The 144,179-nt window shown below is 39.8% G+C and overlaps 7 protein-coding genes across 7 annotated transcripts; 3 read left to right on the top strand and 4 right to left on the bottom strand.

The window, feature by feature from the left end:
• The first annotated feature begins 29,006 nt into the window (after positions 1-29,006).
• slc12a10.1 (solute carrier family 12 member 10, tandem duplicate 1) lies at positions 29,007-44,131 on the top strand. Its single transcript, XM_084404408.1, has 27 exons — positions 29,007-29,039; positions 29,319-29,655; positions 30,872-31,015; positions 31,103-31,178; positions 31,478-31,573; positions 33,150-33,289; positions 33,374-33,484; positions 34,192-34,303; positions 34,806-34,936; positions 35,118-35,202; positions 36,908-37,065; positions 38,210-38,317; positions 38,430-38,553; positions 39,044-39,145; positions 39,267-39,422; positions 39,514-39,613; positions 40,390-40,501; positions 40,628-40,762; positions 40,984-41,090; positions 42,069-42,151; positions 42,233-42,298; positions 42,393-42,497; positions 42,610-42,721; positions 43,315-43,401; positions 43,493-43,628; positions 43,724-43,791; positions 43,971-44,131. The coding sequence occupies exons 2-27, from the start codon at positions 29,347-29,349 to the stop codon at positions 44,107-44,109; spliced, it is 3,102 nt and encodes a 1,033-aa protein (XP_084260534.1). The 5' UTR covers positions 29,007-29,039; positions 29,319-29,346; the 3' UTR covers positions 44,110-44,131.
• Positions 44,132-44,168: 37 nt separating this feature from the next.
• LOC311287520 (solute carrier family 12 member 3-like) lies at positions 44,169-60,571 on the bottom strand. Its single transcript, XM_084404409.1, has 26 exons — positions 60,320-60,571; positions 60,093-60,182; positions 59,605-59,680; positions 59,326-59,421; positions 58,952-59,091; positions 58,536-58,646; positions 58,335-58,446; positions 57,165-57,295; positions 56,979-57,063; positions 56,701-56,861; positions 54,456-54,563; positions 54,252-54,375; positions 54,065-54,166; positions 53,515-53,670; positions 53,310-53,409; positions 53,121-53,232; positions 52,085-52,219; positions 51,898-52,004; positions 51,716-51,798; positions 51,527-51,610; positions 49,968-50,066; positions 47,304-47,415; positions 47,140-47,226; positions 46,920-47,052; positions 46,511-46,578; positions 44,169-46,093 (listed from the first exon to the last, which is right to left on the bottom strand). Exons 1-26 carry the CDS (start codon positions 60,563-60,565, stop codon positions 45,955-45,957), a joined length of 2,997 nt encoding a protein of 998 aa, XP_084260535.1. The 5' UTR covers positions 60,566-60,571; the 3' UTR covers positions 44,169-45,954.
• A 14,851-nt stretch (positions 60,572-75,422) lies between these two features.
• Positions 75,423-90,016, bottom strand: LOC311287517 (solute carrier family 12 member 3-like). The gene is made up of 26 exons (XM_084404406.1): positions 89,636-90,016; positions 89,434-89,523; positions 88,199-88,274; positions 87,979-88,074; positions 87,583-87,722; positions 85,244-85,354; positions 85,043-85,154; positions 84,269-84,399; positions 84,093-84,177; positions 83,809-83,969; positions 83,592-83,699; positions 83,382-83,505; positions 83,193-83,294; positions 82,460-82,615; positions 82,214-82,313; positions 82,025-82,136; positions 80,636-80,770; positions 80,449-80,555; positions 80,273-80,355; positions 80,086-80,172; positions 78,511-78,609; positions 78,194-78,305; positions 78,015-78,101; positions 76,704-76,836; positions 76,554-76,621; positions 75,423-76,310 (listed from the first exon to the last, which is right to left on the bottom strand). Exons 1-26 carry the CDS (start codon positions 89,879-89,881, stop codon positions 76,172-76,174), a joined length of 3,000 nt encoding a protein of 999 aa, XP_084260532.1. The 5' UTR covers positions 89,882-90,016; the 3' UTR covers positions 75,423-76,171.
• A 3,544-nt stretch (positions 90,017-93,560) lies between these two features.
• On the top strand, positions 93,561-98,955 carry LOC311288476 (kelch-like protein 33). The gene is made up of 4 exons (XM_084405897.1): positions 93,561-95,037; positions 95,864-96,812; positions 97,047-97,217; positions 97,582-98,955. The coding sequence occupies exons 1-4, from the start codon at positions 94,311-94,313 to the stop codon at positions 98,099-98,101; spliced, it is 2,367 nt and encodes a 788-aa protein (XP_084262023.1). The 5' UTR covers positions 93,561-94,310; the 3' UTR covers positions 98,102-98,955.
• A 9,914-nt stretch (positions 98,956-108,869) lies between these two features.
• LOC311288334 (kelch-like protein 33) lies at positions 108,870-111,870 on the bottom strand (the record flags this gene model as incomplete). Its single annotated transcript, XM_084405674.1, has 4 exons — positions 108,870-109,429; positions 109,958-110,128; positions 110,217-111,156; positions 111,312-111,870. Coding segments are annotated over 4 exons (2,193 nt in total), but the record flags the coding sequence as incomplete, so codon positions are not given.
• An 8,133-nt stretch (positions 111,871-120,003) lies between these two features.
• Positions 120,004-121,657, top strand: cbln11 (cerebellin 11). Its single transcript, XM_084404556.1, has 3 exons — positions 120,004-120,289; positions 120,417-120,551; positions 120,794-121,657. Exons 1-3 carry the CDS (start codon positions 120,082-120,084, stop codon positions 121,090-121,092), a joined length of 642 nt encoding a protein of 213 aa, XP_084260682.1. The 5' UTR covers positions 120,004-120,081; the 3' UTR covers positions 121,093-121,657.
• A 6,370-nt stretch (positions 121,658-128,027) lies between these two features.
• Positions 128,028-131,754, bottom strand: LOC311288456 (kelch-like protein 33). The gene is made up of 4 exons (XM_084405875.1): positions 130,488-131,754; positions 129,393-130,332; positions 129,134-129,304; positions 128,028-128,571 (listed from the first exon to the last, which is right to left on the bottom strand). The coding sequence occupies exons 1-4, from the start codon at positions 131,395-131,397 to the stop codon at positions 128,049-128,051; spliced, it is 2,544 nt and encodes an 847-aa protein (XP_084262001.1). The 5' UTR covers positions 131,398-131,754; the 3' UTR covers positions 128,028-128,048.
• Between the last annotated feature and the right edge of the window lie 12,425 nt (positions 131,755-144,179).

Here is a 144,179-nt window from a genome sequence, read left to right as displayed (position 1 = left end):
ACGGCACTGAAGTCATTCTTAAAAAAAGGAAGATGTGTTCGTAGTTTTGAGATATGGCAAAAGTTGAATCTATCAACTAGCTCCGCTGTTGGGAAAACGCTCTGGTTGGTTGTAGCGCTATCCTATTGCGTGCTGAGGGAATTTGAAAGACAGCCGTTTATCCCGCCCCTCGGATTGAACCGTGTCTATGGTGAGTTGCCAGACCTAACATCTTGATGTAGGTCTGGCTTGCCAGGCTAGGTGATATTGGTTACTGAGAGCCTTCAAAACCCCTGTTTGAGACTCCAGTCAAAGAGAAAGAAACGTGTGCGAGATGAAGGAGTGAGTTTGACTATTGAGAGAGTTTGTGTTGAGAAGAGGGTTTGAAAACTATTTTTGCTTCTATATTTCTTCTTTTCTTCCTCTTCTGAGAGCCGAGATCACTGGTGTTGAGGAGAAGACACGACAGACATTCACAACAGAGACGAGATAAAGACATTAAAGTGCTCATATCATGCTTTCATTCCCCTGAAGTCCATTTCTGATGTTAGTAAAGGTTGTTGGACTCTCATTATCTCACTGAAATAATATCATCATCTTCTGCTGCTGCTGTTTCAGAATAAATGTGTCTTTATTTCCTCCGTCTAAATACTTGATTGTGATTGGCTGGAATGAAGAGATTAAAACATTGTTTGTTTTTTTTTGTTTTTTTTTTTTTCATCTCTTTGTGAAAATTCTTATTTTGTTTAATTTCATACTCCTTCTGTTTACTGTTTCTTTGTTTGTCTATAAAACATGAACACATTTGAATGTAAACACATCCTCATCACTCATTTGTTTGTCTAGACTTTAAGGCTGGACAATATTTACATCTCTGACGTGAAACAGGAGAAACAGAGTGTTATTGTTCTAAACATATTTCATTACGTTTCATTCAGTCTTATTCATCTGTTAGTTTTATTGAAACAACAGGAAAGTCACACTATAATTGTGTCCCAATTCAGAGCTGAATCCTTCGAAGTCCAGTAAGGTTGATGTGAATGTTGTTAAAAGAGACGCTCTAAAATATGGAGGATTTCCTGATTACATCACCAGCTGTTCCCGCCCACCGCTCCTGTCGCCTAGCAACTGTGACAGATGTGTTTCTGACAGACTTTTAAATACAAAAATGGAGCCAGAAATGTTTCTTTTTTTTTTTTTTTGAAGCCACCCGGCATATCTCAGGCTGAGACAAGACCATAGACAGTTAAAAGAAGTATTGTATATTTATCATGTTTTTTAACTGATATTTCATTTCCTATTTGAAATAAGCAGGGTAGGGTTGCACCAGCCGTTCATAAATTCTTTCTTAAATTGGAACCTAAAGTCCACACTAGAGGCTTAGTAACTACTAGCTAGTTTGTAACTAACTCTGTACTTTATTCCGTTTCACCATTTGTTCGTAATAAGGCAGAACGTTAGCCTGGGTGCCAACCCGAACCCCGCCCACAACATTTTTTGGTCGGGAAGTTCGGTCTGGACTCGATCCGTTGAGGAGTAATTATGCTCGGCTCCCAGAAGGCCGAGCCAATCAAATTGTCAGGGCGGGCTTTCATCGATGATGGACAGATGATCTGCGGTTACGTAATCACCCACGTCACCAAAGAGCGCTTGGGTTGGACTGGTTTTCAACAAAGACGACTGCAGCGGGAGAATTGAGATGTTTAGATTCCGCTATCGCGTCTGTTATAAAAGAAATCGACAGGGCATTAATTTTAAAAGACGAACAGAGAACCGCAATCAAGGCATTTGTCGGAAAGATGTGTTTGCCGTCCTTCCTACGCGATTCGGCAAAAGTTTAATTTATCAGCTGACTCCGATGGTCGCTAAGAAGATGGGACGCAATGAAAACCCTGTGGTCATTGTGGTTTCTCCTTTGGTCGCACTCATGGAGTGCTTTATTATTACTTTACTAATTACTTTACTACTTCTTCCTGCGTGTGTGCAGTTGAGCTCTGTTGACAACTATGCGTCGCTCACTGTGTTGCTCTGATTGGTTGTAGGTCTATCCAATTGAGTGCAGAGTTTTTTTATTTTTTTTCTGGTTCGGTTAAGACACGCCCTTATAATCAAAGCCCAATGGAGTATTATCAGACTCACATTCTGCCTAGAATATGAGTATGACGAAGTCAGGCTAGCAGAATGTAGCTATAGTATGTTGTAAGCTCTTCGTAAAGTAATGCACATAACGACGTTTAGCCTATGATGTTTAGCTTCGATGATCCAATAGCAGCCTTCAAATACGTGAGCAGAAGTTTATCCTTCATTCTAACTTCTTTTGCCTCACGTTACTAACAGTATAAAAAAAAGTTTCCATTAAATGAAAAAAAAAAAAAGTTTTCCATTCAGAAACTGTATTTAAAATTAAATTTATAAGGATCAATAAATAAATATTGATACAAAAAACAAGAAATTACGTTTATTAATTATGACTGATATTTGACATGCATAACATGGACCGATGCACACAGTAGCGTGCTGTTTAGGACGGGTTTGTGTTAAAGGGCGGCTAACAAAGTAATCTTTTCACATAATGTTCTCTCTCTTAAAAAGTAAGCGAGTATAAATGTCAGCATTATCATATATGTCTAAAGAATTGAAGTCTGTCAGGTAAAAGAAGAGCTTATTGATGCAGTTCATTCTCCTGATCGGAGGCTGCCGTAAATATTTAGTTTATACGTAAAGTTACACTTCAACTAAGTTTAATAGTGCAACGCAAAAATATTTTGAAGTGCGTAAGTCGTAACTTAGTGTCCATTTACGTCAAAACTAGGCTAAGTTGTAACTTACGCACAGCTGGTACAACCGGCCCAAGTGGTGGAACACCTCTCTAACAACACCTCATCCATCAGGACGAACCACAGTCCTGTAACAGCAGTGGGTTTACCATTGATTTGCATAATCTGCTATTTTTTTTGGCCATCCCCCCAGAAACGTCCAAAAACAAGAGATAAAGGAAACGGTTATGAAGCATGTTTGCATCTGACACAGCCAGACTGACACCAAATCTCATCGAAATCATATTTAGATGCCTAAATTTGGTTTAAATGTGATCTGACAAAGCTTGGATGACAGCAAAAACACAACAAAGTGAAAAAGTATCACCTCATCTGGGGGTTGACTTATTGTTGTGGTCTTTCTATAGGGTTGCCTTTATCTTCAAGCCACACTCCCTGAATTGGTGAATAATTCAGATTTATAAACTAAGCATCTGCTCTTTGCTCCCTAAAACAAACTGAAATGTTCAAGTATATTTGACCTCAAATCATCTAACAAATGCAGCCGATCAAGTGCAGTGGCTCAAATCTGTAACGTCACAAAACTTAGCCAAATGTAATTGTTTAAATAATTTAGTTGTTTTTTAGTTGTTTTTTTTCCATTGGTCTTTTAACATGTATATGGGTAGCTGTTTGAGTAAGTTAAAACGTACTCGGTTACTATCGTAACCTCGGTTCCCTGAGAGTAAGGGAACGAGTATTGCGTGGCTATACGCAGTGGGGAAACTCCTTTTCCTCGATAATACTGAAGCCTACAATGCAAAACTCATTTGCAGCTGCACAGCTAGCACAGTGAGTGTCTGGCTCACTCATTGGCTGTGCTGCGGCAACTGCGAATGGCAAATTTGGGCTCTAATATAGACTTGCCACGCCCTATTTTGGGGCCGCCAAAATAGGGCGTGGCCAGTCTATATTAGAGCCCGAATTCGCCATTATAGCAGGTTTAAATCGACTGAAGCGACAACTTTGCCATGTTACTATAGTGCGGCTGGCTACGCAATACTCGTTCCCTTACTCTCAGGGAACCGAGGTTACGATAGTTACCGAGTATGTTCCCTTTCAAAAACGGTCACTTCGTATTGCGTAGCTATACACAGTGGGGACGCCATGTAAAACACTGCACTATAAGTAACTGGTTGCCTACTGCAGCTCAGGACTCCTGAGCTCACAGAACAAGCCAGAACCCAAAGTATATATACTGGAAAAGACAGATAAAGATAAGATAAAAGATAAAATATACTTTAATGTCCCCCAGGGGGGGAATTTGTCTTGGGCTGCAGTCACTGCGACACACACTTACAACGTACCACATAAAATATACACCGAGTATAGACAATACAAACTTGCCTCATTACACTGTACCGTGAAGAGAAAAAAAAAAGAAAAAAAAGTGCACAACTGTCACGGTTCATGAATCGGCTGTCTCATGCTGATGTGTCTGCGGGAGTGTATTGTGTGGGTGTGGTTACTCGTTGTGGTGATTAGTGTCACCAGCTGTCATCAATCCCAGTTCCCTTTATATGCTCAGTAATTTCCCTCTCATGTTGTCAGATCGTTGTGGTTGTTCCTCGGTGTGTGTCCTGTGCTCGTGCCTCGTCTGCAAGGTTCCTCGTCTGGATTTCGTCAGTTCTTCGTGTCGTCTGGATTTCGTCAGTTCTTTGTGTCGTCTGGATGTTCCACGGTTCCTGGGTTTTACTCGAGTACGCTGACCACCGCACCACCACCGGATCGCCATCTCGTCCCTGCTTCGTTTGCCACCTGAGTGTTTGTCCCCGATCTGTGTCATACATCTGACCACTTATAATAAACTGAGTTTTACTTGCATCTTGCATCCTCCTGTTATTTCCTCACAACAACACAGTGGGGATAAAAAGTGTACAAGTAGGTAACAGTCATTTGTTACTGTTTAGCATCTTAATGGCAGCTGGGATGAATGAGTTTTTATACCTCTTTAACCTGCAGTTCGGCATTCTAAATCATTTACCTGAGGGTAACAACTCTAGTTCCTTATTGAGAATGTGGGTTGGGTCATCCAGAATCGTATGTGCCTCCCTGAGCACAGATTTTTCGTACAGTGACTGTAGATAGCACTGTTCTTGGTAGCCTACAATTCTAAAAGCTGTATTGATCAGACGCCCCAACTTGGATTTAAACTGAACTGAAAGATTCCCATACCAGGACTGCATGCTATAACGTATCACACTCTCTAAAATCATTTTGAAAAACAGACACAGAAGTTTGCTATTAACACCATACAGTCTTAGCCTTCTTAAAACCCCTTACCCGTCTGGGATCACTGGTGATCCCGGATTTTTGATGTTCAAAATTCATTACTCATAAAAACATCACACTCTTACTTGATCTGGACAAATTCAGCATCATAAGGAAGGTTTAATACTCCAGCTTCGATATTTGACCACTGTTTATGATTTAACTGGTTTGCAGTGACATTAATTTCTTAATTTATGCCAGGAGTGCAAAATAATTCATCTGTAACGATCGTTATTTTGAATAGAAATAATCACTCACAAAACGTTCATTCTCGTCTTCTCCGGTTTATTTGTGCTCAAATACATATAATAAACAGAATCTGCCAGGGCTCTTAGTCCAATGGAGCGCATATTTGGAGAAATAATTATTAATTATCACATGCCAGTAAAATTTTTCGTCATACAGAATAACCATTTCTATTCATTTTCCACTGAATTATTCAATCTGAAGAGCTCAAACAGCGAACACCACGAGATGTGTGTCTCCTCTTCCTGATTTGCGTCAGATTTGACCTCGGAGAAATACATTGGCGTCGAAAAAAAAAAAAAGTGGGTGGGTCCTCCCCCAGAAAAATGTTACTGGAGTAAATACCATTTCATTCTGGTGCCTTTTAATTAAACAAGTAAACTAAACTCCACTTAACGTCGGGCGGTTCTTTGCCTCCACGTCGTGCATTAAATGCACAGCTATCCGTGGATTATCCCCCTAATATGGTAATTTGCCAGCAATGACAAATTAAAGCTGTTATTGATGTTTGCAACGCAATATTTGACTGGAAAGGTACAACGGGCGGTTACTTTCGTCAGTTGCGGCTCGTTGAGAAATATAATGTAGCGATTCAGCGGAAATGGAGTTTAATTTATTAATTTTAATAAAAAAAATTATTTAATTTAATTCCTCAAGTGACGACGCTCTGAAAAGCGAACAGACAAATGCGCTGAATTAGAGACGGTAAAAATGAGTGGGTATAATATCATTGATCTTAAAAAGTGGGTGGGTCCGGTCCCACCCATATACAATGGTTCCGACGCCCATGGAGAAATATGATTAGCTCGTACAGCCGTCAATCATCTCACGTGATTCAGCGTGACTAGTCTCTAGTCCCTCGTCTCAGTGATTGTGTTCAGGACATTCACAGAGAGGTCCCTGGGTCGGGTCGCGGATGCCATATTGTCCCGTTCGCCTGCATGAGGAGATTTTTCCTCAGCGGGACAGGCCAGGGGACTTTGTCCGTCATCTGAACCAGCTCAGGAAACCACAGCCTGGATTTCCAGATGGGGGCCACTAGGAGGTATGGGCATCTGCTCTCCCTGACCCATTTGATGACCTGGGGGATCATTGAAATGGGGGGAAACGCATAAAGTGATGGGCCAACGCGTCCCTGTTCTTCGAGAAGAACACTGCACAGTGAGTGTTGGTTTCCGAGGCAAAAAGGTCAACTTTGGCCTCGTCGAACACACTGACACACACACAGACAGTCTGAGGGTTCAGGGACCACTCACCTTGGGGAGTGTTGCCCCGTGAAAGCATATCCGCACCTAGATTCCGAATGCCAGGGATATGTGCTGCCCTCAGAGAGCTCAGATTGGCTTGCGCCCTGAAGAGGTCTCTTGCCATGGTGTACAGATTGCCTGACCTGACACCACCCTGGCAATTTATGTATGCCATTACTGACGTGTTTTCCATGCGGACTAAGACGTGGTTGTCCTTTGAGGTTTGACAGAAGTGCTTTTGAGGGCCAAACAAACTGCTTTCATTTCCAGGCAGTTGATATGTAAGCTCTGCTCTGTGCTTGACCAGAGGCTGGAGGCAGGCTTGCCCTCGTGCAGCGCTCCCCAACCTAGGCTGGAAGCGTCTGTGAAAACCACTTTCCTCCCAGAAGTCACCCCCATGGTCACGCCCTCGTGGTACAAGTCCTGAGCCCGCCAGGGCATCAGGGTCTGTAAACAATTGTGATTCACAATGATGCGCAGGTTGCCTGACGGCCATGCATGGGCTGGCACACGGCGTTTGAGCCAGTGCTGCAGTGGGCGCATGCGCAGTAATCCCATACGGAGTACTGACGATACGGCTGGCATGAGACCGAGAAGTTTCTGAAACTTCTTAAGGGTGTGCACTTGCCTGCCTTGAAGGAGGCTGCCAGTTGATGTATAGAGAGCGCACGCTCTTGTGTAAGCCACGCTCTCATAGTTGTAGAGTCGATAACTGTGCCCAGAAAGATCACACTCTGGCTGGGGTTCAGTTTGCTCTTTGATAAGTTGATTTTGAGACCCAGGCATTCCAAATGGCTGAGAATCAAAGCTCTGCGTGTCAAAAGTTCGGTTCTCGGCTGCCAGGACCAGCCAGTCGTCAAAATAATTTGCCTCAGAGGAGAAAGCACCGCGTCCATGCACTTCGCAAACGTATGGGGTGCTAGGGACAAACCGAATGGCAGAACGGTGTCCTGATAAGCCTGCCCCTCAAAGGCAAATCTCAAGAATGGCCTGTGACGAGGGGCTATCTGAATGTGAAAGTATGCATCTTTCAGATCCACAGTAAACCAATCCCCCGGGCGAACTTGCGTGATGATATGTTTGGTAGTTAACATTTTGAATGGCCGTCTCACGAGAGCCTTCTTCAAATGTCTCAAATCTAGTATGGGTCTGATGCCGCCGACTTTTTTCGGAACTAGAAAATAACGGCTGTAAAACCCCAAATGTTTTAGCATGGGGGGGGGGACTAATTATATCGGCCCTTTTGTTAACAGATTTGCCAGGCCAAGGCTTGTTTCGCTAGGGTGTGACACATGTTCAGGGATGGGCCGCCTAACACAAGGGGGCCTGATACCCTTATATTGTGATTTGTGCACATATTGAGTGTTGGGCTGACTGTAAAGGCTTTAGCCTGGGGCAGGGTCAGAATGGTTATTTAACATGACTAGCTGGCCATGATTCGTCTGAATTACACTCATGCTGGGTTTAGATGGGGGGTGGGATCAACGTTGAGCCCGACCAACCCCTTCTTCAGATGCAGCCAAAGAGAGTGAGTCACGCGGGGGCAGGGCCGGCGTGAGCTCGTTCGCTTTGGTGAAAAGATTCAGTGCAGCCGAGATTCAAACTCAGGTCTCTAGCGCGAAAGTCTTAGAATCTACCACTGAGCCACAGGGGGGGATTGACAGATAAGAGCACGCTTCTTCCGTTGAGGCTCGACGAGGGAAGAAACGGGGGGAGCGCGAGAGGCGATTTGCCGTCCGAAGGAGAGCTAGCCGCGAGTGCAGGATGTAAATAAGCCGATCCACCGAGGGAGACGAGACCCGCCGCTCGAAGGGAGGGGCACAAGTCTGCCTGAGTGAACAGGACCGGCGAGTGAGACTGAGATGGGGAGAACGAGGCACGCGGGGCCGTGGCCGGCGTGTGCTCGCTCACCTCCATTCTTTCGGGGTGTCGTTGGCTGCGGCGCTTCTTTTTCCTCCAGGAAAAGTAAGAGCAGGAGAAGCGGTGTCGCCATCTTTGCAGAGAGCTAGCCGCGTGCGCAGTCACAGAACAGGCATACTCTCGCAGAGAGAGCAGCCTCTGGCAGAGAGTGCAGCTTCAGCATGGGGGGTTCCCAGCCATGTGACGCACTTTGTGTGCCCGTCGGCCTCGTGCAGACGGCATCCGCATGTGGCGCATGTAGAGCGATACATTTGTAACAACGCTCGCTTGCTCTTTTAGACTTTGTGAACGCAGTGGCGAACATACAGTAGCAATAATACAATGAAAAGGATATGCGTTGTTCGCCGGATGGCCACAGGAGAACGGCGACAGGAGAAAAATGACTTAAGGTGTTGAAGGCGTAGTCTGCTGTAAAACAGCTTGCTCAGGCTGTAAAAGGCTTGTTTCTACGGCGAAGGCTTGCAGAGGAGTCAGAGACGTGAAGTGTGTCACTGAAGGAGATAAATCTGCTATAATTCGGGCTCTAATATAGACTTGCCATGCCCTATTTTGGCGTACAAAATAGGGCGTGGTAAGTCTATATTAGAGCCAGTTACTCACTGTGTTAGCTGTGCTGCTGCAAATGCGTTTTGCATTTTAGGCTTCAGTATTATCGAGGAAAAGGAGTTTCCCCACCGCGTATAGCTACGCAATACGAAATGACCGTTCACGAAAGGGAACACAATATTGACATTTAAACATGAATCATCGGCCACAACCGAAGCACAACCTGCCATTTTCTTTGAAAGTATCCGGTCATCACTACCACACGTTGAATCTTGGGATAGTCTGTGAAGGCTATTCGATTCAACACATATGAGAATGTTTTTGTGTGTGACCAGATGTGAGTACATGTGTGCAACACATCAATGGAATTGACTTTGAACTTTTATAGCCTCGGACAGTGACGTCATCAGAATTGGTTGATAAGGTCCCCAGTTTTGATAGAGCGCAGGTTCACCTGAAGACCACTGCCATTTATCAACACCCATCCTCTTCAGCCCAATCCAGACATACTGAACACCTCCAGGGTTTGGTTTAATGCTTTTCATAACAGGGTCAAACCTGATGAAACTATAAACCATAAATAAAACAACAAACACACTCACCAATGAGAAGAAGAAGCAACTATAGAGTTTGGTCCATTTCTGAGGAAGAAACACAATTCCCAGATTAATTTGAGTAAAATATGACAAGTTCAGTTAGTATATTAACAGCAGCATGAATCCACTGTACATAATCATTCAGACAATATTAACATCAGAAAGTCTAATTGTGTTTGAAGAATGAACATGTTCTTACTTTAGAGGTCGTGTGTTTCTGTCCTGAGTCTGATGTTTCTGTCTGCAGCTTTAAACTATGTGATTATTATATCTGCTCTCTTCCCTCATTCAGCTCATCACATCATTTGTTAATTACTCTAAAAGAAGCCTTTTTAATTTTTCTTCTTCATTCGCTTGTCTATACATATTTTTTCTGTGTTGGTCATTGTTGTTGTAATTCTTTGGAAACATGTTAATTTGAATGTGAGTGAAGGATCTTGTATTTCTATAGCAATTCACAGGAAAAATCCACCTCAGTATTTGCATTTTCTATTCTTATCATTTGTTTTCCATGTTCTTTCATCATCAATACTCCCAGTGACCAATACCTTGTTTCTGCATCCCAAACACAAAATTTAAGACTCAGTCTGTCTCTATCAGCATTATATTTCTTCATATTGGAGCACTGTATGCACACAATTTAATGGCCAACAACGGACGTGCAAAGTAAAAAAGGACAACAGCAGAAACACACATGTAGCATGTATAAGTGCTGCAATGGTAGAAATAGTAGACCAGTATCTGATGAACTAGGTTCAGCTCAAGGAGGAAAAGGCTGGGTTAAATAAAACACAGACACAAGGTTGCGGTGCCAAGTTGTGGAGTGTATTACAGTGAAATAAGATGACAGGTGTAACGACTGAGACAAGTCAGACACAAGTATTTGTTATAGTTTAACAAATTATAATGAACAAATGAAATGAACAAAAGAACTCACTCAGGGGATCTGTGGCCTCATCCCCCAAACAGGGCAAGAAGGTCTTTGTTACCACGACCACGATCAGATACGTGAGTTTTATGACCCTTAGGTATGTGAACAAGACCCCTGCTACAAAACCCACAGATATTAGAGCAGACTCTCCAGCATTAATTTATCGATGAACTGATTAACATGAAATTAACATGCACTCCAGAACATTTTGTGAATGATTTACTGTCTTGTGTTGTGTCTTTTAATACTATTATCTGTTGATACTATTATCTCTTGATACTGTATATCTTATTATAGAACCCACAGTCAAAGTAACCACACGCATAACATGTTTGGTCTCTATAAATTGGTACTTTGAAGATTGAAATGATTGTGTACATGATATGCCGATAGCTGTGCAACATATTAGTATTACAAGAATCTTTCTTAGTTTCGTCTTCAGAAACCAATCCAGCGTGCCATTGCAAATGAGCATGCTTAGAACAGAGACTCATAAATTCTCCCCACAGAGGAAACTCCCGCCAGAAATTCCACCCTTCTCATTGGTCAAACAAACCCGGAGAGGTGGGGCCTTCATTAGGCTTTATTAGAGACAATCTACAGTGACCTCCCTCTCTTAGCTTCTTCGCTTCTAGCCTCAACGGCTGTTCCTTCACGTTGGAAGGAACAGCCAAGGGCCCCAAGGGCCCCAGCAGGCCTGAGCACCGCCTGCCATGCCTTCATGCTCCCAAAGGGAGTCAGACTGCCTTTTCTTCAATCCAGAAAACTGCAACCTTAGAATCACTGAACGGGCAACGATCAACTCTTGGCATTCTCGGCACTTCAGGATGCCGTGCTCTCCAGCGTGGCCTCAGCAGGCCCAGGGCAGAAGGCTTCGACTCACAACAGCCATGTGCTCCCTCGAGAGAGAGAGGACTCTCTCAACCACAACAGCGTCGAAACCACCATGCAAGTTCATCATATCTTCTCCATCCAGCAGAGAAGAAAACAACTGCAACTTGTATAGTGACATTTGACACTCACGGACCCATCGACGAACTCAATTTTCAACCAAGAAGATAATCATTCATAATTACGATGAATTTAAATATGTATTTCAAGCTCGAAACAATACGGTCTCTGCTGCCAAAGCAAGAGAAGACTGTTGGAGAAAGATTGCTGATTGTTAATGTTGTTAATTATCTATATATGTATGTGTAGCCTATACATGTAATATAGCCTATAGCCTATTTTTATAATATATACAAATGTGCATGTACTAAGAAAGATTAATATTCATTGATTTTTAGATGCAACCCCAACTCCAAATGTTCTTGGCAGCAGATAAAGACAAAATATAAAAATATAATTCAAAGTGGTGAGTATTTACCACAACCTTTTATTATTTTTGTGAACATTTTATCACAAACACTTGTTTGCAGCAAACAGAAATAAAGAGTTAAATTCAGAAAACCAGAATACAACCAGGCAATAAGGGACGGACGATTATGGATGTGATTACAGGTGCTGTACAATCTGACCCTGGTGCTGGCTCCTCTAAGCAAGTAACACTGGGTACGTGTGCAATACAATACTACTTTTTTAAGTTTTAAATATGGCTGACTCTATGTTCTGCAGTAGAGGGAAATACAGTGTCCCCGTTGAAGCCAGCACACACACACACAGTCTCCCACACAGAGGTCAGTATGCAGCAGACAGAACACCAAACATAACCTGCTTTACAACAGTTATGCTTTACATTGGCCTATTTTTATTTATTAGGGTGGAGGAAATGATGAAGACACTCTGTCTGTGTGTTCTCAGACAGTTGCTGATGTGAATGCACTGGGCTTTTTTATTATGGCAAACATTTGAATGTGTGGCATAAAAAAGGGACTGGCCCTTACACATCTCTTTTATTGTAGGATTTTTCACAACCTGCCCCAGAAACTGAGGCCTCTACCTCAATGGGCTTCAGAAGAAATGTGTAAGGATTTAAAACCCTTGACATAAATTACAGTCAGTCCTGTGTTTGTAGGAAGTCAAGGAACTTTTTGTGATTTGATGAGCCTCCAGAAAACTTGTAATGATCATGTTTGTGGTGGAATTATGTTTCAGGTGGAAACAGACTCAGTCAGGGCCCTGTACAAAAGGAGTCTTGAACTAGACTGCACACTAAAGGAGTCTTGAACTAGACTGCACACTAAAGGAGTCTTGAACTAGACTGCACACTGAAATTTGCTTTCTGAAAAAAAAAAAAAAAAGTGTTCATGTGATGTCACCCTATCAATATATCTTAAACCGGCAATTTTATAAAAGCCCTCTTTTATGGACATGGTCGATAAATGTCCGGGGAACACTATTAATGAAACTATTCATGTACTCCTGCAGAGTGACCTTGCGAATGGTTTGACAAACCGTGTTTTCCCCTAGCTTCTGTGCGTCACCCACCGTGCAAGTACACTCACCTAAAGGATTATTAGGAACACCATACTAATACTGTGTTTGACCCCCTTTCACCTTCAGAACTGCCTTAATTCTACGTGGCATTGATTCAACAAGGTGCTGAAAGCATTCTTTAGAAATGTTGGCCCATATTGATAGGATAGCATCTTGCAGTTGATGGAGATTTGTGGGATGCACATCCAGGGCACGAAGCTCCCGTTCCACCACATCCCAAAGATGCTCTATTGGGTTGAGATCTGGTGACTGTGGGGGCCATTTTAGTACAGTGAACTCATTGTCATGTTCAAGAAACCAATTTGAAATGATTCGAGCTTTGTGACATGGTGCATTATCCTGCTGGAAGTAGCCATCAGAGAATGGGTACATGGTGGTCATAAAGGGATGGACATGGTCAGAAACAATGCTCAGGTAGGCCGTGGCATTTAAACGATGCCCAATTGGCACTAAGGGGCCTAAAGTGTGCCAAGAAAACATCCCCCACACCATTACACCACCACCACCAGCCTGCACAGTGGCATGATGGATCCATGTTCTCATTCTGTTTACGCCAAATTCTGACTCTACCATCTGAATGTCTCAACAGAAATCGAGACTCATCAGGGGCCTCATTTATAAAACTGTACGTAGGAACCTTACTAAAAGTGTACGTGCGCCCGAAAGCCAAAAATGGCGTACGCAAAAAAATATTCAGACTTATAAAACTGTGCGTACGCCAGAACCTGCGCAGAATTCACTTTATAAATCCCAGTCAGCGGAAGATTGTGCGCACATGCGTCTTCACCCCAAAATAACCATATATGGAGCTTACAACGCCTTGTTTTACCATGCAGATCCTCATCTACATATCATTTGCATATGATTATTCATCCACGTGATAACTTAAACATTATCACGTGGATGAATACTGAAGTTAAATAAACTTCAGTAAATAAAATTCAATCATTAGAAAACGTTTAAGTTATCACGTGGATGAATAATCATATGCAAATGATATAAACGGTACAAGAAACATTACATTAATACAAATCAAGTAGTTGTCTATCCTTGCCTTGTTTTTGAATAGCCTACATAAATCAAAAAGTGAAAAATACATTTCAGAGAAAGTTTTTCTCAATCTTTTCCACTTGCCGAATTGTATTTTTAATTGATTTATATTTTTAATGGAAACGGATAGGCCTTGGGCATTATTTGCACGAAACTATTTTCTCAGACAATCTGGTATTATCATGATAAGCAATTATCTCTGTGGTTAAAACATTAAAGCACGCCACAGGAAAAGTGTTCAAAAACAATCGCATCCACAACAAATATTTCTAATGATTGAATTTAAAAAAATGTTGTAACTTCAGTAATGATTTCATGTTTAAGTGTTTAACTCCATTAATTTGAATGGCATATTTAATATAAATGTTTATATCAGAAGTATTTTATTTATTTAAACTGTTATTTGCGTCAGTTTCACTAAACGGCTCAACACGCTCGCTGCCGCGGACATTTAAGAAGGGATGGATATTTGCTTCAAGTGACAGGCTTGGTGATTGAAATTGTATTTGTATAATCTTTCTGTATATGTTTAATTTTCTTTAGATTTTCTGTATAAAAGTGACCAAAAATACATTTAACTCCAGCTCACCATCGGTGTCGCCAAAGTGCTCCATCTCCAAAACGTTCGTACGCATGGGTCAGAGTTTGCGTGCAGGTGCGCACATTTTCCCGTCAAGTTTTTCTTTATAAATCCCACCTTTTGCGCAGGAACTGGCATGTTTTCAGCCCCGTATTGTGCATACGCAAGCTTTATAAATGAGGCCCCTGATCAGGCAACATTTTTCCAGTCTTCAACTGTCCAATTTTGGTGAGCTCGTGCAAATTGTTTCTTTTTCCTATTTGTAGTGGAGATGAGTGGTACCCGGTGGGGTCTTCTGCTGTTGTAGCCCATCCGCCTCAAGGTTGTGCGTGTTGTGGCTTCACAAATGCTTTGCTGCATACCTCGGTTGTAACGAGTGGTTATTTCAGTCAAAGTTGCTCTTCTATCAGCTTGAATCAGTCGGCCCATTCTCCTCTGACCTCTAGCATCAACAAGGCATTTTCGCCCACAGGACTGCCGCATACTGGATGTTTTTCCCTTTTCACACCATTCTTTGTAAACCCTAGAAATGGTTGTGCGTGAAAATCCCAGTAACTGAGCAGATTGTGAAATACTCAGACCGGCCCGTCTGGCACCAACAACCATGCCACGCTCAAAATTGCTTAAATCACCTTTCTTTCCCATTCTGACATTCAGTTTGGAGTTCAGGAGATTGTCTTGACCAGGACCACACCCCTAAATGCATTGAAGCAACTGCCATGTGATTGGTTGATTAGATAATTTCATTAATGAGAAATTGAACAGGTGTTCCTAATAATCCTTTAGGTGAGTGTAGTTCACAAAGGTCTAAGTGAATGTTGTTAAATGAGACTCTCTAACATTACCTGTTTACATCACCAGCTGTTCCCGCCCACCGCTCCTATCGCCTAGCAACTGTGACAGATGCCATCAGGACACAGCAGAGACGTTTCTGACAGACATTTATATACAAAAATGGAGCCATGTTTAGTTTTTTAGAAGCCACCCGGCATATTTCAGGCTGAGACAAGACCATAGACAGTTAAAATCACGGCCTTTCAGGCCTTTCCTAACTGAGCACGCAACACAACTTCTCGTCCAGGCCCTGGTCATATCTAGGCTTGATTACTGCAATGCTCCTCTGGCTGGACTTGAATTTGTTGTTGAGAAATACCTTTTTGTGCGGCTGTGGTTGCTTCTCCGATACGAAAGGAATGACTTGAAAATGTATTTGCTGCGATACCGGATTGGGTGAGGACTGCTTCAAGATGTTTTTGGAACCAGAATCTCGTGGCTGGATGATTGGAGTCGTCTGCGAAGAGTGGATCGAGTGGGGTTTTGAACATGGAACGTTTATACTGCAGGTTATTTACAAGAGAATGGAACGGTTGAATTGGAGTTGGTAAACGAAGTGACCTTTTTTATCAGTTTTATTTTGTTTAATGAAGAAAGATATGGTTTCGTTATCTACGACCTGTAAATCTGAAATTGTAGGGTGGATATTCGTGTCGAAGTTAGATGTGATTGTTAGTTCGGAGCAGCGGAGAAAACCGAAGAAAGCTAGGATGAACATTGCTTCTAGTGTGCGGGCGGTGTTGGTGGAATGGTGTTGCAACACATTTGGTGAGTATGCCAATTGTAATAGGTTGTCTGGTATCCGGGCGAGTGGGATGAGTTCTTTGAATTTCTTTAATGAGAAGGGACGTTTGAGAGTTATTAATGGTGGGGGCAGGCTTACCGTAGGCTAATTTATGGAAAAATGTAATGCCGCTTAGATAGCTTTTTATGGATCCGGCTTGGAGACATTTAACTCTGTTAAGGTGAGATATGAATGATGTAATGGTTAAAAGAGAAAAATCGGGAAACGGCAGATTGTGAGAGAGGTGAAATGTTTTGAAAGATTTCCATGCGGTGAAATATGTTTGGAGGGTTCTAGGTGAAACTGCTTGGAGGATAGAATTGATAGAGGTGTCCAGAAGGGATTTTAGCGGATGATTTATGGGAAGATCAGCTGAGAATAATGAGGGACTGGGGTTGGAATGGGATCTGCTTCTGGCACCAGCATCCTGATGTAACAATATTAGCTCAAAGGGGAAATATTAATAATAATCCATAATTACCACTAACTTGGGTGGGTTAAATGAGGTCAAATTCCAAGTATTGGGCCTTTTAACTTTCGCTTCTTTTTTTTTTTTCAAAAAGAGAGAGAAAATAGATTGAAGGAAATTTATCATGTTATAATGTTGACTGTGAGTTGGCATCATATCAAGAGTGAGTGATGTCTCCTACGTAGTGAAATAATATGGACGTTCTCTGTGCTGCTGATTCACATGATTAAAGAGTTGTGTGTTGCTGCTGTTGTCTTTTCGTTTCGTTTCTTTGCACATGTCCGTTGTTGGCCATCACATTGTGTAAATATAGCGTTCATGACACAAAATCCAACATGAAGATATTATGCTGATGGAGACAGACTGCATATTAAATAATGTGTTTGGGATGCATAAACAAGGTATCGGTCACTGACAGTACCGATGGTGAAAGAACATGGAAAATAAATGATAAGAATAGAAAATGCAAATACTGAGGTGGATTTTTCCTGTGAATTGCTATAGGAATAGCCTACAATATACAGATCCTTCACTCACATTCAAATGACCATGTTTCCAAAGAATTACAACAATGACCAACACAGAGAAAATATGTAGAGACAAGCAAAGGCTTTTTTTTTTGTAATAAACAAATGATGTTTTGTGATGAGCTGAATGAGGGATGAGAGCAGATATAATAATCACGTAGTTTAAATCTGCAGACAGAAACATCAGACTCAAGACAGAAACACACAACCTCTAAAGTAAGAACATGTTCATTCTTCAAACACAATTACACTTTCTGATGTTAATATTGTTTGAATGATCGTGAATCGTGTTATTGTCACCATTATGTTCAGCCTAGCTTTCATTGTCATGGACTGTTCAGTTTTCCCACTCCTCATCATTAGTTAATATGTGTCAGCTGTGTTCCATTCATCATCCTCATTTGTGTTTGCTTATAAGTTGGTCGCTCATTTCATTCTCCGTCTGATCACCGTTACGTTGTGTTTGCAATTGCCTGCCTGCGATTAAGTAGTGATGGGAAACCGAGGCTATCTGAGGCTTTCATCAAATTGAGCCAAAAAGGTTCATTACTCAAAGCTTTTAACACAATCGCATTAGTGACATCTGGTGGTCAGACTTGTTTTCTCCACCATATCTAACAAACTGCAGAACAGGAAAAGCACGTGACCAAACAAAGCATCGGAAGTCTGTGACATACAAGTGTGGGATCATTACAGTTCTATCTAATCTCATCTAAATTAATTTGTGCCAATGAGACCACAACTCATGTCATGTGTAGCCTAACGGATTCACATATTGATCAATAATATAAAATATACAAGTATGTGATCATAATTATAGGCTTGTAAGTGTAAAACAATATTTTGGGTGTTCTGTTTTAAAAAAATATATAAATGATGTTATAGAGAAGTGTAGTGTTAAATCATTGAAAAAAATTGCCTCTTCCATAATAATTTCCCTTTTTATGCATCCGATGAGGTTGCGATTCTTGCGAAGCGCCAATTTTTTTTAAAGCTGTCCCGACCCTCTGATACTGCATGACTATCAACTTTCCCATCACTAGTGTTAAGATTAAACAGAGTGTTCTGAACTGGATCTGTCTGTCTTTTGTCTTCGTCTTCCTGCCTGAAACACAACGTGACAGATGATCGGACCGCCCAATATGGATGAATGGGACAAGTTTATGGGACAAGTCTCCTGTCTCAGGAGAGCCGTAATTTCTTTTCTTTTTTCAAAGATTATGTTTGTTTGGCCGACACCAGCTCCCTGGACGACGAGACCCTAAATAACCTGTTCTGGATCGAGGCGAACTTCCACAACACCACCAACCTTCCAGACCTTCCAGACCTTCCGTCATGAGGTGTCTTGAGAGCGTCTTGCCCCGATCCAGAGCACTGCCAGATCCAGAGCCCGTTTCACCACCGGTGACCGCAGAGAAGCCCCCTGAGGATAAGATTCCCGCTCCTACTGCTTTCTTTAAAAACTGTGCACCTGTTATATCATTGCCTATTTCACTTCTCATTTCCAAACTACTCAGTACTGGTGCTGTTCCTCCGGAATTAAAAACTACTGCTGTCACCCCTGTCCTAAAGAAACCCGGCCTTGACCCCTCTGACGCGGCCAAGTACAGACCAATCTTGAATCTTCTGTTTCTTTCAAAGCTGCTTGAGAAAGTGAGCGGTGCTCAACTTCAAACGTATTTGTCATCTCATAACCTCTACGGATGTTTCCAATCCGCCTTTTGCACCCTCTACAGCACCGAGACAGCACTTCTTAGGGTTGTCAGTGGGGTTAGGGTTAATCTTAGCTTTCTCTTTCTCCGCCTGGCAAGGCTTACCCGTCCGATGCCATGAGTCTTGTTCTCCCGTCGGATGCTGTGAGAGACCTCCCGGTCGAGCATCTATGTTTTATCTTTCTCCGTCCGGCGAGGCTTTCAGATAATTAACCTAATTAACACAAAAGGAGCACATTCAGTTAATCAACTCAATCAACGATTTAAGAGGTATACATACAGCAGACTTAGTAAGTGAAGTGAATGTTTTATGAGCAGAAGGATTCAACTGCACCGACATGCAGAGCCGAAGCACAACCGAAACAATTTAACCACTAGAGGGCATCTAGTGTACCTTTAAGCCAAGTCAGTTTTAGTTGCACACAGGGTTACACTGAACAAAGGGAAAGCTGCTCGATTGAGAATACTAAAACAATACACTTACAATCAACTTAATACATTTATGTTTGAGACGAGAACGTAATTAAATTATTTATATTTATATTATCATATTACAGTATGTGTAACATATCTGTAAAGTCTAAGTAAAAAATGGGGTTTTAATTAGGTATCAGAGTTCTGGAAATTTTTAAATGATTAAATTGATGCACTGCAGCCACTTATTTACTTATGTATTCATGTATTGTTATTTTAATGAATGGTGTTTATTGTGTGTTTATTGTTTATGTGTATTGATGTGAGACAGTAAACGCTGTGGAATGCGAGGGTATCTTCGAAATAAATTCCAACAATAAAAGGTAACTGAATTGAAATTGAAACAATTCTTTTGAATTTTGGTCTCAACTTAATTGCTGTGTAGACTCCCTAAGTGAATAATATTTGTTGCATCAGTGTATTGATGATATTATTATATATGGTTACAGTAAAGATAACTAAAACTAAACCAAAGCAACATTTCTCATTTTCATTTAACTTGATGTACTAAAATAGCTAAAAAAAAAAAAAATATATATATATATATATATATATATATATAAATATATAAACATGTTTAAAAGCAATAACTACTAATTACAAAAAAACTGTTATTTTAGTATTTAGTCTTAATTTAGTGTTCAGTGTAATTTTAGTATCGATACATACTACTACTACTACTATTATTATTATTATTATTAATACTATTTTGAATTTATATTAGTATTTTGAATTTATTTTCATTTTAACAATATGTATTGTTTATATTTTAGTTATGTTAGTGCATCAAGTTGAACTAAATGAAAATTTGTTTTTTGCTTAGTTTGCTTTGGTAACTTTTCTCTTTTTTTTTTTATTCTGTTAATATATATTTATTTATTTATTTAAGTATTTTTATGCTTTTAGCTAATTATTATAACTCTGTTCTGAGGAAATTTATTTTGCCTTCTTATTGATTATATTTATGTAATCATTTTCTTTGTCAGTAGGTTGTACCTGGTTTGGAGCGTGTGGCTTACAGTCCGCCGTTCTCCCATCATCATGTAGGAGATTATTCACAATTTCCAGAGCACAGTTTTCCCTCCTGAACTCCTGACCAGCAGTTTACAGCCCTGCACCTGAAGACAAGAGGCAAATGTGGTCCTTATGAGGCTGTGAAGAAAGCTGTTGATTGTCAGGACAGACGGTTCGTTCTTCTGGCAACAGTAATGTGAGATAATTTGCAGCTCCTCCAGTCTCAGGAAACCAACACCCTGCATCAGTCGAGAGAGAGAGAGAGAGAGAGAGAGAGAGAGAGAGAGAGAGAGAGAGAGAGAGATAGAGAGAGAGATAGAGAGAGAGAGAGAGAGAGAGAGAGAGAGATAGAGAGAGAGAGAGAGATAGAGAGAGAGAGAGAGAGAGAGAGAGAGAGAGAGAGAGAGAGAGAGAGAGAGAGAGAGAGAGACAGAGAGAGAAAAGAGAGAGAGAGACAGAGACAGAGAGAGAGAGAGTCTGAATATGCTGATGCCGCCCCCTGCTGCAATATGTAATGCAATGTCATACAGTCAAAACATTTTTTTTTGCTAACAGTCTTTCATTTCGGCACATTTGTATGTTTATTCATTTAGTGGATGCTTTTCCTGAAAGGGACAAAATAACATGAAAAATGCAGCAAAGTTCCAGAATTACTCAAAAGCAAAGAGACAGTGAGACAAAAAATATATGGGTTATATAGAATATTATATATTATACATATAGAATATATGGGTTCTTGAGTGCATAGAAAGTGCTTTGTTTGTGTCTTAAATTTGTTTTATTTGTAAATTAATTTGTTTAAATTATTTTTTATTATTCTTTTTTTTTTTACTTCTTTTTTTTTTACTATTATGTCTTGAACTTTCATAAGCAGCACTAATTCCCAGAAATATTTTTAAGTGTTTTTGTTTTATTTATTTTAATTGAGTTTCTGTCTTTATGTCTTGAACAAGCATGCATTCAATTGCACAAATATAGTTCCTTTACTTGTTTAATTTTAGTTTAATTTCTTTACTTATTTATTAGTTCAAATTATTTTAAATACATTTATGTTTGGCATTATTTCATAATCATTATTAATTATTTCCCAGTAACATTTTAGAAATATTTTCATTATTATTAATTAATATAAATAATCATTTTCTTATCCGTCGTTAGTGTCCTTGTTACCGCGCCTGTGTTACTGGTCCTGGTTACTGGTTTTAACAAAATAAGAGGGATCATTTGGTACATTTCTCGAATCAGCCGATTCCTCGACATTTGCAAAACAGTGCATTTCTCAAAACAAATCGTACAAATAGCAAAACACCATGGATTACCTGCAAAAGCCAGTCTCTTGCTCAAAATCCTTAGTTCATCTCTCAAAAGTAAATATCCGTCAATGAACATGTCAGTGCCATCAGAAGGACAAGTCCTTGTGTCATTGTGTACGGATAAGACAGTCGAACTGCTTAGTCATGTTGTCAGTATAACAGTGTACTCTGGAGGGATGTTCTGATGTAAACTATGGCTAAAGTTTTGATGACAATTATAGTAAATTGTAGGTTCCACCTTAGTGTATGTGGGAGTTTGATTGCAAGAGACTGGACAAGATTCACCTTTACGCTTTTACTGTTTGTACTGTAATTTGTTGACAGATCATGTCATTGCGATACAGAAAGGAAAAGAGAGCACTACATGGCACAAAGAAAAACAAAACAAAAGTAGAAATGTGAACATAGGAAACCTGTACATGCAGTGCTGTAGGCAATATGTAGGCATGTATCTCCATGCTGAGAACAATTCCTCAATGGGGTTAAGGATCAGGATGCCCATTCAGCATCAGCATCCTGTTGTGGGCCGCAAACCATTGCCTGATGATGGTGGAGCGATGGAAACTGACATTGTCCCAAACTATCACGTACTTTGGCGGGTCATCTCCAGTCTGACCCCTCATGAGATCCCTGTAGAGAGTGTCTAAAAAGGTGACAAAACGCTCTGTATTGAATGGCCCAGTAATGGGAATATTAGCACCCATGGTTATGTTCCCGCCCCGTTGGCCTGGCACATCAACTGTAGCTCTGTGGCCGATGATAATTCGCCCACGCCTTCCGCATTTCGTTAGGTTGAAGCCAGCCTCATCCATGTAGATGAAGCTGTGCGGTTGTTCACTTGCTTCCAGTTCCATTATACGCTATATCCAGAAGACACTAAATGAGTTTTATGAATTACATGCATTTTCATTTTGGGCAAGATGAAAGACAGTTACATCAAATGTATTCAGCACATATTGCATCTTCTTTTCTACAGCCATAGCAAATGTGTAAAGGTCACACTTACTGTACTGTATTTCACTATACGGTGTTGTACTGTTTACTGTGAGGAACATGCTCATACATGTTTTACCTGTGCATGCTGGTAGCACAGCTCTTTCACTCTTTCACCAATTCTTTCAAGTGGGACAGTGCACAGCTGCTTCATATTCATTTGGTGTGTTCATTTCAGTGGTTGAGATGCTGACTGTTTTCAAAGATGCTGTTGTCCTCTATAATGGCACTCTTTATCTGTCTTAGTCTTATGGCATTGTTTTCTACAACAGTGGTGCAAACAGCCTCGTCCCGTTCAGGTGTGAAGAGAGTCCTCTGTGAAGTTGTCTTGCAGTTCTAAGTGGAAAGAAATATGGTAATGCAAAACACAAAATTGAGTAAGGTAAAATGTCATAGTTTAAAGTATACTTACTGTATATTGTAAAATGCAAGTGGAATACTGTAATATTGCATGAAGCATTACAGAAAGTATACAGTATTACAGTACAGTGCCTATTGTTAGATTGCATACCTGTTCTGTCGACGAAAAGTCTGAATGATTGAGGACACAGTTGTTCTCCCAACATTTGGCTGCACCCTTCGACCAGCCTCGGCCATTGTAAGCCCATGATTGAGAGTGTGGCTCTTGTCTCATCAGGAACGCGCATACGTCCTCGGCCTCTTCTGCCTCTTCCTCTGTTTTGCCTCCCAACTCCTTCGCCACGCAGCCTCAGTCCTCTTCCTCTTCTTCTTCTCTCTGGCTGTTGACCCCGTCCAATTCGTACCTTCGTTAGAGAAAGTCAAGATCCATGACTGTTTTTTTGTTTTTTATGATGGTTGTTCATGAGTCCCTTGTTTGTCCTAACTGAGCAGTTAAACATCCCAATGTTCTTCAGAAAAATCTTCCAGTCCTGAAAATTCTTCAGTTTTACAGCATATTTGACATATTTGAACCCAGTGGTGACTGTATGATTTTGAGATCCATCTTTTCACAATGAGGACAACTGAGGGACTCAAACGCAACTATTAAAAAAGCTTTAAACATTCACTAATGCTCCGGAAGGAAACACATTGCATTAAGAGCCTTGAAAACTTTTGAACAGGATTCTGCAATTGATTCACAAACTTTCAAGCAGCACTGTACACACACACACACACACACACACACACACACACACACACACATACTGTATATATGTATGTGTGTGTCTCTACTGTCTGCTTGATTGATGACATCACAGCCAACATTTCCCTCCCACAGTGTTCGTATGATCTGTAGGCTTCTTTCCTTCTCTCTGCTCCCGTTGACGAGAACGTCTCCACCACACACTCGCTCGAGTCTTTTGGCCCCTAAACCCCTACAGGCTTCCAGCACTTCATCCGTTTCTCCTCTATCCACCTCTCCGCTGTGGCTGAAGTCCAGTACAGTCTTCAGTCCTGCAGGAGTCATCCGTCCTCCATCCAGTTCCACTTCCTTAAGCCCCGCCTCTCCAGATAACAGCCACGCCTCTGCCCTTTGACTGACAGCAGCAAGCACCAGTCACTGAGCTTTGTGGAGGTTGCCTAGGAGCTTTAAACTGCAGTCCAGTAGAAGCCCCTCCTCCTCGAGTCCTCGTAGTGTGTGGAAAACACAAAGGGGCGGGGCTTTGGGTCAATGAGGAGTTCTATAGAAGGAGGTTTTCTAAATGTGGGCAGGGAAAATGTTGAAGTGGGAGGAGTTGTTGAAGTGGGAGGAGTAAGGATGATGGATTTTTTTTTTCTCAAACATTTCTTTTTAGACTTGAGGATGTGATGTGACTTCCAGCTTCTTTTTCTCTTCTTTCTTCACTTGCATGTCTGCCTTTCACAGAAGAACCGCAGTGGAGATGAATGGGCATATTTGCATCCTTTTTCTCTAATTTCCCTCCGGTTTTGTACTGAGACATTAGTAAACTTTTAAAAGAGTGAAATCACTCAGTTAATGAACAACTATCCGAACCAGCTATACAGTATATATATATATATACACTACCGTTCAAAGGTTTGGGGTCAGTAAGATTTTTAATGTTTTTAAAAGAAGTATCTTATGCTCACCAAGGCTGCATTTATTTGATTAAAAATACAAACAAAAACAGTAATATTGTGATATATTATTCCAATTAAAAACCGCTGTTTTCTATGTGAATATACAGTAAAGTGTAATTTATTCCTGTGATCAAAGCTGAATTTACAGCATCATTACTCCAGTCTTCAGTGTCACATGATCCTTCACAAATCATTATAATTTGATGATTTGATGCTCAAGAAACATTATTATTATCAGTGTTGAAAACAGTTATTTACATTTTTATTTCATGATGCTATGATGAATAGAAAGTTCAAAAGAACAGCAGTTATCTGAAATCTAAAGCTTTTGTAACATTACCGTTCAAAAGTTTGGGGTCAGTGAGAATTTTTATTTTATTTTGGGGGGAAAGAAATAAAATAAATCAATACTTTTATTCATCAAGGATGAGTTAAACTGATCAAAAGTTACAGTACAGACTTTTTTAATGTTAGAAAATATTATATTTTAAATAAATGCTGTTCTTTTGAACTTTCTATTCATCAAAGAATTTTGAAAAAAGAAAAGTACACAACTGTTTTCAACATTGAAAATAATAATGAATGTTTCTTGAGCATCAAATCATCATATTAGAGTAATTTCTGAAGGATCAAGTGACACTGAAGACTGGAGTAATGATGCTGAAAATTCAGCTTTGATCACAGGAATACATTACAGTTTCAAATATATTAAAATAGAAAACAGTCATTTTAAATTGTCATAATATTTCACAATATTATTGTTTTTTTATCAAATAAATGCAGCCTTGGTGAGCAGAAGATACTTCTTTTAAAAACATTAAACAATCTTACTGACCCCAACCTTTGAACGGTAGTGTATATATATATATACATTTTGTAAAAGATCATGCAACAAAACACAAAAGGTCATCAAAACACTGACAAAGCACAAAATATATTCTTTTTTGACCAGCCATCACATTTATCATCACAGTTCTTATTTTGTAAGAATGTATTTTTTTCCTAAAACAATTTGATTTTAAGTTACAGTTACACATTTCAGTGTAAGATTAATAGTTCAATCTAATGAACTGGCAAGGGTCAATATGTCTACTTCTTGTATTTACAGTAGCGTACATATTTTTAAGCACATGTGGCCCAACATACTTTATCTTTTACAAAGTTAATAAGTAATGTCTTTTGGCAATACCTTTAAAAAGAAAAGAAAAAACCAGGAGGTTTTCTTCATTGGTTTTGTTATACGAGGCCTGAACTTCCCTCGGTCCTGCTATCACGCTCATTATATCAGAGGTGACCCGCTGAAACACAGGCATGTTGACACTGACTGACACACGAAAGCTCTTAAAAATGAATAATGAATAATGACAATACTCCCTTGATTACAGTTTAACCTACTCCAACTCACCGTTACTTCTGTGGTGAATATCGAGGAAAGTGCTGGAAGCTCTTGTCCTTTAAAACAGCTGCAGTCTGGGAATGTGTTTACGGCTGCTTTCTGTAAATCGGACATAAAGTAAAAGTTATTGTAAAAAAAATGTATAGTTAAGTCTGTTTGTGGTTCTTCACATGATTTGAGCCACTTCAAAATTAGACAGCCGTCTATATGTTTTTATTTGTGGCTTGTAACCAATGGACTAATATAGAATAAAGAAATAAAGAATAAAGAGAAGAGTGGCAATGAATGATGACAAATAGAGTTAATTTCATGAGAACACGTCTGTGTCATATTTGATCCAAAACTCGAAAGAATTTTTTTTTACGATATTTTGCATAAAATAAAGTCTATATAATCATTCACATTAATTTAACGCATGTTTTGCTTTTTAGTTTTATAGTAGTGTAATCCTGATAATTCTCATTTTCATCTTTTCAGACAACAGTTTTTAACAATAAGTATCTACAGTATGTGTAAATGTATGGTTTATAGGCCTAATATTAATCATTCTTTTGTAAATTATAATGTAGCTATGACTACGTTTACATGCAGCCAATATCCGGGTTATGGTCGGGTTAGGGTCACTATTTGGGTTTCTGAAACATTCGGAATAACCCGTTTACATGCGTGAGCAGAGAGAGTTACTCCTGTATACATGGAATTTGTAATCAGTTGGCAATATCCCGATGTAAACGGCGACGCACGGTTAGCGTCAGGACGTACGGACAACCTTAAGACGCAATATGCGTCATTTCGATTCTTCTTCCTGTATCCAAAGACAACAACAACAGCAGCAACACCCGGATAATGAATAGTTCGGGGCAGATAGCGATCGCCTTTGTTTGCACTTTCCTTCTCGCTCCAAAAGTGTGTTGCTGTGCTGCATCTCGCCATGTTTACCTCTACTTCTTGTTTACTTCCGGTATACTGCACGCGGGTTTCTGTATGCGCCGTCTCTACTCAAAAGACCAAGATTCCTTGCGAATAGAACATGCGCAGAACACAAATCAATGTTCCTTTTGATGGGGATATGCCGATACGCGTTTACATGACCAAATATTCGGGTTAGAAAAGGGGTACCCCAGGGGTAATATCCGGGTTTTTAAAAACCGGGTTATGAGCATATCCGGGTTTTTGCCGGTGTTTACATGGCCGTGCGCGACCGGGTTATTGCTAATATCCCGGTTTTGAACGGGTTATTGGCTGCATGTAAACGTAGTCCTTGATTTCACACAAATTATATGTTTTCTTTAGATGTCTTGTCGTTATGTGTTTTGTTTCTTGTGCTTCAGTTTAGTCTTCATTATGTCCTAGTCTCCTTTGTTACTGATTATGTTCAGCTGTCTATTGTTATGTGTCCCCGTGTATTTAAACTCCCTGTTCTGTTCAGCTTATTGTCGATTCTCTTCTTTAGTTTGTGGGTCACTGAAATGATTAGCCGTGTATTAAGCTGTGTATATTCTCCTGGTTAATTAAAGAAGGTATTGTTAGATATTCTGCATCATGTTTACACCATATATGGAAAATTACATGTAAGATTTATTGTATCGTCTTCATAAAGGTTTTTTTTTTTTTCGGAATCAAACGTATTGTTGAAATGTTTTGTTATTAACTTTAATTCATTATGTCCATATCTATCAGGAAAAATAATGTGTTTGCTTAAAAAATGTGTCAGCTATTATTCTGACTATTACGGTATTGAAATCCTGTGGGTTTCTTATACAAATATCCCTAAGGCGAATGAATGTGCGCATCCGAGTTTTACAAAGATAAAATGTGAATAATAATAAAGCATTTATGGTGTGATAAATGACGTTCTCTCATGAAATCTCTGCAAAACATTAATCCTGGACCCTATAATCAGTGCTGTTCTTAATTCCAGGAATTATCTGAACAGTTTTGGCAACTTTACGCCCGTTTACAGTCTTACAGAGTCGCACACCCTCTTTTTAATGCAAAGTTCTGCCAGATGAACCCATGATTACCTCAGTCAGTCAGTAATGAGCGGTTAGTCAACAAATTGTTCTAGATAAAGATTTTATACAAGTGTGTGTGAGTGTGTGTGTGGACAAATCAGGGCCTTTTCCACTCTATAAAGGCGCTTTGAACACCATCATTATTTATTTATTTTTTATTTTATTTTTTTACACAAGTGAACTTGAGACCTCGAGGCCATAAAGTCTACAGAAAGTTTATAAAAGGAGTTTCTGCAAAAAGATCATAAACTCGGTAACAAAGCACACTACTTATGTGTCATTTGGTGTACATTTTGATAAGGACCACTTGTGTATCGAGTGTATATAAAGAACTTCCAATGCAAACGTTTTAATCTCCGTACAATGAAGCCAAAATAGAAAACTTTCAATCATATCACAAAATCAGGAGTCTGACTATTTTTCTAGCTCTTTTAACCACCCATCGCATTTATTGTCGCCTTCTGTGTAATGCAATGTCAGTCTCATATTAGATGTTATTATTTGGGTTAATGATTAATCCGAGCCAGTTGACACAGATACCGTTATCAGGATAATCCGAAGAGGAAACAGAGCGCGCTTGACATCTTTTATGTCATCAGTTACGCAGAAACGCGTCTCAGAAGTAGCGCGCGTCCACGTGGGATGAGAGGAGGTGTAACTTTTGCTATAAATGAAGAAAGCCATGATGATAACAGAAGACAAAACTGCATAACTGCTCATAATAGGATGGAAGCTCTTTAGACTAATACTGTTGGTCGTTTTGTGCTCTGTTCATTTTTTTTTCTACGTTCATTCAGGAAGTAAAGAAGAGGAGATCAGCTGTCAACCTTTAGAAGTACATAAAGTAAGTTATTGAATATTTTGGGGTAAAAATCAAACCTCTTATTTATTTATTTTCTCCCCCTTAAAGCTTAGTTTGCCCAAAGCAAAATCTGTCTGTACAAGGAGTTAGTATGAATGTCACAAGTTTGATTGAAGTAGAAGATTAGAAGTAATGCAGAATCTTAAGGTGTGTTTGATTAGGGTGGGAGATGAACTGTGCAGGACAGTCGATCGGCAGGAGCAGGATTTGGCACCCCTGGTCTAAACCTATTGCTAAAATGCATTATCTTTTACTTTACAGTCAAAGCAGTGTTTCTGAGCGTGCACAAATGGGTCAACGCTTCTCCAAACGCAGGCTGGAGGGGGCAGATATCTTGCCCTCCGGTCGCTTCTCGGTCAGTGAAGATGCTCCGCCGCATTACTCCTCTCACAGCACCGGCGAGGAGACGACCGTCACGGTGGAGACACCGGCACGAAGGACGTCTGAGGTTCTGAACTCGAGGCAGGACAATAGGAGACCTTCCATTTACAGCCCCATGGATGCAATGCCACATCTGGAGTTTTACGCCAACGCCACTGCCACGGGCCGCATCAGGCGCAGCAGACCCTCGCTGGAGACTCTGCGCAAGGCTTGCGATGTGGGTCGTGCCTTAAAACAATAGAAAAGCACCAGAGGCTGCAGTTTCAGGACCGCATTTCTAGGGCCCTTGTTTCATGTGACAGCGCCACCTGACCAAATCCACTCCATCCGATGAGACCGCATAAAACAAGGCGCAAAACGATAGCTACGGAAATGATTAAATTGGTTTAAATCTTTTCATCTTATTTTGAACCACGATTTATTAATTTCTTCCCTCGTTTTAGTAGCCTAAATTGTGGCCACCTTGAACTAATCCGTTCCCTCGTTTTGATTTAACAAAAACAAGGGAACTAATTATTACAACACTCCTTAGCTTACTTCCCAGTTGAAAATCAGGTTTTTCTTTCCAAGATAACTGAATTTATAGCCAGCGGCTAATAAAATTAAACACATTTGTTTAGAAATGTCAAGAGGGTTGTCAGCGGTTATGTTTAGGATTAGGAGTTGAATAGAATAATATATCAATTAAATTTGAATAATTAAGTCAAGTCACCTTTATTTATATAGAGCTTTTTACAGTACAGATTGTATCATAGTGATAACAGGAAAATGATGCAACAAAGTTTGTTTCCAGAAGAAAATAGCGTCACAGTCCAGCTTAAGTAAACTCAGTGATGGTTCATTTTCGCTGTAAAGAAGTTATTAATTTAGTTCATTTATATATATAGCCATTCTGGAGAAAACCTTGATGTCATTGTCCAGCTCAGTTCAGTTCTCATATAATGGTGTCAGTGCAAGCAGATCAATAATATTGTTGAATATTAAGTGTCCCCAAATAAGCAAGCCAAAAGCCAAAGGCGACAAAGGTAAATTAAAAAAAGTAAATCATTGAATTCAGCTGAACAGTAAATGCTATAAAATAGTATAAAGTACGAGCACATAAAAAAAGTTTTTGAAATGCAGTCCCGAAACTGTAACGCCCGGTACTGCAAGATCATCTGCTGTAACATACTTCGAAGGATTTTGTACAATGTAAAAAATGACGTTAAGTATGATCAAAAAGTTATGACAACATATGTTTTTACATTGCTTTAACTCATAGAATTAAGTTAAGCTATTTTCAACTTTTGTAATAAGTTATACAAGATTCAACTCATTTTTTTTAAGTCAGTTTAATATAATTTAAGTTGAAATTACTTAATTTAAGGCAGCAACTTTTTTACATTGTATGCTTAAATTTTGTGATTTAAGAGTGTGTGTGTGTATTGGCTTAGGATGGAGAATCTTGCAGTAACACGTGCGTCTCTAGTACGGGAAGCCTTTCGGCTCTTCAAGAGAGTGGAAACGAGTCTGAGGAAAACGGAAAAGGAGGGAAGACTTACCAACCAGTGCGCTTTGGATGGGTGACTGGGGTTATGGTGAGAAACAGTGAAAAATACACACTCGTGCTTTCAAACGGCCACGCACGCATATCATACTGTACATGCTCTGTTATTGCGTTTCAGATTCGCTGTATGTTGAATATCTGGGGAGTCATTCTGTTCCTGCGTTTGTCCTGGATCACATCTCAAGCAGGAATCCGTGAGTGGATACGTTTTGGTGACTCGGGAAAAGACAGTCTAAGATAAACCGTCTGCGCAATGCAATAAAACAACTTCCTTTAATGAACCACAGGCCAGACGGGCTATTTACTTTAGTAAAGATAATGTTGCTTAAGAAATTCCCTGTGAAAATCTTTTATAGAAGGACTTCCCAGAACTGTGTGTGTAATCTCTGATGGCAACTTATCTTTGATGTGTTTTGTCTATTCTTTGAACTGGAGTTCTGTACAGACATTGTGTCCTATTCGTTTTTTTATTTTTTTATTTCCTCTACTTTAGTTCTTACATGGGTAATTATTCTGATGTCAGTCCTTGTGACGTCCATAACGGCACTGTCTGTATCTGCCATTTCCACCAATGGGAGAGTCTCTTCTGGTGAGTCCATTGACAAGAGCATGACATCACACTGATCAGATTGTACTGATTTTGATTATGGCCGATGATGATGACGCTTAATTTGCTGTGTAACTCGTCCTTCACTGTCTGTGTTATGGGTGTATAATGATGTGGTTTATTGCAGAGAAGTGTGCAGTACAGACAAAAAGTTTAACCAGGATCAATATTTTTCATAGCAACAATTGTGGATTGGATCTATCTGATCCAGATTCAAACTTTTCCAGATGACTGATGAATATATAGTGATTTAAAAAAAAGAGTTGATAGATATTGTCCCCATAAAATAATCAAACCCCAAAAAACTTTACTTTAATGTGCTGAAAGTCTTAACATAATGTGCACTTTTTCTACGTTATCACTGTAATAGTTTAACAAGTCAAATACAAAATATAAATAAATATGCATTCTGCATGATTCAAATACAATTTAGAAGTTTTATTACATTTTTGTTCCTGAAATCCACCCTGAATCACTTCTGCTGGGATCAGGATGAATTGCAAGACAAAAAAAAAAAAAAAATGAAATGAAATGAAAAAAAAAAGAAATGGGTTCGATTTATGTATTCGAAAAGTAATTTCTGATGTTACAATTGATCAAAAGTCAAATTGATAAAAGCTATTAATTGGTGATGTAACCAGCAAGAAACCGATTTTTCATTTGTTTCATATTGATGGTGTGAACTGAGCAAAGAACTGAGCAAAACCTTTTTGAAGAAGAAGAAGAAGAAAAAGAAGAAGAATCCAGTAGCTGAAATCAAATAACTTTTGAACAAAGTTTATTTTTGGCCTCTATTATCTTGACTAGGTGAAAAGAAAAACTCATTTTATCTTAAAGGAAATTTCAATTTTGTGTCTGACGTTTAATTACACATTAATTACACATTAATTACCCACACAAGCAAAATCTGGTCATCAGAAAATATATCTACAGATTCTGAAATTGATGGTAATGAAATAACATTGCTGTTACGTTGCCGATAAATCATGAAATTATCAAAATATTACGAATATAGTACATAACTGGAACGTTCTTGGTTATCCTTATAACCTTTGGAGATCATTCTGGCAACGTTGTGAGGTTTCAATTTGATGGTAATGAAATTACAAGCATGCAACGATGTAGTTACGCTATCAATTATTAAGTCATGAAATTACCAAATAGTACCAATAAATTGCCTATAACTGACACGCCGTGTGTTTTGGGAACTCTAATGGCCAGAACACATTAAGAGTTTTCAGTTAAAACGGTGTCGTGTTAGCGGCTCCTAAGGTAATAACTAAAGATCTTTACAATGGAAGTGAATCAATCAAAACTAACTTTAGCTGGACAATAACTTTATTCTAGAGATGCTGTAAAGCCAAAACTATCTCTGTTACTGTAATCTCCTATTATCACTGTAAAGCTGCTTTGAAACCATCTATATTGTTAAAAGCGCTGTATAAATGAAGGGGACTTGACTTGACTTTTAGACAAACCATCTCTAGAAACCACTGAAGAGACGTTTGCATCCACATAGCAGTCATGGTTGTCCTTCTGTCTCTCCTCCACCCGTCAGGCGGCGCGTACTTCATGATCTCCCGCACACTGGGTCCTGAGCTGGGAGGTCCCATCGGCGTGGTGTTTTCCTTCGCCAACGCTCTCGCTTGCGCGCTCAACACGGTGGGATTCTCCGAGACGGTCAGAGATCTTCTCATTGTAAGAAACGAACACAGACGTTTTGTTGCATGACTTTATGTTGTGTTTGTGCTGATTGTGATATGTTTGTTTATGATCCAACAGGAGTATGACTCCCAAATTGTGGATTCAGTCAATGATGTCCGAATTATAGGATCCATCACAGTCACCATGTTGCTTCTCATCTCATTGGCTGGGATGGAGTGGGAGGCGAAGGTACATTCCTCAAAATAAAGCATTTCACAATACAGTCAATTTTAACATAAGCTGATAAAGACACATATTTGTTATTATTACATAAATGAGCAGGTATGAAAGACGCTAGGTTTTCTACACTCAATAAATCATGCCATAGGTCTTCATTAAGTATTTGCATCTATTTGGTTCATTTAAATTATATATTTCAAAATGCATTTATTCAAATTGCTTATATTGCATGTATTTATATATAAATACATAAACCTGGTTATTGTGTATTTAAAAGCATTCAGTTTATTACAGAAAATTGACCTGTTTCTTATTGAAAATGAACACTTTCTGGTTGGTTTGTCACTTTTTGGGTTCCTGACCCTGTTTTGTCAGCCGAATCTATTTGATCTAATTTATTTATCTGAGATTTCAAGAAAAGCTAACCTTTCACCCTTTAATGCATGATCATCGGTTGAATGTTATTTATTATTATTTTTCTTATTTAAGCACATTAATGAACATTTTATGCATTTCATTCTTTGAAAATTGTAGTTGAATTCAATTTATTTTGATATTGAGCCGTTCTATCCGAATCTCATGAGCCTGCAGTTCCCACAGTCTCCTCTCAAGGCTCTACAAAGCCCTTGTTCTGAAACTCTGAGCATCTTCTCACAAACCATCAGCTCATAGTGTAGTGCTTTCCTTCACAATGTTCTGCTTTCATTCTCTCACAGACTCAGATCCTGTTCTTCTTGGTTCTTATGGTGGCCTTCACCAACTACTTTGTTGGCACCGTGATTCCTGCGACTCCCCAGAAACAGTCGATGGGTTTCTTCAGTTATCGGAGTGAGTGTCGAACGCTCAAGTGTCTGTTTTTGACGCATCCCAAAAATAACTCTCTGTCAAGATCCTAGAAGTTTGATTGGTTTAGAAATGCTTAACTTCTATAAAGTTAATAGCTTCCCAGACAGCAACCGGCCCACGTGTTGAATCCACATGTACCAGATGTGGCCCGGATCTGGGCCGACTATATGTTGCTGTTTGGGTTTAAAGCTTTATGCAATAGTTGCTTGAAAATTTGTGATACAGAAAAGTACAACACTTTGTGACTTAAATACCACACAAAGCTAGAAGACAAGGACTAATTTTATGGTGTCTCTATAAAAATGTTATGGTGTCCCTATAAAAAACTTTCCATGAAAAAACAACACTAAAGTTGGATAGACTGTTCATTAACAGCATACAGGTTTGAAGCAACATGAGAATGTTTAAACTTTTCCTTTAAACTATAACTAATAACTAACACAATATAACTAATGTATTTTGACATCCACGTTGTTTTTGCCAGGCGAGATCTTCATGGAGAACCTCTTCCCGGACTGGAGAGGGCCAGACGGCGACTTCTTCCGGATGTTTGCCATCTTCTTCCCATCTGCCATCGGGATCCTCGCCGGAGCAAACATCTCAGGCGATCTGAAGGTGAAGAACATCTGCAAACATGTCGAAACCAAAGTGACGCAACTGGGCTTTGAGTCATTTATGGTTCTTTACACATGGAGCATAAGTCCATCAATGAATAAATAAACTTTAGGTTTTGTCTCAGTGTTTTTGAAATGACAAATATGGAATTAATCAAATGCTGTGTTTGTGAATGTTTCAGGAGCCTGAGATCGCCATCCCAAGAGGGACATTGATGGCCATATTCTGCACCACCATTAGTTATTTAGCCATATCTTCAACTGTGGGTGAGTATTTCATCAAGCGTCCAACAGAACTTTCTCAGTTCATTACCTCATTGTATTAAATTCATATGCCAGTGAGTATCAGCACTAATGCTCAATAAATCAATGTATTTCTAGCTCATACAGTTAAGACGTTTAATAACAGGCTGCTCATGTTTGCAAAGACATTTTTAAATTTGCAAAAAGCAAATCTGTGCATCAGAAGAACATTTATTAAGAATTTTCTTTATCATTATCTTTCATTGATTTGAATCACGTCTTGGAATAAAGATTTTGATTTAATGTGACACGTGAGTTTTGATGTTGCGTGGTGATATTCTTGGAGAAATAGAATGAGCCTTGATTTTAGCCAAAAGTCGAACAAGCACAACAAGGACGATAACTATAATGATACAATAAAGAGTCCACATCACAACTATATAATGATAAGGACACAGAGGAATTATATAGTTGGAATCACTTTCAGGGGTGCGTTTCCCGAAAGCATCGTTAGCCAACTATGGTCGCAAGTTCCGTCGTTATCAGCATAGTTCAACGATTTGGTGTTTCCCGAAACCATCGTTCTCTCGAGCTGTGGTTAGAAGCAGAGTTTCTAGTTTACATGAGATGTAGACTGAATAAATCCTTATCTTTAGCAAAATAAGCAAGCTGACATTCAGTACAACCCGTGTTATTTATTTAGAATACATACAAATGTAATTTACGTCTCTTAGTTTGTGAAGAGATTTAAAGCACCGTTTTTGAAGACTGCGCATGTGCGAACGTGCTCTACTATGTAAGAACGAGCCAAATATTGAGTCTGGTAATAAAGCAAAATAACTGAGAAAAATTAGAAATGGTCTTCAGATGCCATGTCTGTAACCTATATGACACAATCTAGCGTTAATTTGATCTCAAACAGCTTCATTAAAATAAGTTACATTAGTCCACCATGTGCGAGACGTCATAAACCAACGTGGTTGAACGATGCTTTCGGGAAACGCACCCCTGAACGATTTTTTTTTTTTTCAGCTGTCGATGGATAAAAACATTGACAGCCAATCAGAATCCATCCTGTTTTAAAGAGCTACAGCATTTAAAGTGGCAGACAGCGCTTTTAATAAACAGAACGTTTGCTGTTGTTGACGCTATTATAGTTACCGTTATAGTTATCTTTATTGGTGAGAATGGGCCTTAAGACTTGCAAACACAAGTTAGCTAGGAGTCAATTCACTTCGAATCTAAAAATTAAGCAAACTGACATAATATTAAGTATCTATTTCTGAAAATGTAAATTTGAAATTAAATGAGTTTAAGCTTAAATGAAGGAATAATATCTGCTGATGGGGTCACAAAAATAAACTCAAAGAGAAAACAAGATTTTTTTTTTATTGGCAAATACTTATTCTTGTTTTCAAACAAACTCGCTTTATTTGGATAAAGCAAGACTTGACATCTTAAATGCAAATGTAAATCTATCTCGGTTTAAGAATGTTCAGATATTTGTGCTGGAAAACAAGACAAAACTACTGAGGAAGAACATCATTTTTGCAGTCAATGACAAAATAAAAACGTTACATTTTCGATATTTCTGATCTTTAAACATGTAATTCTGCTCTCTTGTCGATGGGAACCAAACATGGAATATGAAGAATGCGTGCAGTGATAATAATGGCAGCATGAGGATGTCTCAGTTTTGTCCTGAAGTGTGTGTGTGTTTGTCCCACAGGAGCGTGTGTTCTGCGCGACGCCTCCGGGAGCCTGAACGACAGTCTTCCGCTGAACTTCACCGAGGCGTGTGACGGTCTGAGCTGCAGTCTGGGCTGGAACTTCACCGAGTGCCAGCAGAGCGGCTCCTGTGCCTTCGGCCTCTCCAACAACTTCCAGGTGAACAGATCCGCTTCTGACACACTTAGATTGGGGTGTATGGATGTCAGATGGGTTGGTGTGTTGGTTATAGTTGCAAAACACCACTCAACTAGACAGCCAGTGATCACCAGGAATGTGTGTATGGATCGGAACAGAACAGGAAAACAGAGTTTGGAGCGACAGAAGGACGTGTAGATCATAATGTTCAGTGTAAAGCGAGTGATCTGCAAAGATGTGGTCCAACTGGACTGACCAAAAGTAGACGAGGGATTTTTAGATTTTTACATGATTTCTGCCACAGTTCTTTATAGAAATGCTGTTTTAACCTATAATAATCATGCATTATTAAAATTGATTTCAGTATCAATTATTTTATTTTATTTTATTTGTTTATTAGGTTGCTAGAGTTTATTTATATATTTAAATGTATTTATTACTTTGGTTACTAGAGTTAAATATGATTTAATTATTTAATTATTTAAAATTATTATATATACTTATACTTTATATATATATATACTTATACTTAGGTTACTAGACTGAGTTGTCATTTATTTGTGTATATATTTAAATTTATGTATTTTTTTATTATTTTCATTACTAAAGTAAATCATCATTTATTTGTTTATCGTGTATTTAAATGTATTTTTTTATACTTTGGTTACTAAAGTAAATTATTATTTATTTATTTAGTCAGTATTTTTTATGGTTATTCGTTATTTATATTTATTAATGTATTTATGTATTACTTTGGTTCCTCAAGTTAATTTATTTGTTTATATAAATGTATTTATTTGGTCACTATAGTTAATCATAATTATTAATGTATTTTTTAATTTGTTTATTAGAGTTAATTTTCAATTAATTTATTAGTTGGGTTACTAGAGTTAATAATGATATATGTATGCATTTATTTATTTATTTAAATGTATTTATTAACTCAATTACTAGATGTATTTATGTATTTATTTATTGTATTCAAAATCCACTTGCCTCAAAATCTCAGGGGACACATTTTTATGGTTCGCCTTGACAATGTGTGAATTAGTTTCCTTAGAGTAGAGATTAGCTGGTTAAAATGTTGGACACTGTTCTGGATCGCTCTCTCCAACACAGATGAACTGTATTTGACATTCATGTGGTTTCCCGCTCAAATCCGCAGGTTCTGATCCAGGTCTCTGGCTTTGGTCCGTTGATCTACGCGGGCATATTCGCAGCCACCCTGTCGTCCGCCCTTGCGTTCCTCGTCTCCGCACCCAAAGTCTTCCAGGTGAAACACCACACCTCACACAGATAATAGCTAATGTCTAACTTCATACGATCATCAAAGTGAACATGGCTTATAAAATTCAAAGAATTTTGAACATCTCCTCTTGGCACAGTGTCTCTGTAGGGACAATATCTACCCGTACATCGGCTTCTTTGGGAAGGGTTATGGGAAAAACAGCGAGCCACTGCGAGCTTATCTGCTGTGTTACATCATCGCCATGTGCTTCATTCTGATTGGTGAGTCAAAAAGATATCTGATAAAGCTACATATCATTCATCTCATACTGTATATTCTTATATTTTATATGCATATTTGTTGTTTATGCAGTTTCAGGGCATAAAATATTATATATTCAAATATTTATACTTTCAAATTCGCAGGATCATTTCAAAAGAACTAGAGAAGACAAAAGGTGTTTAAATAAGTGACTAGTTACAGATAAACATTCATATACAGTTTAACCCTTAAATATTGATGTGAAATACAATACGTGAACTACTATTCACTCTAAAAAATGCTGGGTTGGTTTAACCCAAGTTTGGGTCAAATATGGTCATTGTAATTAAAAATGTAATTACAATTTTTTACCCAACGGCTGAGTTTGGCCATATTTGACCCAAAGTCGGGTTGAAACAACCCAGCATTTTTTAGAGTGTACCGCACATATTCTGTATGTCATGTATTTTATGGTATAATCACTTTTATGTTCCCCTCTCATCTGGGCAGCTGAGCTGAACGTAATCGCTCCTCTGATCTCCAACTTCTTCCTCTGCTCTTATGCGCTGATCAACTTCAGCTGTTTCCACGCTTCCATCACCAATTCACCCGGTGAGTTCATAATCATGTGAAGTTACATTGAGTTACATTACTTTGGAAGTTTGTTCAGTCTGTTGATCACATTTCTTGTTTCTCCCCTCTGCTTTCTGGTCATTTCTGCTGCTCGTCTCAGGATGGAGGCCATCGTTTCGGTATTACAGCCCCTGGACGGGTTTGTTCGGGGCCGTTATTTCTGTCGTACTGATGTTCTTGCTCACCTGGTGGGCCGCGCTCATCTCTTTAGGTTTAATCATCTTCTTATTCGGCTACGTGGCCTACAAGAAACCAGGTGAGCAGGACCATGATGACCCATCAGAGTAAAGATCGCATTGAAACGGTGTGCTTTTACTGACAGTAATGATGTTTTCGTGTCGTTCAAGAGGTGAACTGGGGTTCGTCTGTCCAGGCCAGTACCTACAACATGGCTCTGTCCTACTCCGTGTCTCTGGCAGGAGTCGAAGATCACGTCAAAAACTACAGGTCAGATTTTACAGGAGGTTGTAATGGGATGTGAATGAGATACTGAAGATGCACTGTCTGTTCTTAACATTATTAACTTCGTCATAATTATGAGATTAAAAGTCATTTTTAGATTAAAAAAATTATTATGAGATAAGAAGCCGAAATAATGACTGTCATAATTATGAGTCAAAAGTAAATTATGAGATAAAAAAGTAATAATGATGGCATAATAAACCAAAATTATGATGACTAACTATAATTATGAGATTAAAAAGTCAATTTTTAGCTAAAAATAATAATTATGAGATAAAAAGACAAAATAATGACTAAGCCATAATTATGAGATTAAAGTCAATTATGAGATAAAAAAGTAAAAATGATGAGACAATAAACCAAAATGACGACTGTCATAATTATGAGATAAAAAGTAATTTTAAGATAAAATAATAATTATGAGATAAACACCAACAATTATGACTTTCTTAAGTAATTGTAATTTAGATTAATTTTTTTCATCATTTTTACTTTTTTATCTCATAATTATGACTTAGTGTGTCATAAATAAGGCCATATTTTTTATTATCTCATAATTATGACAAATTATTATAATCTCATAAATTCTAATTTCAAAACCTTTTAAATAGTGGAGAAAAAAAAAAGTGTTTCTAGTGCCATGATCTACTGCATCACAGCAGTTCAACCCATTGAACAGCCTCATTTTCATTCACAATAAAAGAAATGTTAAATTACATGGTGTTTACCCACACGTTCACTCGTTCGTTTCGTCTCGTCAGGCCTCAGTGTCTGGTTCTGACGGGTCCTCCGAATCTGCGTCCAGCGCTGGTGGACTTTGTGGGCTCTTTCACCAAAAACGTCAGTTTGATGATTTGTGGAGACATTCTCATGGTAAGAACCAGCTGTATCATGTAGAAATGCTATATTTTTCATTTCTTGGTATTTAAAGCACTTCTAAATGAGAACGTGCTGCCCTCAAAAGAGCAGAATATCACGGATCTGTTATTGTCTCTTCAGGAGGACGAGAAGTCGGTTGTGTCCCAGCGCAACAGTAATGACATGATAAAGTGGCTGAATCAGAGGAAGGTTCGTTCCTTCTACACCGTCTTCAAGGCGTCCAGTCTGAGAGACGGAGCCCGGCATCTTCTACAGGTGACAAACCTCGTTCATGAAACATGAGCAGAACGGATCACTGTGCAAATCGTTTTTGACATGAATTAATACAGCGAAACAATTACTGTATGTAAAAGTGATTTTGTTCATTGCACATAATGACTGCTTGTGTTTTATGCATAAAGCCCAGTGATTTTTTTATTCAGTTTTTTGCTGTTTTCAAATTAATGTAGAAAATGTGATCATTTTCCCCTCTTAAGGCCTCTGGTTTGGGAAAGCTGAAGCCGAATATACTGGTGGTGGGATTCAAAATGAACTGGCAGGAGAGCAGCAGTCAAGTCATAGAGGACTACATCAACACCATATAGTGAGAGAAACTACCTCACAAACCCTAGGATCTGTCCAGAAGGAAATATCAAACTATATTTGGCTAAAATAAGCACAATTAATCATAAAAAAAATAATAATAATAATAAATAAAAAAATCATTATCTTTATTGGAATGCAAAAAAAGATAATTTATTTATTTTACTGGTAAAGTAGACACCATTTATGCAGATTTTATTTAAAACCAAAAAACAACATAAATAAGCCTTTTCCAAAGAGAATCTCAGTTGAGAATGAAAATAACAATTTGGAGGGAAATGTGAAATTTGGAGGGAAAATGTGAAAACGTATTATTCATTACAATAAATGGCATAATTTTTTTTTAAGTGGAAAGCGATTGCAAGTCTGCTTGCATATTGAAAATGTACATAAACACATGCCCAGTAATGCAAAAGAACATACAATTCTCTTTACTGTAGTGCAAAAAAAGTCAGCATAAATTAAAATAAAATAACCTTTTCTAAAGAGAATCTCCACTGAGATCGAAAATTACAATTTGGAGGGAAAATTTGTTATATGAAATATCAGAATCAGGAGAGTCATCCCAATTATTGGAACCTGTCAATAAATGAATTAAACGACATAAATCCAAGTTTACAAACAAATGTTAATGTTTAAAACCGAATAGTGATCGTAAGTCTGCTTGTATATTGAAAATGTACAAAATCATGTGCCCAATAATTCATCTTATTGTCTTTATTGTAATAATAAAAAATTAAAAAAAAGATAAATTACACCATGGACATTTTTGTTCTATTAACTTAATTCATGCTGATATTTAATTTTAATAATATAAAACACTGTAAAGTATCCTTTTCTAAAGAGAATCTCCATTTACAATTTTGAAAGGGAGAATGTGCTTAATTCTATTAATGGTCCTAGAAAAGGCTTCATTTCTTTTATGCAAAATGTTATATGTTGTTGTGAGATTCAATGAAGTACGTTTCTTTGGTCTCAGTGATTCTTTCGACTCCAACCACGGAGTGTGTGTTCTGCGCATGATGGACGGACTGGACGTCCGAGACGAGTTACAGACTGAGGGTATGTCCCGTGTGCAAATGTGTGTGTGTTTTTAATGTACATGTGGATTATTGCGGTAATTCTGTCCTGTGTTTCTGACAGTCAATCAGGCCTTTGAGGTGGACGAGGCCATCGAGTCTGATCAGCAGAATTCAGACGCCGATTCAGGTGAATCAACTCAAGCCGATCGATGTGTCTTCTCTTTGTTCTTCAGTCCTTATCTCACGTCTTTGTTCTCTTCTCATCTGTTCCTCCCTCGTAGACGTCGACAACACAAAGAGCACGGTGAACGATCAGATCAAAACTGCGTTCCAGAATAAACAAGGGAAGAAGACCATTGACGTGTACTGGATCTCTGACGATGGAGGTGAGATACGGACTGTAATCATTACCAGGCTTCAGTCGTCATCATTTGGGTTTGATAACCCTTCAGTTAAGTCTAAACCATTGAGTAATGTGATCCTCGCTCTCTGTCTCAGGTTTGACTTTGTTAGTGCCATACCTGTTGACCAGAAGAAAACGCTGGAGGCGATGCAAAGTCAGAGTGTTCATCATTGGAGATCAGCAAACCATGGAGAACGACCGCACAGAGTGAGACTCGTGAATCGTTGATCATCAGAATCATCTGAATCATTATGACAGAGGATATTTGAATATCTCGGTTAATTCTTCTAGACCGCATTTAGGTTAAATAAGTCTCCCGATGTTTCTCCTGAGAAAAAAACGACTCCAATAAGCAGAAGAGATCTCAGTAATGTCTCAAACTGTGCTCAGATTTGACAAGATACCAACGTCTGAGATCAAAAAAGTCAGGCATCTCAATATGAACTCAAGCATTTCTCCATCAAATCCTCCCGAGATCAAATGACCTCTTACTCTATAATCACTGAAATGATCAGATTTAACAAGAACATTAGACCTCGTTATTTCAAATCATGCGGATCATCAGAGTCATTCATGTTAATATTTCACCACAATTGTCATTGCATGACTAATCTCGTTCACTAGAATCTTCAAATCATCAGTTATTTGACACAAAAGAATTAGCAAAGTCACTGAATTATTGGAATCTTTATGGCGAAGAGTGTCTTGTATCGTAAGCCTGCTTGTATATTGAATGACTCTCTATTTTCTCGTATATATTGAGTAACTCATTTATTAATAAAATGTCTTTGTTTGCTCAGAATGATGACTTTGCTCCAGCGTTTCCGACTGGACGTTCATGATGTCATCGTGATGACGGACAGCGAACGGCCACCACTTGCTAAAAAGTAGGTTTACCCCAAACGGGGGTGAATTTAGTGTGAAATATAAGACTTTTAACACCCAAACACAGGAACAGAACTTGTTTGTTGTCATTAGTACTAGGCGCTTCGAGGAAACGCTCGCCCCCTTCAGGCTGAACGAGGCACAGCTGGACGAGAGGACGGCGCAACAGCAGAGGACAGAGTGTCCATGGAAAGTCACGGACAAAGAGATGGATGCACTGAGGTTCAAGGTGTGTGTGTGTGTGTGTGTGTGTTGGACCTCAATGTCCTGCTACTATCATAAATCCCACTTGGCAACTCATTTTTTTTCATCCTCCTATGATAGTCGGAGAAAAAAGTGCATCTGAACGAGATCATACGGAGGAATTCGAAGCACGCCGCGCTGGTTCTAGTGTGAGTATTGACTGTAAGACCATTAACCATTACTGGCTGCTGGTCAAAATGTGATTCATACACAAAGAAAGGACAATCTGATAATACTGGAGCCTCATAAATCATTTATATCTGAAATGTTAAGAATCATAATTGGAGGGTAAACACACCTGTTAATTATTAACACCCCTGTGTTTCAGGTCTCTCCCCGTACCGCAGGCCGACTGTCCCAGATCTCTCTATATGGCCTGGCTGGACACGCTTAGCTGCGGTCTGCACTGTCCCGTCCTGCTCATTCGAGGAAACCAGCAGAACGTCATGACCTTCTACTGCCAGTGAAAGTCTCACGTGATTAACTGGCTTATCCTGGCTCTTTAAGGCAAAGACACTTCAGGCAAAATGCATAGTTTTTTTTTTATAAAATGTGTGAGATTTTTTGGCTAGTTTGCTTTTTATCAAATGTCTTATTTCAGACTTCCAAAAAAAAAAACATTCAAAATACACTTTTAAGTGTTTATTTTATTTTGTCTATTTGCATCTGTAGATTTCATTTACAATGCATATCTTTAAAAGACTTTTTCTCAAAAAGTTTTTTTTCTAGACTTCAGCAGCACTTGCATACACCAAAATTTACAGTTTTATTCTTATCCATATTCTAAAGGTTTTTACTGAGGGGTTTGTTCATATATAATTCATATCATTTTATACAACATTGTATTACTAAAAACATGGTGCAAATTATTTGTGTCTGTCTGTTGAGAGTATTTTCTGATTTATGCGGTGATAAAAAGAGATATCCAAAATCCCCTCTATAAAAACTGTAATCTGTAACAAAATCAAACAATAAGTTTTAACCTGGCTTTATCCAACGTTCAGATTTATGTTCTGGAAATGTATGCAAGTTAGTGCATATTTCATTACATATTTATGAATAACATTTCAGAAAAAAATTTATTACAAAAAAAATTGCAGTTCTTAAATGTAATCAATCAACTATGGTGATAATATCTATTAATCTGTTTTAACCCTTTTTACCTATGGTGTCTTGCCTTAATGTGTCGACTCACTTGGCCATGTGCAGTTCATAGATTTTGCTTGTCGTTTGTTGCAAAAAAAAAAAAAAACCTTTAAAATAAGCTACAGCAGCCTCAAACACTTATCACACTTTAAAATATGTGCATACAATTTATATAACATGTATTATATATAAAATATATTACACTTTATTATTAAATATACTACATGAGTTAATGCATTTGCTTTTTCAGTGTATCAAATGTGTGTTTTGCCTTATTCGTTGTGCTAATTTATCCTCTTGCTTAAGCTCATTATACAGTATGTATTATTGTATTTCTAATTTTTCTTTTTGCTGTGAACTTGAACCCATGTCTGTGTCAAGGTCTTGTATGGTGAAGGGCTGAAGTTACTAGAGTTAAAGTGTAATTTAAATAATTTGTCATTTTAATTATGTGATAAATACTGTAATATCTTAATTTTTTTAATTATAATTTTATTGAAAGGGGGCCATTACACAGAAACAGAAACACTCCATGCAATCTGAGTTTATTTCAGCTGTAGTATAAATTCTGTAAGTTGTGATGCTTAAAATCTTTTATTTCTAAGTGATTGAACAACTTTTATAACATGTTTTTTTTTTTTTTCCTACTTGGTGTAATGAGGCAATCAATGGAAATTGAGATGTTCATCATTGTGCTAAATTATATATTTTTTTCACATTGAAAAGCAGATCAATAACATACTTGTAATTCATAATGATCTAGTATTTATATGCAGTCAAAATGTAAAATTGTCTCAAATTTTCATTATAATATTTTGGTCAATGAAATGTAATTTTACAAAGCAAGAACAAATAAACATTTTAAAATATTATAATTTTGTCTTGTTTAAATTGCATGAAACAAAGTTTCATTGCTTCCCTCCACCAGCATAACTGCACTGTATTTCCACTGTATTCTTTCAAGTCGACTCCTCAGAGATTACACAGCCATATGAACATGTGATATAAATATACATCCGCAGTAATACAATCAATTAAGCAGCTGATTTCAGTTCAACAGGTCTAATTCACAGCAAGTTTAACATCTTCACATGATTGAAACTGACAGCAGCTTCACCTGCAGGAATTATTGTGTTTAATGATGAACTCGCATTAATGTGAGTGTTTTACTGGCAGTAGAAGGTCATGACGTTCTCTTGGTTTCCTCGTATGAGCAGGGCGGGACAGTGGATGCCGTAACTCAGCGCTTCCACCCAGGCCATATAGAGAGAACTGGGACAGTTGACATCAGGGACTGGAAGAGAACTGAAACACACACACACACACACACACACACACACACACACACACACACACACACACACACACACACACACACACACACATTACTGACGAAGAGACATTAAACATACACACTACCAATCAAACACCTACTTAGATGCTTCATAGTTCATTTGAGAGACAAATACAAACTGTGCTTATGAAGAGAGAAAAAAAAAAATCTAAAATCAAAAGTGTTATGTTAACATTAGTTCATTCACTGAAATAATATGAACCGATAATGAACATTTGTATTTTTTATTTCACTAATATTAACAAATGAGAACATTTTGTAAAGTGTTACCAATTTTAGTTAGTTTTAGTGTTTTGGTCATTTTTATTAGTTTTCATTTTATTTTAGTGTTTATTTTACTGTTAATTTTATTTCAAATCTATACTCACATTACAACTAAAGCAGCATGTATGGAGTTCTTCTTGATGATCTCGTTTAGTCTCACCGACCTCTCCAACTGAAAACAAAAGATAGAGGAACTGATGGATGTTAGAACTGAACTTTCTGGCAAGTTATGAACAAACATTTTTCCAGTAACATTAACAGAATGTTCATTCAAAGTAGTGAATAGTTAATAATGTTCTCAAAACATTAGCACAAAATAGCACAAAAACCTTTTATATATCGTTTATGGAATGTTTTTATCTGAAATTTTCAATTGAACATTCGTCTAGTTTCAGAACATTCAGAAAACATTAAAAAGTAATGTTCCCATAATGTTTGAAGCATGAAAAAAACTGAACATTCGCTTAACATTTGTACAACCAAGAAAACACACACACACACACACACACACACCTTGGGTTTTATGGCCTCCAGGTCTTTGTCGGAAACTTTCCATGGACTCAGTCTCTTGAGCTCCTGTACGTCTCCTCCAGCCTGTTCCTCACTCAGCATGAAGGGGGCGATGGTTTCCTCGTACCGCTGCAAACTACAGGAACAGAGAGCAAGCAAACCACAACAGTTTCTACAAACCTGCATGTTTTTGTCTGCATGTTTACTTGTGCACGTTTCTCACTTTTTAGCTAGAGGAGCTTTATCCACGTCTGTTATCACGACAATGTCCTCGATCTCCAGTCGGAATCTCTTCAACAGCATTTTCATGCTGAAATGAGAAACACATTGACTTGTCTGCATATCAAAACTATCTAGTTAAGAAATGATGATCATCTACACTCTTACTCTTTACGGTCTTCCTTCATGGTCTCCTGGTCTCCTAAGACAAACACTCTGATTTTGCACTTTTTCCAGCGGTTTCTTCTGGTCAACAAATACGGGACTAAAAGAGTCAGACCTGAAAGAGAGCAACAGCCTTCAGAATAATAAAATGGGAACGCAAACTGTAGAAAAGTGGGTTCGACTGCCCACCTTCTGGACGAGGAACTGTCCAAGATGTCATACAAAGAAAATGATGGTCCAACTCGCAGCTACACTATGGTGCAATGGTGGTGTGAGTAGCGTGAAAACCACAAAGTGCAAAGTATTTACTGAAGGGATAAAATTACAAAGTAACAAAACAAATACTTCCAACACAAAAGAGAACAAACTCCAAAAATATGTCCACGTATCCACTATATACTTCACAGGTGTTGATTCGTTCGTGGCTCACTCAATCACTCATCCAGCCTACCGAGAGAAAAAGTTCCAGCGTTTGGGTGCTCTTTTAAAGACCAGGCTCCTCCCCTTTAGGAGCCTACCAATAACAGGTGAGTATGGTAAATGTATTCACATATAAATAAACATTTACTACACATATATTACCATATGTGACATACAAACATAAAAATAAGAAAGACAATGATATAAAGCATCCAATACATTCACAAGTGATCACCCTCAACATGCACAAACAATAACGGCCTCCCCCTCGTGAGGCACAAATAGTTTAGTCGGCTTCCGGTGTCGGCGGGAGCTATCTATAGCAGCATAAAGGTGATGCGCACTCAGCGCTTGTTTTCGCCGCCGCCTCCGACTCGTAATTCAACAACACTCAACATGTAACAGGTATGACATACAATACAACACAATCCAGTGACGTACCTCAACATTTACAACAAACTTATCAAATGTTTGAATGTCCGAGTATGTATTATGGCCAGGAAATACTGCGTGAATGAATGTAATGTCTGTGAGCTATATAACGCCATGTGCACCTGTCTCTCTATAGCGAAAGCAAAACGGAGGGAAAAGGAATGTAAGTGGATGTTAAAGTGTGTGCCAGTGTTATTTCACCGCCAGATCAGGTCCCCTTTTTCACACTACCTTCCTCCTCTCCAGGCTGCGCACTGTTCGGATACCGAGACAGGTAGTCAGCGATAACATTCATCCTGCCAGGTATGTAGCGGACCTTGTAGCGGAAGGGCCAAAGTGCCAAATACAGGAGGCTGTCAAGGGACCACTTGACGGCGAGGCACACTTTCTCAATGGTTGAATATCTTGTTTCTCTAGGCAACAGTTTGCAGCTGAGGAACACCACCTGTTTCTCTGCCTCAGTGGTCCCCTGGGCCAGGACAGCTCCTATGCTGGAACAAGGAACCACTGGGTGAAATCAGGAATTTGCAGGGCTGAATGTGAACAGATATTTTCTCAGGGTTCTGAATGCTATCTCACAGTCCTCTGTCCAAGGTACGGGGTTCCTCAGCATTTTAGCCAGTAGGTTGGTCAGTGGAGTGGCGATGGAGGCAAACTCCGGGATGAATCTCCTGTACCATCCCACAAGGCCCACAAAAGGACCTCACTTCTTTCTTTGTCCTAGGCCTCGGGCTGCGGTGAATCACCTCCATTAAGCAGACCTGTGGTGTACCTGTCCCCTGATCTTGAACAGAAGCAAGCACTTAAACTCAAAGACATTGTTGTGCTACACCAGGGCACAGTGACAGAGGTCACAAGTCACACACCAGGTATACCCATCATCCTCCACAGCAGATGAAGAAGAGTGGCTTCGACCAGTCATGCGATTGGATCAGCATGTGATGGTTCATTGGAGTGTGTGGCCAGACAGTTATGACTCACTTAAATCAGCAAATGTGGAGGAACCTCCAGACCCAGACAAGTGCTTGAAGTTTCATGCCAGATGGATTCTTGACACTGACAAATATAATGAGTGGATGTACGAGGAAGATTATGTGATTGACGAGAATGGGAATAGTATGAGTTTCCACAGGCGTATCTAACAAAGCACAGAGAAACCTGTGAAGAAGCGCCGGCACTCCCCCTCTCCACCATACTCTGAGTCTAAAAAGTAGGGAGGAAAGAAAAGCTCAGGGGTGTAAAGAGGCGTGGACAACCAGAAGAGGCCGGAGCCAGAGGAGGATCTCACAAAAGACATGGAGGATCCCACGCCAGTCCCTAACATGGAGGAGGTCATTCTGCCTAAAAATGTGAACCTGAAAAAAAGACAGTGAAAACACTCCAGTTAAAGGAGGGATCATGGCTGATTTAGATGACCAAGAAGAGGACCTGCTCTCTGGTGTCAGAGATGAGGAAGATCAGAGGGAGTTTGGCCGCGGGATGGAGGGGGAGGAGAGTGCCACAAAGCAAACCAATCACATTATTGTGCCCACCTATGCCTCTTGGTTCGACTACAACTGTATTCATCATATAGAGAGACGAGTTCTGCCCGAGTTCTCGAGAGCAAGAGAAGAGGCCACGCCAGAGTTGTTCAGTGCTGAAGGTTTATCAGTCCCCCTTGAGCTTTGACTGCCTTTACCAGACCAAAACCATGTTGGTCCAGCAGCTAGACCAATGCCAACCCAGACTGAACCAGTTTAGAACTTCATGCCGTGTTGTTGTTTTTTTTTTTTTTTCACAGTGAGTTTAAGTATCATTCATGCAGTCGTATCTCACCTCCATCATCAGAGATCCAGTAGATGTCAATGGTCTTCCTGCCCTGTTTCGTCTGAAACACTGACCTGACTTGATCGTTCGAGCCATCATCAGAAATATCTGGATGGGGAGTCAAAAAAGGGGTCATATCCCACCAAATAAAGCTTGATTGAAACAACACGGCTTTCTTGATTATAATGGAAGCATTCTGATTGGCTGACTGAGTGATGACATCAGGGGCCCTATTTTAACGATCTGAAACGCAAGTGTCAAAGCGCAAAGCGCAAGTAACTTTGTGGGCGGGTCTTGGCGCTGTTGCTATTTTCCCGGCGGGATAAATGACTCTTGCGCCTGGCGCAAATCTAAAAGGGGTTGGTCTGAAGTAGCTTCATTATTCATAGGTGTGGTTTGGGCGTAATGTGAAATAAACCAATCAGAGCGACATCTCACATTCCCTTTAAGAGCAGGCGCGCTTGTTCTAAAGCGAATTCCTATTATAACGGCGGATTTGCCAGGCGCACGCGAGGAGCGGTTCACAGCCGAGGAGACCGATTTTCCCATCAGGGACGTTGGGGATGGAGAAACACACCCAAATTAACTTCGGTTAAACAGGCGTATGATAATTTGGGTAAATGTGTAAGCTAGATGTATGCTTTTATAATAAACTGTCTATCTATCTATCTATCTATCTATCTATCTATCTATCTATCTATCTATCTATCTATCTTTCGTAATAATGTATGATTTGCAAAAATGATAACTGCTGCGTCTGTGTGTAGATGAGAGAATCAAAGTGTATGCGCATTGTGCACACGCTACATTGATTAAGGCCAAGCATGCGCCCTTAAAATAGCATATTAATAACATGCGCAACGCGCCACTGACTTTAAACTGGTTTTTTTTTCGGTTAGTGGCGCAATTGTTTTCTAAACCTGTAAAATAGCATGAGGGAACGTTTGCGCCGGAACACGCCTCCTCTTTGCGCTGAACCGCCCCGGGGAGCGCAAGTGTATTTCTTAGTTAACCGACGTGCTTCTGTGGAGGGAAAAGTCCGCTTTGCGCGGGTGCAAAATAGGAATGATACATGCATCCGTGTACAAAGTCAATTGCGCTGGGTGCAAGATAGGGCCCCAGGTCTTGAAGTGTTGATTATAACATTCTATTATTTAATGTTCTATTAGATTATGATTGTTTAAGGCCCGTTCACACCAAGAATAACTGTAAGGATAACTATAACGATAACTATTTTAGCATCCACAACAACGCAAAGTATCATTCTGTTTATTATAAGCGCATGCTACATTTTTGTCGTCTGCCACTTTTTCTGATCAAGCTCTTTAAAGTAAAGTTGAATCTGATTGGCTGTCAGTGTTTTTATCATTTATAGGCAGGAAAAAATTATTCTGAAAATTATTCAAATGATCAATCCTTCCTCTGTGTCATTATTCATTATAGTTGTGTTGTGTTGTGGACTCAATTATTTCACATTTATCATAATCATCATAGTTATTGACCTGGGTGTTAAATGTCCTCAGTGTTTGTCAAATTATATTTATGAGCGCAGAAAAAAGACTGGTTACCTGAATTTCGGTCTGTCTCATCATTTTCGGATTGCTTGACTTCATCTGCGTCGAATGCCGGATTGTCTATTGCTGATGATCGGCCTTCAGCCAAAAACAAAAAAAACACATCAAATGCAGTTTATGCCTCAAACTGCAGTGCCAATCCATTTTCAAGTCATTATACTGTAGAAAACACACAGTACACACCTGAACTCTCCAACGCATCCGTAACGTCCAATCCATCCATCATTCTCAGAATCGCGATGCCGTAGCTGGAGTCAAACGCATCGCTGAACAAAAAACATTAAACAACATCAATATACAAAGAACTGCATGACAAATAAACTGATATTTGTAAACAAAAACAGCATAACAGCATCTGAAGTCACCTGATGGTGTTGACGTAGTCCTGTAAACTCTCAGGTTTACATTCTTTCCAGTTCATCTTGAATCCCAATACAAGAGTGTTCGGCTTCAGTTTACCAAGACCTGAAGCCTAGAAAGATGATTGAGTCTTTGAGAAGGATGTAATGAGGAGAAGAAAAAGGTGTTAGGACAGATTAGCGAAGGTCTTACCTGCATGAGATTGTACGCGCCCTCTTTCAGACTGTCGGCATTGAAGGACGTGTAGAAAGAACGAACCTTCCTCTGATTCAGCCAGTCCACCAGCATATCGGTGCTGTGCTGCGGAAAACTGGACTTCTCGTCCTCCTGAAAGCATGAGAGCGCAATAAACCCATGACACCTTCACATCTTGAGTGCGCACTGAATAAGCCGTTTGATGTTAAAATTCAAGGAGAATCAGCTATACTAAGCAAATGTGTAGCGATCTGGTTTCTGTAAATCATGTATGACCTTTCCCCTATTTTCTCCGAATGAAACATGAAACTCACCGAGTGGTCAGGGGTGTTCACTGATATAGTCACACAAACATCGCTGCAAAAGATGCTTTCCAACAGGTTTTATCGTAGTTTTTGTTCAACTCCATTGACTTGTACTGGATGTCCAATGACTTGTATTGGATGTGCTGTGAGGTACGGTATTACTCCGCCACCAACTGGGCTGGAGTGTCTATTATTCAAGCTCTCAACAGAAGAATGTACGGGTGTGAGGCGTTTGGAAAAATAGGTCAACAGTTTTACAACGAATGGTAAAACACCTGTTGGAAAGCATCTTTTGCAGCGATTTTTGTGTGAGCATATCAGTGAACACCCCTGACCACTCGGTGAGTTTCACGTCTTTGTAAACGAAAGTTTAATGCGTTTTAGGAAGGATTGTTCCAGTGCACATATGCAGCCATTCTGTAGGTGGAGGGGAAAGCGAAAGAAACCTAAAATTCTCGGGACAGCAGCAGCATCCAAATTTTAATCTTACCCGTTCTATTTCATCAGAAACGATCTGTAAACAGGGCTTTAAGTGTAAAATACCGAACTTGTCCTTTAAGGATATCAACCCTGGGCCAGAGTTACTAAGTTTTGCACAAAAGGAAAACATCTTTATATAAGAAATTATAGGAATTTTGTATTTAATTTTGAATTTAACACATACATTATCATGTTCATATTGCCAGTTTAACAGTGTGCATTAAAAATGGCCCAGCTCAAGTTCTTACCATGATAATGTTCCCACAGATCATAAGGCTGATGTTTTTGGTGAAAGTGCCCACAAAGTCCACCAGAGCGGGACGGGTGTTCGGAGGGCCAGTCAGAACGAGACACTGAGGCCTAAGAGAGAGCTTATCATGAGCGGCTGGTGTATTGTGATCAGATCAGATTGGTAATACTTACTTTTACAGTCTCACCTGTAGTTTTTGACATGATCACTCACACCAGTCAGAGACATTGAGAAGGACAAAGCCATATTGTAGAAACTGGCCTGATAAGATGAGCCCCAGTTAATCTCTGGACACACGATCAGACAACAGTCAATGCATTCAAATAACTGAAGATAAATTATGCTTTATTAATCTTAATTGGAAAAAGTCATAATATGCATCATATACACACGAGGCTTGTTATAGGTGACGTAGCCTAAGAGGCAGAGGACGATAGCGGACGTGACAAGAGCGGCCCACCATGTGAACAGAAACATGAGGACAATAGACAAGAAAGCAGCAAACAGAGACGTCCACGGATTGAAGTAACGGAACTGCGGCCGCCAGCCTGTGAGAGACAGACGACAAACACGAATATTAGCCACAGATTGTGGACTAAATCATTGTAAACATATATTTTAACCCCATTTTCAGTCTCTCACAGAGCATGATGAACTTTATATCTTAATTTCCATTCATTTATTAATAATCATATTACAATTAAAAAAAAGTGTCTAAACTTAACCGGAGCATAATTCTGAATGGCTGTTTTATAAAAAATATTGCCTCAAATGGTAACAAAAGATCTAAGATCAAAAGAATACAAATAAATTCTTTTCTTTTTTATTTTTTTATGAAAACATTTTAATATTTATTTATTTGGTTATTTACATATAGTTTGTCTGCTAATCCAGTCTGTAATTTATACAGTTCAAAACTGATGATGATGATGAAGTTCTCACCAGGTGATCTGGTGACCGTCGCATGGAAGCAGCTGAAGTTGATGAGGCCGTAAGAGCAGAGGAAGAAGTTGGAGATCAGAGGAGCGATTGTGTTCAGATCACCTGAAAAGACCAATGACACCAAATGTTAAAGCATCCACAGGGAGAAACACCTCAGTAACTGATCTGGAGGAGATCCAGGATTCACCAATAAGGATGAAAGCCAAAGCGATGGTGAACATGAGCATGTATCCTCGTAAAGGCTCGTTGTTTTTCCCATAACCTTTCCCGAAGAAGCCAATGTAGGGGTAGATGTTATCCTTACACAAACACTGAATGAAAACACACACAATGTCACAATCAACTGTATTCGAGATAAACAACATTATCATTAAACCGTTACATCATCTACCTGAAAAATTTTAGGTGCAGACACTAAGAAACCCAGCGCTGACGACAAGGTGGCGGCAAAGATCCCGATGGTAATCAAATGGCCAGTTCCTGAAACAGTGGTAAGAATCTGGAGAAAAACAGCCTTAGTTATCTATCCAATCATCCATCCATCCAATCATCTATCCATCTATCCATTAAGCCATCCATCTATCTAGACAGTCAGCCATACTTTCATTCATCCATCCATCATCAGTCTATCTATTCATCTATCCATCCATTCAGCCATCAGTCCATTCATCCACCCATCCATCCATCCATTTATACATCCATCCATCTATCCATTCATCACAGTAAAATCCCTGTGTTAAATTAAATGTTTATATGTAAACCACTAGCAGAGTGTTAAATGTTACACTAAAGCAGTGTTAGATAATTAAATGAATCATTGAGTAATGATTGAGCATCACTGAAGACAACTGATGATAGCTTAATAAACAAATTACAGCTGGTCCAAAATGCAGCATCTAGAGTTCTTACCAGAACCAGGAAGTATGACCATATTAGCCCAGTTCTGTCAACACTGCACTGGCTCCCTATTAAACATTGTATACATTTTAAAATATTGTTGATCATTTACAAAGCACTAAATGATTTAGCTCTGCAGTACTTGAGTGAGCTCTTAACGCATTATAGTCTTTCACATCTATTGCGATCTCAAAATTCCGTCCAGTTGACAATAGAATATCAAAATCGACTGCTGGCGGTAGATCCTTTTCCTATTTAGCACCTAAACTTTGGAACAGTCTTCCTAACATTGTCCGGGAAGCAGACACACTCTTGTCAGTTCAAATCTAGACTAAAAACACATCTCTTTGACCTAGCATACACATAACACATTATAGACTTCTATAATTCAATGTTAGGCTGCATAGATTAGGTCAGCCGGAACCGGGAACACTTCCCATAAATCCTGATGTACTCGTTACATCATAAGAAGGATGGCGTCTATGCTAATATTAGTCTCTCTGTTTATCCGAGGTTTACCGCAGTCCACCGGATCCAGATATGGTGAAGGACCTGCGCCTGGACACGATGACAATGCAGTCCTGAAGTGTCAACCAGTCCCTCCTCTGTTCACTGAAGTCAGCCGGATACCGGCCGTATCCAGATCAGATGGGGGACCTGCACCTGGACCCATCCATGACGTATCCCTGAAGGTCCAGCCTCATCAGCCCCTGTGAAGGCCTCATCGACACGACAGCCATCGGCACTGATCCTCAACAAACTCGTCTCCATACCGGCGTGATGACTCCAACTTCCAACCAGATGGAACTGGATAAATATTCTGTATGTTCTGATCCAATCTGACTTCTGACCTGTAATGCTGCCTGGATCATAATCACACACTATTCGCTTGTTGGCCAGAGGAGAACTGGCCCCCGACTGAGCCTGGGTTCTCCCAATTTTTTTTCTCCTTTCTGTCACCTGATGGAGTTTTGGTTCCTTGCCACTGTTGCCTTGGCTTTTGGCTTGCTTGGTTGGGGACATTTAATATTCAACAAAATTATTGATCTGCCTTACTTAAGGTGGACGATGACGCAATTTTCTTCTTGAGACAAACTTTGTTGTATTATTCTCATGTTTTCACTGTGAAGCTGCTTTGATACAATATGTATTGTAAAAAGCGCTATATAAATAAAGGTGACTTGACTTGATAGCAAGCAGAATCCCTGAAGAATAGAGAAACACAAGAACTACAACTGACTTCCAGCCACAGCCTTACATCAAATCAACTGAAGATAAAATATTTCAAGATCTCAGCAGAGGAGGATTGAACAACTCCACAGACAGCATCACCAGCTTCACTTATTACTAACCAATTAAGAATTATTGAGAGATAACAGAGGTTTAGATGTTGATAATAGTTTTGTCATCATTATGGTGATCAGTGTTTGCTTTCGTTGGTCAGTTTGACTCTTTATATTTTAACGTTAGTTGTTCTCTGTCTGCTGTAAATGTGTTTGTTGTGGCAAGAACAAAATACGTTTTTAATAGTTTTACTTAACAGTAACAGCATAGCAACAGCAATGCCAAGGTCATGGGCTTGATTCCCAAAGAATATATGTACTGATAAAACCCCTTTAAAAATGTAGTGTCACTTCTCATTTTGTTAAATGCATTAGTGTGAATGTAAAATCTACTCCACCTTCCAGCATTCAGTTCACCAAACGTAAAATTTTTGCTAACAGGGTCGGAAGGCTCACTTGGAAGTTGTTTGCCAGTCCAGAGCTACATGTGTAGTTCTGTTCACACCGGTCAAAGTTCCAGCCAAATTTACAGCCCAGACCGCTGCAGTGAATCGAAGAGTTCGATAGCGCTAAACTATCGTTCAGAATGCCAGAAGCGTCTCTTACAACAGTTGAAGCTGAGGAGGAAGAGAGGAAGTGATTCAGTGAGGAGAACAGATCACCAATAAGACACACATTTCACTAATTGCATGAGTTTAAGATACAAAACAGAGCAGAAAAATGTCTAATCTCACCACATGTGATTGCGATAAATAAATAGCTCACGGTGGTCCAGAATATGGCCAGCAGAGTCCCTTTAGGAATCCCACCTGATGGATCCTGGAAAAACAAGGACAAACACACATAATTTCTTTAGCGTTTTAAAGGCACACTGACTTTCCTTTTATACATGCTCTACTCCTGAAAAATAATACGATTACCTTGAGATCTCCACAGATGTTGACACCAGACAGAATTCCTGTGGCAGAAGGGAAGAAGATGGAAAACATCCTGAAGAAAGAACCATCTTTACCCCGGAAGGAAGGCAGTAGGTTGGACATGAAAATTTCAGCTGGAAGAATAAAAACTGTGGTTAGGTTTAGCTGTACCTTCATCAAACGCTCTGGCTGTGATATTAACAATAACTTTTACAGTCTTGTGCTCTGTGGGACTTTTATGTTGTAGTTTCTCTGTGTCTAGTTTCTGTGTTCATTCATGTGTCCTTTTTTCTGTGGCCAGGTTGAAGGTTTTGTAGTCTTTTCCACTTTCATTAGTCTGTTCCAGGTGTATCAGTTTCCCTTGTTAAGCTTGTTTACCCCTCTGTTTAAATAGCCCTTGTATTCTCTGGTTCTCTGTCAGTCATTGTTTGATGTCATGCAGGTGTCTCCAGTTCCCTGTGGTTTCTTTGTTTTTCTCAGTGTTATATTGTTCCTGACTTATGTTATGATTGTTTATTTTCATTAAAATCTCCCTGCATTTGGGTCCCTCATCTCTGTCTGCCGTCTTTGATTCCCCGTCCCGTGACAACCTTCAAGATACAAGGATGAGTCTCTAATTTTTGGATAATCAGTGCCATAACTGCTTTAAAGAGGTCATATTATGACCTTTTACAAAGACTTGATTTCGGTTTTGGTCTCTAATGGAATAGGTTTTTATGCTTGAATGGTCAAAAACATTATTTTCCCCAAATTTGACAAACAGCTATTTAAAAAAAAACAAAAAAAAAAAAACATAATAGGTCCTCTTTGAAAACCAGAGCAGACAAGCATGATGTATCATGCTGCTTGAGGTTAGTTTATGCTGGTCTAGCTGATATACCACCATCATTTGATTATGTAAGTCATAATTCTGGGATAAAATGTAAAAGAAAATAATTATAATATCAAATGTCAAAATTATGACATGCCTATAATTCAGAATTATGTCATACTGTAGTTTTGACTTAGCTTATAATTATGATTTATCAAAGCATGATTTTTTGCATATGATGGAAATGGGCGTCCATTTCTTTCTTTATTGTCTTAGGACAAAATATCGACTCCCCAAATTATAAACAAAAGTTTACTGTATGCACTTAATGCCTGCATTAGATCTGGATCTTGTTTACTCACCCTGGTAGCCGAAAAATCCCACAGCCTGCTTCTCTGTGCTGGGGGGAAGGATCGTCCCAACAAAGTAATTAGCCAAGGAGAGCAAGAGTGCAATGAAGAACAGGATCTGAGCCTGTGGTAGAGCGAAAACCAAGAAGAACAAATGGCAGTCATGCCATCAAGTATTGGGAAACGAGCAAAGACAGGAGCAGGGGACCGTACCTTTGCCTCCCAGCTCATACCAGCAAATGTGATGCAGAGCAGGATGACGACAGTAATTGTCCCAATGATCCTCACGTCATTGACATCATCCACCATCTGAGCTTTATTGTCCTGAGAAAAGAGAAAACGATTGTGAGGGAGATAAAAACAGCGGTACTGAGAATTATATATATATATATATATATATATATATATAAATATATATATATATATATATTTTTTTTTTTATGTCAAAATTACTTGCTTTTCTTCATGCAAAATGTAATTTCTTCATTTTATTACATAACATTTTCTTCACAGAAAATATGGACAGTGTTTGGTAAAATGTTGAACTTTTTACTGCTTTTTCTTTCAAGCAGCTCTCTGAATTTCCTGAAACCCAACAATAAATACATTAATTTGTAAGTGTGTCTCACTTTCATAACATCTCTGACAGTCTCTGCAAAGCCCACTGTGTTGAGCGAACAGGCGAGAGCGTTGGCGAAGGCGAAGAGCAATCCGATGGGCGCTCCGAGCTCCGGACCCAGACTCCGAGAGATCATGAAGTACGTGCCACCTGGAGAAAAGATCATGGTTTGCTTAAAATAAAATTTAAATCTCCCTACATTTGTTTAAAACAAATAAAAATTATGCATTTCTTCCACATTTTTATTCTCAGGTGAAAAAACACAATGTCATGACAATTCGTAACTATTTTATATTTTGACGAATTGGTGGCTTATTCGTATGAATTCATTCGATCTCTTTAAAACATGTTGCTTTCTCATGGTAAACAATTCATTTGACTCACCAGAGTAGATCTTCCCGTTGGTGGAGATTGCAGACACTGATGTCGCCGTGATCGTTGTGATGGTGACAGACATAAGGATAATGACGTAGGTCAGAACTACAAGCAAAAAGGCAAAATTTAAGGCATTCCTGGGGCACATATGTAAAATGTCTGTGCAACTATAGATCCCTGAGAGAGGAAAAATGTTACTGTTTAAATGGCATTTAAGAAAGAAAGGTGACTTTGACTGAAGTTTGGGTATGAACTAAATAAAATAAACCAGATGAAGGATTGACTCACTGATTCCGGCTTGAGACGTGATCCACGGCAGCCGGAGGAACATAATGACTCCCCAGATGTTTAACATACAGCGAATCTGAAATGAATAGCAAAAAATTACAAACAAAAAAACCTCAAAACCATTCATATGCATTATGACCATTTGGGAGAGATTTACTTTATTATTTTGTTTGACAATGGGGTGAAAAGTGACCTGAAATTCACCCATATCTAGTCAGTTTAGAGGTATAAAACGGACAAATGGACAAATATGAACAGTTTAAGACATTTTGGGGCTTGTTGCCTTTTTTATTTGATAGGACAATGTGAGAGGAGACATTGGGAGAGTTTTGAATGACCCTAAGCACAAGGTTACAGCTCTAACATTGAGATGTCTTGAAACTTACTTCAGAGAAGTGGGAGACCTAAACATTAGCTCGCTATTTAACTTCTAGGAGAAACTTCTTGCGATGTTAAAGAGATCAAATATATGATTCATGGTTTCTCACCATGACTCCCAGAACCCATCCAAAGCGAACAAGCTTTACTTTGGGCCGTTCATCATCCTCTGGTTGTGGAGAAAGATCATCAGGATCCGGCTGTTGACAGAAACACACAGAAAATCAACACCAAATTTCAAAATGCTGCCATCCAAACTATATTATGTACAGTATTAATTTAGATTCAATTAGATGTTTTTTTTCTTTTTTCTTTTTTTCTTCAAATAACCACTTACTGGTTTGCGCAGAACATCCAGTGACGGTCTGGTGCTTTTTATACGTCCTGTCCACGTGTCTTTAGCGTAATATTCATATTTTGGCACGGGGTCAAGCGGATTGTAGAATGACATTTTTCTCTTGTCCTGCTCCTTCCCATAATCAAACTCTCCCATATCCACGGTAACACCTTGAGGCGGGATATTGTTGTCCGGGCGGCGCAGACCCGGGATTAAGTTTCTGATGCGATCAATATTTTTGACCATCGTGGATTCTGTGGTACTTTTGCCTGTGATTTTCCTGCCCCCTTCTGCCTAAATCCTTGTGAAGATCATAAAATGATCCTTCAGATCCACAGAAATCACACCAGACGATCACTGTGCTGAGTCATTCCACGCATCCAGCGAGCCGAGTGGACTTGAACTGACCTTCATCTGCTGTCAGAAAAAGTAGTTGCATTTTCTTTTATACCTTAATTGCATACAACTTGCATACACCCCCACAAACATACATTATGCATACACAGTCATTGTTGCAGAACCATGATTGGTGGTTATATTGTTTTCTCTAGCAATCTTTGAAATCTTGTTTGGAAAATGATCAACAGGCTGGTTTCACATAGATATTTCAAATAGAGACTGCCAAAAGCTAAACTCTTACTCAGTCAAGTAGAAAAAAAGTTGATTAATATAAAACTAGCCAACATTACAAGCAAGAAGCAAAACAAACACTGAAGTTTGGACATCTGAAGATCAGATCTCCTTCAGCCAAAGTCACCATCATAAATGAAATGATTCAGAATCAGAATCAGAATCAGAATCAGAAAGAGCTTTATTGCCAAGTGTGCTTGCACCCACAAGGAATTTTTCTTGGTACTGAAGCTTCCAGTGCACATATACAAATACAAATACAACAAGAACATAGTAATACAAATTCTAAGAATGAAAATATATAAAAAATAAATAAAAATAGTATAAAAGTAAAAAAGTAGGGTCACAGTTGGGTTTAGTCTGAATAAACATTTACAGATTATGAACATATTTACAGTATTTTGAGTAGTATGAATAATATAAATATCACCTGAATTAGAGAATATTACACTAGACAGTGGGAGTCTAGCGCATGTTACAGATTATAAACATATTTACAGTATTTTGAGTAGTATGAATAATATAGATATAAATATCACCTGAGTTTATTGCACTAGACAGTGGGAGTATTGCACTTACAGGCATATGCTTTGGGGGGCATGTTAAGTGTTCAGAAGGGAAATGGCCTGTGGAAAGAAACTGTTCCTGTGCCTGGAAGTTCTTGTGGCCAGTGATCTGTGTCGCCGTCCTGACGGTAACAGTTCAAACAGGGGATGTCCAGGGTGAGTGGAGTCTGTGATGATTTTACCTGCTCTCTTCCTCACTCTGGAAGAGTACAGGTCCTGGAGGGTTGGCAGGGGGGCACCAATAATCCTCTCTGCAGTCCGGACTGTCCGTTGTAGTCTCCTGATGTCCGATTTGGTAGCTGAACCAAACCAGACAGTGATGGAAGTGCTTAAGACAGACTCAATGACGGCTGAGTAGAACTGGATCAGCAGCTCCTGTGGCAGATTGAACTTCTTCAGCTGGCGAAGGAAGTACAGTCTCTGCTGGGCCTTTTTCACAATGGAGTCAATGTGATTTGCCCACTTCAGGTCCTGGGAGATGGTAGAGCCCAGGAACCTGAATGACTCCACTGCTTCCACAGTGCTGTTCATGATGGTGAGAGGAGGGAGTGCTGGGGGTTTTCTCCTGAAGTCCACGATCATCTCCACTGTTTTGAGTGTGTTCAGCTCAAGGTTGTTATAGCTGCACCAGACAGCCAGCTGTTCAACCCCCAGTCTGTAAGCAGACTCGTCACCATTTTGGATGAGACCAATGACAGTGATGTCGTCTGCAAATTTCAGGAGCTTGACAGAGGGGTCTTTAGAAGTGCAGTCATTAGTGTACAGGGAGAAGAGCAGTGGGGAGAGAACGCACCCTTGGGGGGCGCCAGTGCTGATGGTGAGGGTCCTGGATGTGAGTTTCCCCAGTCTCACTAGCTGCTGCCGGTCCGTCAGGAAGCTGGAGATCCACTGACAGAATGTGGATGGCATGGAGAGCTGAGTCAGTTTGGCTGTGAGAAGATCAGGGATGATGGTATTGAAGGCCGAACTGAAGTCCACAAATAAGATCCGTGCATAAGTCCCAGGTCTGTCAAGATGTTGCAGGATATAGTGCAGTCCCATGTTGACTGCATCATCCACAGACCTGTTTGCTCTGTAAGCAAACTGAAGGGGATCCATCAGGGGTCCGGTGATGTCCTTCAGATAGGCCAACACCAGTCTTTCAAACGACTTCATGACCACAGACGTGAGAGCGACAGGTCTGTAGTCATTAAGTCCAGTGATTTTAGTTTTTTTGGGAACCGGAATGATAGTGGATCGTTTGAAGCAGCAGGGAACTTCACACTGCTCCAATGATCTGTTGAAGATCTGCGTGAAGACTGGGGCCAGTTGGTCAGCACAGGCTTTTAGACAAGCAGATGAGATGCCGTCTGGGCCTGAAGCTTTCCTAGTCTTCTGTTTTTTGAAGACTCTGCTCACGTCCTCCACACAGACCTTAAGCTCAGGTTGGATGGCAGAAGGGGGGAGGAGTTGCAGGAGGTGATGGTGGATGTGTGAATTGCACATCAGGGCGGGTGTGAGGTGTGAGTATGGGCTTCTCAAACCTGCAATAGAATGCATTGAGAGTGTCAGCCAGTTGTTGATTCTCCACAGATGGGGGGGATGGTGATTTGTAGTTGGTGATGTTCCTCAGGCCTCTCCAGACTGATGCCGGGTCGTTGGCTGAAAACTGTTTTTTCAGCTTTTCAGAGTAGCTTCTTTTAGCAACTCTGATCTCCTTTGTCAGTTTGTTTCTGGCCTGGTTATACAAGATTTTATCCCCACTTCTGTAAGCATCCTCTTTGGCATGACGAAGCTGTTTGAGTTTCCCAGTAAACCATGGTTTATCATTAGTGAATGATAAGAATGTCCTGGTAGGAATGCATGTATCCTCACAGAAACTGATATATGATGTTACAGTATCTGTGAGCTCATCCAGATCGGTGGCTGCAGCTTCAAAAACAGTCCAATCAGTGCAATCGAAGCAGGCCTGTAGATCCTGTGGCATACAAGATGTAATCATGTTGATACAATCATCAACATGATTACAGATCATGTTGATGTGCAGACTGACACTTGATTAAGTTTACTGGTCTGAATGACTTGCATGTAGGCCTGGAAACTTGTCAATAACCTGGGATTTCCCAAGTTTATCCATCTGTTATCAGAGCAGCGTGCAACACCTCAAACCTGCTCACAAACCTCAAAGGAAAGAAAAAGACATAGATTATATTTTTAATACATCAGTTGACAATGATTAAATGGAAATAAATGGGTATGGGACTCTTGCTCAGACAATTCTAATTCATAGCTCATCAACTTTGTCTCAAATGTAGAAAAAACAGACCCAAATGAATCGATAGTTGTCCAACAGTAAGTGTCTAGTGCTATAAAATGAATGATTATATGGGAAATGTTTGAGTTCATATTCATATTGAGATCTCTGATCTTTGATGGCAGACTTTGGCAGATCTGAACACAATCTGAGAATTTGTTGAGATCGCTTTTGAAACGCTTGAGACATGTAAGATTGCTGTGAATAAAGATTACTAACTCAAAACAATAAAGGATGTATTGTGTTTTTTTTTTTCTGTTTGTAAATGAAGACTAAAATGTCATCTTTTAATATAATTTCATCATTTAATATTATGTATCTGTATTGTTTTATTTTGTATTATTATTCATAATCAGTTGTATTATCTTATTAAGTTAAAAATGCATGAGCTAGACTATAGATTGCATGAACCCATGTGTGCAAGGATCATATGTAAGGTCAGACACAGGGAGGGGACCTGGGAGGGAGATGAACATAGGAGTATGTGTGCAATGTAACATGTTCCAATGATAATGTACAGTTGGCATATTCTTTACAAGGAAAGGAATGTTTTCCACTGATGCAAATGTACCACAAATGTATACACTGAAGGACAGTTTACTAATATGGAAAGTGGATTGTACCATGTGCAAGCATGAGGTATATGTTACATTTTATACATAAGCAACATGTTTTTCTAGCCTGGTTCTACCAGACTCTCGTACATTTCATTTGTACAGAGAGTCTGGCCTCTCACCATTGACAAGCGTTAACTTCCTTGTAGGCGGGTATTCTGTTGAAGTTTAAAACTATTGGATCTGCCCAGAGTCACTCTGGATCTGCCATAACCAATCGCTAACCTTTGGTCGTGACGTAACCCTACAACTCAAACTAACGCACGACATCAACGTCATCGTTCTCAGCCACTCCCTCTGTTCGCTGATTGGGCCGCCAAAAATTTGGCCGGAGAAAACCAAAGTATACACCACAATCCCAGACGTAGTACTGAAGGGAAATAAAATTGAGCGGAAGTACGAAGGAGGGCGGAGCCAGGCTAATGTTGTTCTACCTTACAAGGAAGTTGTAAGTCCCTCAGTGGTGTATATAAGCTCAATCCTTACTGTACTACCTCATAGAAACACATAGACCTGGCACGAATCCAATATCTTTTCAAGTTTCTCTCCTGACACATATGAAGGATAAAGTAAAATAACTTCTTGGCAAAATAACTGTTGTCTGGTCCCGTGAATAAAAAAATAACGGGGAAAGGCTTAATTCCAAGTCTACAGTAAACATATAAAACTCATGAAAAGAGAAAGTAATTAAATACAGGTGCATGCATACAAAGACACACACACACACACTTTCACACGATTATAGTAAATCTGTAGCCTACAGACCAACAATAGGCTACTGTAGCCTGGATGGGCAATGCTTATGGAGACTTAATGAAGATTGTAAGAAGTGTTCTTTAAAATTACTGGTGCTTGGAGAAAGGGCACCCAGATAGCAACATTGTATCGGCCCAGATCCGGCCAACATCTGGCACTTGTGGAATGCGGATCTGGCCCACATGCAGCGTGGAGTGATGGTACTTGGGCGGACCGCTCCTGTTTGCCAGATCTGGGCCACAAGCAGGCCATAGCAATGCCTCATGTCAGCCAAGAGCAAAGAAATAAACCAGAACTGGACCTTATCTGAGCCACAAAATCTGTGTATATTAAATATGGAGTCCTCTCAGCCTTAATAAGCCTGTTAACAAGCAGAATCACTGAAGGAAAGAAGAGAACAAAAAAAGAGACGAGCAGAAACACAAGAACTACAGCTGACTTCAGTCACAGCCTTAGATGAAATCAACTGAATATAAAAGAAGACATTAAATCACTGAAGATCTCAGCAGAGGAGGATTAAACAACTCCACAAACAGCATTACCAGCTTCACTTATTACTAACCAGACTGACTTTATTTCTGTCAGACGTCTACAGAAGTTTTTTATTGAGAATTAACTCTAATGTGAAAATTTCTAATGTTTAAAATTTCCAGGAAGAGTTTGTTAGGATGAACATCAGTGGATTGACAATTTTAGTCACCATAACAGTGATTAGTGTTTCCATTAGTTGGCTCTTAACTCTTATTATACCTTTGGTCTTTTTTTGGCCACTGTGACAGTGTGTTTGTCAAACACATTTGCAGCAGCAAAGAAATCTAAAGTGAAATGAGATCAGGTGATGATGGTTACCTGTTGATGGTTTTATAATCATCATGAAATAATAAGTTTCACTGATGTCTTTGGAATCTAACAGTTGTGTTGATCCATTAATGTTTTCACATCACAAACCCTGTGTTACTGTAGCATGAGATATAGCAATATTATAACAGTCAGTTTAAATCTTTTAACAAACGAGATAAAAAAAATAAGCTTATGCTGACACACACAGATATCAACAATCAGTGTATGAATCTCAACAATGGTGACAATCACAAATATTTAGATAAACAGATCAATTCAGAACATCACTGAAAAGCTACTAATTCACAACAAAAACAACAGCAAAAAATAAAAGCAAATATTTAGAATTAAACAAAATAATAGGACAATTCAGCTGCATAATTTATTCATGTTGCAATGCATGCTGGGAGTTTTGTACTATGCTGGTACCCAGCATGCATTGCAGCAAAGTACTTTTGATTGTCACCATTGTTGAGATTCATACGCTGATTGTTGATGTCTGTGTGTGTCATATTAAACTGACTTTTACGTGCTCATGTTTGTTAAAGTTTTCTAACTGACTATTATAATATTGATAGATCTCATGCTGCAGAAACACAGGGTTTGTGATGTGAAAATATTAATGGATCAACACAATTGTTAGCCCCTTACCTGTCAGGGATCACTGGTGATCCCAGATTATTTTAGTTCAAAATATGTTTGAGCTTATATATCTCAATATTAATAACAGTCTGGTTAATTTTGAGTCTTGAACTATAAACTCTCAAGTGTTGGCTTTCTAAATGTATGTGTGTTATGTTTCTATTCAGAATTACTTATGAGCAGTAACCTTTTTATTTTGGGCATTTCATGTATGCAGCACTTGCCAAAATTGGGGGTGAAGGGGAAGGGGCTTAGATTCCAAAGACATCAGTGAAACGTATTATTTCATGATGATTATAAAACCATCAACAGGAAACCACCATCACCTGATCTCATTTTACTTTGCGTCTTTACTTTACGTCTGCCTTGAACTAGAGCAGTGGTTCTCAAACCTGTCCTAGTTTTCTTTGTTATCAGTTTTCCCACCACTTGTTTGTTTCTATGGTTAGTTTGTTAATATGGTTTGTCACTACTGATTAGTCCTCCACTGTACGTTGTTTTGTTGATTATGATTCCTGTGTATCTTAGCCCTCAGTTTCTCCAGTCCTTTGTCTTGCGTTGATGTTGATATTGTAAGCTAGTCTGTTACTCTGTTCATTAAATCTCCTTTTGCTTTATTTTCTCCTCATCTTCTGGGTTGTATACACACAGCAAGTGACAGAGATAAAAAAGTACGTGGAGCATACAATACCAGTTATGTTTTTATTAGAAAAACAGTTGTAATATATATATATATATATATATATATATATATATATATATATTTTTTTTTTTTAATTAATTATTTTTTTGTAACACTTTATAATAAGTATATAGTAACATAGTACTTACAAATCTTCAACAAACTATTTGTTTATATTTAATTCATGGTTAATATATTGTTGTCTCTACATTGTTAATATGCTTTAAACAAATAGTTATTCATTCATTGTCACTGTAATTAACACAATTATTATTTGTGGCAAGCAGGGCATTGTACTTTGTTTTGCAAAAAATACAGAACTAAACATTTTAAGTACAGACAGGAATAGTTGACCCAGAATTTAAAACAAAAACACAAAAGAATGAGATGATGGTGATGGTGATTGCAACTGAGAAGTTCCGAACTCGTAAAAGTAGTCCATATGATTCGTGTGCTTAATCCTGAGTCTTCTAAATAGGGGATTATCACGCTTCCGGGTTTCATGGGCGGGATTTGTCAACTCTGTGCATATCCACTTCCGGCGCAGTTCAACAATGGCTGAAACGAAGGCTAGATGTCACTGCTCTGTTCCACTTTGTAAATCAAACAAACAGCGCCAACCCTACTTAAGTTTTCATGGATTCCCGACTGAATTGAGTCTAAGGAAGAAGTGGATTAAAGTGGTTCGTCGGGATGAAGGGCCAAACTTTAAAATAAAACAAGGTAGCACGTTTGTTTGTAGCCGGCACTTTAGTGAATCAGACTACTACACTAACGATAGCAGGCTAGCGTTAGCTGACATGGCTAACTTTACCAACCGGGGTCGCATCAAGCGTCTGAAAATCGGGTCTGTGCCCTCCCGTTTCCAGTGGAACAACTGGGGAGAAGGGACTCCAAGAAGGGAGTCCGCTTATAAAAGAGCATCAACTCGCTTAGGCCATGACATTTGCCCAGCCCTTCCTCTGGAGCAGTCCCTTCCATGTGAGGAAGAGGCGATGGAGGAGGTCGCAGCTTCGTCGCAGCTTCTGACTGAACATGATTACGGTTCTGCTCCTAAACCAGGTATGTCCTTGTTTGCCGCCTTGCTTGTGTTCTGAAATGTGGTTTATGAGGACATCTGTGTCCTCATAAACCAAACGGCTTATAAAAAACAAACTAAATGGTGTTTTTTGAAATCCAAAAAGGCCAAAAGTTTTCTCTGATTGGTAGGTTTAGGGGTAAGGTTTGTAGGGTGATAGATTATACAGTTTGTACATTAGAAAAACCATAACGCCTATGGAAAGTCCCCGTAAACCACATATCCAAGTGTGTGTGTGTGTGTGTGTGTGTGTGCGCGTGAGTGTGTACGTACGTTTGAGAGAGATTTTGTGTGAGTGCAAGAGTGAGTTTTGTGTTTATACACCTGCCGTTCCCGCACAGGGTTGTAATTCTTAAATGTGATCTTACAAAGGTAAAGAGAAAATGAAGAGTTCAGATGCAAAAGCCTCTAAGAGCCATCTGAAATTTTCTTCTAGAATGATAATTTTTATCAAGCTTATTTAAGTTCAGTTATTTCACTTAAATGGCGATTCATTTTCATTGCCATTTAAGTGAAAATTACTGAACTTAAATATACGAGCTTCATAAAAATTATTATTCTAGAAGAACATTTCAGATGGCACTTAGAGGCTTTTGCATCTGAACTCTTCAAATATTAACCATATATGCAGTTTATATTGCTTGTAATTGGGATGAAGTAAACATTTGTTGAGTATTTTAACGTTTATTTTTGTGTTGATTTTTGTAATTAATAAATTATTTTTTTCTCTCATCTCATACAGGTGCACTGGATGCTGCTGCTGCACGCATACAGCAATTGGAAGACGAAGTCAAGGAGCTGACAACAGAGCTGTCACAGCTGAAAGTGAGTTAAGTGCTTTTTCACCGATTTTGTGTCTCAGACAAGGACATCCTTTTTTACACAAGATTCACTTCAAGAGATGTTTTTTGTTACTTCTGGGAGGCTATTCAACCATCTGCCTCCATGGTGGTTTATTGGTCGAAAGCTCAGAAAAAGGGACAAACATTTGAACCGCTTTCTCCCAGTCCAACGCGTAGACTGCAACTGGTTGATGAGTTTTTTCTTTTCTGCTGTCGAGTTGCTGCAGGCCTGCAAGAGAAGGTGCTGGCTGACATGTTTCAGGTCAGTGTGTCCACTGTCTCACGTGTTGTTATAACGTGGGCCAACTACCTTTACCTGCTCCTTGGCTCCCTTCCCATCTGGATGAGTAAACAGCAAGTCAAGAACACCATGCCAAGCAAATTTGTGCAGTACAGTCCAGATGTTCGGGTAATCATCGACTGCACCGAGGTGCGATGCCAGAATCCATCATCCCTCACTCTCCAGTCAGAGGTTTTCTCATCGTACAAAAACACGACGACCTTTAAGGGATTAATTGGGATTGCCCCATGTGGTGCTGTGACTTTTGTGTCAAGTCTCTTCACCGGCTCCATCTCTGACCGAGAGCTGACTGAACGAAGTGGACTGCTCGACTTACTGGAGCCAGGAGATGGCTGCATGGCAGACAAGGGTTTCACCATCGAGAAGCTGCTAGCTGACCGTGGGGCAACGCTGATTATACCACCCTTCAAGATGACAGGTAGGCATGAAAGGAATGAACATTTCAAATTAAAACTGTGACCAAAATGATAATCATTAAGATGTGCAGACAAATGTTTATAAAGGACTGAGGCACTCACTGAAATAATAGAAATTAACTTATTTCATCTCTAACCACAGCGCAGTTCACCAAAGAGGATGCTCTAAAAACACAAGCAATCGCCCGACTTCGAATCCTCGTGGAAAGAGCAATACGCAGAGTCAAGGAATACCGCATCTGGCAACACACTGTTCCTCTAACCTTGTCTGGGACAGTCAACCAGCTGTGGACCGTCTGCTGTGTGATGACCAACTTCCAGGGACCACTTGATTTAAAAGGCTACATCCCTGTTGAATAGTGTTTCCCCCGATCACATGCATTTAACTGTATACTGAAAACATTGTATATAATTGAATGAGATGTATATAATTGAATGAGATGTATATAATTGAATGAGATGTATACAATTGAATGAGATGTATATAATTGAATGAGATGTATATAATTGAATGAGATGTATACAATTTAATGAGATGTATATAATTGAATGAGATGTATACAATTTAATGAGATGTATATAATTGAATGAGATGTATACAATTTAATGAGATGTATATAATTGAATGAGATGTATATAATTGAATGAGATGTATACAATTTAATGAGATGTATATAATTGAATGAGATGTATACAATTTAATGAGATGTATATAATTGAATGAGATGTATACAATTTAATGAGATGTATATAATTGAAAGAGATGTATATAATTGAATGAGATGTATATAATTGAATGAGATGTATATAATTTAATGAGAAGTCATTCCTCTATAATCAATTCTAAATGTCAGTCCGTCCTGAAAGTATTCAAAATAATGTAAATAATGTACTCAGAAAAAGGGAATTAATAAAATCAATTCAGTTCCTTTATTCATTGTTCATTTCACTTTCTGCTGAAGATACACATTCATATACGTACCAAAGAAGTACAGGTCCACCTTCTTTTTCATCTCTTTTATCATTTCATCATCCCTCCAGACTCTTTCAACGGTGAAGTCTCCCTCAGTGTCTGTTATAAAATCACACCAACTCAATCCAGTAACTGCCAATTGACCTTGAACCTGCCAGTGGTATTTATGATTCTGCTTCAGTTTTGCCTGACCATTCACCATTTTCACATGTCCTGCCTCAGAAATGCTAGAGATGTCTGGGCATTTAACTTCAGCAAGCCCAAAACAGGGAACAGCACTAGGGTCATATACCCTTGCATCGGGGCTAGCCCCGAGGTGAGGAGCATCAGGATGGATGACAAATCCACAGCGTGAGACATTTACATTGAAATGTTTTGAATATTGTTCCAGCACCTGTGGCTCCCGTTCAAGGCCCCTCTTCATGGCGGGAGTTTGGCCTACTCCCTTAAGTATCCGCCCTGCCAGGGTCTGGCCAGAAGATGGCCCTTTCACATGGCTAACCTCATAGAACCTACTAGCTGTCACTCTAGGCTTGCGTAAAGCTTGCCATAATGGGCACTCAGACTGCTCACGTGTCTGCTCCTCTCTCTCAGCTGCCATCTCGTGTGTCACAGTTAAGATGTCAAAATGGAGAAACTGTTGGGAGTTTGGGTCAAAGTTTGGAAAAGCAGTGGGAAATGTTGACCCCTCTAAAGGCAGTTTAGGGAATGTTGGTGCATCTGGGTGTTCGACATAATTTCCGCGTTTGACCACAGGAGGACACTGGTAGGACAGGGGTGAACCTCGCGGCACAGGTCCGAACCTGGAGTCGACCATGGAGAGTTGAGACAAGCCATGCAGCACTGAGGATATTAGTGGTTGCGGCCTGAAGTTTTTCAGTCCTTTCCCAAGAGACAAGACTTGCGGGTCAGGGAGGGATCCTGAAACGTAAAATTAAAAACAGTAAGAGTTAAATTATCCACACATCTCTTGCAGCTTGTTTTGGTTTTCAATTCTGATGTCAAGAGTCTTTCTGGAGATTTGCTCACTGCAGTGTTATATTTGCTACATAATCTATGTGTATAAAAGTGGCAAGATACAATTATGTATTATACGGCAGCCAACAGTATGATATTAGTTACAGTAGTAACATTACCTGTGTATGCTTGATAGAGTGTTGATTTGCATACACTCCTGGCGGATGGCTTTGGTCTCCTAACAACCAAGTCCTGAACCGACTCTGCATGGATCCCCTGGGAATGATATTAACAAGTAGCCATGATTGTAATAGTATCTTGCTTGACAGTATCTTGCCCCACGCGCTGCACCGCACTGAATAGACTTCCAGTCTATTTTTCAGCCGTGGCGTGAGCTGCCACGCGCACCACGCTTCGCTCCGTGAACAGTGTGTCCCAGGTGTAACGTTTGGGACACACTGCTCGTGGAGCGAAGGGTGGCACGCGGGGCAGCTCACGCCACGGCTGAAAAATAGACTGGAAGTCTATTCAATGCGGTGCAGCTCCACGCGGCTACAATCTTACCTTTGTCCTTGGTCGATGCCATGTTTGCAGAGAGCCTGTGCAGGCCACAGGTGGTGGTACAGCTCTCACCTGCAAAACAAGAGATAGAACAGCAAACCGGGATTGAGGATGTGCTTGTTAACAGTCAAAGGTAGACCTCTAGAACCAGTGTCACTCCAATCAACCTGCCCATGTAAACATCATCCCAGACCACAGCTTTTACCTGCAACATGCTGTAATGGGCACTCTGGAACAACAAGGCCACTAGATGGTTGCACAGAACCTTGCCTGCTGTACAGCTGCATGAGGTTTCTTGAAGTTCGGCTGCATCAGCTTGGAAAACAATCTACATTAAAGACACAACACTAATAATTTTAGTTGATAAAGTTAAACTAAAATGAAAATCTTGCTGCAAATGATATAGAAATGTAAGGAAGAGCATTTCAATTAACCAAAAATCCTAGGAAAACTGCAACCGCAGTAGAGTAGTTAACCCCTTACACCATTAACATGTTGGATTCAACAAACAGGATATTAAAGAATTTAAATGCAAAGTTACATTATCATGATATTGATATTTTGCATACCGTACGTATGTCACAAAGGTATAGCAATTTATTGCACATGGCTGTTGACTGACTTAATGTAAACAGGTAACAGTGTAAGGGGTTAAACTTCTTGCCATTATGCCTTAGCTTCCTAAAAAAACCTTCAAATAATGGGGCTGTTCTCGCTTCCTCATCGACCTGTAACACCTAGACCTGACAACCACCGCCCTGCCAATGATGTTGGACACTGGTAGACAAAACTATAATTAATGCATATACTGTGGATTGTTCTTTGTAGCAAAAGGGACACTCGTATGTTGATGTTAGCTAGCTGACACAGACAGATATAGAGGATAACGTTCTTCCTATCAGAATACAAATGAAATGGTTGAATAGTACGGAGCCCGGGAAGTCACCTGTCAGAGAAAAAAAAATCCGTGGCGACGGTCTTAAAATCTGTCCGCTCAGTTTATAAACCGTACTCACGAATTATCAAACTGTTCCCTTGGTTTAACAAATCGTGCCCACGGATTAATAAACCGAACCCACGAGTTTATAATCCGCGCTCTCAGGTTTTGTAAACCGTGCCTTCAGTTTTTGCAATCTGTACGTTACCCACAAATTCATAAACCGTGCCCACGCTTTCGCAATCCGTTCCCACGGGTTTGTAAACTGTACTCACGGATTTGTGGCTCGCCCTCATTTTAGAAGAACTCCAGGAGGTATACGTTGTTAACGAATCTTATTGTATATTGTTTTATTGTGTATTAATCGGAATACATAAAATTGTCTTATCTGCGTCTGCATTCCTAAAGTGATTCTCAATTGTAGCGGGGACTTCCCGGACTCCGTAGTATTGACTCAGCCTGTGAATAATCTTACTTTAGTTGGGTTTAACGTAGGTTAAACACCTTATAACCATACGAACATCTGAGCTGACGCCAAACTGACGTTAGCATAAGCTAACCTACCTAGCTAATGTAATGTTATGTTAGCTAGCTAGTAGCCACTCACCTTCGTAGTCGTAGATGAAGTTCTCGAAAAAGAAACTGTATCCCTTGTCCACTTTGGAGCGGGCTGTGATGGAGTGTTGTTCAGTTAGTCGATGTACGTCAGAAAAAGTTATTTTGGGTAAATTTACCAGGGATGCAGTATACGTAAACTTAGGGTCGTCCATTGTGGGTTCGCCAGAGTGATGAGTGATTCACCGGAAGTGGCAGTGCACAAAGATCACCGAATGCGGAAGTACTACGTATCAGCGTGATAATGGCCTATTCTTTCGATTGTTTATGTGAAGAATATAGCCTAATTTAAGGCGCATTCGTGTCCTCCCTCATTTGAATCCGGCGCGCTCCTGAGACCGTTGGTTTGTTTACATAAGCGCGCACAATGAGCGCCATTTAGAAGAAACTACAGAATTGTTGCGAGCCTGTCGTCAGTGCGATATATTTGAGTGTTGAAAGTGAAGAAGATTTGAAAACTTGGTAAGTCTCACTTACCCTCATTACAATACGTCTGTAGAGGGCGACACACACTTTGACAACCATTTAGATCGCATTTAGCCTTGCTAGTGTGGAATATTACATTTTTGACAGGATTGAACGAGGCTGTGAGGGATAGAAATCAAGTGTGTTCATTAAAGACATGCTTATTGTTCAGATGACAAAACATTATTTTATTTTATTTTTTAAAAACATTTTTAGCAGACAATAGCTTCCTAAAACATTAAAAAAAGTTCTGGAAATTAAGTTATCATAATCTAGGACGTTTATACAGTGCATGCCATTGTAAGGACTGTCTACTGTATCTCTCGTGGCCATTGGAAGTTAATGGGCATTGAGGCAACAGGTCAGCTGCCTACTTTTTCGTACACAGCCAGGTGTGCTTCTCAGAATATTAATCCATCTAAAACAAATAAGCTCCATTTATTTCAGCAGTGGGAAATAAGATCATTCAGGATTCGTAAAGGGTTGACCAAGCTAGAAAACTTAGTTTTAAAAGAGATCAGTAATGTCTCAAACTATTTTATGGTTTGTCTAGACACCAAAGTCTGCATTCAAAAGTCATCTCAAAATGTCTCAAATGATCTGAGCTTTTAACACACTTACACCAGATTTTAAAAATCGAATTACTTAAAATCATAAGGATCATCAGAATCATTAAACATTTCAAATCATCAAAATAATCATAAAGAACAAGAGTGTGGCCGATTGAGATCACAGAAACTGAGCCATGCCGGAAGAGGCTGCTGGTCAATATGTAATCTATGTACAAAGCACAATCTGATAATATTGGAGCCTCATAAATCATTTACGTTTAAAATTTAAGAATCATAATTTGAGGTTAAACAAACATACTTGCTAATTATTAATAAACCTGAGTGTGTGTTTTAGGTTAGCAGCCCCAAAAGTCACACTTCAAAATGTGTGCAAGTCATTTTATTAAATGCAAAACATCAAGCTCACTTTTCTTCATCATCTTTTAAATTCTTTTCAGTGCCTTTGAATCAACTGGTGTTTTACATTTGCGTTTATGCATTTGCCAGGCACTTTTATCCTAAGAAAATAATATACTCATCTGTTAAATATATGTTGTGATCGAGATCTTACAGCATTAATGTATTTTAAAAGTTTATTTTTTTAACTTGGTGTAATGAGACAATCAATGAAAACTGAGATGTCTGCCATTGTATGAAATTATATTTTTCACATTGAAGAGCACATCAAGAACATATTTGTAATTGTGCATATTTGTAACAACAACCTAATAATTTACCATTCATATACAGTCAAAATGTAACATTTTTATAACATTATTATTGAGTCTTTATTATTATGGCATGAAACTCTTATATTCTACTTTGAAATGAAAGTCCTGAGATAAATGACTTCCCTCCACCAACATAACTCCATTGCATTTATATTTTATATATTTTATATTTATTTATATTATTTGTAGTCGACTCTGTCTGACCTGACATCCTTGAAGATAATACAGACTATGACCATGTGATATACATATACATATACATATTGAGGATTAAGCAGCTGATTTCAGTTCACCAGGTCTGATTCACAGCAAGTTTAACATCTTCACATGACTGAAACTGACAGCAGCTTCACCTGCAGGAATTATTGTGTTTAATGATGAACTCGCATTAATGTGAGTGTTTTACTGGCAGTAGAAGGTCATGACGTTCTCTTGGTTTCCTCGTATGAGCAGGGCGGGACAGTGGATGCCGTAACTCAGCGCTTCCACCCAGGCCATATAGAGAGAACTGGGACAGTTGACATCAGGGACTGGAAGAGAACTGAAACACACACACATTCTGTTTAGAGCTGTTATCAGGCATACATTGACTGGCAACGCTGGTCATATTAGTTAAGCGAGTTAAGAAGCCTCAACTGGTTTTGCTTTCGTTCTCAAAGGCCCCGAATTATGCAAGTATGACCAATTTCTTGTGATGTCACTCATTGGTGAATCACTTTGGATTGATACATGAAAATGACGTATCATATGGGATGGGTAAACTGCTCTAACTAGCAATACTCACATTACAACCAAAGCCGCTGGGATGGAGTTCTTCTTGATGATCTCGTTTAGTCTCACCGACCTCTCCACCTGAAAATAAAAGACAGTCAAATGGAGGGTCTGATGGATTGCACTCGTGTTCAAAACGACCCACACCAGCAAGCACACACACCTTGGGTTTTATGGCTTCCAGGTCTTTGTTGGAAACTTTCCATGGACTCAGTCTCTTGAGCTCCTGTACGTCTCCTCCAGCCTGTTCTTCACTCAGCATGAAGGGGGCGATGTTTTCCTCATACCGCTGCCAACTACAGGAACAGAGAGGAAGAAGAATTTTTACATACTGTGCATTATTACAGCTCCTCTATTCCCAGTATGTCTGAAACACGCTGATTTCTTCAAATTGATTCCTCTAATTGGCCACCTGACCCATTAGGTTGTGATTGGACAAACACCTCAAGCGTGCATCAGAAATGTAACAGGCCTCGCTATTATCGCGAGTTTAAGCTTCCAAGGCTTCTATAGCATTTGAAAATGCAAGCAGGACTCGAACAGGCATCTCCGACATGGGAAGTGGGCACGCTAACAAGGACACTAAAGACCACAGCGTCAGTCGCTAATGCACCTCTTGAGATCAGGGGAGTGAGGATTACTCTCACAGCTGTTACTGGCCTACGTTACACTCACCCCCTAAACCTCACTCCCATCCGTGTCACGGCACCATTGTAACCCCTCCGGTCCTACTCACCCCGCTCCAAGTGGGCCTCGAACCAGCGTCTCCAGCATGGGAAGCGGGTGCGCTAACAACAAGGACGCTTAAGACTGCAGTGCCAGTTGCTATTGCACTTCTTGAGATCAGGGGAGTGAGGATTACTCTCACAGCTCTTAATGGCCTCCGTTACACAAGCACGACTTGAGCAGAGCGTTTCACAGTGGCAACTAGTCTAAAGTTTATAGCCGGCATAGTAGTCCCCCTGGTTCAGGAAGCTGTACTCTGTAAAATGCAGTTGTACAGCTCAGGGAGAGCTTTATAAACAAATCTGAAACTCTTATTGACCTCTGGAAGCAAAAACGGTTTTGCTTTCGCATCCAACACACAGCGTCTCCGCGACATGACGACAACACTTCAATTCACAGAAGCCTTGCCTTTTTGCGGACATTATGCTAAAATTTCACATTGTGACGTGGGCTTTTGAGGAAGTGATATCTGGACTTTTATGGCAGGTCTGGATAAGTGTTCTCTGTTAGATAGAATAAATCGCTTTGTGGAAGACTATGAGCTTTGTAGACTAATTTGAAGATTATATACAAACACAACCAGATACATTACACACTACAGGAAAAGGAAAACATTAAAAATAATAATTTGACCATTTACCAAACAGTGCTCAGAAGTGGTAAGTAGGATGTTTCCGATAGCACATTTAGGCAGCATTCCTACAAACCTGCAAGTTTTTGTCCATGTTTATTTGTGAACATTTCTCACTTTTTAGGCAGAGGAGCTTTATCCACGTCTGTTATCACGACAATGTCCTCGATCTCCAGCCGGAATGTCTTCAACAGCATTTTTATGCTGGAATGAGAACAACCGTTTAAAGAACCACTGTTTCTGCATATCAAAACTAGTAACAGATGATGATGATGATGATATAATGATCCACTTACTCTTTACGGTCTTCCTTCATGGTCTCCTGGTCTCCTAAGATAAACACTCTGATTTTGCACTTTTTCCAGCGGTTTCTTCTGGTCAACAAATACGGCACTAAAAGAGTTAGACCTGAAAGAGAGCAACAGCATTCATAATAAGAAAATGGGAGTGGAAACAGATAGTGCTGGAGGTTTATCAGACCCCCTTGAGCTTTACCAAGACCAAAACCATGTTTGTCTACCAACCCAGACTGAACCAGTTTGGAACTTCATTCCATGATTTTTTTTTTTTTTCCACAATGAGTTTATGTATCATTCATGCAGTCGTATCTCACCTCCATCATCAGAGATCCAGTAGATGTCAATAGTCTTCCTTCCCTGTTTCGTCTGAAATACCGACCTGACTTGATCGTTCGAGTCATCGTCAGAAATATCTGGATGGGGAGTCAAAAACCAGGTGAGACATGTGTAAAAAAACATTTACATCACGCCAGCCAAAGCTTGATTGAGAAAAAGTTAGTGCACCCTGTCTACAATGCAGTTTTGCTGATTATAACAGGACTGCTCTGATTGACTGACTGGGTGATGACATCAGGATTTAAATTCAAAATAAATGTAATACATTCTCTGTTAGTTTAGAATGTTTCACATTCCTGTTTCCATGGCGACGCATCAAGCTTGTCATGTGACACTTCACAGTCACAATGACTGATGACTTTTTAGGCAAGTAAATGTAATTTGTGTTTTAAACTGCTTAATCGTGAATATTTTTAGTTGATTGGCAAGCTATGATGGACGATGAGCTCTGCCATGTTTCTTTGCGATGTGGCGCAGTTAGAGAGTCTGACTCAGTCGGATTTACATGTAAATACATCCACTTTTCCTTAAATTTCTGATGTCCCCAGAGTGCGTATGTGAAGTTTTAGCTCAAAATACCCCACAGATATTTTTATATAGCATGTTAAAGTTGTCACTTTTTGAGGGTGAGCAAAAACGCACTGTTTTTGTGTCTGTTCCTTTAAATGCAAATGAGCTGCTGCTCCCGGCACAGGGGGCGGAGCTTCGGCAGCTTGTGCCCTTTTACCTCACACTGACATGCACTGAAAATTTTAAAAACTTTTAGCCTTTTATGTTCAAACCGGAATCAGATGATGTCAACGGAGTCAATGATGGAGAGACTCAAGAAGAAGTGACAACATGTAGAATGCAACAGGACATTTCTGAATGGTTAGTTGATAAATGTATGTAGCTGATGTATAGTTATCTTCTAGTCATTGATTAGCACATTCTTTCATGACATCTATAAATCGTGTTCCGGGGGCGGGGTTTATGTAAATGTTAGGGTTGGTGATGTCACTAACCCGGGAGGAAGCTTGTGTAGTCCCTACCAGCCGTTTGTTGTAGTTCTTAAAAAGCAATTTCTTTAAAAGCAAATATCTCCCTTTGCTTTGAACTTTTAGCATTGTAACTTTGCAGATGTTGTTTATGCTCAAACAGCAACATTACACACTAACTAAAGTTAGAAAAGTGAAATCATAATCAACCACCCCTTTAAAAGCATAACAGTGAGCTGAGAGAAGGATACAGTAAACCTTATAATGGCATTTGGTATGTCTAAAACATGCAGTCAGATTGTATTTGAATGGTTATTTTCTTGCTTCCATTGGCATCAGTGTGAATTTTGACAAACTATCAATATTTTTCTACTACATCTGTGTGTTTAATTGTCTGAACATAAAGTAATTCATTAGAGTGGAACTGTTCTGATTAGTCGATTGGGTGATGACATCAGGATTTCACTGCTTGCAGTGCAGACGGTTGATTGTAACGTTCTAGTTTGTCACAACATTTCACCAGCAGTGCCAATTGGGTAAAAGTGCACCAAAAAAGACTTCAAGTGTGTTTGTCACCTGAATTTCGGTCTGTCTCATCTTTTTCGGATTGCGGGACTTCGTCTGCATCGAATGCCGGATTATCAATTGCAGATGATCTGCCTGCTGCTCAAAATAGACCCACGTCAGACTTTGTTTTATGATTCAAACTGCAGCACCAATGCATTTTTAAGTCATTATACTGTATAAAACACACAGTACAGACCTGAACTCTGCAAAGCATCCATAACGTCCAATCCATCCATCATTCTCAGAATTGCAAGGCCGTAACTGGAGTCAAACGCTTCGCTAAACAAAAAAACATGAAACAAAAGTCAATATACAAAGAACTGAATGACAAATAAACTGATATTTGTGAACAAAAGCAGCATCTGAACTCACCTGATGGTGTTGACGTAGTCCTGTAAGCTCTCAGGTTTACATTCCTTCCAGTTCGTCTTGTATCCCATAACGAGGGTGTTCGGCTTCAGTTTACCAAGACCTGAAGCCTAGAAAGATGATTGAGTCTTTGAGAAGGATTTAATGAGGAGAAGAAAAAGGTGTTAGGACAGATTAGCGATGGTCTTACCTGCATGAGATTGTACGCGCCCTCTTTCAGACTGTCGGCACTGAAGGACGTGTAGAAAGAACGAACCTTCCTCTGATTCAGCCAGTCCACCAGCATATCGGTACTGTGCTGCGGAAAACTGGACTTCTCGTCCTCCTGAAAGCATGAGAGCGCAATAAACCCATGACACCTTCACATCATGAGTGCACACTGAATAAGCTGTTTGGTGAAATCAAGGTGATCTGATTGTGCCAATCAGGTTTTTTGTAATAAAAACGCTATATAGGGATGCACCGATTTCGGTATCGGGCCAATACTGTGCTTGTGTACTCATGCTCGTACTCATTACAATGCTACGATACCAACAACCAATACTATACAATGCTTGTGACAAAGAAACAGACAACAGAGCAAACAGAGAGCAGAAGGGGAGGAGGAGCATATTACTAACGTTAACCGACAGTAAAGAGAGAGAGAGAGAGAGAGAGAGAGAGAGAGCGCACTTGATTGCTCTTGATTGCTGATTGTTCACGCAGCACATGTGTCATTTGAATAAATAAAACAATCGTATTTGAGCAAGTAAAAACATTAACTTTTACATGATTTACTTATAAATAGTGGTTCCATACATTACAACAGGAATGCACTTCAGTAATCACATGTTTTCAAGAACTTTTCTATGCACAACATCCAAAGCGAGCGGCCAGAAAGCTGCCTCTCAGAAATGCGCGAATAGCCCATTAGATCTTCTCTTTCATTTCTTAATAAGCTTGAACGGACAAATTCAAACAAAATGATGTCCAAATGCCTGTATAGGCAAGTATCCTTGCGATACAGTCGGTTATGTCTTAAGGGAACGTGAACAGTTGAAAATAAAACATGCGAGTAACAGTATGTTGGATACGTGCAGCTCTTAAAGTGACAGCAGCCTAATAAACCCATTGCTGTCTTTGTCCTCAATGTTTAATTTGACAAAAAAAAAAAAAAAAAAATCACTCTCTGCTCTTGAGTGGTTGAGCCCTGCTGGAGCAGCTCTAAATATTCACTGTGCTATTAAATTAACGATACAATCAATGGAGGGTGAATCGCTATTGCTAATGTGCATCCTAAAGTTATATACCATCGCTATAAACATTAATAATCTCACTGATCCCAAACTTTACAATGGTAGTGCATATATTTAAGTTGTCAAAATAAAATGCTGCTTGTGTTTGCATTCTGTTTAACTTTCATAACGTGATGCATTTCTGAGTGACGTTGGACAGAATTGTAATGGGCATGCATTTATGAATCGAACCGGGATCTTTTATTAATAAAGTAAATAGCTTCAACCCATTTGCATGATATTTCATATCATAGACTTATCGATGTTAGATTGTGCATCAAAAATGGCCCAGCTCTAGTTCTTACCATGATAATGTTCCCACAGATCATAAGGCTGATGCTTTTGGTGAAAGTGCCCACAAAGTCCACCAGAGCAGGACGGGCGTTCGGAGGGCCGGTCAGAACGAGACACTGAGGCCTAAGAGAGAGCTTATCATGAGCGGCTGGTGTATCGTGATCAGATCAGATTGGTTATATTTACTTTTACAGTCTCACCTGTAGTTTTTGACATGATCACTCACACCAGTCAGAGACATCGAGAAGGACAAAGCCATATTGTAGATACTGGCCTGATAAGACGTGCCCCAGTTAATCTCTGGACACACAATCAGACAACAGTCAATGAGTTCAAATAATTGAACATAAATGATATTTTGATGATCATAAATGGAAAATGTAAGTCATAATCTGCAACATATTGGGTCATTGAAAGCAAACCAGACAAACAATAAGGTTACTCACGAGGCTTTGTATAGGAAACATAACCTATGAGGAAGATGACGACAATGAACGTGACAAGAGCGGCCCACCATGTGAACAGAAACATGAGGACAAAAGACAAGCAAGCACCAAACAGAGACGCCCATGGATTGAAGAAACGGTACTGCGGCCGCCAGCCTGCGAGAGACGGATGACAAACACAAATATTAGGTCAGAACAGCTGTTCTCAAAAAGGGCTTCAGAATGACTTAAAATATAGCAATTAAGATATTTCTTATTTTACTGTATTTCACTCCACAACAACTGTTGGTTTTCTTTTTCTTTGAAGAAACAGAATTCCAAGTATTATACCAGGATATTTGAGGAAGTGTCATTTTAAAAGTGTGATTTCTAGACCAGGAAAAGTCCTGCACAAAATGTTATGGGCATTTTATAATAACACTATACTACAAACCAAATTAAATGGAAGCAAATTTTAAACCTTATGTTTAATCTCCCACAGAGCAACAACTAAATTTTAGCTTTTACATCCATTTATTAGTAATACAATTATAATGAATAAAACATTTTGTTAAATAGTAAAACAAGCTGTAAAAGTCCCTTCGAGTTCAATAGATGATGAAAAGTTGGAAGGACCCATTCATATATATATATATATATATATATATATATATATATATATATATATATATGTATAGAGTACATTATTGTTTATCTGTTCACAATGCAAAACTGATGATGATGATGATCTCACCAGGTGATCTGGTGACCGTCGCATGGAAGCAGCTGAAGTTAATGAGGCCGTAAGAGCAGAGGAAGAAGTTGGAGATCAGAGGAGCGATTGTGTTCAGATTACCTGAAAATATCAACATGACACCAAATGTTAAAGCGTCCGCAGAGAGAAACACCTCAGTAACTGATCTGGAGGAGATCCAGGACTCACCAATGAGGATGAAAGCCATAGCGATGAGAAACGCGAGACAGTATGCACGTAGAGGCTCGTTGTTTTTCCCATAACCTTTCCCGAAAAAGCCGATGTAGGGGTAGATATTATCCTTACACAAACACTGTATGAAAACACACATACTAAAATGTTACAGTCAACTGCAGGATATACAGTACAACATTAAATCAAAACCGTCACATCATCAACCTGGAAAATTTTAGGTGCAGACACCAAGAAACCCAGCGCTGATGACAAGGTGGCGGCAAAGACACCAATGGTGATCAAAATGCCAGATCCTGAAACAGTGGTAAGAACCTGAAAAAAACAAAACAAAACAAAAAACATTAAGAGCTATTAGTAAGTCTATCCATCCATTCAACAACAAAATAATGAAAACTATAACCATATAGGCCAATGCGCTCACACGGAAGTTGTTTGCCAGTCCAGAGCTGCATGTGATGTTCTGTTCACACCGGTCAAAGTTCCAGCCAAATTTACAGCCCAGACCGTTGCAGTTAATCGAATAATTTGATAGCGCTAAACTATCAGTCTCATTGCCAGAAGCGTCTCTTACAACAGTTGCAGCTGAGGAGGAAGAGAGGAGGTGATTCAGTGAGGAGAACGGATCACCAATAAGACGCACATTTCAATTAATTTCATAAGAGTTTATGATACAAAAAGGTGTGACGGAAAATGGTCTAATCTCACCACATGTGATTGAGATCAATAAATAGCTCAAGGTGGTCCACAGTATGGCCAGCAGTGTCCCTTTAGGAATCCCACCCGTTGGATCCTGGAAAACCACAGACACAAATTTCTGTAGTGTTTTAGGGCATGGTGACTTTCCTACGTTACGCGCTCTGCCTGAAAAATTGCAATATTACCTTGAGATCTCCACAGATGTTGACGCCAGAAAGAATTCCAGTAGCAGCTGGGAAAAAGATGGCGAACATCCTAAAGAAATTTCCATCTGCACCTCGGAAGGCAGGCAGTAGGTTGGACATGAAAATATCATCTGGAAGAAGAAAACTGGGATTAGGTTTGGTTGTTCCAACACAAACCAACATCAAGTTGAATGTTCATAATTTGACAAAGTTATTTCACGGTTTAGGTCAAAAAAAAAAAAAAAAAAAAAAAAGCTGCATGATTATTGCATGATGTCATGTGTATCAGACGTAGGCGAGTGTGAGCTGTGTGTATAAACCTCACTCCCCTAATCTCAAGGGGCGATCTAGCGACTGACACTAAAGACTGCAGTCTTTAGCCTCCTTGTTAGAGAGCCCACCTCCCATGCGGACCTTTACGTCCCGCTTTGAGCTGGCGGTGAAAACTGGAGGGGCTACAGTGGTGCCGTGACCCAAATGGGAGTTAGGTTTAGGGGGTGAGGGCAACAAAAGGAGGCTAGTGTGAGCAGTGCGTGTAAACCTCACTCCCCTAATCTCAAGGGGGATCCTAATATTCGGGGAGTGCGAACTGAAGGGGCTACACATGCATGAATCACATGCTGTGTTAACGTTGCGGTTCTGAGCTTGGTAAACAAGAGCTTGTCATCTACTGTTTATTTGTTTTGTTGCAACAGGTCGAAATAACGACTCCCAAACTTAGAAACAACTAGATGCACTTGAAGGCCACATTCGATCTGAATATTGTTTACTCACATTGGTAGCCGAAAAATCCTGCAGCCTTCTTAACTTCGTCGGGGGGGAGGACCGTCCCAATAAAGTAGCTAATTAAGGAGAGCATGATCGCGATGAAGAACAGGATCTGAGCCTGTGGTGGAGTGAAAACCAAGAAGAACATTTATGTTACAAGAGGCAGTTTTGGGAAATGATCGAAAACAGGGTCAGAGGACAGTATACCTTCGCCTCCCAACTCATGCCAGCGAATGTGATGCAGAGCAGGATGACGACAGTAATTGCACCAATGATCCTCACGTCATTGACATCACTCACCATCTGAGATTTATAGTCCTGAGAATAAAGAAAACAATTGTGGATGAGATTTAAATAAATAAATGTCTTTAAAAAATAAATAAAATGTATGTTATTAATTTGTCTATTTATTAGTTAGTAGCCTGAACCACAATAAAAACAGTCAACAAATGTCTCATGACGTCACAGCGCACATCAGTGAAGGTCATCCGAGTCTATGAGTCTGCTGTAATGGTCACCAGCTGGAGTGCCCTTAAGAGCCACTAGAGGGCACTCCACACCAGACTATTGTCACTCTCACAAACTACATTTCCCAGAACTCACTGCCCGGACTCATCATCACTGATTGCATTCACCTGTATCTCATTACCTTATTAGTTTCAGCCGATTTATTCCATGTTCACTCATTCACTCACGGCGAAGTTTTGTTTTAGTGTCACACTGCAATTCTGAGCATTCTCCTGGTTTTCATGTCTCTTGGTTTTGGGATTTCTTGCCTGTTCCCTGGATTACTCTTTTGCCTCTGACCCCTGCCTGTTTTGTGTGTTTGTTTGTACGGACTGCCTGCCTGTGTTTGACCTTGCCTGTTCTTTGGATTACCTCTTAATAAAAGCTGCATTTGGATTCTCCACCTTCGAGTCTCGGAGCAGTTTGTGACCGAAGACTTCGCCGCCATGAATCCAGCAGCACAGATTATGTGTCTCCGTCAGGGAGATCGACCCATCGAGGAATACGTGAGAGACTTTATCAATCTGGCAAATGTCACTTCTATGGACTCTCTGTGCCTCATGATTTTTTTTAGAGGGGGACTATCAGAGACACTCGGGTCAGCCATGCCACTGCACAATCCCCATTGGACTTTAGGATTTTATTTACTTGGCCCTGCAACTGAGTGGCTCTGTATATGCTGTGGGGATCATGGAGGAGAAACGTGGTTCTCCCACAATAGCCCTCATTCCACAGCCTCGTCCCGTCATGTCTACAGATCCAGAGACTGTTCATGTCACTTCTGCCGAGCCAGTGTCTCCGGACAAGATGGCCGCCGACGAGCCAGTGTCTCCGGACGAGATGGCCGCCGCCATGCCTGAACCTGAGCCTTCAGCAGAGATGGCCGCTGACACGCCTGAACCTGAGCCCTCAGCAGAGATGGCCACCACCACGCCTGAACCTGAGCCCTCAGCAGAGACGGCCGCCGTCACGCTGTCTGTTCCTGTTCCGGTGTCTGTTCCTGTTCCGGTGTCTGTTTCTGAGCTGGGGTCTGTTCCTGCCCATAATCCCATAGCCGCCCCCAAGGACATTTTTTGGGGGGGCAGGAGGTCCTGTGATAGGACCATGTAGGCAGCGTTGTCATGGTCTCCTGAACTGTCTGGTCCGCCCTGCAGCCCTGAACCGCCAGGTCCGCCCTGGTCGCCTGCACTGCCTGCTGACCCCTGCCTGTCAATGATGGACCTGTAGCGCTTATTTTAATCTTTAACGTAAGATCTTTCCTTCGTCAACAACAAACACGTCAACAAATAAAATAGTATTCTACACTGGAAAATTTGCTTATATTAAACACATCGAACTGTAATTAACAAAATGAATAAGACGGATGATTCTCACTTTGTAACACAAATAAATTAAAGATCTTTGAATTTTCTCCTTACTTTAAAACAAATGCTAGTTATAACTATACTAACAAGCACAAATTCACTTCTATTAAACAAAGAAATGCAACTTTTATTACCAAAAGATCTCTTGCGCTTTTGCTTCTGCCATTGTCCTGTCAGTCCTCTCAGGACATTAAAAAACGCTTAACGTGAAAAAGCTTAATGTGCCTTAATGTACTTAGATGTAGATTTCTATAAACACAGAGGGAGAAATATAACAAGCTATCTCTCGCACCCTGAACACAAATGTGCTTTCTTTCGTCATATGGGCTCATCTGCTTTAATGTACATGGCATTGCTTAGTGCGGTGTTTACTGAGTTTGGTCTTTTAATATCACTAATTAAGCCACATTAAGTGTTTTCTTTATAACGGTTTTCGGAGAATGCCTAACGTGTAATTAAATACGCTGAGTTCATATTCTTGACTCATCTGCTTTTCTGTACATAGAATGCTTTTATTACTATGCATTATAGTAAGCAAAGTGAAGCTTGTTTCACGTTAGAGTGTGTTTTAGAATGCCCCGTCATTGCGCATCACTCTTGTCATGTGACTGTGCTTTATTCTATAAAGCTGCTCTCTGAGTTTCCGTCAAGCCCTACAATGTGTGCATGTCTCACTTTCAGAAGATCTTTGACGGTCTCTGCAAACCCCACTGTGTGAAGCGCACAGGCGAGAGCGTTGGCGAAGGCGAAGAGCAATCCGATGGGCGCTCCGAGCTCCGGACCCAGAGAACGAGAGATCATGAAGTACGTGCCACCTGGAGATGAACAAGTCTGTTTTCACTTGCTTTGACAAGTTGGCTTCACTAGTTTAAAAAATACGCCTCACTAAATGTGTTTAAGACAAATAAAAACAATGCATTTCTTGGGCAATTTCACAAATCTCAGGTAAACTTATATTGTTTTAAGTAGCATATATTTATATATTTCCTGGAAAACGAGACAAAGATTCTGATTAAACACATTTGAAATCAAATGTTCCTGTTTTTATGGTAAACAATTCATTTGACTCACCAGACTTGACCTTCCCGTTGGTGGAGATTGCAGACACTGACGTCGCCGTGATTGTTGTGATAACGATAGACATGAAGATAATTACGTAGGTCAGAACTGCAAGCAAAAATGCACAAATGGGTCAAATGACTTTAGATAAGGTCTAGATCTTTCAATTCTCTGAGGGAGGAAACATGAAACTGTTAACAGTCATTCGAGAAGCGCTAAGTGATCAACTCACTGAGTCCGGCTTGAGATGTGATCCATGGCAGCCGCAGGTACATAATGACACCCCAGATGTTCAACATACAGCGAATCTGAAACACAATCACAGCAAACTCATCAGTGGTCTGTGGATGTAAGAATATTTCAACATTATTTAAACTCATGAATGTGAGACAATTACAGATCTGAAAAAGGCTTCAAAGGGTATTTCTTAAGAAAGAATAAGTTTCAAGTACACATTTTCTTTTTAAAGATTTACTTTGATTAAAAAATATTTACAATAAATAAATTAATTACAATTATATACACTTTTATTTGGGAGTATACCTATATACATAGCACCAAACAATCATATTTATTATGTAAATATTTACATTATGTAAATACAAATGTATGCATCGAGAAAAAGCCGCAATAGTCCAGCAAAACATACCGCGCACATAGAAGCAGAACCCCTGTTCGCGCGCGATTGGTCGCTGCTTTAGTCAGAAGTGCGATTGCGAGACTTGTGATTGGCTACGGCTGGAGTCAGCCACATGATTGGCCGCTACTGTAGTCAAGCGAAAGCGTGCAGAACGAAGGTTGACAAATGTGTTCGCGCCACAAACCCACCAAACAAAACTCTTTGTTTCTGCAAGAATCAAGTAGGTGACACATTTTGCTTTCAAAACGGCGAATTAACAGAAGTTTACATCCCTGCTGAACACAATGTCCCAGTTCTCATCACTGTAATGAGAATCAAGAAACATTCAGATGCTTTTAATGATAATGACAATTTGGGTGAAATGTACTGAGAGACTTGAGAATAGACTTATCACTTTATTATTCATTTAATTTGACTATTGGAAGAAATATGACCTGAAATTCTATAGGCTATAGAGGTAAGATAAATTTGGACAGTATCTCAGAACATCAGCTCTTGTGTGAATTTGATAAGAAGTTTTTGAGTTCTCCGAGGGAGACATCTGGCTTTTGACAGCAGGTATCTTCGCAAATATGAGTACAGTTTGTTAATATTTTGCTTTTTGCCTAGATAGGACAGTATGAGGCAAGACTGGAGCCGAGATTTAAACTCGGGTCACCCACAGCTCTCTGATGTTGAGATCTCTCCTTTGTAGAGACAAATTGGGTATTTTTCTCAGGAGAAAAATCGGAGAAGCTGGAGATTTAAACATTAGCTCATCATTTAACGTCTAGGAGAAACTTCTTGAGATGTTAAAGAGATCAAATATATGATTCCTGTTTTCTCACCATGACTCCCAGAATCCATCCAAAGCGAACGAGTTTTACTTTGGGCCGTTCATCATCCTCTGGTGGTGGAGGAAGATCATCAGGATCCGGCTGTTGACAGAAACATACAGAAAATCAACAAATAGACTCAAATATATGTGTTAATAAGTTAAATTAGACAAGAATTTTCATTCAAATAACTGTTTAATTAAAATGTACTTACTGGTTTGCGCAGAACATCCAGTGATGGTCTGGTGCTTTTAATACGTCCAGAGAATGTGTCGTTGGCGTAAAAGTCATATTTTGGCACGGGGTCAAGCGGATTGAAGAACGACATTTTTTTCTTGTCCTGCTCCTTCTCATAATCAACCTCTCCCATATCCACGGTAACACCTTGAGGTGGGACATTGTTGTCCGGGCGGCGCAGACCCGGGATTGAGTTTCTGATCCGATCAATAAATTTGCTCATCGTGGATCCTATTGGACTTTAAACTTTAAGAAGTCGACCTGCTTTAATCCTTGTGGAGATCACAGAAATGTTCCAACACATCCAAGGAAATCACAGCGCCGAGCCGAGTGGAGATGAACTGACCTTTCTCTGCTGTCAGGGAAATGAGTTGCGTTTTCTTTTATACTTTAATAACACACACCCATTATTAGACGTACACAAACATGTTTGAAGAACCATGACTGGCAGTTCTTTGTATTGTGTTCTCTTGCTATCTTTGAAGTCTTCTTCAGAAATATCTACGAACTGGTTTCCCAAGATTTCACATCTGTCAAATGGAGTTTGTCTAGCAACAGTTTCGATGTCTGAACATCACATATCCTTCTCCTAAAGTGAGCATCATGAATGAAACGATTACAAGTTATTATTATTGGTCTGAAATGACTGGACGGGCCTGGAAACTCGCCCCAAACCTGTGATTTTTTCCATGTTTTGAAGCATGTTTAAAGTTTGTCCAGCTGTTATCGGAGAAGCATGTGCAACATCTCAAACCTGCTCACAAAATCTGCTGGAAATTAAGAGACACAAATGAGATCTTTTTAACATACTGACTGTTTCTCCTAACAATTACATGAAATGGAGAGACTTGCTCAGATGTTGCTCTTTCATAGCTCATCTACTTAATCTCAAATAGTTCTCCTGAAATAAATCAGACCCAAATGAGCCACTCATTGTCATCCAGTAAGAAGCAGCTCAGATCATTTGATGTGAAATGTTCGAGTTCATATTTTTTGATGGCAGACTTTGGTATCTTTGCAAACATGAGCACCATCTGAGACACTGTTGAGATCTCATCTGAAACTCTTGAGGTTACTGGGGTCTCTTTCTCAGGAGAAACATCTGACAAGTAGGAAACTTTAAGAAGTCACAAATTGCTTTTTTAATTTCACTGCTGAGATATTAAAGAATTTTTGTTTCCAAATAATAAAAAGCATTCTCCAGTTGCTTCAGACAGATCAGTCTTTACAATTGATTACCCAATAACTATCTGTGTTTACTTTTTTTATGTTATTTTGCCCAAAACACATGCTTGAACATGTTAACTGAGTCATTGCTAAGGTTTCTTCCTCCTAAAACATTGAAGGCACTGTTGTTCAGCTGCTATCTAACCTTTGTAAACCTGCACTGTGAAAAGCACTATATGTAAAAAACGTAATTGAATTTAAACTTTGCATCAATGGAAAATGGGTCATTATGACAACACATAAAACTTAGTAGCGAGATAATGAACATCATGAAAACGTAATGAGAACATTTCCATGATTTTTCCATTTTTATCAAATGGAATTACTGTAAAAGAGCCTTGTTGTTATATGTGAAAGACAATGATTTGAACCGGGAGTACCAGCATATGTGTGTTGTCTGATATCTGCTACTTTTGCCTAGTGTTCCCATTCATTTGTTGTGAGTACTAACATGAAAATGTTTTGTTGATGTGGGTTTTCTTTGGGAACGTGTTCCAGCTTCATGACAAATGTTCCGACTATCTATACTGGGGTATTTGGTAAACACACCCACATGCCCGTCTAACCAATCACATCTTGGTATGCAGGTTGTGTTTACTGGAACCATCATGCTTTTCATGAGGGCAAAATATGGATGGCCAAAGGATATGTAATTTATAGAGTGGACATTAGCCAATCAGTTAGTGTTTCTGTCCATTCCTAGAATTTCGATTTCAAAGAGCAATAAACCTTTTCCACTGTTTATACAAGTTTCATGGAACTGCATGCCATAAAGAAGTTCATAAAAGTTGATTTTATGAACAGTAAAACTTCTTACCGTGGCTTTTTTTGGTCATTTATTGGGCACGTTCCCATTTGGGTGGGCTTGTCCACGTTGTGTAAGTGACCTTGGGTCTCGAAAAGTCATCTCTGTTAACAAGTACAAAGAATAGTACAAACTAGAAATAAGGTGTTGATGTACAGTATGCATCTACAGAACTTTTTCATAAATTATTCAATGAATAAAAAAAAAAATCTGAATAAACTGCTGGTGATTAAATGCTCATTTAGTGGGTCTCAGATCTCATACACTATTATCCAGCATTTGTAATGCTTGTCTTCTTTTCTGTGCAAATACATTAAAACTACCAGGTTGATAAATGATTATTTTTCTTAATTTTATGAGATCTTTAATGTTACATGAATAAATACAATGGTTTTTTTCACATGGTCACATTACATACGGTTCATTTGGGTCACATGGCTATTTGTGTTTGATTTGATGTGCTTTTCAACAGTATGTTATTCCTGGATTTCACCCCAAACAGAAACAACATGACTGTCCTAAATAAGAGTCATTTTTCTAAAAAGTCCACGTCTACTTTGTGGTAAACAGAGGAAAAATGTTCACGAAAGTCTGCTGGGTTTCTGCTATTATCTAGCATTGGCGTTTCTGGAAGGTCAAACCATCAACTCTGATGAAAACATGTTTCATAACCTAAAGTTTGATTCTGAGCAAGTTCTAAGTATAGCAAAATTATTCTAAAGTTAGTTGTTTTTTGGTCATTATCATCACATGGAATTAATAGCATTAAAACTAATTTTTAACTTTTATGATCTCTTAAAGAGAACATGTACATTTGATATACTATATAAGAGATTAAAACAAACATATCAACTTACTAACATATAAATAACCTACACACTTTTTTTAATGCATGGTTGATGTGCATGTTATTATATTTGTCAGTTATGGCCAATTATTTAGTCAATACATCTGGCATACTCCGTTTCAATAAGTGGCTATAAAAAACAGACAACTATCTTTCAAAATGTCTTTTATAGTCATAACAAGAGTGCGTTACTGCGCTTTATACTGTAAAATGTGAAATGACACACCAGATAATATCTCCAAATGGTGTGAACGGTCCTATGTGTAAAAGTAAAACATTATGTATATAGTTTAAAAATGAAGATGAACATGTACACAACACAGCTAGTGAACAGTGCAAATATACCAGCTCTCATCAAGAAACCTTTAACTTTTGCTGCAAATCCCTTTGACGTGGCAGATGATAAAGTCAAACAGGCGGGTCCAGTTGAGCTTTTGGAAACGTGTTTTGCTGTATTTCTGCTTGACTTCAAACTTCAGACTTCAAACCTCTTTCGACATCTGAACAGTTTCTGATCTGTCAAACAAAAATGTAAATGTCTCTAATGAATTTTCCTTAAAATATCTAATTTATCACTGAACAGAATTTGTGCTCTTTTTGTTTTCAAAATTATACCAAAAACATGAAATATTTTAACTATGACAATGGTCATATTAAACAAGATGAAAAAAAACAAAACAAAAAAAAAAACAGAAAATCTGTTTTCATGTTTTCATTTCACCAAAAACAAACTTTCACCCAAAAAAGGAAAACACGGTTACGCTACTGAGAATAGATATTTCATATGTTCTTTTAGGGCAAGATAACCCAGGTGAATAGGGTAAAAAAGTAACTAATAGATATCACTACACTTCCCCAATTGATTTAAGAATTAAAAATAAATAAATAATAATAATAATAATAATAATAATTATATATATATATATATATATATAACAAGGTTTCTATTTCTTAGTGCAATTAAATATGCACTAATTTGCATACATTTCTAGAACAAAAATATAAACATTAGTTAAAGCCAGGATCAAAATTATTCTTTAATTTTTGTAACATATAGATTTTAAGGTTTTTACATTAGGGATTTTGATCAACCAGAAAATACTGTCAACAGCCAGAAAGAAAAAAAATGTTCACCATTTTGTTTAGGAATAAAATGTTGTATAAAATCAGGCAAATTATATATGAACAAAAACCCCTCTGTAAAAACCTTCAGAATATAGATAGGAATAAAAGTGTAAAGTCTGGTGTAAGTAAGTGCTGCTGAAGTGGAGATGTATGGCTCAGAGCAAGAGAGAACGGCCTTTAAAGATACGTACGGTAATTGAAATCTGCAGAAGCAAATAGATAAAGTGCTATAAAAGATGCACTTAAAAGTGTATTTTTGATGTTTTCTTCTCACTATAGTCTGAAAAAAACACTATGAAAAGCTAAAAAGCCCAAAATCTCAAAATTGACAGATGCATGAAAAAACTGTGTTTTTGCCTGTAGTGTCTCGCCTTAACTGACAATAATTATCAGATTATACAATACTTAAAAAAAAAAAAAAAAAAACTTGTAACACTATCTTCATAATAATTGTGACTTAATAATTGTAAAATAATTGTGTCCCCTCTGTAAAGGTTGCATGCCTATCGAAATGAGATCTACTGACTCATAAGCTATTATTAGCTTGCTGTTGACTTCAGGGAATTACATGACTTCAGCATACATGAGTGCCGACTAGACTGAGTGCTGTAAACAGAGAACGGCAGTAAGGAGAAGTATTGTTTTTTCATGGAAATTACAAGAAAATATCTGCCCATGGAATGGGACGAACGCTGGAGAAGAGAGAAGGAGCGCAGGAAAAGGATGATAGAGGAAGGAGGAGAGAAGTTTGAGGAAGAAAACAGGAAGCTAAAATGGATCATGTCCTACAACGACAGCAGGATGGGAATGAAAGAGAGGGCAGTGAAGGACAGCGAGTGCGATAATATGGAGGAAGATGAACTTCTACGAAGGTATCATAGGCAAAGTTACCCAAGCGAGATCTTCCAGACTCTAGGGAAGATGAAGATGGAGAACATCCTCACGGATCTGATCCTGAGCACCGAGGATGGGATGAGCTTCCATGTTCACTCGCTCGTCTTGGCTGGGGTGAGCTCCCTTATCCAGCAAAAGCTCCAGGAGAGGGATGGAGATGAGAAGGAGATCTCGCTGAGATTGGGTCCCGAGGTTCACGGTTTGGGTTTGGCTGCAGTGGTGGAGTTCGCCTACACTGGAGCCATCCGCAATCTGAACAAAGACGACATGCCACAGATTCAGACTGCAGCTCTTTGTCTGGGAGCACCAAGAGTCCTGGAGATCTCCAAAGAGGAGGAAGATGGAGGTAACAGGGAAGAAAAACTGAGTAAGATCTCAGCGGAGGAGCAGATGAAAGTTGGCCTGCAGTCCATGAAGGACTTGTGGGCCAAGAGAGTGGGATGTGATGTTGAACTGGTTGCAGAAGGAATGGTTTTTCAAGGTAAGACACCTTGAGACATTGTAACATCCCAAATATGATTAGATGACCCACACAAATTGTGACCATTTGTGCAAGAAAGAGTGATGCTTGCCCATGAGTCACCACAATGCTATTGTTGTGGTTGGTTGCCAGGATGTTGCCATATGGTTGCTTCATTAGCCCCTTTCACACAGCAATCCCGGTAACTTACCGTGAAGAACATTAAAAGTGAAGAACAGAGGTAGAGAAAAAAAATAATACATTTATGTCGATGACATCACAAACCTTTTGAATCCATTCCATTCATGCATTATTAAAATTTAAAAATAAAAAAATAAATTTGAACACAAGAAAATAACAATTGTTTTTCTCTCCATTTTGTCAGATACATGATCTTGACTTGTATCCAGCTGTAGAAAAAGACAAAAAGAGGCAGGGGGAAATTACAATTACGTCAGTGACTTCATAAACCTTTTGATTCCATATAATCAACACATTTTCAACACAAACTTTGAAAGTTTTAAAACCTTTAATTTGGACAGAAGAAAATGACAATTGTTTGTCCCTCCATTTTGTCAGATGCTGGTCTTGACTTTTATCCAGCAGTAGAAAAAGACAACAATAGTCAGTAGCTAGTCTTCAATAGTGAAGGACAGGGGTAGAGACAAAATGACAGTTATGTTAATGACTTCACAAACCTTTTGATTCCATTCCATCCATTCTACACTTTTATATCAGTGACCATTCAAATTTGAATGTTTTAAAATTTAGAAAATTACATTTCAATACTGTCCTTGAACAGAGAAAGCAGCATCTTTAAAAGACTCAATTCTTTGCCCTCATGAAGCTCACAGGGTGCTACTGGCAGCCAGCAGCGACTACTTCAGAGGCATGTTTACCAGCGGTATGAAGGAGAGCCAGCAGGAGTCCGTGTCTCTGCTGTCGGTCGGAGCTGCTGAGCTTGAGACCCTCCTGAACTGGGCCTACAGCGGCACTCTGATGCTCGGATGGGGCTGCGTGTTTGACCTCGCCTCTACTTCCCTCCAGTTTCAGATTCAGCCTGCCATCTCGGTCTGCCTTGAGTTCTTGGAGCAAGAAATGGATGCCCACAACTGCCTGGACGTGGCGTCTTTCGCAGAGGCCTACGGGATGGCGGAGCTGATGGAACTGGCTGAGGATTTTGTCCTGAGACACTTCCAAGAAGTATCTGCCACCCCAAAGTTTCAGGACCTCCCGGCCGAGAAGCTTCTGGCGTTCCTCCGATGTGACGGGCTGTCCATTCCATCGGAGCTGGCAGTTTTCCGAGCAGTCGTCACTTGGGTGGAGACAGATCTCGCTGAACGGCTCCCGCAGGCCGAAGACCTCATGCAAGCGGTGCGTTTTTCATTTATGACCTTCAAAGAATTTCGAGAAGTTCGTGCTGTAAACCTGAGCATGGAATGCAGTGGAGAATTTGAGGTTGAACTCTACAAATCGGCACTGAAGGAGTTTGGATTTGGCAACTCTGACCGTGTGGCGCAACAACGTGTACGTCACCCCAAAGATGCCCTGGTTTTGGTCGGAGGCGATCAGCTGAATCCAGACATGGATCAACGCCTTCCCAGCAAGCAGCTCTGGTTTGTTAACTCTCTGAGAAGTGGAACAGGCCTTGTGAAGGAGATAGAGTGGAGAATGCTGGGAGAAATGCCAGATCTGGCCAGATTTAGACATGGCGTTGGGGTTCATGATGGTCAACTGTATGTAGCTGGAGGTTGCCACTTTTACACAAAGTATGACGTCATGAAATCTGTTTACAGGTAAAGTGATGCATACTTAAAGACCTCACAAAATCCAAAGTCCGGTTTTGTGGCTTGATTTATTAAACAATGTAATGAGGTCTTTAAGTCTTGTTCTATCTATTTGGCTAAAAACATATAAAACACAGAATTTGCATTGCATCGCAGTTTTTCTGTGGGTATGTCAGCCTGTATTTGTTCACTTTTCTTTCACCTGTTCTCACTTTTTCTCTATCCGCACATCTGCATCAACAGGTATGACCCTGTGCAAGATCATTGGAAAAGGCTGGCAGACCTTCTTGAACTAAGGAGTAACTTTACGCTGGTGGTGAGCGGAGACGCCCTGTATGCTGTCGGAGGAGACAAAGACATCAACACAAATCTTGACAGCGTGGAAAAATACTCACTAGAAACAGATTCCTGGAGGTAGGAGAAAAACGTAAAACAGGATAAAAGAGCAAGTTAAATATTTTCTAAAAGATTCCTTAGTAATATTTAACTATATTCTGCCTGTTATTGTGAAAATAAAAATGTAAACACAGAATGCACAGAATGAATGAACTGACTGACATCTTGTGGCTCTCAGAAGCACAACATACCTGTAAAGGATGCAGAATCTTTGGACAATCATTTGATTTGCCAGTCCAAAGTCAAATGTTATTGCTTAGAGGTTGCTCTTTCAGCTTTGTCTCAGGTTTTTCTCTTTTACGATTAATTGGGATAAATAAAACATAGCCACAAATGAGTCATTTGTAAATGAGTCAATTGCCTTTTCTGTTCTGTGGAACAGCTTCACCCATCCTTTGGACCAAGCCTTAAGCGGTCATGCTGCCACCGTCTGGGGAGGTGAAATCTTCATCTCTGGAGGCTTCAACTGCAAGTACCAATGCCTGATGTCGATGTTCCTCTACCACCCAGTGAGAGGAACCACATACCTCGCTGACATGACCCAAGACCGGGCCCAGCACTGTATGGAGAGCGTGAGAAACCATTTCTATGTAGCTGGCGGGGTGTGCAACCTTAATAAGTACTACACCAACCAGCTGGTCTGCGAGATGTACGACCCGGTACACGACACCTGGACCGTGTTCACTCCTCTTCCCATTCCCCACGTTGGCGCGGCCTCGGCTGTCCTGGAGGAGAGGCTGTATATTCTAGGCGGTTATTGCCAGGAGGACTATAGCGAGGCAAGGCAAACTCACCGCTATGACCCTGTGACTCAGAGATGGGACAGCATGGGAAAGATGCCCGGTCCCATCACTGACGTGCGCGCATGCCTCCTTCATCTACCTGAGCACATCAGGAAATGAGAAAAATATGTGTTGCTTTTATTTGTATAGCCTTAATGTCTACATAGGGAGCTGCCTTGTGAGGGAGAATTTTCTCTCAAATGAAAACTCATATGGAACAGCAAGTCTGATTGTCATACAAATAAAAGTCCTTACGTAAAGACATTTTATAATTCATGTTAATCAGAAGGAAAATTACCCTACACTAACAGATAAGCATTTTTCATACATTACATTCCTATTTTCTGTCGACTGTTTTGAATAGTTTTCACCGCTTCGTGAATGAATCACTCTGTTCAGTTAGTTAATTTTAATGTACTCACTAAAAATGGTTCAAATGCTTTCAGTCGATACTTTGGAACAACACAGAGGAAAAATCACTTTACTGTTGATCAACACCTGCATCTGGCGTTTGTAAATGACTCTGTACTACAGGTGCAGGTAAGATGCTTGCCAACAGCAGAAACACTTAACAGTACTCGAAAACAGTAAACGTATCACAAAGTACCATGACATTACCATATGTATTATGGATTCTGTGATACTGTTTATGAATTAGGTAATCACTATACTTTACCTTGGTTCTGCCACTTTACATTTTCCCATAAATGATTTGAAACCCAATAGATCTAGAACTGTAAAATGTTGCTCACCAGTTTTAAAAACTGAATGTTTTAGTAGGCCAACAGCATTTATTTACAAAATAAGGGAAGCTATATAGACCTACCTCTTTTACTTGAATGGAGGCCTGTGCCTTCTGTTCATGGTTGCTTCTATTTATTAATCTATAACATGGCCTTGATATGTTGATTTAAATGTATTGGTGCTTGTATGTTGTCGTTAAATCTACCTCAAAAGTAAACATGCACAATGACACTTTTAGTATATGTTTTGAATGTGTGCATTACAGGCTCAAAATCACAAATATTTATTGCTTATATTGTGAGCATACATGAAACATATTTTAACATTCATATAGCCAAAATAAGAATATGCATGATAACCTTATGTACTGTAAATGCACTGCATATTTTAAAAGACATGCATTTGTAGGAAGCTATGGTAGTTCTCTTTTTTATCATGTCATGCACATCCAGTTGTTCTACTATGTCTTTGTGGGCTGTTATGGTGAGCTGTCTTCAAGATGTGCATTGTTTGACCTCCTCTCACTATAGAGAGTCTGCCTTCCCTGTTTTGGGTTATTTTAATAGGCAGCTTCCCTAGAATGCAAACTTCAGCAAATTGGCAAGGTCGTAACTGCCTCCCCCTATTGTGGGTTAAGCAGGCGGTTCCCTTGTGTTAGCAGTGAAGTACAAACTGCCTTCCCTGAGGCCCCTAAGCAGGCAGTTTCCTGGTGTGCGTCGGAGATTAAAGCAGAACTTGGTAACTTTTTTAACTTAATAAAACTGTCTAGAAATCATTTGGATGGTTAAACAACCTGTTCTGGTGATATTGATGACTTTCCCCGCTCCCCCCAGCGTTCCCAGGCGGAAAACCAACCTTGTAACTTGGGGACTACCGTCTCGGCAAGATAGAAATTGGAAGTCTCGTGAGAAGTGAGAACGAGAACGAGCGCAAAACACGAATTGCTTTATGGCAATTCGACATAAACACACACGCATGTATGATGTATTACCCACCTCGGTAGACATAGCTCCACACGATACAGTTGGCTTGCTCCGATCAAAACAAACGCACATGATCAGCGGTAGAGAGGGGGAGGAGGCCACCGCAAGTGAGTTTTTTACGACAGTGTTGTGAAATATACGCCCCCCCCCCCCACAGCTGTAGGGGGAGCTCGTGGGGAAAACATGCGACAACAAAAGGGAAAATCAGCAAAGAAGTGACTAGAGTTCGCTAGAGTTGCCGAGTTCTGCTTTAATAGCTTGGGCCTATTAAATTAGCTCAAGATGATACCAGACTGAAGGGGCTACCGTGGTGTGTACCCTCCCTGTTAGTGGGATACCCTCTCTCGGGTCCTTCATGCTCAGTTCACGCTCAGGCAGACTTAGGGGACTTTAGTATGGCTAACACTTTGCAGATTTCTTTCCAATGTCCTCTAATGGGTGTAGTTCACCCTTCCTTTATAGGGTTTCCTTATTAGGGTCTATGGTCCCTGCTTCTAGCCTAGTCAAAGTTGGGGATCACAGTATCGGGTGAGCATTGGACTCCCCTCACTTAAAGGGTCCTCAGCTCCCCAGAGAACCCATCTCTGGGCCCTGGTGAGAAGTGGTTTTGCCTGAGCTTTGCATCCCTTCCCACTGGTTGAGCACCCTTAATTCAGGAGTGCTGGCCTTGCAAGATCCTGACTCTAGGTAAGACGAGATGGAGAATGTTGCTACTAAAATGTTCCCCTGTGGTTTTTAGGGGTTGAACCAGATAACCAGGCCAATTACACAAGTAAATGATTAAAAGCCAATTCAGAAATAATAAATACATAACATCACTTGCTCAAATATTACTCCAAGTGTAAGAAATACATTCCTGACAGAGACACGCAGTGGTGTGTCAGTGTGTTCCAAGTGTAAGCCTCGGGAAGACACTGACACAGCACTGCATGTTTTTTTTTTACTGGTTACAGGTTCGCAAAGACTGCTCTGCCACTTACCCTTAAATACCCAGACCACAACAAAAGGCTTGTATCAGTATTTTTTTAGAGTTGTTTTGGGTCAATTCATGTACCCCCAGGGGGTAACTCCTGGTTTCGGGGGAGAGGAGAGAATTATCAGATATCTTGAAGAGACACCACCCAAAGAGCAGAACAGAGTTCTCCAAAGTTCTCAGTCTTTCTCATAATACCAATGGCTGCAATGAAATTAAGACCATTTTACCAATCGCATTTAAAATGAAAAACAATAGATTCACAAGATACATCATATGTGATATATAGACAATCTCAGTGAACTTTTAGTGACTTGAGGAGGGAGAGAAGGATGCATATATAAACAAGGAGATAAGTTTGGACAATACAATGTCCTGTGCTCTTTCTTTGCGATCTTCTGTCCAGGGTACGTTTTATTGCTTTGCTGTAGGGTGAGTTTTAACTCAGCTTTTGTCTTAGAAGGAAATTGTATTCTTACAGCATTTAAACACATGCTTCAGACACCAGTCACGTCGGAGGCGTTCCCCAAACTGTCCACGAGAAGACGCAGTGTCTCGTTCCCCTTTTCAGGGAACCATGGTTACAAGGTTCATGGTCTAAGAACCTTAGACATTTTTTTTCCACTTAATGGCTGTTCAAAAGTATATTCTGATGAAATAAAACAAATATTTCGGCTACAAATTCAACCGAACTATTGATTTATTTTGTATTTGGGTAATTTATTGTTTGCAAGGAGTTTTATTTTGTTGATTATGCTGAATAGAAAATATAGAGAAAAATACTTTTGTTCCTCAGACTGGTGGTAGGCTTGAAGAATAAAGCTGGAGGAAAGGTTTTAAGAAAGAACATATATCTAAAAATGTAAATAAAACACCCATGCTCTTATCACAGGATCTTTCCCTCTACAGAACGTATACATCTTTTACACTAATATGAGCAGTTTGTAGCCTACAACATAATGGAAATTCACTTGTGCAAAAAAAAAAAAGCTGGATGGAGAGGAGGCTCACGTGAGGCTGTGGGTCAGATGTTGGATCTTTGTGGATCGACGGTACAACTATTCCACTTTCACAGGCCACCTGCTTTACCCTCAGGATTCTGCTTCTGTATAATTTAATCAGTGTGAATTAGTCAGCAAAATGTTTAAAATAACTGTTTAACAGTCTTGAAATTGTATCTCATGTTTCTTCAATGTGAATGAATTTAATTAAAAGGTTACTATTTCAGATATACAGACAAAAACAAGTGCTCCTCTATTGCTTAACACTGCATGAAAAGGGTCACATTGGGTAATATCTGGCCATGATAAACTGCAGTGTAATTTCAGGTTTGCCAGTTGTATGTGGAAAAATCCTGAGCCAAATTACACAGAACAGTACATTTCCAGAAATATCCAGATGTACACGGACTTAAACAGGAATCCATGAAGTTTCATGGACACACACAGCCACAGTTGAAACACTGATGGCTGTCAGGTGTGCATACATAGTGCGCGTGTGTCACGGGTGTTATATTTATTTATTAATTTCACTCAAAATCTCTCCCTGTGTTATTATCATTTGTTATATTTCTTTCATTATTTTATATTCTGTAATTATTCTTTTAATATTTAATTTAATTTATTCTTCTAATATTGATTTCTATTAACTAAGATGTCATATTTCTAGGGGTTTAACGATTCGTTTTAACAACGATTCGATACGTATCGCGATTCGTGGTTGTCGATACGATTCAAGGACGATATTGGTTCATTTAGATTTTAGAACGATACGATCCGAAACGATTCAGTGACTTGAAATTGATTCAGTGACTTTATAGCCAAAAATTCTTGTAAGGGAATCAGGTATCAATTAATTATGGATATAAACAAACAAGTAAACAACAATTAATGTCAAATGCATTCACATTTTATTTGAATAAAGTAGGACTGAACGATTATGACAAAAATTATAATTGTCGATTATTCCCTTGAAATTGTAATTGCGATTATTAATTACGATTATCACAACATTGAATGATGTTTTGAATAGTTTGGCCATGGGACCCACATTTCCCCATGGTCATCAAGCCGTGACCCACCTTTTTAGGAATTATATAGGCCTATTATAATACATTTGTTTACACAAAAATTGTTGACACACAAGTTCTGTCCTCCTTTACTAAACATACACATTTTTTTTTAAGAATATGACAAATACTGATAAACAGTAGGCACTGCGAGGTTAAGCTATTAAATAGCAGTCCCAAACTAGTTTTTGTTAATACAATCTTGGTATGAGCCACCACAGTCATATAAAAATATACAAAATAACCAGTAAGTGGCATTTTGTTATGGAAACAAACAACAATTAGGCTACCATGGTGATACACAATACTTAGAAGAATTAGCAACACACTAACGCAGTGGCGTAACTTTATTTTAAAAAGTGGGTGGGACAGGTGGGACAGGTGGGACAGGTGGGACACTGCGGGTGCAGGAGGGGGAGGGGGGGGGGGGGGTAACACAATGCTTAATCATAAAACAGATATAACATTAAGATGTCCAGCAATCGATTTAAATAGTACATTGATTGGGTTTAAGTGGTCGTTCAATGAGGCCTTTTATATGTTGATTCGACTAATTTAAGTGGTCCAGGGGTAGAACTTTTGCCAAGCGTGCCAGAGGTTCTGAGTTCTAAAACGCACTCATATAGGTTTTTTTTTTTTTTTTTTTTTTTACATCAAAACCGATTATGTTTTTCAGTGGTTGTATATCAGGCAGGGATACTTTTTTGTGCTTTTTGTTTTCTAATTTCACCGGAACGAATAGAGAGTCTCTCCACAACGGATTGAAGCGCGCGTCCGAGTGAAGGCTGTGCGCGAGCCAGAAACAAACATAGATCCGCGCTACTGATCGCAGCGGCAACGAGCACTTTGATCAGTTGATTTAACACATTTCAGCGCTAGATCGCCTCTTATTTAAAAAACGAACGTAATGAATGCTCTGCTATGTTTTGTTTATTTGTATTGGTACATTCCTGCCGCGAGATGTTTCAAAAGTGGTGGGGACAATATCGACCTTAGAAAATAGTGGTGGGGACATGTCCCACCCGTCCCACCCGCAAATTACGCCTATGCACTAACGTAATTTATTGGTATTTTACTTTTATTTCTTAACTTACTAATTTACGACGTTGCATTCTCGTATGTCTTTTGCACTTTAGTGAAGTGATACAGCGCGCTCCGGTGCATTTGCGCGTGCAATTGAAGAGTGCGCGCTACTGCAGAGGACAGGAAAGTCCGTTTTTCTGAGGTGAGAGACTTTGCCCTGCTTGTTGTCTTTGCGCTGCTGCTGGCAGCATGGCGACGACGTCACAGATAGGCAGACTGAATCGAGTAATGTTTAACGCCTTTATCATTAAAAGTGCTAATAAAAAACACCCATATAAAGTCTGACGTGCTTAAATCCAATGCGTTATTTCTTATCGATACAATCGATTCATTACCTTTTAAAACAATGTAAGACCAAGTTGCCGAGCACAGATCGATGTAGTTGGATCGTAGGAATATAAATCGATACATCGATGTAGTTGATGAATCGTTACACCCCTACATATTTCTATGGTTAGATGGTCATTTTCCAGTATTGTTCAATACGGTGCGTGGTTCCTTTAAGACTTGTGTTCCGGTTGCTCTCCTTCAGTTCGCGGTAAATGCGACTGAAGAGAGGTGAGTTGTACTGATGCTCCGTCTAAAAAGTTTAATATGAGTTTTCTTTATTGTAATACAACATGTAATTTTGTTCTAAAATGCACTTTAGTCTTATTCAAACATGTATGAAGTTTGCGTGAATGATGTGATGAGTTATAACATGTATTTTCGGAGAGAATTCATTAAGCATGAGTGTGCAAGCTCTGTTGGCTAAAATAATGCCTTTCACTAACAGGCTGAATTGTGAGAGAAGGCCACAGACTCAAGCTTGTTCTTAAAATTCTTTTATTCATGCAGGTATGTTTTCTTTCATTCTTCTGTTAATATTGATTTCAGTTTATGTAAAATGCTTTATTTTTTTTTATGAAATCTGTTGAACAAACACGATTTGATGAGAAACTGAAATACATGTTTATAAAGACAAAAGTGTAAAATGTTGCAGTTTGCGGTAAATGCGACTGAAGAGAGGCTGAATTGTGAGAGAAGGCCACAGACTCGAGCTTGTTCTTAAAACATTTTTTATTCATGCATAATAAAATCTGGCCTGAGAAATTTCTGCTGCCCAGTCTCGTTCATCGACCAACACAACGCAGAGCTAAACGAAGACCGGTCACACGTGCTTACTGTTTTTAATATCAATCATTCTGATCACTTACTTTATTCCACTCGGCTCATGTGATTATTAAAATATTCACCCAGGAACACTAAATTTAGAACAGCCTTCTGTCTGTACCGTATTGACTTTTGCTATTATTCTCGTTCACTGACTCATTCATTAAACTGAACAGCCAATCAGAGTTCTCGCTCTCACCGACAGCCCGATTTATTTATTTATTTATTTATTTATTTATTTTTGGCCCAAAAAAACACAACGCCATCCGACTAGAGCCAAACACCAAAACGCTCAAAAACAGCCCAACATTGTCCGACGGCCGATCGTCGGCTTCGTGTGTCCCTGGCATTAACCATATCCCTACCCTACCCATAAGTTCTCTCTAAAATCAGAGGAAAATGATGGTGAATATCACTGATGTAGAAGCATCTAACTCTGATTGTAAGCCTAAACTTGACATAAACTGTGAACTTGTCCCTCAAATATGGTTTGTTGAATGGAATGTTGTTCCAGGATCAACAAAGATATTGATCCAGGAACATATTGTGTTTGGCGAAATCAGGTTCTGCCATGATTTGGCTATCTTGGCTCTCCAAATAGGGACTCACCCTAGACGTCTGTTGTTTTATATTAAGTTATTTATAATGCAGACTAACTGAACTGTTTCCAGTTTTTCCAAAGGAGTACAATAGTGGCCAAAAGTGATGTCTGAGGGGGATATTTGTTTTCAATGGCCCTACAAGTTTGATTAAACCATCAAAATATGAGGATAACCATCTTCCATATGACACTAAACTTGGTTAAGGTATGGTTCTCTCTTGTTTTTACATGCGTTTATAATTTATTTGTGTGACAGCCTGCCAAAAAATTATGTCCGCAAAATTTGGCATGTTGCATTGTGTTGTCACAAATAAAACAATTGACTCCAAGCACAACTACACAATGTGCTCACACAATCTTTAATATTATTTGAATAAAGATGTCAATTTTCCTAGGCCAGACCTCACTTTTGGCCAGTACTGTATAGATGGGAGGATTTCTCATATTTAACTTACTAACAAATCCCCCCCCCCAAATAGTTAAGTAAACCCATACACACAAAACAACTGTCAAATTAATATTCTGGATTAAATACAAACTAAGCTTGGTTGATGGATAAAATGTATCCTCAATTTGTAAAAATAAAGAATAAGTTGACAGCAACACACTTATATAACCCAAATTTTCTTTGTCATCCTCTTTAACAAACACTGAGATTTTGATTTGTTAAGTCGGTATACTGAATTGTACTGTAATATATTAGTCTGGTTAAAACCAGACCATTCTCAGTAGTAACTGAGTTATGGTCTGGCAAAGCTTCATTAATAACTCATTTCCAAAGGGACGTCACCAACGGACGTCGCTCAAATGCCTCTGGGCGCAATTGGATAGACCTAAAACCAATCCGAGCGATTGTCATCGTGTAAAGCCATATGCTGCGTCCCAATTCGCCTAAGTTACACTACGCCATAAAAGTATGTACTCTTTTTGTGAAGAAAAGGTATTTACTTTTGAATGTGTAGCAAAAAAGTAGGCAAGCTTTGGGACGTACTACTTCGTCATCTTTATCGGACAGATCTGTCGCGTGCATCCTGTCACGTAAACTGCCCTGTCAATCATCTTGACACAGTTAAAATCCTCTATTAAATCTAATTTAATTTCCTACCGTTTCGGAGAGAAATGTAGAAGCACGTTCATCTGCCAGTGAGTCTTTCATGGAGACTGTCCTCATGTGTTTGCAATTTGAATATAATAATGCATTTAAAAGTTGGTGCGCTTCACCAACGGACGTCGCTCAAATGCCTCTGGGCGCAATTGGATAGACCTAAAACCAATCAGAGCGATCGTCATCGTGTAAAGCCCGCCTCAACGTTTCTGATTGGTGCCTCGATTTGGACGGATTAGAAATGGGCTTGAATGGGCTCTTTGCCAGACTACTTGCAGAGCAAATCTAAATTTGCCGTAAGTTTGTCTGGGTTTTCCCAGGCTAGTAATAGATCACAATATTGAATAAACGTCTTAATAAACTGAATGCACACAGTAGTAAGAAACTATTTCCTTTATTTTTGTTTATTCTAGAAGCAATCCTCAAAACAAATATTATATACATATAAAATCTGGCATAAAGCTGAGAAAATTGTGTTCTTTAAAGACAACAACATGTATAAGCAATGCTTTATCCAGGGCTTAAAAAACAGAAGAAAAAAAAATCCAATCGTTCACTCCGAGCAGAATCAGTATTTTAACATTTCTGTTTATGCGCTCTTTCTTTAACAGTATCGGTCCGAAAACGGATTTATTAGAAAAAAAATATTTTTTACATTTTTATACCAGAGCTTGTGACTAAACCTTGTAACTCGATGGATCCTTAAACTGTCGCCAAACCTCATACAGTAGCTCCACCCGCCTAAATCGTGAATGAAGTCTTGCACGCATTTTGGAGACTGTCTCTGCTTGTTTGCAGTGCAAGGGTAAATAAAGAACTGGTTATTTTATAAGTACCGCATTTTCTTTATTCAAAACTGTATTTGAGGAGCGGAGTATCTTTGTCTGGAATTTGCCATATAGTCATCCTGTGCATAACACTTCATATTTTGTAACACATGATTTTTGCCAAATATATTAAACAATGGTAAAAACTGTTCTCCAGTAACCTGCTATTTTCACTAGTTTCAAAACACACCACGCTGGATATAACCAGAGATGGTAATATATCCTTGGATAAACTCCTGCGATCCAACAGCTAATGCCTGCACATTGCCTTGCGACTTACAGAGGATGATTTGACAACATTTCACTCACGTTGGATGCGTCAAAGTCAGATTTGCATAGGTCCTACTATTTGAATTCATGACTGGTTGACTGCCAAATTAAAATCTTAAACAGAACAATAAAATAACGTTATTAAACGGTTAATGGTATTTTCAAATAAGCGTTTCTGTTCAGAATGTTCCATCAGTGGCGGGGAAAGAGTTAATACTCAACCATTTCCTTGCTGTGTGTATTGTAGGGCTGCACAACATTTTTGTTTTTCTGTGATATACATTGCGATATGAAAAAAGTCACCAGATGATTTTAATAGCTCAATTTGTAAAGAATTAATCATTCTAGGATAATAAACAAATTACAAGCATAGATAAATAAAATAGAACAATGATACAAATGAAAATTAAGCAGTGATTTATGTTTTTTGGGTTAGTCTAACCGCATTCAGGTACAGAAATTGAATAATCAAATGTAAAATAACACTGCATAGTCTTCACTGTGTAAATTAAATATAATTAATGTAATTAATTAATACAATTTATCTTTGTTAAAGCTACAAAAGCTATTTTCTATTTTGTTGTATGATTAACATTGGTGACACAAACAGCTGTGGGTATATTAGGCTGCCGTTACTTTAAGACAAATGCAAGGATCCAATATAATGATACGCATCCGTTTTCTCAATTGTTTACAACACATAACCGACAGTGTTTACGAGGATACTCACCGAGATGGGCATTATGACTTCATTTTGAGTGCACGTGTCTATTCAAGCTCAAAAAGAAGAGAAATAGAACTGAATTCGGTGCTCACGTTCTGTCTGCTTGACTTTGTGTCAGAAAACAGTGCGCAAGTTCCAGTCCTCTTTGTGTTTTATGTTTAAAGTGCCAGGACTTGCAACACATGCAAATTATAAACTTTCACTCTATGATGGTAAAACTCTGCAAATAAACTGCAAATCACATGCGTTCCGAACCGGGGGGCAGTTGTTCTGTACGGATCACAGATCTTGCGATGTGACTATCGTGGATGCGCACATCGCAATATTGATGCTAAAACAATATATCGTGCAGCCCAAGTGTATTGACAATTTATTGTATTCAGGATACTCTCCTCTTAATTTCTAAGGTGAATAGGTATGGGCAGCACACAGGCCGCTATGCATGTGTTCGGGCCTGGTGTTACGCTCATGTTCTCCCAATGTGCTGTTGCAGGATCATAGCGGTGCACGGATTTGATATCTTTGTAGTTATCATGGCAGTAGCCTCCGATAACGTAGACCTTCCCCTCTAAGACAGCTGATGCTGACCCAACATGAGGCACTGGGATTGGCATAATGGCACTCCAGGAGTTGGCCACAGGGTCATAGACCTCACAGCCTAATTGATCTACCAGATGGCCATCAGCATCGCTCGAAACCCCACCAGCCACGTACAGACGGTCACCCAGGGTCTCCATGCAGTGCAGCGCTCTGTCATTTCTCATCTCACCCAGGTTAGTGGATCCTCGTTCTGGGTGGTAAAGGATCATAGACGACAGGCATTGGTACTGGCTGTTTAAGCCTCCGGATAGGAAGATTGTGCCATTCCATACACTGGCTGCATGACAGCATAGAACTTGATCTAATGGGCAGACAAAACTAGAGAAGTAGAGAATTAAGAAGAGAAGGGCCAGGCTTACCAGCATCACTCACTATTATAACCAAGCTATTAGAAAGAATTTGACTTTTGCTATACATTCGCAATATGATCTATGATATTTAAATCTACCCAACTCTGACTCCGAGTAAAGTTATTTAGTAAAGTAGGACATGATTCGGAATTAAATTGTTGTTAGTCCTGAAACAACATTCCTAATTAATCATGGAAAACACTTAATAAGGATATGTGGGATAGACATACAATACATACAAGACATGTAAGTAATGTTATTAACCTGGCTGTCTGTCAATTCCTGGTGACACAAACCTCCGGAAAATATTTTGTGAAAAGTAGACCTTAAGACAGTACTCAAACTTGTTTTCATTTGTTCAAAGTTAAAAATGGTGCCTACCCTTATCTGTAAACAAATCAAATATTAGGGTAAGGGTTTGATCTGTGATTACTTGCTAGACATGTTTCAAGAACAACAGCTGATGTTGTGTGTGCTATTTATTTACTGTACTAACCTCCAAGAATTTGTGTTGGGGCAGTAGACCTCTACACTCTCCATGTTGACCCCCGAGTATCTCTCTCCTCCAATAGCATATAGTTTACCATCCAGGACCACTACTGCGAAGCTGCCTCTTCTCTCATGCATATCAGCCAACTTTTGCCAGGAGTTTTGGATAGGATCATACCTAGATCAGAGATTGAACAAGTAGTCCATAGTATGAGGGGGTAAACTTGAACAAGGTTAGACAGAAAAACCCTCATATTTCATCTTACATGTAGGTGCATTTCATTGTATCAGCTTTGCCATAATAATGCCGTCCACCAACTACGTAAAGCTTCCCCCTCATCGCCCCAACTCCATGACTGAATCTTGGTTTCTCGGGTAAAGTTCCCAGCATTTTCCACTCTACTTTCTTCACCAATCCGACATGGTTCTGCAAAGAATTGCTAAACCACATTTCCCTGCAGGGTTTATGTTTGTCTAAATTATCAGTGATCTTCTCACCCCCAACAAGGACTATAGTGTCTTTAGGCATGTAGACCCTGATATTTGACTGGACATCTGAAGAACTGGAGAAGAACTCCTTAAGGAGAGACTTATAGACATTTTTGGCACCAATTCGAGGCCAAGATGTTACAGACATGACTTCATTGAACTCCTTAAAGGTCATGAGAGGAAAGCGGATGGTCCCCATCAGCTCCCTGGCAAGTTTAACCCGTTGTTTGGGATAGGCTTCGATCCAAGACATGACTGCTTTGAACACAGGCAACTCAGAGAGAACGTAGAGGGAGTCACTTTGAAGGTATTTCTTAAATTTTTCCACAGGAAGATTGTGGAACTTCGGAGTGATGGACACATCTTGAAAGTGCCTCAAGACGAAATTATTGGCAAGTGCAAGTAGGTCAGACATCCCATAGGCCTCTGCGAAAGATACAATGTCCAGGCAGCTGTAAGCATCTATTTCTTGTTCCAGGAAGTTAAGGCATAGTGAGTAGGCAGTCTGAAACTGTAATTGAAGAGATGTACAGGTGAGATCAAACACACAGCCCCATCCAAGAGCAAGAGCCCCACTGTAACTGTAGTGGAGGAGGGCCTCAAACTTGGCAGCCCAGACTAACTGCAGAGACACCAATTTCTGCCTGCTCTCCTTCATACCGCTGGTAAACATACCTCTGAAGTAGTCACTGCTGGCAACCAGGAGCACCCGGTGAGCTTCATGGGGTTGGGAAATAAATACAAGTTTACGAGCAGTTTTGCAAATACACAGGGGATCAAATTAATGCTTTGATGTCTACATATCTACAACATGAAGGCATCATCTAATGTATGCTTAGGAAACTTAAACCTCATATTAACAAATGTCTTACCATGAAACACTCTTCCCTCTGCTTCAAGCTCCACATCACATCCCACTCTCTGTGTCCACAGCTGTCTGATATGCTGTAGACTATCATTCATTTGTTCCTCAGCAGAAAAACATTTTCTGCCTTCTTTCTTCCCTATTGCCTTGTCCTGTTCTCTTTGTTCCTCCTCTGTGCAGAGTTCCAGAACTCTCGGAGCTTCAAGGCTAACAGCTGCAGTCCTGACCAACTCCATATTTGCTTTGTTCAGAATGCTGATGTTCCCCGTATAGGCAAACTCCACCATTGCTGCCAACCCTGAACCATGAACCTCGGGCCCCAAACGCAATGCGATAATCTGTTCTTGTCTGGGCTTCTGTCTGAGCCTCAACTGAATAAGGTTACTGACTGCAGCCAGGACAATAGAATGAACCTGGAATTGATGTCCGTCCTCTGTGTAGATGGTCAAGTCAGTGAGGACAGAATAAACCTTCATGTTCTCCAGAGCCTCAAAGACCACACCTGGGTACGCTGGATTGGAGTATAGCTTCTTGGGATACAGGTCGCAATCATCAAAATCTTCAAAACTGCAATGTCCATCATATTCATCTGATGAGTCTGTCATCTGCTGCTCTTCATCTCTACATGTTAAACCTCTAAAAGTTGAGTCTTTTTCAGAATCTCCAATGTCATCGGTATTGACGGAGGCAGCTGCAAAACAGTTATCATCATCATCGTCATCATCATATTTATCTTGAGCTTTATCAGTGCCTTTATCTATATGTTTACATGTAGCAACTGAACCGTCACCATTTGTAGACCTAAGAGGTAAACTGTTACTATATTCTTCATCATTATTTTTGTTGTCGTATTTATCAGCATTCTCCACATTAGTTGTTGTCATATTTATTGGCATACTCTTCATCACCTGCCTTATTATTTGTACACATAACATCACTGTCACTGTTTACATGCATAAAAGGAAAACTAATACTACATCCATCACAGTCATCAACAGCCTTCTCACTTCCATATGCTTGTACTTGCAGCTCCTCTTCTTCCAACCGCTCATATTCCTCAACTGGATTCTCCCGGTCTTCCTGTTCTTCGCTCACATCCATCCATCCATTTCCACCATTCATGTTTTCATCCTCTCTGGCTGTTCTCCATGAACTTCTCCACTTTCTCTGAAGACACTGCTGATCCATTGCCATTGTGTCTTCAGGTTTCTGTAAAAAGCAAAAAACGTATTTACTTCTGTAAAAAAAAAAAGAACAAGTTGCATCAAATCTGTTTCTTAACTTCTCTTGAATCTCTCTGTTGTTGTGGGATCTTATGCTGTAGTCAGGTATGCAAAAAAGATCAGTGTCTCACAAGCTCACAATGTTATCATCATAATGCTATTTTTACCTCTAGCACTAACTATGATCACATCACAAGCCATCTAATGTAATCACGTGCTCCGCCGTTCCTTTTCAGATAATGTCACCAATTCCTCTTACTTTTCAGCTGTACCACTCAATTTGATTAAAAGAAAAACAGGTTGTAAACACCATTGTGTTTAAAGAACATCATGGCAAAGAATGTCTTCCAAATCTAAAATATCAGTCTAATAAATGTTACGCTTGCTTTATTGTGATGGAATATGCAGTTCTCAGTCACATTACATCTAAAACATCAAAAAGAAATTACCTTTTGCACTGATACTGGACCTTTCCACAACTCAACACTGCACTGGGATGATTTTATAAGAGGAACGCCGTGACTTTGTCTGCGTGAGAACACTATGTGCCTGCGGTGTTCTGGCTCAGTTCTATTAAGTGACTATTATGTGACATGAATTAGAAGGCCAAACATATATAATGGTAAAAAAAAAAGTGTTGTCCTTCATCCTCTTTTTTTTTTTTTATTACCATTTTAAAGCTCTTTTAAACTGATGATATTTGCTTTGATATTTATCATATTGGCAAATGCAATTCCAAAAGGTGTGTGAGTGGTTTCAATTTCCAGATACCAAGTATATGGCCACCCATACTCGGAATTGGCCAAATACATTTAACCTATCCAAGTTAGTGCACACATATTATAAGCAGTGAGTAGTGAACACACACACTGCAAACTGTGGACACACAAACCAGCAGCGGTGGGCAGCCATTTTGCCATGGGGGGTTAGGTGCCTTGCTCAAGGGAACTTCAGTTGTTTCCTGCTGGTATTGAGAATCAAACCTCCAACTTTTGGGTTACCAGTTTGACTCTAACCATAAGGCCACGACTGCCCCCTATTCTGGGCCATAAGAAATTTTGGAGTATGTTCTGGGAGCATGTGATGGCTGGCATTAGATTCTGATCGAGTCAGTAGAATCATGTTTCTCCTCCACAGCCTGGGAATGCTATCTGGGTCAAGGAGTCCAGTGTAGGTATAAACAAACAATTTATAGACTTGAAGGTTAATTTTCTTTTTAAAATTGCTTTAACTGAAACTTTACACGATAAAACATTTTATAGATTTAAAGGTTTTTTTTTTGTTGTTTGTTTGTTTATTTGAACGCTTTAATAAAATGTTCATATGACATTTATGTCATTAACAATAATAATAATACTGCATACTGCTATAACATAGCCTGGCTAAATTCTTCTAATAAACACACACACACACACACGCACACACACATAGCCTGGATCATAAGGCTTCTCCGTGTCTTTTGTCTGTCCATGTATGGAAATCGTGAAAAAGCGAGACAACAGATGGAAACCCGTTGCTCTTTAAGAGCCACAAACAGAGGAGCAAATGTCACTGTCAGCCTTGGATTGGAATCCCACCGGAGATGCCAAGAGGCCACGGAGAGACAGACAGAGAGAATATGCTCATGCTAAGACTCTAGCAATTCCTAATTGCCTTTTCTAATTAATATAGTGACCAAAAGAGTCTGGAAATTGAAGCCACTCTCACGCCTGTTGGAATTTCAATGCAAATGACATCTGTTTAAAAGAGATTTAAAATGGTAAATAAAATAAAATAAAAAAAGGATGAAGAACAACAAAAATATGTTTTTTATATTTATTATTATATTTGTCAATGCCCCTCTGTAGGCTTGAAAATCAACAAAGACTTTTGCCATTTGGAATTCCTAAAGGTGCTGATAGGGATCAAGGACTGTAGGCTAAGATGTGCTTACATCAGGGTCTTTTAGTTTTCACGGGGCAGCAGGGGAAGCTGTAATCTTCTGACTGGTCAGTTTGAATGTCTCACATTTGGGTTACAGTCAAATGTTCAAGGAAGGGATAAAAGTAGATTGTAACAGTCAGTCTGTCTCTTCTTTTTTTCTCAAGGTCCCTTTCCTTGGGTCCTCTTCTTTGTCTCTTCTTCTTGGGGGCCTTTCACTTCTTCTCTACCTGATCTCTGCCTTCCATCTCTCTTTTTCTCTACACTTCCTCTCTTTATCTCTATTGCTCTCTCTCTCTCTCTCTCTCTCTCTCTCTAGGTAGCAATCTACATACATGTTTGGTACAATTATTTGTGTTTTGTACAGTTTTTACTTCTAATTTGTAACCAATTCAAGTGTAACCATGACCAAATACTGTGCTAACTAGCTTTGATTAAGTATTAACATTAATGTGCTACCTATGGCAATACAATATCGTCACACTATAGCAATGCTCTCCCCATATATTTTCATATTATAACTGCACATATTATCACTGTAAGTGGGATACCCTCTCTTGGGTCCTTCATGCTCTGTTCACGCTCAGGCAGACTTTAGCGGACTTTAGTATGCTAACACTTTGCAGATTTTTTTCGAATTTCCTCTAATGGGTGTAATTCACCCTTCCCTGATAGGGTTTCCATATTAGGGTCTATGGTCCCTGCTTGTAGCCTAGTCTAAGTTGGGGATCACAGTATTGGGTGAGCATTGGACTCCCCTCACTTAAAGGGTCCTCAGCTCCCCAGAGAACCCATCTCTGGGCCCTGGTGAGAAGTGGTTTTGCCTGAGCTTTGCATCCCTTCCCACTGGTTGAGCACCCTTAATTCAGGAGTGCTGGCCTTGCAAGATCCTGACTCTAGGTAAGACGAGATGGAGAATGTTGCTACTAAAATGTTCCCCTGTGGTTTTTAGGGGTTGAACCAGATAACCCTATATATCATGCCTCATGTAAGGCTCATGCCTAAGCCTAATGGCGGGTTTTAAGTAGGCAGCTTCTTTATGTTTCATGAAGCCGGGCTGCCTCCCCACAGGTTGGGTTTCCAAGTAGGCAGCCCCTTCATGAGTCAATGCTAAGGTTAAAGTTGTCTCCCCCTGAAAGCGGGTTCCTTAAGTAGACAGCTCACTTAGGTTGTGAGTGACAGGCGAGGGAACCATTGTTTTCCTGTGCCAGTATTCCCTTAAAGATAATATCTGGCTTAGAGGCTGGCATTACCAGTAAGAGAATCTTACTCTGGCATCTAAGTCCGTTGAATTTGTGCTTGTCACAGTGATTCCCTCAGCATGGTGGCGTGGGTATTTGCTCCCCAAAGTGTCCTCTAGAGAACGCAGTGCAAGTTCCCATTCAAAAAGGTGCATTTCAGGATACACATGTAACCATGATTCCCTGAGAACGGGAACGGGAACGGGAACGAGACTGGCCTGCCTGTCTACATCTTCTTCAGACAAAGTTGGTGACGTCTAATATAGGTGCCCTTTATTCTCATGGTCGCACCAGTAGTGACGTCACTGACTGTCGTCGGCCAGCGACATTGACGCATTTAAACATGCTTCAGACACCAGTCACGCTGGAGGCGTTCACCAAAGTGTCCTCCTGAAGACGCAGTGTCTCGTTCCCCTTCTCACCGTGTGTGCCGCAAGACTATAAATAGATGAGCCACAGCTGCATCGACAGGATATTTTGTCTGAAGAGCAGTCCTGGGACATCTTCAGCACGGCAATACAGCGCAGCATCTTGTTCCGTTTTTTCAGGGAACAGGATTACAATCAAGTAACCCGAGACATTCCCTTTCAAAAGCTACAATCGATGCTGTGCTGATCAGCGCATTGGGAACAAGAATACCCACGCCGCCGTGCTTGGAGGTGTCTGGACCCCTTAGGGTTGTGTAGTGTGTGCGCACAAGAACGCAAGAAGGTCTCAGGCATGAGCTTGTGATGTCAACTCAAGGACATGTGAGTGGCATGAACATCCAAACTATAGAATCTAATGAATGTGTGCGGAGAGGACCAGCCTGCCGCATCACAAACATGCTGTATGGGGACAACCCCCTCCAAGGCTTGGGAAGAAGAGACCCCCCTAGTAGAATGAGCCCTGATGCCTACTGGCGAAGCTTGACTGCGTGCCTCAGAAGCAAGGGCAATAACATCTCTTTTACCCAATGTGAAATTGTCTGTTTTGTGGCAGCCGCCTCTGTTACGGCCTCCATGACAAACAAATAGTTGCTCTGACTTACACCACTAGCTTGTGCAGTGGACGTAGGTCTGAAGAGCACGGACTAGACACAGTCTGTGAAGTCTCTCCTGACCCGGCGTTGTGAACAGAGTAGGGCAGAAGGCCTCAAGAGTGACTGGATATACGGTCGAGAAGGGAACCTTAGGTTAGTCAGGATGAGGATGCAAGATTATTTTTAAAGAAGTGATAGCCATAAGAAAAACCATCTTAAAAGTCAGAAGTTTATCAGACGCTGACCCTACAGGTTCAAAGGGGGTCTCAACCAGACCCTCCAGGACCATAGCTAAGTCCCATGAAGGGATGTTGGTTTTAACAGGAGGCCTCTGCCGCCAGGCTCCATGAACGAAGCAGGCAAGCAGAGGATGTTTCTCAAGTGGCACCCTGTCAATCAAGGCATGGCAAGCCGATAAAGCGGCCACATCAACCTTGAGAGTGGCGGGGCATGTGCCTGCTGATAATTTTTTTCTTTGCAGGAAGTCCAGAACTGAAGCAATCTGGCAGTTAACTGGATCTGCATTATGTGCAGTGCACCACCTTTCAAAGACACCCCATTTATTGGCATAACATCTTCTAGTGGAGGAAGCCCTAGCACTGAGAATGGTCTCTATGATATCAGCTGAAAACCCAGTGTCCCTCAGTTGGATCCCTTCCGGGGCCAAGCATGAAGGTTCCACGACTCGGGCTGGGGATATTGTCCCCTGCGTTTGAGACTGAAGGTCCCTCCTGTTCGTTATCGCCCAGTGCAAGCCGTTGAGGAGAGATACTGTATTATTTCTGAGAACCAAACTCCAACAAAACTTGGCCAGGACTCCTAAGGGTGTAAATCGTCCTAAGGGACAGGAACTTAAGAAAATATTTTTTTTCCACTTAATTTAATGGCTGTTCAAAAGTAGCAGTGTATTCTGATGAAATAAAACAAATATTTTATTGTTTGTAAGGAGTTTTATTTTGTTGATTATGCTGAATAGAAAATAAATAGAAAAATAGTTTTGTTCCTCAGACTGGTGGTAGACTTGAAGAATAAAGCTGGAGGAAAGGTTTTAAGAAAGAACATATGCTATGTTTCCCGCAGCACTTTGGAACTAAGGCGGCCGCCTAAGCAAGACACGGGCCGGGCCGATATTTCCCGCCACTATCCTCGGGCCGGATCGGCCGGGCCCTTGATCAAGCACTTTTGTTACAAAATGCAACACATCACGTGTCATGCGCAGCGTCTCCTCCGCTCGCACACATCACACCGGGCCCGGGATAATAGGCTTTAAAAATATTTATTTTGTTTAAAAAATATTCTATATTCTAAAACCTTGTTGAATTATATTAGAGTAGTAGCCTAGGCCTACTCTTCCTAGGCCATCCAAAGTTCATTCTTGTTCATTTTCTGTGTTCATCATTGTTCACGTTTGTTTTTTTGTTATTTTTTTACGTTTCTTCATTCGGATCCATTTGCGATCCATTCCATTCTGAATAAACAAACAACGCAGTTTGCATGCTTCGTCCTTGTTGCATTATTCATTAAGATAATAATTAATAAATGCACGCACAATTATCCGTGAACTTGATAAATGTTGCACATATGTTTTACTATGCACAAACAAATGCCTTTCAACTTATGTGTGCAAAATTCAGAAGTAAATTAATGTGCAGCAATTTTACAAATAGAGAGTCTGTAGGCCTACTATATGTGTTGTAGCCATTAAATAAGCTCATTTAGTTTCATATTTGTTAAAATATTATAATGTTATTTTTTTTCCATCTATGTAGATTATGAAAAGTGAACAGCACGAGTAAGATAGGATGCACAATATATCGAGAGACATGGAGTGGGTCAGACATGATTTTGACCACTTCATTAAGTTTTGTTTTTTAGAAAGTAAATTTCGTTTTGTATAGATTGTATCTTAATTTTAATCCATTTTTCATCAACAAATTAACTGTATTTAATAAATAAGAAGCAAATATAGCAGACAATTTAATCATGGAGGCGCCGCGGTCACTTGCATTGCACGTGAACTGGAGCGCATCTCATCATAAATTAACCAAAACTCAGTGTATGCCTCACAGACATGAGAAATATATCTAAAGAAAGCTTGAAATGTCTTTAAACGAAATAATTCAAAACGAAAAGAAATAGGCAACTCTCTGATTATGTAATCCATGATGTGCATTTCTCTCTGCGCGTTGACTATGGAGATGGCGATCGTCAACTTCATCTTTGCAGTTGCAGCCGACACTGTTTATTAATAAAAATCAATGCACGCCTGTCACCTGATTTACAAATGCACATCTTGCTTGTTGCATGCACACATATTATGTACATATTACGAAATAATGAGATATCATGTTGAAATAACATTATTAATAATAGCCTAATAAATCTTTAAGAATATTTGATTGAATGCTGAGTGTTGTGCTTGTTCAGTTTAATAAAATTAATACTTTAATTGTGATAATTAAAATAATTGGCCTATGTTTGCTCATTTATTAATAGTATTTATATATAATATATCTAGCACCCCCTCAGCACCTGCGTTAAAAAATTATCTGGCGCCGCCCCTGGTTATAACGGCCCACGTATTGAAAAAAAAACATATTTTTTTGGGCCCGATCTAAGCTCTACTTTCAATCTTTAAATATGTGATAAGCCCCTGAATCGTGTGATGCGTCCGAACAGCGGCATCTGGTGGTTGAATGTCATCATTCTACAACATTATTTATCCCAAAAAAAAAAAAAAAAAAAAACGTTCATCTGGCATTTGGGTTAAAATTCAGTTGTTGTTGTGTCAGTTGTTATGTTGTTTTGCAGTTTTTAGCACAAATATTTTAAAATATTTGTATAGTTTGTTAAAATTGCACATTGCAACTGTTATTTTGAAAAGCTGGTAATTTATAAATTATAAAAAAATTATATTTAATATTTAGTGTTTAATAAATAATTTTTACATTTAGTACAGAGCCTGTAGTCTATCACAACCCCCACCCCCCACCCCAACCCAACCCCACCACCTTAACTAACACATTTTCTGTGGGAAACCCTGATATGTCTAAAAATGTAAATAAAACACTCATGCTATTATCACAGGATCTTTCCCTCTACAGAACGTTTACATCTTTTACACTAATATGAGCAGTCTGTAGCCTACAACATAATGGAAATTCACTTGTGCAATTCTAGAAAGTTTTGTATTGATTAGTCAAATCTGAGTACTTGCGTTTCTGTTTTTTCCTCAGACATAAGCCGTAAATCTCATGACCGATCTAAAAACTCCAAATTCTTAATCATTAACCAAGGGTAGCTCTATACAAATAAGAAGCACAGCGACTGTAGATCTTTGCTCTTCTCTTTAGCACCAGAGAAACGGTCGTCATGGCTTTATTTCAGATCTTCTTCATCTCGATAATAAGTTCCTGCATGCCACAGGATGCGGATATTATGACTCCTGTGGTGAATATCTTCTCTGAGTTGGAGGAGCTTAAAGCTTCGCTTGATGGACTGAGAACAGATCTGAACTCTGCTAAAAATGAACTCGAAGAGCAGAAAATCTTGATTCAGGACCTGCGGAAACAGGTTAAGGGTAAATTCTCCAATTTCTTGGGGGTTTGGATACAGTATCTGGACATTGTTGTAACTTTGAAACTATTACCATTTAGCATGAACAAGCATTATTCACATTTCCTTAAAATACTCTTCTCCACACACAGAGAGTCCAAAAGTGGCATTTACTGCATCCATGTCGGCAACAGAGAATACAAACCGAGGGCCTTTTAGTACAGAGACCAAACTCATCTTTGATAAAGTCCTAACCAACGTTGGTGATGCATACAACCCTGTCACAGGTAACTGCATATTCTGTTTGACTTTATGTGTTAAAAAAAACTAAATAATTGTACCTTTGTAACATCGAGATCCTTGCTTTGTTCTGCTCTGTATAGCATATAAAACCAGAATGTACTCTATGCAAGAGTACATTCTGGTATGCAAGTACACAAAGGTAGATACAGAGTATTTCAATGCTCCAGATTTGGTTTAGTTGCTTCTTATTCTATATGATAAAATGTGACTAAAATATCTGTTGCAGGAGTCTTCACTGCACCTGTTAAGGGTGTGTATTACTTCAGGTACTCAGGCTCCGCGTTTGCCTCCCATGATATGGGTCTGAGCATCTTTAAAGGCACAGCACGATTTGTGTCTTCATACGAATATCATTCTGGGGATCGCAACGACCAAATGTCCAATGGAGCCGTGATGGAGCTGGATGTTGGAGAGGAGGTTCACGTGAATCTGTGGATCAGATGTTGGATCTTTGTGGATCGACGGTACAACTATTCCACTTTCACAGGCTACCTGCTTTACCCACAGGATTCTGCTTCTGTATAATTTAATCAGTGTGAATTAGTCAGCAAAATGTAAAAAATAACTGTTTAACAGTCGTGAAATTGTATCTCATGTTTCTTCAATATGAATGAATTTAATTAAAAGGTTACTATTTCAGATATACAGACAAAAACAAGTCTTCCTCTATTACTTAAATTGCTCTTCTACAGAACACAAGTTTTGATTCACTTGTCACGTCCTGATTTGCTGAGTTAGACGCGTTCCTGTGTCAACATATTTTGTTGATCCTGAAACAACATTCCTGTCTGAAAATATAGTCTGAAGGCAGGGACGCACCAAACCAACGCCAAAGAACTAGCGCTGATGAAAGCCGACTGTGTTGTCGCCTCGTGTCGCTTGCGTCATGGCAAAAAAGCTGGTGCTTGAACACACAGAAAGAACGTCAAGTCAAGTCATCTCAAGTCACCTTTATTTATATAGCGCTTTTTACAATACATATTGTTTCACAGCAGCCTTACAGAGATAAGGAAAATAATGCAACAAAGTTTGTTTCCAGAAGAAAATAGCGTCACAGTCCAGCTTCGGTAAGCTCAGTGATGTTTCATTTAAAAAAAAAATATATATATATATATATATATTAATTTAGTTAATTTAGCCGCTCTGGAGAAAACTGTGATGTCTTCGTCCAGCTCACTTCAGTTCTCATATAATGGTTTCAAGGTTGGCAGATCAATAATATTGTTGAATATTAAATTAAATGTCCCCAACTAAGCAAACCAAAAGCCAAAGGTGACAAAGGCGAAAAAGGCGACAGTGGCAAGGAACCAAAACTCCATCAGGTGAGAGAATGGAGGAAAAAAACCTTGAGAGAAACCAGGCAAGCGATTGTCAGCTAGCATGCGCGTTCTGTGCCTGTGTAACGAGATATCTGTCTATTTGTACAGATACATTTGTCTTTATTCGTCATTCCCGACACTGTAGGCTGCAGATACACAAAGCGTAAACAAAGCAGTGCGTGCTCATCATTTTGAATATCAATCATGCTGATCACTTTCTTTATTCCACTCGGCTCATGGTATTATTAAAATATTCAGCCAGGAACACTCAGGAAAGATGACGTAAAATTAGAACAGCCTTCTGTGTGTACCGTATTGACTTGCGCTGTTTTGCCATTATTCTCGTGCACTGACTCATTCATTAAACTGAACAGCCAATCAGAGTTCTCTCTCTCACCGACAGCCCAATGCTGATTCTACATGTTGAATCGGCTAAAAATACAACTACGACATCCGACTAGAGCCAACAAAAAAACCAAGTCGGCTGACGCTCAAAAACGGGCAAAAATTGCCCGACGGCCGATCGTCGGCTTAGTGTGTCCCTGGCATTAACCATATCCCTAGTTATCTCTAAAATCAGAGGAACATTATGATGAATAACCCACTGATGTAGAAGCACCTAACCCTGATTGTAAGCCTAAACTTGACATAAACTGTAAACGTGTCCCTCAAATCTGACTGGTTGAATGTAATGTTGTTCCAGGATCAACAAAGATATTGATCCAGAAACATATTGTGCTTGGCGAAATCAGGTTCTGCCATCACTTGGCTATCCAAATAGGGACAATCTATTGTTTTATAAAAAGTTATTTATAATGAGACCAAGTGAGTTTTTCCAAGTGAGTACAGAGGTACGGTGACCGGGAGGGGACATGTTCGGTTAAATTAGTTTTGTCGTGGCCATAACATGTAAACTCGTGGGAAGGTGATAATATGTTGTTGCCACGAGATATTCATTCGTGGGAACGTCATATTAAGTCGTGGGAACGTGATAATAAATCGTGGCCACGAGAGGTAAAGACATTATTATGTTGTGGCCTCGCGATGTAAAGTTGTGGCCTCGAGATCATATGTTGAGGGAACGATATATTTTTCTCGTATCCACGACTTGACCACATTTTGAGAGAACGACATCTATTTATCGTGGCCACGATGTTGAGGGAACCACACACCGTTCAATACTGTAACCACATACAGCAGTCGGAGATGGAGATGACTGATGAAATAACATTTTACTTTGAATTAGGAATGTCATATAAAGATATAGTGCATTAAGACGTGGGTACGTAAGTGAAAGACACATGAAGCGCATTCTTAAGTTGAATGGGCTTTTTCGTCGGAAATTTGCTGGCTTGAATGAAATACTCGAGTCACGAATAAAGTCCCATTTTAGGCAATAACCAAAAACAAATGAGAAACTTAAATTAACAAATAACAAAGTAAATTATGACCGGAGTAAAAGGAGGAGCCTGTGTCACGTGTGAAGATTCGGTTCCCACATGTTATAAAACTGGTTGCCACGAGAAACGGATGTCGTTCCCTCAACATATTAAGTCGTTGCCACGAGAAACGGATGTCGTTCCCTCAACATATTAAGTCGTGGCCACGAGAAACGGATGTCGTTCCCTCAACATATTAAGTCGTTGCCACGAGAAACGGATGTCGTTCCCTCAACATATTAAGTCGTGGCCACGAGAAACGGATGTCGTTCCCTCAACATATTAAGTCGTGGCCACGAGAAACGGATGTCGTTCCCTCAACATATTAAGTCGTGGCCACGAGAAACGGATGTCGTTCCCTCAACATACTAAGTCGTGGCCACGAGAAACGGATGTCGTTCCCTCAACATATTAAGTCGTTGCCACGAGAAACGGATGTCGTTCCCTCAACATATTAAGTCGTGGCCACGAGAAACGGATGTCGTTCCCTCAACATATTAAGTCGTGGCCACGAGAAACGGATGTCGTTCCCTCAACATATTAAGTCGTGGCCACGAGAAACGGATGTCGTTCCCTCAACATATTAAGTCGTTGCCACGAGAAACGGATGTCGTTCCCTCAACATATTAAGTCGTGGCCACGAGAAACGGATGTCGTTCCCTCAACATATTAAGTCGTGGCCACGAGAAACGGATGTCGTTCCCTCAACATATTAAGTCGTGGCCACGAGAAACGGATGTCGTTCCCTCAACATATTAAGTCGTGGCCACGAGAAACGGATGTCGTTCCCTCAACATATTAAGTCGTGGCCACGAGAAACGGATGTCGTTCCCTCAACATATTAAGTCGTGGCCACGAGAAACGGATGTCGTTCCCTCAACATATTAAGTCGTGGCAACGAGAAACGGATGTCGTTCCCTCAACATATTAAGTCGTGGCCACGAGAAACGGATGTCGTTCCCTCAACATATTAAGTCGTTGCCACGAGAAACGGATGTCGTTCCCTCAACATATTAAGTCGTGGCCACGAGAAACGGATGTCGTTCCCTCAACATATTAAGTCGTGGCCACGAGAAACGGATGTCGTTCCCTCAACATATTAAGTCATTGCCACGAGAAACGGATGTCGTTCCCTCAACATATTAAGTCGTGGCCACGAGAAACGGATGTCGTTCCCTCAACATATTAAGTCGTTGCGACGAGAAACGGATGTCGTTCCCTCAACATATTAAGTCGTGGCCACGAGAAACGGATGTCGTTCCCTCAACATATTAAGTCGTTGCCACGAGAAACGGATGTCGTTCCCTCAACATATTAAGTCGTGGCCACGAGAAACGGATGTCGTTCTCTCAACTTACGATCTCGTGCCCACGAGATATTATGACGTTCCCATGACTCAATATCACGTTCCCACGAGTTTATATGTTGTGGCCACGACAAAACTAAGTGAACCGAACATGTCCCCTCACGGTCACCGTACAAAAGTGATGTCTAAGGGGGATATTTTTTTAATGGCCCTACAAGTTTGATTAAACCATCAAAATATGAGGATAACCATCTTCCATGTGATGGAAGAACAAAACACTAAACTTGGTTGAGGTATGGTTCTCTCTTGTTTTTACATGTGTTTATAATTTCTTTGTGTGACTGCCTGGGAAACATTATGTCTGCAAAATTTGGCATGTTTCATTGTGTTGTCACAAATAAAACAATTGACTCCCAGCACAACTACACAATGTACTCACACAATCTTTAATATTATTTGAATAAAGATGTCAATTTCCCTAGGCCAGACCTCACTTTTGGCCACTAATGTACATCCCTAGATGGGAGGATTTCTCATATTTAACCAACTTGCTAACGAATTTCCCCCCAACAAAATAGTTAAGTAAACCCATACACACAAAACACCTGTCAAATGAATATTCCGGATTAAATAATTAGTGTAAAGCTTGGTTGACTGCTTGGTGTATTTGTGACACACTGTTGATTGATGGATAAAATGTATCCTCAACTTGTAAAAAATAAAGAATATGTTGACAGTAACGCACTTATCTAACCCAAATTCTCTTTGTCATTCACTCCAAAAAATTTAACAAACACTGAGATTTTGATTCAAGTTGGTATTCTTTGATGAATTGTACTCTAATAGATCACAATATGGAAGAAACTTCTTAACAAACTGAATGCACACAGTAGGAAGAAACTATTTTCCTTTATTTTTGTTTATTCTAGAAGCAATCCTCAAAACAAATATTATATACATATAAAATCTGGCATAAAGCTGAGAAAATTGTGTGTTTTTTAAAGACTGAAACATGTATAAGCAATGCTTTATCCAGGGCTTAAAAAACGGGGAAAATCCAATCGTTCACTCAGAGCAGAATCAGTATTTTAACATTTCTGTTTATGCGCTCTTTTTGTAACAGTATCGTTCCGAAAACGGTTTAATTCGAAAAAATACTGGTTAATAATAAAAAAAAAATAATTGCCTACACTTTATACCAGAGCTTGAGTTGAACTGTATACTAAGAGCTTGTGACTAATCCTCGTAACTCGATGGATTCTTAAAGGGATAGTTCACTTTGAAATTAATTTTTGATATGTTTTAGCTTACCTCAAGGGCATCCAAGATGTAGGTGTCTTTGTTTCCGCAGTAGTTTCAATTTTGATATTTTTAGGTCAAACCGTTCTTGTCTGTCAGTCATATAATGCATGTCGATGGTCACTGGCTCAAAACACAAGCACAGAGTCCAAATTAAAACAATTCCCCATCGTCCAAATTAAACAATTCCCCATCATAAGTACACATTGATGGCCTAAGACACGAAACGAGCGGTTTGTGTGAGAAAACGAACAGTATTTATATCGTTGTTATCTCTTGAAAACAGCACACGTCCAAATGATCTGACGGCGCGGGCGGGTATAGATATATACATAGATGTCGCCTTGGCTACGGTTTCGTTCCAATGAACTGCAGTAGCGAAGGCGACACCTAGTGTATACATCTATACCCGCCCGCACCGTCAGATCATTTGGACGTGTGCTGTTTGATGGGGAATGGGGACGATGGGGAATTGTTTTAATTTGGACTCTGTGCTTGTGTTTTGAGCCAGTGACCATAGACCTGCATTATATGACTGACAGACAAGAACGGTTTGACCTAAAAATATCAAAATTGAAACTACTGCGGAAACAAAGACACCTACATCTTGGATGCCCTTGAGGTAAGCTAAAACATATCAAAAATTAATTTCAAAGGGAACTATCCCTTTAAACTGTCGCCAAACCTCATACAGTAGCTCATACCCGCCTCAATGGTGAATGAAGTCTTGCACGCATTTTGGAGACTGTCTCTGCTTGTTTGCAGTGCAAGGGTAAATAAAGAACTGGTTATTTTAATAAGTACCGCATTTTCTTTATTTAAAACTGTATTTGAGGAGTGGAGAAGAGTGTTTAGTCTGGTATTTGCCATCTACTCATAGCCAATACAGCCTGTGCATAACACTTTGTCTTTTATAACACAAGCTTTTTGCCAAATATATTAAACGACGGTAAAAACTGTTCTACCGTAACCTGCAATGAGCGTGGGCATTTCACTCACGTTGGATGCGTCAAAGTCAGATTTGCATAGGTCCTACTATTTGAATTCATGATTGGTTGACTGCCAAATTAAAATCTTAAACAGAATGATAAAATAACATTATTAACCGGTTATTGGTATTTTCAAATAAGCGTTTCTGTTCAGAATGTTTAAACTTGAAGCGTTGTCTAATAAACTATGGAAAATTCCATCAGTGGCGGGGAAAGAGTTAATACTCAACCATTGCCTTGCTGTGTGTATTGTAGGGGTACACAACATTTATTTTTATTTTTTTTGCAATATACATTGCGCTATGAAAACAATTTCACCAGATGATTTTAATAGCTCTATTTGTAAAGAATGAATCATTCTAGGATAATTGGGTTGATTTTGTAGGGGAGTGCATCTGCATAGAAAATAATAAACAAATTACAAGCATAGATAAATAAAATAGAACAAAGATAAAAAATTAAATAAGCAGTGATTTATGTTTTTTAGTTTAAACGTATTCAGGTACAGAAATTGAATAATCAAATGTAAACTAAACACTGCATAGTCTTCAATTGTAAATTAAATATAATTAATATAATTAATACAAATTATCTGTGTTAAAGCTACAAAAGTAATTTTCTCTTTTGTTGTTTGATTAACATTGGTGACACAAACAGTTGCGGGTATATTAGGCTGCCGTTACTTTAAGACGAAATGCACGGATCTAATATAATGATACACATTCGTTTTCTTTCTCAATTGTTTACAACACATAACCGACAGTGTCTATTCAAGCTCAAAAAGAAGAGAAATAGAACTGAATTCGGTGCTCACGTTCTGTCTGCTTGACTTTGTGTCAGAAAACAGTGCACAAGTTCCAGTCCTCTTGTGTTTTATGTTTAAAGTGCCAGGACTTAAAAACACATGCAAATGATAAACTTTCACTCTATGATGGTAAAACTCTGCAAATAAATCACATGCGTTCCGAACCGGGGGGCAGTTGGTCTGTACGGATCACAGATCAACTACGATCCCTATACTTGACATCGCACATCTTGCAATGTGACTATCGTGGATGCGCACATCGCGATATTGATTCTAAAATGACATATCGTGCTGACCTAATGTTGTATTCAGGATATTCTCCTCTTACTTTCTAAGGTGAATAGGTATGGGCAGCACACAGGCCGCTATGCATGTGTTCGGGCCTGGTGTTACGCTCATGTTCTCCCAATGTGCTGTTGCAGGATCATAGCGGTGCACGAATTTGATATCTTTGTAGTTATCATGGCAGTAGCCTCCGATTACGTAGACCTTCCCCTCTAAGACAGCTGATGCTGACCCAACATGAGGCACTGGGATTGGCATAATGGCACTCCAGGAGTTGGCCACAGGGTCATAGACCTCACAGCCTAATTGATCTACCAGATGGCCATCAGCATCGCTCGAAACCCCACCAGCCACGTACAGACGGTCACCCAGGGTCTCCATGCAGTGCAGCGCTCTGTCATTTCTCATCTCACCCAGGTTAGTGGATCCTCGTTCTGGGTGGTAAAGGATCATAGACGACAGGCATTGGTACTGGCTGTTTAGGCCTCCGGATAGGAAGATTGTGCCATTCCATACACTGGCTGCATGACAGCATAGAGCTTGGTCTAATGGGCAGACAAAACTGGAGAAATAGAGAATTAAGAAGAGAAGGGCCAGGTTTACCAGCATCACTCACTATTATAACCAAGCTCTTAGAAAGAGTTTGACTTTTGCTATACATTTGCAATATGTTCTATGACATTTAAATCTACCTTACTCTGACTCCGAGTAAAGTTATTTAGTGAAGTAGGACATGATTCAGAATTACATTGTTGTTAGTCCTGAAACAACATTCCTAATATTAATGGAAAGCGCATAATGAGGATATGAGTAATGTTATTAACCTGGCTGTCTGTCAATTTCTGGTGACACAAACCTCTGGAAAACATTTTCTGAGAATTAGACCTTAAGACAGTACAGTACATCTGTAAATCTCAAACTTGTTTCCATTTGTTCAAAGTTAAATATGCCACCTACCCTTATCCGTAAAATAATCAAATATTAGGGTAAGGGTTTGATCTGGGGTTTCGGTCTTGAACAACATTCACACAAGTTGGCAGTTGTGTTTGGTCTGTGATTACTTGCTAGACATGTTTCAAGAACAACAGCTGATGTTGTGTGTGCTATTTATTTACTGTACTAACCTCCAAGAATTTGTGTTGGGGCAGTAGACCTCTACACTCTCCAAGTTGACCCCCGAGTATCTCTCTCCTCCAATAGCATATAGTTTACCATTCAGGACCACTACAGCGAAGCTGCCTCTTCTCTCATGCATATCAGCCAACCTTTGCCAGAAGTTTTGGATAGGATCATACCTAGATCAGAGATTGAACAAGTAGTCCATAGTATGAGGGGGTAAACTTGAACAAGGTTAGACAGAAAAAGCCTCATATTTCATCTTACATGTAGGTGCATTTCATTGTATCAGCATGGCCATAATAATGCCATCCACCAACTACGTAAAGCTTCCCCCTCATCGCCCCAACTCCATGACTGAATCTTGGTTTCTCGGGTAAAGTTCCCAGCATTTTCCACTCTACTTTCTTCACCAATCCGACATGGTTCTGCAAAGAATTGCTAAACCACATTTCCCTGCAGGGTCTATGTTTGTCTAAATTATCATTGATCCTCTCACCCCCAACAAGGACTATAGTGTCTTTAGGCATGTAGACCCTGATATTTGACTGGACATCTGAAGAACTGGAGAAGAACTCCTTAAATATAGACTTATAGACATGTTCGGCAACAATTCTAGGCCAAGATGTTACAGACATGACTTCATTGAACTCCTTAAAGGTCATGAGAGGAAAGCGGATGGTCCCCATCAGTTCCCTGGCGAGTTTCACCCGTTGTTTGGGATAGGCTTCGATCCAAGACATGACTGCTTTGAACACAGGCAACTCAGAGAGAACGTAGAGGGAGTCACTTTGAAGGTATTTCTTAAATTTTTCTACAGGAAGATCGTGGAACTTCGGAGTGATGGACACATCTTGAAAGTGCCTCAAGACGAAATTATTGGCAAGTGCAAGTAGGTCAGACATCCCATAGGCCTCTGCGAAAGATACAACGTCCAGGCAGCTGTAAGCATCTATTTCTTTTTCCAGGAAGTTAAGGCATAGTGAGTAGGCAGTCTGAAACTGTAACTGAAGAGATGTACAGGTGAGATCAAACACACAGCCCCATCCAAGAGCAAGAGCCCCACTGTAACTGTAGTGGAGGAGGGCCTCAAACTTGGCAGCCCAGACTAACTGCAGAGACACCAATTTCTGCCTGCTCTCCTTCATACCGCTGGTAAACATACCTCTGAAGTAGTCACTGCTGGCAACCAGGAGCACCCTGTGAGCTTCATGGGGTTGGGAAATAAATACAAGTTTACGAGCAGTTTCGCAAATGCAGAGGGCATCAAATTAATGCTGTGATGTCTACATATCTACAACATGAAGGCATCATCTAATGTATGCTTAGGAAACTTAAACCTCATATTAACAAATGTCTTACCATGAAACACTCTTCCCTCTGCTTCAAGCTCCACATCACATCCCACTCTCTGTGTCCACAGCTGTCTGATATGCTGTAGATTATCATTAATATGTTCCTCAGCAGAAAAACATTTTCTACCTTCTTTCTTCCCTATTGCCTTGTCCTGTTCTCTTTGTTCCTCCTCTGTGCAGAGTTCCAGAACTCTCGGAGCTTCAAGGCTAACAGCTGCAGTCCTGACCAACTCCATATTTGCTTTGTTCAGAATGCTGATGTTCCCCGTATAGGCAAACTCCACCACTGCTGCCAACCCCGAACCATGAACCTCGGGCCCCAAACACAATGCAATAATCTGTTCTTGTCTGGGCTTCTGTCTGAGCCTCAACTGAATAAGGTTACTGACCGCAGCCAGGACAATAGAATGAAGCTGAAATTGATGTCCGTCCTCTGTGTAGATGGTCAAGTCAGTGAGGACAGAATACAACATCATGTTCTCCAGAGCCTCGAAGACCACACCTGGGTACGCTGGATCGGAGTATAGCTTCTTGGGATACATGTCGCAATCATCAAAATCTTCAAAACTGCAATCATATTCATCTGATGAGTCTGTCATCTGCTGCTCTTCATCTCTACATGTTACACCTCTAAAAGTTGAGTCTTTTTCAGAATCTCCAATGTCATTGGTATTGACGGAGGCAGCTGCAAAACAGTTATCATTATCATATTCATTGTGAGCTTTATCAGTGCCTTTATCTATATGTTTACATGTAGCAACTGAAACGTCACCATTTGTAGACCTAAGAGGTAAACTGTTACTATATTCTTCATCATTATTTTTGTTGTCGTATTTATCAGCATTCTCTACATTAGTTGTTGTCATATTTATTGGCATACTCTTCATCACCTGCTTTATTATTTGTACACATAACATCACTGTCACTATTTACATGCATAAAAGGAAAACTAATACTACATCCATCACAGTCATCAACAGCCTTCTCACTTCCATATGCTTGTACTTGCAGCTCCTCTTCTTCCGACCGCTCATATTCCTCAACTGGATTCTCCCGGTCTTCCTGTTCTTCGCTCACATCCATCCATCCATTTCCACCATTCATGTTTTCATCCTCTCTGGCTGTTCTCCATGAACTTGTCCACTTTCTCTGAAGACACTGCTGATCCATTGCCATTGTGTCTTCAGGTTTCTATAAAAAGCAAATGTCAAAAAGCATCAATACATTTTTTTCTGTTAAAAAAGAAATTAAAAAAACTGTTGCAAAAAAAGGTTGCATCAAATCTGTTTCTTAACTTTTCTTGAATCTCTATGTTGATGTGGGATCTTATGCTGTAGTCAGGTATGCAAAAAAGATCAGTGTCTCACAAGCTCACACCGTTATCATCATAACGCTATTTTTACCTCTAGCACTCACTACTCACATCACAAGCCATCTAATGTAATCACGTGCTCTGCCTTTCCTTTTCAGATAATGTCACCAATTCCTCTTACTTTTCAGCTGTACCACTCAATTTGATTAAAAGAAAAACAGGTTGTAAACACCATTGTGTTTATAGAACATAATGGCAAAGAATGTCTTCCAAATCTAAAATAAATATCAGTCTAATAAATGTTACGCTTGCTTTATTGTGTTGAAATATGCAGTTCTCAGTCACATTACATCTAAAACATCTCAAAAGAAATTACCTTTTGCACTGATACTGGACCTTTCCACAACTCAACACTGCACTGGGATGATTTTAAAAGAGGAACTCCGTGACTTTGCCTGCATGAGAACACTATGTGCCTGCGGTGTTCTGGCTCAGTTCTATTAAATGACTATTATGTGACATGAATTGGAAGACCAAACATATATAATGGTTAAATTTCTTTTATTTAATATAATGTTTTTTTTTTTTTTTTTTTTCATTCTTCTTCTTTTACCATTTTAAATCTCTTTTAAATGGATGATATTTGCTTTGATATGTGTCATCTAGGCAAATGCAATTCCAACAGGTGTGTGAGTGGCTTCAATTTCCAGATACCAAGTATGGCCACCCATACTCGGAATTGGTCAGATGCATTTAACCCATCCAAGTTGGTGCACACACATTATAAGCAGTGAGTAGTGAACACACACACTGCAAACTGTGGACACACACACCTGGAGCGCTGGGCAGCCATTTTGCCATGGGGGTTAGGTGCCTTGCTCAAGGGAACTTCAGTCTTTTCCTGCCAGTATTAAGAATCAAACCTGCAACCTTTGGGTTACCAGTTTGACTCTAACCATAAGGCCACGATTGCCCCCCATTCTGGGCCATAAGAAACTTTGGAGTATGTTCTGGGAGCATGTGATGGCTGGCATTAGATTCTAAATGAGTCAGTAGAATCATGTTTCTCCTCCAAAGCCTGGGAATGCTATATGGGTCAAGGAGTCCAGGGCAGGTATAAATAAGCAATTTATAGACTTGAAGCTTAATATTTTTCTTTTTTTTAAAATGCTTTAACTGAAACTTCACATGATAAAACATTTTATAGATTTAAAGTTTTTTATTTTATTTTTTTCATTTTAATGCTTTAATAAAAATGTCATATGACATTTCTGTAACAATAATAATAATAATAATAATAATAATAATACTGCATACTGCTATAATATAGCCTGGCTACATTCTTCTAATACACACACACACACACACACACACACACACACACACGTAGCCTGGATCATAAGGCTTCTCCATGTCAGTCCATGTATGGAAATTGTGAATACGCGAGACAGCAGATGGAAAACTGTTGCTCTTTAAGAGCCACAAACAGAGGAGCAAATGTCACTGTCAGCCTTGGATTGGAATCCCGCCGGAGATGCCAAGATGCCACGGAGAGACAGACGGAGAGAATATGCTGATGCAAAGACTCTAGCAATTCCTAATTGCCTTTTCTAATTAATATAGTGACCAAAAGAGTCTGGAAATTGAAGCCACTCTCACGCCTGTTGGAATTTCAATGCAAATGACATTCGTTTAAAAGAGATTTAAAATGGTAAATAAAATTTAAAAAATATATATATTTTTTTTATATTTACCATTATATTTGTCAATGCCCTCTGTAGGCTTGAAAATCAACAAAGACTTTTGACATTTGGAATTCCTAAAGGTGCTGATAGGGATCAAGGACTGTAGGCTAAGATGTGCTTACATCAGGGTCTGCTAGTTCTCACTAAAGGCTGACATTTTTTATTAATCACGGGATTGGGACGTGACAGGAAAAAAATGTTAGCGGGAGTGGGCTTAATAACACTATGATACCCAACTTTATACACAAATATACCATTCATATAAATAAACTATTTTAATTTTTAACTCAATTCTAGTTGCCCTTCATCTTTATGCTCTCATGTTTGCTGAATGACGTGCTCCACCCGTAACAGTTGGTGGCGGTAATACCATGTTGATTTGCCAAAGCCAACCACCAATAAGAAAAGAAGAAGGCTTCACCGACATTTCTGGCAGGTCTGAAGTAACCAAAATTTTTTACGAGTTGAGAAAGATGGCGTAATTTAATGTGTATGCATTGTTTAAGATGGCTTTCAGTTCAATAAAATAACATAAAAAATTACATTTTGGATTTTTATTCAACTAAGGTGGGCATGCTGTGATCTGTATTTTTTTACTGTAACTGACAGATTCCAGAAGTGGGAGGGAATGGGAGTCATTATTCTGGGATTGTGACGGGACGGATTTCCAGTTTTTTTTCCGTGGGATTGGGATGGGACGGGATTTTTTTGCGAGAGTGGGACAGGAGAGGTTTGAAAATCCACTCCCGTGTCACCCTCTAGTTCTCACACCTTTAGTACGGTGGGGGAAGCTGTAATCTGCTGACCAGTCAGGTTGAATGTCTCACATTTGGGTTACTGTCACATGGTCAAGGAAGGGATAAAAGTAGATTATAACAGTTGCTCTGTCTCTTCTTTTTCCTCTGGGTCCTTTTCTTGGGTCCTTGACTCCTCTCTTCTTCTTGGGGGTCTTTCACTTCCCTTCTATCTGAGCTCTGCCTTCCTTCTCTCTTTTTCTCTACTCTCTCTCTCTCTCTCTCTCTCTCTCTAGCAATCAACATACATGCTGGGTACAATTAATTGTGTTTTATACAGTTTTATACATCTTATTTGTAACCAATTAAAGTGTAACTATGTGCTACCTCTAGCAATACAATATCGTCACACTATAGCAATGCTCTCCCATATATTTTCATACTATAACTGCACATATTTCCGTCATTGGTAATAGTAGCAGTGGGTGGTATAATAGACAAGATACAGTTTTACACCATTTTACTGATAATGTTGTTTTTTTTTTTGTCATTTGGCAATCCTGCAGCCTGAACCACTGTAGTGAAACCACCCTTACAGGTCCAAATGAGCCTCTTTGAAATGTCACATGCATATTGACTCTACTATTGGCCCAGATAGCTGTCAGTCAAGAAGCCCTAAGGCTGAGCCCCTTCTGTTCTGTGAAGTCCAGTGGCACTTGAGTGATTCATTCTCTCTCACTCTCAGCGCAAGGACGAGTGCTCATATTTTGCTAATGACAAACAAACCTCTTCTAAAGCCACAGCAGCACCTACAGACCATGAGTGGACTGTGTACTGCAACTCAACGAATAAACAGAGAAATTAAACTTCAGAGTTTCAATGTATGTCCATATTTTTACTTATGATTGCTGCTTGTTTGATTCAATTTGTTTACATTTATGGCATTTTGAACCCCTTCATCCCACTTATTTACCATATCACCATTGCTTTTAGTGTCTAGTAGAACCTTTCTAACATTCCCTGACTTTGGGAATAATAAGCACTATATATACTGTATGGTGTGTAATATTTAGCGACCTTAAAAACTTGTAAGCACAGGTTAGATTAAACTGTTAATATACATTTTAAATTTAAATTGTTTCCCTGATCGGTATATATGACCTCTGGTAAACCTAAAGTGGAGAAAAACTCTGTTAAAGCTTTAACAGCTGCTTTGGCTGTAATTCTGCACATTGAAATAGCCTCTGGGTACCTGGTAGCGGTGCACATGATCATAAGTAAAAACTGGTTACTGGATTATAGACTTTATACTTAGAATTTGAGGCACCACACAGTCCACTATCACATGTTCAAACGGTTCGACCAACACAGGGATTGGAATTAAAGAAGCTGGTTAAGTTTTCCTGCATATTGACAAATGTGACAGGTCTTACAATACTATATTAGACTGCGCTTTAGACCATACCAAAAATAAATTAATTGTTGAAGGACAGGGTTATAAGTCTTTGTTATTCCTAAATGTCCCAACAACAGGTGATCATGCGCCAATGACAAAACCTGCTGGCGAAAGTCGGTGGGAACTACTACTTGATAAACTATGCTCCACTCGTTCTCTATAGTATTACTTTTGTGCCATTTTCGCAGAAGTAAACCATCCTTAACCAAGAATGAAACAATGTCAAATTCATAGTTCTCTGCCAATTTGAAACACTTTACTAACGAGGGATAATTATTTTTCATGAGTTACAGTTAATGATAAAGGATCAATAACTACAACTTCCATCACCTGGCCATTGTCACAAGACTTGGTTTCCACAACCTCTTCAGTCTCCTCATCTGTACATAAGAAAGAGTCAGATAAAGATGTCATTCCCTTAGGTTGGGCACGTGAAACAACGCATGCAGGAAATGCACTCGGGTATTTCTGAAACAACTCATTGGTCTTAAGCTGAGTAAGGTATATTGCTTCCCCCCTGGCTAAATCATTACCTAAAATGAAAGACACACCTTTCACAGGTAATGAAGAACGTACTCCTACCTCCACAGAATCTGTCACCAAGTCAGATTGGCGATGAATGCGATGTATGGGCACTTTCATAACCTCAATACTGAAACTACTAGCCTATTGGATCCTACTGACGATTGATCTGAAAAGGGCAACATACCAGCAAATACAAAAGACTGTTCACCTCATGTATCACAGAACATCTGGACTTCAACCTGGTCCTCCATTGTACCTGTCAAAGAAACAAACCCTTTTAATAGAAAAGGCAAGGGTCTGGCATTTCATCTATCTGGTCAGAAAGCAAACATGAATTAACAGAGGTCACAAGCGCAACTTCTGTCCTCTGAAAGAGTCTCTTTAGACTTCTCACTGTTCTGATTAGGCAGCTGAACATTAGCTAAAGACCTTGGTAAGGAACTCTTTTCGGCACTTGCTATTTGAAAATGTTTTTATGCACAAGCACAAATTTGTTCGCTAGCACTGCGGCTTGCGAAAGTGTTGCCACCCAGAGTCCTGCACGGGTCCGATTTTGTAAATCCGCACCCGCCCGTACCCGCAGTGCTTAAAGCCGCATCCGACCCGTTTTCCGACAGCAGCACTAATTAAAATCCGCACCCGACCCGACCGGCTTAAAATAGAACTGACCACCCGACCCACAACCGAAATAAAATAAGTTTAGACTATCGCATTATAGACAGACTTACAAAAATGTTTATTGCCAGGTCATACAGAAGTTATTACACGACCATTAACACAAGGACAACTTCAGCCGAAGCTGTCAAAAGGCCGGTACATGAAGAACATGGATAACGTTACCACACAACTGAGTAGCCTTATAACATTTTACCAATGAACAGCAGCTACAACATATCTGCCACGCAATTTTGTCTAGCCTACATCTGACAATTTTGGGTTCAAACACGCCCTGCACACCACACATACTTAACAGTGTTAAATTTGAAAAATACTGTTCAATAGAACTGCTTGGTTTGTTACCACAGTTATCTGCGTGCTTCCTCAGCAATGAAGTTCCACATTTGCGGCTATCCAACACGAAAATGCATGCAGCAAAGCCTTTCACAATATTGTTCTCTTCAGATAACTCCAAATTTCTCCCACACACTGGACTTGATATTTGATGACGTATTGTCGACAACTTTACCATCTCCACTAGCTATTCTTTTCTTCAACTCCTCAGCATCCATCTCGACGACTGCAAGCAGATCGCGCGCGCGGTTATGATGAAACTTGCATGTAAGCCTCTGGCACTAGCTTGCTCTAAGTATGCAATTTAACTACATCGTACTTAAGACCATCTTCCAAAGGCAAGGTAGAGTACACTTCTAAAACTTTGCCGACCTATTTGCATTGTAGCAGAAATTACCAAACATCCTTCGGCCAACCTAAGGAAGTTGCTATCCTCTCAAAAGCGTTAAAATAACTATCCACTTTCGATTCTCTAAATTCGGCACAAAACCAATGCATTTTCCCACATCAAATGTGGTGCAACCTGAAATAGACGAATTATCACTCACCGACGTGAAGTTCTGCTGCACAGACCCTTCAATCTCCAACTTACGAAGCTTCAATTCTTTCTCGGCTTGAATTTCGAGCTTGCTGACCTTCAGACGCAGATACAGCTCTGCTTGGCTGGCTTGTGCTTGTTCTTCTACCTCCATATGGAGCAGTGCAATTTCGCACCTTCGTCTGTACCTCCCTTCTCGAACTGGAAGTACCTGGTGAAAAGGGTTCAAAGGGTGGCAAAACTGCCCCGACATCAGCCTCAGCCATGGCAGTCTCTACCTCCTCATTACCTGCTTCAGTAACATCCTACACTTAGCTCAAAATCTCGAATTCAAACAGTCGATCTATCACTTCGGCTTTAACTTGTTTTTTAGTGATTGCTTTGGAATGGGAATATGGAAGTGGGTAGCTATTGTCAACAACTCGTCTTTCCTACACTTTTCCATCACCTCTAACAAGGGATTATCAAGGAAACTCCGCAATTAAACCCATGAACAAGCTTATTATTATTATCGCAAATTGCATTAACATGCTTCATAAAAAGAAGAAAGATAATCTACAAGTTAATCTCTGCCATCTGTTGTGTTAGGATGGCTATTTATCGATATTTTATGTTGAAATAAACCAGGTCAGACAAACGTGATGATATACCTTTTTTATTCTCCTCCAACTTTATCACACAGCACAATGCCACAGATGTCGCAAGTTTTGAGGGAGCGTGCAAGTGGCATGCTGACTGCAGGAATGTCCACCAGAGCTGTTCCCACTGAATTGAATGTTCATTTCTCTACCATAAGCCATCTCCAAAGGCGTTTGAGAGAATTTGGCAGTACTTCCAATCGGCCTCACAACCGCAGACCACGTGTAACCACACCAGCCCAGGACCTCCACATCCAGCATCTTCACCTCCAAGATCGTCTGAGACCAGCCACCCGGACAGCTGCTGCAACAATCGGTTTGCATAACCAAAGAATTTCTGCACAAACTGTCAGAAACCGTATCAGGGAAGCTCATCTGCATGCTCGTCGTCCTCATCGGGGTCTCGACCTGACTGCAGTTCGTCGTCGTAACCGACTTGAGTGGGCAAATGCTCACATTCGATGGCGTCTGGCACTTTGGAGAGGTGTTCTCTTCAAGGATGAATCCCGGTTTTCACTGTACAGGGTGTGGGGTTATGGTATGGGCAGGCGTATGTTGTGGACAACGAACACAGGTACATTTTATTGATGGCATTTTGAATGCACAGAGATACCGTGACGAGATCCTGAGGCCCATTGTTGTGCCATTCATCCACGACCATCTCCTCATGTTAATGCACGGCCCCTTGTTGCAAGGATCTGTACACAATTCCTGGAAGCTGAAAACATCCCAGTTCTTGCATGGCCAGCATACTCACCGGACATGTCACGCATTGATGTTTGGGATACTCTGGATCGGCGTATGCGACAGCATGTTCCAGGTCCTGCCAATATTCAGCAACTTCGCACAGCCATTGAAGAGGAGTGGATTTCTCCAGGATATCACCCTGTAGTGATTTTGGAATTACCAGTCGACAGCCTTTTAACAACAGTCCATTTTCTATGGTTAACTCCCCAGCAAATTGGAAGTACTGCTGCACCATGGTTTCCACTCTGGTTTTAGTCGGCCAGCCCTCTAGAGAGTACTTTTTCACCAGCTGTAAAACTGGATCAGCTTCCTGATGTTGCTGAATTTCGCAAAGTCTCTTTTCAGTTGCAGGTAAGCTTGTGACAATAAAGTTCACGTACAGGTTCATCTCTTCTTCATTTTGTTGTCCGTCATGTTCTCCTTCTTGTCCAGGTGCTCTGGAGAGGCAGAGGTGGACAAAGTACACAACTTCCTTACTTGAGTGAAAGTACAGATACTACTGGTCAAATATTACTCCATTACAAGTAAAAGTAGTAAAGAACGATTTGTACTTAAGTAAAAGTACAGAAGTACTTGTTTTTAAAAGTACTTAAGTATCAAAAGTAAATGTCAATGCTTTGTTTTATTATTGTTGCATTGTTGTGTGTAATACTTACAGTACCTTATGCCTCTGAATCTATGCCTGCCTTCCCTCATATCAATATCATATTTATTTCTAGAACACAGTTCCAGTAGTGGGATTGAATGTGAGTGTCACAGAGGAGGCTCCCGTACCACCTCCTCTCCGCCACCAGAGGGAGCCTTCTCCGGAATATTAACTATTGGCTTTGAACTCAAATTCCCATAATACCTCTTACCTGGGACTGATTGCGCTTCACACCTGCACTGCATTTACACACACACATAAAAGCCACTTCCACTCACCACTTCTCTGCGAAGTCTTGATTTGCCTTGGTGATAATTTCTGAGCGTTTATCCCGTGTTTTGTTTATCTGGTTTTTGATCTTGGACTGTTTCCTCATTTGTATGATTGTTATCTGCCTAGCCTGACTTGGACTGTTCTTGGACTTTTGATTATTGCTGCCTGCCCCGAATTCTGCCTGTTATCTGGATTGCCCCTGCTGTTTGATCTACCTTGCTCTGTCTGCCCTGTTTGACCATGCCTGTACGACCTTCCTTATTAAAAGCTGCAAATGATCCAGCAGCAGTCATGCAATTGACCACTGAGCTCACAACCCAAGCTTCTCGTCTGAACATGCATCACCAACAACTGAATCATTTGACTACACTCACCGAGCAACTTGTACAAGGGTTGCAGGAACTTCGTACAGCAGTTGTTAATGCACCAAGTACTCCCGCCGCTCCACCACCACAAAGTGATCCTTCAGCTACAGTGAGTTCATCAGTTAATCCTCGGCTTGCTTTCCCTGATAAATTTGATGGCACTCCAACTAAATGTAAAGGTTTCCTTCTACAATGCACGCTCTTTGTTGACCAACAACCAACTCTTTATTCCACCAATGCCAGCCGCATTGCATGTGTCTGTTCTCTGCTCACAGGCAGAGCAGTGGAGTGGGCTACCGCCGTTTGGAGGCCAGAATGCTCCCCATTCGCTTCTTTTGGAGACTTTATTCAACAGTTTCTTCAAGTTTTTGAACATACCACAGAAGGAGGAGATGCTGGAGAACAACTCTTAACTCTCACCCAGGGGAGGAAAACTACAGCTGAATATGCTCTCGCGTTTCGCACGCTCGCTGCCCAAACCAACTGGGTCGAAAATACATTGAAAACTCTCTTCAGGAAAGGACTAACAGTTGAACTTCAGTCCGAGTTAGCCTGTCGAGACGAGGGAAAGAACTTGAACGAATATATAGCTCTGGCCATTCAAGTCGACAACCTTATTCGGTCTAGACGTTCCACCCGAGCACCAGTCCATTATTTACCCGAGGCAGCAGCCGCTCATGAACCTATGCAGATTGGATTCACTCATCTTACTCCCGAGGAACGTTAACGTAGAATGCAGAACCGGCTGTGCATGTACTGTGGTCAACCTGGACACATGAAGCTCTCCTGTCCTGCTCGACCCTCTAATCGCAACCAATCGGTGAGTCATCAAGAAAAAAATCACAATCCTGCATCCAGTTTCTCTCTCCCGATTCGTTTGACCACTCAAGATCAAGTTACTGATACTACAGCATTGATAGACTCTGGAGCAGCGGGAAACTTCATTTCTCATACATTTGCCAAGCAATGTAACCTCAAATTAAACCCTTGTCATTCTTCCCTGACAGTGGAGGCGCTAGATGGACGTCCCCTCGGAGAGGGCAGGATCCAGCGTGTAACGGAGAGAGTAAAGATGCACATTGGGTCTCTTCATTCCGAGTACATCCAATTTTACGTCATTCATGCTCCACATCATTCCGTCATTCTTGGTCATCCCTGGCTTCAAATCCATAACCCACACATTTCCTGGAGAGAAGGTCAAATAATTCACTGGGATGAGACTTGTAACAACCTCTGCCTGTCCAAAGTCACTCGAGTAACCTGTTCAACACCAGAATCTGTCACATCAGACCCCGAACTGGGAAACATACCCTCTGAATATGCCGATCTCTCTGAAGCCTTCAGCAAAGAAAAGGCTTCACAATTTCCTGAACACCACTCAACCGATTGTGCCATTGATTTAATTCCCGGTACAATTTTTCCCCTATCTAAACCTGAATCTGAGGCCATGAAACAATACATAGAAGAAGAGCTCGCTAAAGGTTTCATTTGACCTTCCACATCACCAGCCACTGCCGGCTTCTTCTTTGTGAAGAAGAAAGACGGGGGACTCAGACCATGCATCGATTATCGAGGATTAAATGAGAACACTGTAAAATATCGTTATCCTCTACCTCTTGTTCCAGCCGCCGTAGAACAGATTTGTCAAGCCAAATACTACACCAAGCTCGACTTACGCAATGCTTACAATCTAATCCGCATACGTGAAGGTGCCGAATGGAAAACTGCCTTTTCCACCACTAGTGGGCACTATGAGTACTTGGTTATGCCATTCGGCCTATCAAACAGTCCTTCCGTCTTCCAGGCCTTCATGAATGATGTTTTTCGGGATATGCTGGACAAATGGGTGATCGTGTACATTGATGATATTGATATACTCAAACTCACTGGAGGAGCACATTCGCCAGGTCAGATCAGTTCTCCAACGACTCATTCAATATCATCTCTATGCCAAAATGGAAAAATGTGAGTTCCATCAGACAAGCGTATCCTTTCTGGGATACATCATCAGTCAGGAGGGAGTAGCCATGGATGAGAAGAAGGTAAAAGGAGTGCTGGATTGGCCATTACCCCAGACCATAAAAGAATTGCAAAGATTCTTGGGATTTGCAAATTTCTACAGAAGATTCATCAGAAACTTCAGTCTCATAGCCGCTCCTCTAACAGCTCTAACCAAACGTCACAGTTCTCGTATACTTTGGACCCCCGAAGCACAACAAGCATTCCAAGACTTAAAGACACGATTCACTTCAGCACCCATTCTACGTCACCCTGACCCTGAACGCCAATTCATCGTAGAAGTGGATGCTTCCAATACGGGAGTGGGAGCCATATTATCCCAGCGACAAGGCAACCCAGCCAAGATGTATCCTTGTGCTTTCTTTTCCCGCGAACTTACCTCAGCTGAACGTAATTACGATGTTGGGAACCGTGAACTATTAGCCATGAAATTAGCCTTAGAAGAATGGCGTCACTGGCTGGAAGGAGCTAACCAACCATTCATCATTCTCACCGACCACAAGAATCTGGAATACCTACGATCAGCCAAGCGCCTCAATCCCCGTCAAGCTAGATGGGCTCTGTTTTTCACCAGGTTCAATTTCACCGTCACATACCGCCCGGGCACCAAGAACACCAAAGCTGATGCCCTCTCTCGGCAAACTGAGGAGACAGCCCAGACCTCCAATCCTGAAAGTATCCTTCATGAAAACCTGTTAGTAGCTCCTGTCCAGTGGGATATCATAACCGAGATTCAACAAGCAAACCTTCAGATACTCACCCCCACCGAATGCCCAACAAACCTCCTCTTTGTACCTGAAACACTACGGCCCCGTCTCCTCGATCAAGTCCACTCAACCCCAAGTTCCGGTCATCCCGGAATCACTGCCACTATTCAACTACTCCAAAATCAATTCTGGTGGCCCACCCTTTCGTCCGATGCCATCAAACACGTCCAAAATTGCATCAACTGTCAAACCTCCAAATCACTCCGAAGATTACCCGCTGGTCTTTTACGTCCTCTCCCAACACCTCAACGACCATGGTCACACATTGCTGTTGATTTTATCAGTGACCTACCCAATTCCCAAGGCTACACCACCATTTTCACCATAGTGGATCGATTCTCCAAGTCCTGTCGACTAGTTCCCCTCACCAAGCTTCCCACTGCCTTCGAAACAGCAGAACTCCTGTGCAATCAAGTGTAAGCTCCAATCACCGGCCCAAAGACGGTGTCCAGTGTCTTGGTTCGAAGGGAATTCAGCGTGTATGTCTTTTCGGGCGCTTCTGGAAAAATCACTTTAATTTATTAAACAGTGGATTTCCAATTTTAATTCTGACTCCATGAATAATTTAATCTGACTCCAAATTTTAAGTAACTCTTTGTTTATTCCAATTGTCTATCTTAACAGCTGATCCGCAGATTAGTTGTGATTTAATTTAGACCAAGAATTATTCTAGGCATCTCATACTTTCAAATATTCGCTCATTATGGACCTAGTGTCACTTTGAGACGTCACGTCGCGACTGCGCGCTCACGATCACAAACTAGCCAGTCCTGAAATAGTCAGAGGGTGCAGTACAAATATTTTACCCCATGCGGTCGCACACTACAGACCCATAGGCATAATTTATATAATATTTGCAGCATACAACATGCTAAGTCAGGAAATAGTCAGAAATCAGAAGGTTTTTCTAAGATGTGCCCCAT

The sequence above is a fragment of the Rutilus rutilus genome (assembly GCF_951802725.1).
Source record: "Rutilus rutilus genome assembly, chromosome: 3".
Taxonomy (NCBI): domain Eukaryota; kingdom Metazoa; phylum Chordata; class Actinopteri; order Cypriniformes; family Leuciscidae; genus Rutilus; species Rutilus rutilus.
Note: the sequence above shows the minus strand (reverse complement) of the source record. Positions and strands in the feature narration are given on the sequence as shown.

Excerpts from the sequence above, each read along its gene's own strand:
- LOC311288456 (XM_084405875.1), bottom strand. The coding sequence starts at position 131,397 with ATGTTATGTGTACAAATAATAAAGCAGGTGATGAAGAGTATGCCAATA. Across the intron at positions 130,333-130,487 it reads AGAGGGAAGAGTGTTTCATG|CTCACAGGGTGCTCCTGGTT; the intron begins GTAAGACATTTG and ends AACCCCATGAAG. Across the intron at positions 128,572-129,133 it reads CCCAACACAAATTCTTGGAG|TTTTGTCTGCCCATTAGACC; the intron begins GTTAGTACAGTA and ends CTATTTCTCCAG.
- cbln11 (XM_084404556.1), top strand. The coding sequence starts at position 120,082 with ATGGCTTTATTTCAGATCTTCTTCATCTCGATAATAAGTTCCTGCATG. Across the intron at positions 120,290-120,416 it reads CCTGCGGAAACAGGTTAAGG|AGAGTCCAAAAGTGGCATTT; the intron begins GTAAATTCTCCA and ends CTCCACACACAG. Across the intron at positions 120,552-120,793 it reads TGCATACAACCCTGTCACAG|GAGTCTTCACTGCACCTGTT; the intron begins GTAACTGCATAT and ends TATCTGTTGCAG.
- slc12a10.1 (XM_084404408.1), top strand. The coding sequence starts at position 29,347 with ATGGGTCAACGCTTCTCCAAACGCAGGCTGGAGGGGGCAGATATCTTG. Across the intron at positions 42,152-42,232 it reads AGACGAGTTACAGACTGAGG|TCAATCAGGCCTTTGAGGTG; the intron begins GTATGTCCCGTG and ends TGTTTCTGACAG. Across the intron at positions 43,629-43,723 it reads TGGATGCACTGAGGTTCAAG|TCGGAGAAAAAAGTGCATCT; the intron begins GTGTGTGTGTGT and ends CTCCTATGATAG.
- LOC311287520 (XM_084404409.1), bottom strand. The coding sequence starts at position 60,565 with ATGGTCAAAAATATTGATCGCATCAGAAACTTAATCCCGGGTCTGCGC. Across the intron at positions 53,233-53,309 it reads GATCATGTCAAAAACTACAG|GCCTCAGTGTCTCGTTCTGA; the intron begins GTGAGACTGTAA and ends GCTCTCTCTTAG. Across the intron at positions 52,005-52,084 it reads GCGCGTACAATCTCATGCAG|GCTTCAGGTCTTGGTAAACT; the intron begins GTAAGACCTTCG and ends TCATCTTTCTAG.
- LOC311287517 (XM_084404406.1), bottom strand. The coding sequence starts at position 89,881 with ATGAGCAAATTTATTGATCGGATCAGAAACTCAATCCCGGGTCTGCGC. Across the intron at positions 85,355-87,582 it reads CCGTCAAAGATCTTCTGAAA|GACTATAAATCTCAGATGGT; the intron begins GTGAGACATGCA and ends CTTTATTCTCAG. Across the intron at positions 76,311-76,553 it reads CCAGCGGCTTTGGTTGTAAT|TTCTCTTCCAGTCCCTGATG; the intron begins GTGAGTATTGCT and ends TGTGTGTTTCAG.
- LOC311288476 (XM_084405897.1), top strand. The coding sequence starts at position 94,311 with ATGGAAATTACAAGAAAATATCTGCCCATGGAATGGGACGAACGCTGG. Across the intron at positions 95,038-95,863 it reads AGAAGGAATGGTTTTTCAAG|CTCACAGGGTGCTACTGGCA; the intron begins GTAAGACACCTT and ends GCCCTCATGAAG. Across the intron at positions 96,813-97,046 it reads GTCATGAAATCTGTTTACAG|GTATGACCCTGTGCAAGATC; the intron begins GTAAAGTGATGC and ends CTGCATCAACAG.